The 144,179-nt window shown below is 34.8% G+C and overlaps 2 protein-coding genes and 1 long non-coding RNA gene across 3 annotated transcripts; 2 read left to right on the top strand and 1 right to left on the bottom strand.

The window, feature by feature from the left end:
* Nucleotides 1-34,544: 34,544 nt before the first annotated feature.
* LOC129227485 (tetraspanin-18-like) lies at nt 34,545-102,556 on the bottom strand. Its single transcript, XM_054862060.1, has 9 exons — nt 102,500-102,556; nt 72,332-72,415; nt 72,192-72,240; nt 69,430-69,482; nt 56,045-56,119; nt 53,484-53,552; nt 48,296-48,424; nt 43,570-43,656; nt 34,545-34,649 (listed from the first exon to the last, which is right to left on the bottom strand). The coding sequence occupies exons 1-9, from the start codon at nt 102,554-102,556 to the stop codon at nt 34,545-34,547; spliced, it is 708 nt and encodes a 235-aa protein (XP_054718035.1).
* On the top strand, nt 58,041-65,306 carry LOC129227494 (uncharacterized). The gene is made up of 3 exons (XR_008580841.1): nt 58,041-58,137; nt 60,045-60,141; nt 65,169-65,306. It is a non-coding gene; the product is annotated as an uncharacterized LOC129227494 (long non-coding RNA).
* A 10,059-nt stretch (nt 102,557-112,615) lies between the features above and the next one.
* Nucleotides 112,616-139,634, top strand: LOC129227476 (mucin-7-like). Its single transcript, XM_054862048.1, has 5 exons — nt 112,616-112,869; nt 120,448-120,642; nt 130,314-130,529; nt 136,314-136,493; nt 138,697-139,634. Exons 1-5 carry the CDS (start codon nt 112,692-112,694, stop codon nt 139,605-139,607), a joined length of 1,680 nt encoding a protein of 559 aa, XP_054718023.1. The 5' UTR covers nt 112,616-112,691; the 3' UTR covers nt 139,608-139,634.
* The last annotated feature ends 4,545 nt before the right edge of the window (nt 139,635-144,179 follow it).

Below are 144,179 nucleotides of genomic sequence, written 5' to 3'. Positions count from 1 at the left end.
TTGTAAATCACTCATTTACTTTACGACGTGCACGGTCCTCCTCGAAAATGAAAGTTATGTCATGTGACGCGTATTTAACAATCAGGCTTGAACAAAAAAAAACAGCAAAATTTTGCTGCAGATTGCGGCAAAATAATCGAAAAGTAAACAACTTAAACACCCTGATTACAGGAAAAGCCTTAAAACAAAAGCCTAATTTTATTTCTTTATATTCGAGAAAAAAAATTGCAACAGATGTTTCTTTTCAATGATTTTCTTCACGCTGTAAATTTTAATAAAAGCGTTCATCCGGAAAGTTGAGTTGAAGCACTGAACAATAATTTGAATGGAGGAAAGCCTTCGAAAAATAGTGATTTTATTTTGAAATCTAAGAGTCATAATTAAAAGTTTTTAATTGATATCTCCGCTAATTATTATCGGAGAATTATGTTAAATAGCCAAACATGAAGACGGGAGGATGACGAATCCATCGATACCTGGTTCGATGGTCAGTTCACTGTCGTTCGGGAGAAGAAGCTTGGCCATAGATAGATAGATAGATAGATACTCAGATTTTATATGTACTAGCTGCGTGCCCGGCGTTGCACGGGCTACCTAAAAAATGTAAGAGCAGTCCAGTTGATGCTTTTGTAGTACACTGACACTAGTTTCTAACGCGTTAAGGAATAAATAAAGGCGCGTAAAGCAAGGTTTGCAAAACACCAGTAAAACATATTTTTGCCAAAACACCTCATCAACGTTAATAATCGTTATCAATGATACAAGTTATGAGTACATTTTCAGTCAGCACAAAAGGGGAAAATATATGCATTATCAACTATAATCTTTACTCACGTTAAACTGAATTACATCTGATAGACTATATCGGAAATATTTATGCACAATAACAATCCGCTTTTTACATAAAATAGTCTACTACCCGGCGTTGCCCGGGTGTTTATTAATGCAACATACCACTCAGATAAATATTTGGATGGATTCTATCCACATGGTCGTACAAGAATTACATCAATCCGTTTTCCAGGTACAAACCCTCAAAGAACTCAAATAACTTGTAAATCACTCATTTACTTTACGACGTGCACGGTCCTCCTCGAAAATGAAAGTTATGTCATGTGACGCGTATTTAACAATCAGGCTTGAACAAAAAAAAAAAAAAAAAAAAAAAACAGCAAAATTTTGCTGCAGATTACGGCAAAATGATCGAAAAGTACCCTATTGGAAAAAAATCCTAAAACCAGTATCCAAATGATACCGGACCCAGTATGATTTGTACCGGAAAAAAGAAAATCATACCGGAAATTTAAATTCCGGTATGAAATCTTACTGGAAATTTTGAAACCGGTATCAATTTATACTGGAAATTTCAAAACCAGTATGAATTTAATCTGGAATTTTTTTATACCGGTTTTCAAACATACTGGAAATTTTGAAACCGGTATCAATTTATACTGGAAATTTTGAAACCAGTATCAATTTAATCTGGATTTTTTATACCGGTTTTTAAGCATACTGGAAATTTTGAAACCGGTATCAATTTATACTGGAAATTTTGAAACCAGTATCAATTTAATCTGGATTTTTTAATACCGGTTTTTAACATACTGGAAATTTTGAAACCAGTATTAATTTAATCTGGATTTTTTAATACCGGTTTTTAACATACTGGAAATTTTGAAACCAGTATCAATTTAGTCTGGATTTTTTAATGCCGGTTTTTAAACATACTGGAAATTTTGAAACCAGAATCAATTTAATCTGGATTTTTAATAGTGGTTTTTAAACGTACCAAAAATTTTGAAACCTGTAACTAACCACACTGGAAATTTAAATGCCAGTATGAAATCTTACAGGGGAATTTTGAAACGAGTATCAATTTAATCTAGATTTTTTAATACCATATTACCCCGAAAAGCGAGGTTGACCAGCATGCCGGAAATTTGAATCTTTCGGCATGCCAGATAATTTAAGGTTTATTTTGCAACAAAACTAAAGTTAATTTCCCCATACAGTTCCTATCAAAAAGCATACCATTGTTACACTCGCTCACAGGTCACTAATACATTAGTCTAGTTTTATTTGTATTAAAAAAAGGTTAGTGTTTTTTATATGAATCTCATAACACTTATGATTTTCATACATTTAAAGGGGACAATTAATTTGACATGCAAATCCTGCATTAGATTATTTTAAGCATAAGTTTGCAATTTCATTATCTTTTGAGAAAAGTATGTAAGGGAACATTTTTGCACTAAAATTACAATCATAATATAATCTTTGTTTCCTACATTTACTGAATGCAAAAGAAATTAGTGAAAAAAACCATACAATGTTTACATACTGTAAGGACTAAGACAGCTTAAAAACATTTCATGGTCATTAATTATACTATGTTCAGTGTCAAAATGTGTGTATATATTTTCTAAAATGCCTAACAGTTGCAAAGAGCAAGCAACTTCTGACATTCTCTAAAAGCAGTGATTTAGTAAAAAATGTTAGGATGAGTGTTTTAAGAGTCAAAAAACCACTCCCGGTGGCATGACATCTTATGAGGGCCAAGGCCTACTGTACCCATCTCACTCCTCCTGACCAAGGTCTCTTGGGAGCTAGGCAGATGTTCCTGTTAAGAGGTCAGCCTAATGCAAAACTCCCAGGGTTTAGTTCCCAAGAATGCTTCGTACTCATTTTATTGACACACTGAAGGGATGAATGGCTATATATCAATTCGGATATATATCAATGTATCGGATATTTTCCAAAATATGATGATTTTTTTTTTTTTTTTTGAACCCTGATTAGGGCCCTCCACTCTTTCATTCCCCCAGGGCCTCCACATTTCCAAATCTGGCCCTGGATGAAAAAACTAAACTCAGATCAGTCAGAAATGCTGCTGATAGGCTAAGGTGCACAAATGCACAATGTGTACTTCAAATCGAGAGAATTCCGCAAGTGTTTCCGAACACATTTATGGATTGATCATGCACTTTACTGGAGAAAAAGGGTTGACCTTAGACTGATAATTATAAAACTGAAGAAAAATATTATTGTAGCAAAAAAATTAATGATTATTATATAACACTAATGTTTATGTCATACCTCAGATACCACTTATTTCATTCCATAGTAATATGCCTTTTAAATTTAAACGTAAACAATTTCATGTTAGATTCGTCTTCCTAATGACTATAAATAAAGCAGGGTCAAAATGATTTTATGAAAACGTATTAGCAGTAAAATCAAGTTTCACGATTCAATTTGTCGCTTTACTCTGTCACTGTGGTTCAGTTCTTAACATCAATGCCATTGCAAAAGTATGTGAAATGTTTCGCTTTTCAGGTCTTCGTGATTCAATTTGTTGCTTTACTTTGTCATTGTTGTTCAGTTCTTAACTTCAATGCTTTGCAAAACTAAGTGACATGTTTTGCAATGAGAATTGTCCAATAAATTCATTTAGTCTACGTGGAATAACATAATACAGTGAAGCACAGTTTATACGTTTCCCTTTTATACGTTTTAATTAATAATACATTTTTTAAATTGGTCCATGGAGAGTCTAATATACATTAACCTTTACCAAGTATATGTTTTTTCATTTGTACGCTTTTTTCATAGTCCCTTCAAAAATGCATAAACGGTGCTTCACTGTATATACAAAAATGTGGTTGGAAAAAAACTTCAGTTTTTACAGATTGCAGTTAGTAAAGCTTGACCACGAACAGAAGGCGGATGACCTTGAAGTGAAACATAATTTGCATCATTTGTAATTGGTAGAATCTGCCAGAAAGCACCAAATAATAAGAGGCATGGTTTCGCTAATCCTATCTTCCAAAATATTAACAAAAAACCTATTACAAATGATACAAATGACGGATGTTTTTGCATCAAAGTCATCCGTCTTCTTTTTGTGATCAAGCTCTAGCTGGGCTGTGGAGTTGGAGTGGTTTTTTGGTAAAAGAGGTTGAGTCAAAGGTTTAAAATTTCAAGAGACAGTTGGTAATTTTCTCTGAAAATTCGCAGCTCTGCCAGTATTTGAGGAATCACAACTGGAGTCAGACTAATTTTGGGTAAAGGAATCGGAGTCTCTAAAAATCCTGGAGTGGGAGTAAGACATTTTTCCTCCGACTCTACAGCCCAAGTAAGTAGGGAGCTTAATTTTTTGTAAGTATTATGGTTAAGGGAAAACCTTTCGACAGAAACATTGGCTTTGCAAAGGAATTTTTTTAAAAGAAGAAAATCATAATACCTCACAACATACACAGTTGAAAATTTCTGGGTTTTCAGATACAAGACTTTGAATGACTTACAATGACATGTATATGACTGAAAAGTGGTTTTTTAAAATCTAAACAAATTTTATCAAAAGTTTGACTCTGTGCGTTATTTATAGTTATTGGGAAGGCTAATCTAACAGGAAATTGTTCACGTTTGAATTAAAAGGCACGTTACTATCGGATAAAATAAGTGGTATTTCGAGGATAAGTATCAATGTTATTATTAGCATTTTTTTATACATTAATATTTTTCTCCAGTTTTATTACTGTCAGTGTTAGTTCAACTCTTTTCTCCAGTAAAGTGCATGATTACACCGGAAATATGTTTGGAAACACTTACAGAACTCACTCGGTTTGCAATTCACGGTTTACGGCGTGCGTTTGCGCGCCTAATCCTATTGGCAGCATTTCTGACCGATCTGCGTTTAAATCTTTCATCTAAAGACTCCCAAGTCCACTGCTCTCTTCTTTTAAAATTATATTCAAGTGATTAAAAACACTCATTCTAAAATCAAATTCTAACGCTAGACATCTAACGCTAGACGCGAGTCTGCAGAACGTAAACAAAGATCGTACGTAAACAAAGCGGGTTGTTGCCAACGGAGAGAGAAAAATAAAGGCTCGTTTTGCGCCACGCGTTTCCATTTGAAATTAATTTTGTATGAATCAAACCGTGGAATGGAATGTTTTACCTTTTTCTTTAGTATTGCTAATCACCGCAAGGTAGCGTATTCGAGCATTGGAGCTGCGAATAACTTTTGATTGCGCAATAGCTTTTCGGGTCAAGTAATCTACTGAAAAATCAACGCAACGTATGATGATGAAAATTGGCACAAAATTGATTTACATCCCAGCGGTTTGCATAACGAAGTTTTTTTTAAATTTGTATTCGTCCTAGATTTTCTAATATTTAATAATTTATGAATCATTTTTCACTCCTAACGAATCAGTTTCCGACTTAAATGAAGTCAACTCAACCTAACACAGAGCCATGCGGTCGATTTGTTTACATTGTTGCTTCATGCTTTGCACGTTTTTTTTTTTTTTTTAGTTCATTCAATTCAGTATGTCTCTTTCGAAAAATTTTTATTATTTTTTTTCTTACTATTATTTCTAGCAATTTTTTGTCGTGTAATTTCTTTACTAGTGTTGCGCTGTCCTTGTTTTATTCTTTAAGGTGCTAATATAAAGTTAATTTTTTTTTTTAAATATTTGTTAATTTTAAGCTTTGTTCTTTTTAATTTTTGTCTGAGTTAATTCTAGCATATTAAATAAGTCCCCGAGAACTTAACCATATTAATTTTCGTCGCTAGAAAACGGGGAAAAAAAATCTTACATTTCGCTCACAAGCAATTTTTGTTACGTTCCTTTTATATTTTTTAGGTAAAGCCCTTTTTCTTTTATTTGTTTTATTCGGTTTTTTTTTTCACATTTATTTATTTTTGGGGGATATTTCTACTGTGTTTTTTGTATACAGTCAAGTAAAATTTATCGCCAAACATTTTTGCATGATTTACACAAAAATAAAACCACAGTTGAGTAGCAGTAACTTTTGTACAGAAGTAACTGTACCTAAAAGAAACAAGTTAAGCAGAATAAGGCTAAAAATTCAAATGTATAGAAATAAGAAAAATTACAAATTGGTCAATGTTCAACTACAGTAGACTCGGACAAATGAATTTCTTTCGAAAAGAAATGCTATTTTAATAAATTTTTGTATTTGAAATGGGGAAAAACTTTTTAAATTCTTTATCAAATGAAAGTAGAGTGTTTTTACATGCTACGTATAGTAACATGTGCTGAACATTATGTCGGGAAGGATGTACTGTACTCTAAATGAAAATCATTACTTGCTAAATATCTCTGTCAAAGTGACTAGTGTGAGCTAGTGTTTAACTAACTCACAGACGGAAAAGCGCTTAGACAGATTATTTATTTTGCGAATCACTTCTACAAATATTTTGCATTAGTTTCTGTCTTAATTTTCTTTTTCTGGAAAAAATTTGGATAATAGTAGTTCTACTTACTGTACACATCAGTAAGGAAAATGAGATGTGTGTTACAAAAACAAATAGAAAATATCCATGACTTAATTTATAAGTAACTGGAAATAGGACATGTTAACAAATCAGAGAACTAGCTAAAACGTGCAAAGTAAATAGACAATTACACCATAGGTTGCGCAGTTTTCAGGCCACTGTTAGATTGTTGTGTGGACTCTGATTTTCGTCACTTCATTTTTTAAAAAAAGGTTTATTTTACTTATTTTTTGTCTTGGGTTCTTCTCCCCATATAAGCAGAAAATTCTCTCAAGAATACTCTGGACTCTGCTGAATTCATACAGTTTTTCCATTCCAGAATCTTGGAATTCTGTTAAATGATTGTTCTGAATTATTGGTCATGATTTTTTAACAGGCATCCAAAGATAAATTTTTTGTCAATGCAGTATAAATGTATTGTTAATGGGTATTTATCAATAAGTCTGCTAGTAGAGGTTTTTTTGCCCTACTGAGCATGCATGAACGGATACAAGGGCGGCACTCTATAAGCAATTTTTCGACATTAAAGTTTCAAAACTATTTTTTAGTTAATCTGCCAAAAATTTTATGGAACTTTTAATCAGAAGATTTTTGGAATAATTTCAAACTTGAAGTCTTAAAAATGCGATTTTAAATCATCTTTGGTAATGTTTAGGAGAAGGCTTTGGTGAGGGAATGAAGTTCAAGCTCTTTCCTCTGTTAATTTTTCAAAACTGCAGTCCCAAAAGGACTATTTTAAACGATACTGGATTATGGTGAGGGAGAGGGTTCATAGGCTTGCCATTTTTCCAAAATTGAAGTTCTAAAGCGCAATTTTGTCCCTCGAAGGATTCCTGAATCCGTCCTTGCTGCTGAGGGTGTTTCTTAGATTCAGCCAGATTATCATTCAAGTGCCGGAACTCTACTGTCTGCGTTAGACAAAATGAATGCCTCCAAATGCACGCATATTGATTTTAAAAATTTGTTTTTGTCAATATATGTTTATCTAAATATATATGTCAATATATGTTTATCTTATTGTTATATCTAAAGATAATAATCGGAAACTGAGGCATGCGTCCTCAAAAGAATTATCATGACAATTTAAAAATTTAGATACAGTCAACTCAAATTTGATAACTTAAGTCCCAAGGCACCAGCTAAAACGTTCAAGTTACGTGAAGTTTCCACAACAGTCTCAAAAGCTCGAGACCTGATGAAAACTTTGAGATAAAGAAATATTGGAGTTATGGAGGTTCGACTATGTCACTTAAAAATATAAATTTTCATTCCAATTTCCTTTCATCTTATTTATCCACTCTTGTTCCGTGCACGACAAGTTCTTAAAAAATTTCCCATTAGCAGAGAACTTTTACATTACAGGGTCAAGGTTTCAAATTTCTTAATGAAAATACACAATATTTTCCTTACAGGTATATTATGTTTTTATTAAGAGCACTCAAGCCTGTAGTGCTTTTGTGACTTCATTTTTTACGACCCTCGCAACTATCAATTTAATTGCTTTATCACGTAATCAGAAGAATTGTCATAATAATTAAAAAATTGAAATAAAATTTTTAATTTTCAACCTAATTAACTTTCATCTCATTTATCCACTCTACGTCAATAAACGAAGTTATTCAAAGATTTCCTATAAGAAGATATGACTTATATATTACAGGATCAAGAATTCAAATTAAATATACAAAACCCTGTATTTTCACTAAAGGTGTTACTGTATTTACATTAAGTTCACATAGGCCTGTAGCATTTTTTAACTTCATTTTGTTATGGGTCTTTGCACTTAGCCCCAAATGATGCCAGCATCTACCAATTTAATAACTTTGTCAGACCACGTCAAGTGAGTTGCTGATATCCCTACAATTACAATATGCTGCTGAAGGAGAGAGAGGGTCTCCAATACCCTCCACCCAAGGTAAGTGCTAGCAAGGGACTTATTGCATGACTTTCGGACCCACAAATTATTTTCTATTTCTGTGCACAGAGTAAGAAATATTAAACTTTTTCATAAGATAATGAAAATACTGTACATCCTATTCTGTTTTCTGTCTGACCGTTTGTAATGCCTGTTGTCTTCTAAAAAATATACCTTGTTTATTCGAGATTTGTGATGTGTTGGTTTGCAGAAAATAATTCAAATGAAAGAGCCTTTTAGCTATAGTAGTTTCTGTACAAACTACAAATATTGAGAAAATCAGACGTGACAGGGCTTAGTCAAGACAATTTGAGTTATTTATTGACCAGTAAAAGAAAAAAGTGAAATATATTTATTTAAAATCTTTGAAGTATTTTTTAATGCCATAAAGAGTTAAGAAAAACCACTGAAGTTCGAAATTTGTTTTTTATGTCCACTGTCAGTGATGAAGAACAAATAAAAAAGAAGTTTAAATTGTGAAAATATTTAATGTTTTTAAAAAAACTTCTCAGAAAATTTTAAAAAACCGAAAAGTGGGCTAAATAATGGGTTTTTTAAATGGGTTATTTAAAAAAAAACCATTGGGTCCAATCAGCCAACCCTGACTGGTATTGTTTTTTTTTTTTTTTTTCAGTTTCTAAAATTTATAATTTTGTAAAATTTGTTTACTATTGTTGCAAAAGCAACACAATTAAATTAAATAAAATTTATTGTAAAACATTAATTTTAAATTACATATAAGCATTAAAACACATGTAAGCAATAATCAATAAAACTAAGCTAATATAACCTATGATTTTAAATCAGCTTTTCATGTATTAATATTACATAAAACATTATATTTGTGTATATGATACTGTGATTCTTTACAAGGCTTGTGTGTATTTTTGTAATCAGTTTCATAGAGTATATAAATATTACAATACATTTAATTATTTAAATTTGAAAATATCTGATAGGTATCAAAATATATTTTCAAACCATGGAAACCAGTAACACGCTGTGAGTTATATAGATAACACACTATGTTTTTCTATGCTATACAGCAACAAAACTGACACGAACAGCTGAAAAATATTGGAGAATAAACATCTACACAATAGTAGTTTTAAGTGGTTTAAACTCGAATGTTACAATATTTGGAAAAAATTATAATGTGGCGCTTATTATTTACTTTTTGTTGTCTAAATTAATAATGCATACTGAATGTGTGAAATTTTTGCTTCTAAATTATGAAATTTTAATGCATCACCATTGATTATATAGTTTTATATCGTAAGCATGCACAAGAAAACCTTTTGTGGCAAGAAAGAGCATTAAATTTGGGTTATGACACAGTGATCCAGATTTATTAATCCAGATTATGCCATAGACATTTTAAAGGGTTTATTGATCTCAACTTTGGGGTCTTGTTTGCTTGGGGGAGGGGGTTCATCATCATTCCTGGTAGGAAGGACATTCTTGCCATATATGTTAGTAAGTTAAAATCTATATTTTGTTCAACTTTAACTTATTAATGTATTCAATAAAAAGTTATAACTGCAGTAACAGTTGTAACAACTGCTGCTGAATTTCAGGAGTAATAAACAGATTTTTGGTAACAAAGATGATTTCCACTCCACGACAGGCTTTATTTTAGAATTTCTTATATTTCATCAAAAACTGAACAATACTTTTGATATGTTCTCCTAAATAAATTTATTGTTAATAAACATGCTAAAATTAAGAAACTTTAATTTTCAATTTCTTTTTTTTTTTTCATTTTAAATATTGCGGACAAAAAGTAGTCTCTACACAATGAAAACATTATGTAAAAAATTGCACTAAGTCTGAGCATTGTGATTGCATATGAAAAGTATTGTACAATTTAGCTGTACAGAGTGTGCTGTTTGTACAGTGCACTTTTTGTGCACAAAACAGAGGTGCCAAACATGCTCAGATTTTGCGTATCATGCTCAGATTTATGATTTGTTTTTGCGTATTGTGATGTAAATACGTGTGTGACCATTGAGTTTACGGTGTTAATGGAATTTGCCTAATTGCTATGGTTAATTTAGCAGTTGCTAACGATATTTCTTGTCGTAAATAAATCTTCTCTATTTTCTCAAGAACTATTGTCATTTAAAGAATTTCTTGAAGTGGCTGGACTCATAATAATATATTGCAATTAAACATTTTTGTTCTGACTAAATATATTTACTTTTTAATCGCTTACTCGATAATGCACTACATATAGCTTTGATTAATTTTGTAATTTTGCATCCCTTCTTTTAAGTTTTGGATATTGATAAGTCGCATTTTTAGTCGATTTAATTATGTTACATTAAAGTATTGTGCTTCGTAAATATACCTAATGCAATGCTGGTATTCTAGTGACTTCAGTATGCTACTGGCACCATGCACCGTACCAGCTTATGCAATGCCAGTACACTTTAACATCAAAATGGACTGCACCAGTGTCTATTCCCGCATCATAAGTCAGTACAGACCATTCTGGAGAATCACCAGAATATACTACCGCGATAGGAAGTAACGAAATGTGCTGTACCAGTACCAGAAAGAAATATCGGTATACAACTGAAGTTGGAACAACAACTCTGGCTAAAACTACCGGGATTTGAAGAACCAAATAAATTCCAAAATAGAACAACCATTCGGAAATGGAGTGCCGGGATCTGAAGTACCAGCTTATGGAACACCGGTTCCAGTAGGAACTACCGACATCTGAAGTATACCGGAACACAGGTTCCGGTATGGACTACTGGGATCTGAAGTATACTGGCTAATGGAACACCGGTTCCGGTATTGAGCCCCGGTCCCGGTATGGAATACCCGGATATGAAGTATACCGGTTTATGGAACACCGGTTCCAGTATGGAATACCGGTTCTGGTATGGAGTACTGGTTCCGGCATGGAATACCGGTATTATTGGAATACCGGTTCTGGTATGGAATACCGGTTCCGGTATGGGATACCGGGATCTGAATTATACCGGCTTATGGAACACCGGTTCCGGTATGGGATACTGGTTCCGGTATGGGATACCGGGATCTGAATTATACCGGCTTATGGAACACCGGTTCCGGTATGGGATACCGGGATCTGAATTATACCGGCTTATGGAACACCGGTTCCGGTATAAATACTGACATACCGGAAGTATGATACCGGTTCCGGTGTTTCATAAGCCGGTATATTTTTTTCCGGTATCATTTTTTTTTCCAATAGGGTAAACAACTTAAACACCCTGATTACAGGAAAAGCCTTAAAACAAAAGCCTAATTTTATTTCTTTATATTCGAGAAAAAGAAATGGCAACAGATGTTTCTTTTCAATGATTTTCTTCACGCTGTAAATTTTAATTCGCAACTCCAACGAACTATAGGGGGCACTGAAGTCACTGTCTAATGGCGGAATTGAAAACTACAACAAACGCACATGGTAACGAAGAAAATGCTAAAAGTGTTGTGATTTTTGTTCGTACGTATGATTTTTTTGCTTTATTCTTTTAAAATTAATTTTCAAAGTCTTGTGGATATTCTGGCCCACGTAGAAAGAAATGAGAATTCAAGAAGCATTACTAAACGTCAAAGATTCATGCAAACTACGTAGTTCGTAGTTCTAAGCAGCTATTTCCACGATGTTGAATTCGATATTTATCAATTCTTGATAAAACTAAATAATAATTGTGGCCTGACAAGAATAACAATTAATGCTAGAAAATTCAATGTGACATTACAAATTGTTATCGAAAGAAGATGATACTTTTTTGCCTTGCTTGGCTAGCGCTTATTTTTTTTTTCCATTTGTAGTTGAGTTATTTCTCTCGAATTCCCGAATCGGTTCATTTAAAAATTTTCTGTTTCGATTTTTCTAATTTCTGAGTTACGATTTAATTGTGTCATGTTATGCAAATCATCAACAAAATTCTCACGACGGATATATGGTGGTAGTTTTCTTTTCAGTTGATTGACCATTATTTCCTTTCACTTATCGAATTCTGTAATCTTACTACCATTTTATTCCACTCATGATAAAAATTAAAAATGGTTTAACTAAAAACGCGAAATCTCGCCAAGGCTACTTTGCTCGCACAATACTAAAAATTAATAACCCTAAACAAATTTGGCGAAACCTTTCAGCTGAGAATAAAAGGAATAAAGTAAATTCTTTCTCGGTTATTCATTTTGTTCTACGATAATATATTCAAGAAAATATTTTGCATACTGTCCATTCCAACTAAATGCTGCTGTAAAATATGGTATGTTTATTTAATTTAAGATTAAAAAAACCCCCATATTCTTACAAATTCATACAAAACAATAAAAATTTTTACCTGGTATAACGTTATCCAATTTTGATAATCCAGAGTTTTCTTGTTTACGCTTCCACCATTTAATACTTTTTTGAAAGAAATAAGGAAAACTAACATTATTTTGAGAAGCTCGAGAATACTACTAAGGGACGAATTAATTTCTGTTGTTGAAGGCGTTCTTAGACATGTTGAATGCGTTACTCAGAACAAACTGACCGCGTTTACGTCAACAGACACACGTGATGCGCAACGTGGCAATGTTTTAGGTGCAGACGCAGTTTTATAAATCACCGCAAGGTAGCGTATTCGAGCGCTGGAGTTCCGAATAAAAGCGTTCATCCGGAAAGTTGAGTTGAAGCACTGAATAATAATTTGAATGGAGGAAAGCCTTCGAAAAATATGGATTTTATTTTGAAATCTAAGAGTCATAATTAATAATTTTTAATTGATATCTCCGCTAATTATTATCGGAGGATTATGTTAAATAGCCAAACATGAAGACGGGAAGATGACGAATCCATCGATACCTGGTTCGATGGTCAGTTCACTGTCGTTCGGGAGAAGAAGCTTGGACATAGATAGATAGATAGATAGATAGATAGATACTCAGATTTTATATGTATAAGATAAGATGTTAGCAAGAACTGATTTTGTTTTATTGTTTTTAGAACACGAATATGACGACTCAAAGAACATTTCTTTTTTTTTTTTTTTTTTTTTTAATGTCTGAGGCCTGTGAAATTACAAAACATTATCTTTGACTTTATTTGAAATAAAGTATGGTTATTTTCCTCAAGTAATGGTTTTAAGTTTCTCTTGCAGTGAAGGATGCCCGAAGTTAAATTTTTGAGATGCGATAATTCCCAATTTTGCCGATTGATAAAATACGACCTGGCACGCATATCTACATCTGATGAGAAGCGACTAGGAATCATTTTTAAAAATGCAATCTTGTCTCTAAATTTGCCGAATAAATAATTTTTTGAGAGGCCACCCAATGACCTCCAATCGGGGCGCTATTGCTTAAGCTTAGTTGAGTTTTAAAAAAACCGTGAAAACGGTTTTTGCGTCTTGGTGCAAATTTTGGTAGCGATTCATTTATGTTCCATTCATCGGGCAATGGTTATGGGCCGGTATAGATCAGTAAATACATGCTACTAATTACCTGCACAGTGCAGCGATAATATCAATTACTGCTAATCACCACTGATTAAAAAATGCTCTTATTTAGCGGCAAGCAAATAAACATGTTTGCACCATAAAACTGAAGTAATATAGATTTCAGTAATCCAAAAAAAAGATGAAAATGGAAAAATTCGCAGTCACTGCCGTTTACCTTCCCACGACAGAATGGTTGTGGGCAAAAAATTTCAAAGATGCAAATAAATGAAAATCAAAAAAATTGCAGTTACTGCCGTTTGCCTGCCCAAGGGAGAAAGTTTCCGTTCTTCCGTGTGCAGGTAAAGAGCAGTAAGTAAATTCTGCCGATTACCTACAAATTGTAGCGATAAAAGCAGTTACTGCTGTTTGCCTGCCCACGGGAGAAAGTTTTCGTTCTTCCGTGGGCAGGTAAAGAGCAGTACGTACATACTGCCGACTTCCCGCAAAATGTTGCGAAAAAAGCAGTTACTGCTAATAACCACTGGTAAAAAAAATGCTTTTTTTTTTCTGCGACAACCAAATAAAAATGTTTGTACCCTAAAACTATATCAATATAGATATAAAAAATGCAAAAAAATGAAAATCGAAAAAATTGCAGTTACTTCCGTTTACCTGCACACGGCAGTATAGATTAGATAGGGACTAGTGGGGTAAAATGGTCATAACATACAGGTTTTTCAACTTAGGCCAATAATAAATACAGGAATTTCTTTTTCTTTTTTTTCCTTTTTTTTTCATCACATTAATAAAGAACACGCTGCACTGAATTTTCGGAAGAAAAAAAAATTATTTAAATAGTTTAATGGCATTTTCTTTTTTGTGTGTGTTAATGGCCTTGGTTGGGGTAAAGTAGAACCCATTCATAAGGACATGCCGACTTACCTGGCATTTTGGTTCCACGGTAGATTTGGATGCAACCTAGTTTCTAGCATTTATAAATACGTTATAACGTTCGCTGTTTGCTATGTCGTAAAATAGTTGATAAGTTGAGTAAAATGTCACTTAAGATAAATCTAGAAAGATAACTGTTGCGTAAGAACCTCCTCCAGCTGAGAGTTACTCCGAAAACAACACCTAAGCAACTTATTACGAATGAGTGGCAACACGCTAAGTAAAGCGGGAAGAGTATGAATTACGCAGAGGGGCCGTGGTAGCCCGATCGGTAGAGTGTCGGATTCGGGGCCGGAGGGTCCTGAGTTCGAACCTCGATGGTCGAAGACCCACCGTCGTCATTAAAGGGGACTGGGCGACGTTAAATATGCTCGTGGTCTCAATGTCCTCCAAGTGAAACGATACCTCTGGGGGTGCTAGCACCAGGTAGCTATTAGCTCCTGGTCTAGCTCTAAATTCTCATTAACTGTTCCATCCGGTGATGGTGCTGCCATCTATCGGTATATAAAATAATGGAGGCAAGGCACTTAGTATGCAGTCCTCGACATAAATACAGTTGTAGTCAGTTGTGACTCGGAATCGAAAATACGCAGAACTATGTACGACTACGTTGCTGAACGAGGTTCTCCTTTTAAGTACGACAATAAGGCGTAACAAACAGTACGTTTTCATTTATTTGTGTGGATATGACTTTTGTAAAGCTTCATGTACATTTTTGTAAATAAATAGCCTCAATTGTTTTTGCTCCTGGACTTTCAAAGTACGACACAACAATAACTTAGTTCACAAATTCAAAAAAGGTTTCGGGAAATGTTTACCGCAATGAACTTCGTTTTCACACCTTATTGAGCAATCACGATTGCTTATTGTTCTCATTTGACTGTTTTGAATTCCTGTGATTTTATTTTCCCACCGCCACCCACCACACCATCACCGTTGACCGGCTCCTCACGATGCTGCTCCTCTTGCGAAAACCGTCTCCAGGTTGCGTCCATATCCTACACACACGCGCATACACACACACGCATACACACATACACACACTTATGCCTGCGCACGGACACAAACACATATGCCTACATACACACACACGAACGCCTACACACACGCGCGTACACACACAGCACTGCATACACAACACGCACACACATGCATACACGTACCCACACACATGCGCCTGCACAAACACACACGCGCATTCATACAAACAAGCTCGTGATTGCGAAAAACATAATTTGAATAATTCAAGATGCCAAAAATTCAAATTAATATCCCCCCCCCCCCGGTGATGATTAACGTAACAACTGCAAAATTTATCTTTAGACATTAATATTGTTCTTTTTTGCTTTTAATTCGTGTTAATTAAATCTTTTTCATATACAGGATAAAATAATCAAACATCAATCAGGCAACACATCTAAAGCTTGAGTACCAGTTTTCTGCAACGAGACTTCTGTACATCTACTAATTTTGTCCCCCAACAATTTTGGAACCAAAATGTCCGATAAGTTACCTTCTTTACTAATAATAAAGCAGAAAGTCTCTCTGTCCGGAGGATGTCTGGATGTCTGTAGGATGTATGTGACGCGCATAGCGCCTAAACCGTTCAGCCGATTTTCATGAAATTTGGCACAAAGTTAGTATGCAGCATGAGGGTGTGCACCTCGAAGCGATTTTTCGAAAATTCGATGTGGTTCTTTTTTTATTCCAATTTTAAGAAAAAAAAACTATCATAAATTACGAAATTATCATAACGTGGAACCGTAACATGGGCACAAGCAAATTGGCGAGATACGAAATTATCATAACGTGGAACTGTAACGTCGGTACAAGCCAATTGGCGAGAAAATTCACCATACATTATTTGTAAATATACAAGCGAACCAAAAGACCTTTAATTTTTCTATTACGGGCGAAGCCGTGCGGGTGCCACTAGTCCCTTATATAGAGGCCTTAGGGTAAAGTGGTCATAGTTAAAAAAAATGATCTAAAACCATCTTAAATAACTGTAATTTTTTAAATGCTCAACACGCCTAGTTCTTTTGAAGAAATTAACTTTATTTAAATTAATTTTTGATGGTCAAGTATGGTCAACAGTTGGTTCACGAAGAACCTTAATCATATTTCGCTCCTGCATTTCGTCAATATCATCAGGAAAGGTGTGATAATTTGCAATGTTTTATTTCTTTAGTGTTATATTGAAGATAGCGTCTGAATAATGTCTAAACTACCTAAATTACATAATAAGAAAATATTGCACTCAAATAGAGTTCTAAAAAAATATTACTTAATTAAAATACAAAAGGGAAAAGCATGATTAAGCTTTATCTATTTATTTAATGTATGCAAAATACAGCTAGTTCTAACTTTCTACTTTTTACTGATATTTAAGAGATTTTTTTTTTTTTTTTGGTAAGGGGAAGGGGGTGGCATAAATTATTCCATTAGAATAAATTATTTTCAAATATCATAGGATTACAATCTTGCTTTAATTTAAACGATATGTTACATTAAATTTAAACTCAGTTTTATTTAATTCAGTTTCCCTTAAAAACAGTAAATAGTTAATAAACTTAATATTTAACTGATATTTGCCTTATAAGAGAAGATCAAATGATTTTAGATGAAGGATATCTGTTAAGTTTAACCTATGACCACATTACCCCATCTGACCTAAATTGCGCTAAATTATTATGTAAAATGAATCCAGCTTAGCTGTTTATGCAGATGTGTTCTATAGACTTCCGGGAAGCTGCCAGCACAACCAATCTGCTAAAACTTTTAATGAACAAAATTTTACAAAGAAGTTGAAAGAGGTGTTCAGATTTTAAAACGTTTCATGCGCACACAAAAGTTTTTTTTACGAAATAAAATACTGCCCGTTTCAAAATTTTGAATTCAGAATATAGTTCTTAACTGTTAAAATCTGAAATAAAATTTTACCCTCATTCTTTCATTTATTTCGAATATATAGCTCTTTATTTGATTTGTGACCATTTTACCCCATTAACCACCTTCCCCCATCAGACCCAGGTGAAAAAGTAATAAGAAATTAACTTGCAAAAGGGTAGTTTTTCGTTATAAGCGTTATAATGGGTATTTTTAATAACTCATTTAGTAATGGCTGAAGAAGGAATGTATTTATATTAACTTGAAATACTAAAACTAAAAGGTACAAATGCTCGAGTCTTCACTCCCCCCCCCCCCCGGCCTCCTCTAATGGGCGCCCATGAGTCTAGGTAAATTTTCATGTATGTAACATACGGTAAAGAAATATTTAGAATGGTACAGTAAACACCCGATAATCCGCGGAATAGGGTGGCATGGTAACCACGGATAAGCGAAAACTGCGGATAATCCAAAAAATAGTTAAACAACGTTACTACTGTATGCAAAGCTAAAAAATATGAATGACACTCACAAATACATTTAAATTTTTTGCTAAAAACATTGCCACGTTCCATCTACCAGCATTGAAAGTAAAAAACATACAAATGTAAAAGCTAAAAACGAACAATAACACAATCAAAAGTTTAAAAGACATTTAATGACTGTTAAAAACGAGCTGATGTGTGCATCACATGACTTCCTTTTACTCCAACTTAATGTCATTTTCCCATTATTGGCAGTTTTAATGTGATTCAATAGTTTACTCTCTAAATATCACCAACAATGACCAAATCGAAATAGAATTTTTTTTTAAAAAATCGCCCAAATTTGTCGCCAAGTTGGCGACAAAATACGGCGACCAAAGGACTGGCGATATATCGCCAAGTGTCCGCCAAATTATAACACCACTTGAGTTGACATCGAAATTAACAATGATTTCTCCCCAAAAGGGGCAAAAAAATCCCCTTGGGAACATCCGAAGGCAACCAATAGTGAAGGTGCACAACTAGATCCCACTAGGAGTCCACGTACCAAATTTCAACTTTCTAGGACATACCGTTTTTTAGTTATGCGAGATACATACACACATACATACGTACATACAGACGTCACGAGAAAACTCGTTGTAGTTAACTCGGGGATCGTCAAAATGGATATTTCGGATGTCTGTACGTTCCTAGGCATATACTCACGTGTGGTCGAGTCGAAAAAAAAAAACCTAACATTCATTCGGGGGTGAGTAAAATATAAATTAAGGCCGGTTTTTAAGTGAAAATTTTTTCGCGAATACAATACTTCCTTTTTACTTTCTTCTATATCTAATATATAGAAGAAAGTATTGGATTCGTGCAAATTTTCGAATTTCGAATTTTGACCGATTCGAACGTTTTGAGGTGTGCTGAGTCCATTTCGACCATTTTTGGAAAATGTCTGTCTGTCTGAGTGTGTGTGTGTGTATGTATGTATGTGTGTGTGTGTGTGTGTGTGTGTATGTATGTGTGTCACGTCTGTGTGTGACCAGTTTTTTGTGGCCGCTCTACAACAAAAACTACCGCATGAAATCGAACGAAATTTAGTACACATATGTGCCCCTATGTGAACTTGTGCCCAATAGTTTTTGGCGCGAATTCCTCCAAGGGGGGTGGAGCAATGGGACGTTTTTCGAGTTACGCGTGCTTGCTATTCCTCAGGAAGTTACTGGCGGAATCAAACAAAATTTGGTCCATATGTTGGTATTAACAGGAACAGGTGCTGATTCAATTTTGGTGTCAATAACTCAAACGGGGGTTGAGCTGTAGAACGTTTTTTGTCATCAATTGTGACTGCTGTATCTCAAGAAATAATGAACGGAATGAAAGAAAAATTCATCGGCAAGTAGCCCTTAGTGGGTATAAGAACTGATTTTATTTTTGTGTCAACAGCTAAAAGGGGGGTAGCGCAATCGCCCGTTCTTTTTTTCCATTGTGAGTGCCCTATCTCAAGAAGTAATGCTACGTTCTGGTTGAAATTTGGAATATATGTGAATCCATATGTAAACAGGCTTTGGTTCTATTTTGACGCCGATCGCTCCAAGAGGTGTTGATTTTTTTTTTTTTTTTTTTTTTTGCGAATAAAAATATTTTTATTAATGCAACAATAAGAAAGATAAATCGTAATAGATTGTCGTCTGCGTATTTCTCGTGATTTTAATTGTATGGAAATGATCGGAAATATTGTCTCAATGATTTAAAATTTTTAACTGTTGCCATCTTATGTTTGTTAATAAATAAAATATTTGTAATTAATTCAAGCAAGGCTTTTAAAATAACTTTCAATTTTCGCTCTTTGCTTTGCTTTTGCAATAATTCAGACATTGGGATGGTCGTCTAGTTTTCGCATGTGTCATTTTGTTTTTGTTGGGAATATTGCTTCCTCGTCAAGCATGGGGAGGGATCAGAAAAAAAAAATATATAGAAGAAAGTTTCGTGATGGCCACAACATACTAGTTTGTAAAAGGAAGTAAAAATAGTGAAAAAAACCCGATGAACCGATTGTATTAATAACGTCTTTTGTTTTATTGTCCCTTCAAATAAGTAAATTATGCTGCCGCGCTCTGTATCCACCTTTTTAACTACTAGTCAAACTACGAGCAGCATTCCCTAAACAAAACAAAGGGGAGAGAGAAGAACGGAAAGTTGATATTCTTTATGTTGCACAGAGCATCCTCCCGTATCGTTTCCCTTTCTCCTCACGATCTGTTGTCATTTTTCCGGGAGGCATTATCTTCTGATTTGATTTTCGGAATCTGAAGCAGCAATATTTTTCAACGTCGAAAAATATCGCTCTCGTCCCAGCAATTCATTTCAGAAAATAAATCCCCGACTAATACGAATTCTTGTTTTCGGGTCTGGAAAAGGGTAAGATAAAAATGATACTGGGGCGGGTGGGGGGGGGGGATCTCGTGCGAGCGAGAAGAATCGTAAAGGGAATGAAATTTTGTTAAGGAGTGAGATCGAAGACACTTCCAACAACTCTTTTTCCCCGGACATTTTAAGGAAACATTTTCTGCACGTTTGATTTCCGGAAGTCTTGACAAACTTGGTATTTGAAGAAAAACTAGGAAAACTGAATAAATTTATGGAGCAATCAAAAAATATTGCTAATCGCTCTCATTTCGGAAAAGATTGACTTTTATTTCATGCCGTGTCATTTTCTCTGTTGCATTTGAGATTGGAAAGACACCAGTCACGTGACTCTGTAAACACATCTAAATTTTGTTTAGAAAGGAGAGATAGACGAAACTTTGTCAACAAACTGTAGTTTTCACGGACATTTTAAAGTAAGGACACATCTAAGGTTTGATTGCTGCAACAGCAAGCAAACCTTAGACAACAACAACAAACTTAGAAATTGAAGAAAAACTGGGAAGTGGGTTTGATATTTCTAACAACTAGTACTTTGAATAAATCTTGCACATTATTTGTCAAAAAAGGTTTTGAAGGAACGCCATAACTTCCTCAAGTATTCATCAAACTTCAAAAGTAAGGCATCATTTCAGAGATTTACTTCACCGCTTTCGACGAAAAGTAAACAGGCAGCTCACATTGCGGCGGTTTTTTCGAAAAAAAAAAACGAGCTGGGTGTGTGCATCACATGACTTCCTTTTACTCCAATTTAATGTCATTTCCCCATTATTGGCAATTTTAATGTGATTCAATTGTTTACTCCCTAAATATCACCAACAGTGGCCAAATTGAAACCAATTTTTTAAAAAAAAATCGCCAAATTTGTCGCCAAGTTGGTGACAAAACTTGGCGACCAAAAGAATGGCGATATATCACCAAGTGTCCGACAAATTATAACACCACTTGAGTTTACATCGAAATTAACAATCATTTTCCCCCCAAAAAAGGGCAAAAGACCCCCTTAGGAACATCCGAATGCAACCAAAAGGGAAGGTGCACAACTAGACCCCACTAGGAGTCTACGTGCCAAATTTGTCGCCAAGTTGGTGACAAAACTTGGCGACCAAAAGAATGGCGATAGATCACCAAGTGTTCGCCAAATTATAACACCACTTGAGTTTACATCGAAATGAACAATGATTTCCCCCCAAAAAAGGGCAAAAGACCCCCTTAGGAACATCCGAATGCAACCAAAAGGGAAGGTGCACAACTAGACCCCACTAGGAGTCTACGTACCAAATTTCAACTTTCTAGGACATACTGTTTTTGAGTTATGCGAGATACATACACACATACGCACATACATACGTACATACGGACGTCACGAGAAAATTTGTTGTAATTAACTCGGAGGGTCGTCAAAAAGGATATTTCGGGTAACTGTACGTTCCTAGGCTTATATCCACGTGTGGTCGAGTTGAAAAATAAACTCAACACTCATTCGGGGGTGAACAAAATGGAAATTAAGGTCGATTTTTGAGTGAAAATTTTTTCGCGAATACAATACTTCCTTTTTTTAAAAGGAAGTAAAAACTATTTATTCTGCTATTTTACTAAGCACTGGTTTAATGTACAGCACCCCGCGAGGGGGGTTTCCTTAGCTCAGTAAAAGTTCGAGTCTCGTGCGAGCAACGCAAAAGTCAGATTCTCCATGAGCTAAGAGATGCCGGTTTTAATGACTTATTTTCCTTCACTGAATTAACGATACAAATCTGCATGAACAAATAATCTAAATTCTTTGGAAGATTCTGAACCACAATTATGTAGTTGCACTAAAATCGGAAAAGAAAACATTTATTTTAACACTAGTGGTACCCGCGCGGCTTTTAATAAAAATTAAACAACAACAATTAAATAGACCTTTTAATATAAAAATTAAAAAGACCTTTTAATATACAACAACAATTAAAAAGACCTTTTAATATAAAAATTAAAAGGTCTTTTGGTTCGCGTGTATATTTACAAATAATGTATGGTGAATTTTCTCGCCCATTGGCTTGAACCCATGTTACGGTTCCATGTTATGATAATTTCGTATCTCGCCAATTGGCTTGTGCCCATGTTACGGTTCCACGTTATGATAATTTCGTAATTTACTCGTCCATCTTATGATATTTTTGTTCTTAAAATTGGAATAGAAAAAGAACCACATCGAATTTTCGAAAAATCGCTTCGAGGTGCACACCCCCATGCTACAAACTATGTGCCAAAATTTCATGAAAATCGGCCGAACGGTCTAGGCGCTATGCGGCAGTCACAGAGATCCAGACATCCTACAGACATCCTCCGGACAGAGAGACTTTCAGCTTTATTATTTGTAATAATAAAGAGTAATGACAGTAAATCGCAATAGAACATTTTAAACATATTTTCAAAAAATAGAGGCATCCATTTCAAGTAATTTTGTTATTTTATCCCGCATTGTGTAAATGTGCAGCTTTCCGAAACGCAGATCCATTACGAGTTGGTTGGAGCGTTGTGGCTAACAACGCGAAGATCGTTGATTCGATCCCCCCCCCCCCAAGGGACAGAAAATGTTGGTTTTGAACTACTTATTTTCCTTGGTTTTACTTTGGTACAAATTTCCGAGAATATATAATCTTAACTCGACATGGACTCCCGCAGAATCATAGGGGGTACATTATTATGAAAATCACAAAAAAAAAAGTTTTTAATTATTTGTTTATTTTCTTTAAGCAAATAAATTTTTATAACATTTTCTCTAATAGTATTTATTTATTTTAAAGCGAATTCTGATATATGCGAGTATTTCGCACTTTCTTAAAATTATTTAATTAAAAAATTTATACAAATCACAATATTTTTGTACTTTGTCCTTTGCTTGAAATGAATTAATGTTTTTTTTTTTAATATTCAAAAATCAATATTAAAAAATATATTAAATTAATATTACTTAAGTTAAATAAAATATTAAATTAATTTTATTTTCAAAAGCCAGGGGTTAAAAATGCATCCACTTGCAGCCGCCTGCCGAAGCTCATGTATATACTGCCGTGTGCAGGTAAACGGCAGTATCTACAAAAATGAGTTTCTGAGATATTTGAAGAAACGCGTTTTTGATTTCCCACAAATATCAATTAAATATTGAAATTTGATTTTAGGCTATTCTATATGTTTATATCGAAATATTTTTTGGGCAGTTTGTTTAAATTTGATTTTGCAATCAAAATTTTAGTTAAAGCAGATACTGCCGTTTACTTGCTCTTCGCAGTAGTAATTTTCATGCACTTTTACTGGTAATCAGCAGTAACTGCACAATGTACTATTGAATGACCAATAATTACAAATTCAACGTAATAAGGAGTAGATATGTCATTACGAAGTATATTTATTGCAATGTGAATAATATATTTTACTTTAAAAAATAAATAATACCGTGTATACACTTGACATAAATTTAATATAAATAAATGAAATGTAATTTAAAAATAAAATAAAAAGGCATATGTTTTGATTGCTTACGGCATTGTCGAAAACTCTTTGATGTTCATACGTTGTCACTTGGCAACGGAAGATTCTTTAGGCATTTTTAAGACTACGACAAATCGCCTAATGTTCCGCACTTTGCAATAAAGCAATAAATATCCATGAAAATTTAGGCGAAAGAAATGCTTCGTGTGTTAACAATGGCTCTCATCGAACTACTAAAAGTGCAACAGATTAAAAATTGTGAAAAATATCGTCTGCGACAGAACAAAACAAATGGAACAGAATCGCTCTGTTGGTGCACGTTTATTTATCGTCTGGCCAAGCACTACTTGTGTTTACTCGTATGTTATCTTCTATAACTGTACATTAGCAAAAACTAATTTTGTTTTATTGTTTTTAGAACACGGATATGAAGAATCAAAGTTTTTTTTTTTTTAATGTTTGAGGGCTGTGAAATTACAAAACGTTTTCTTCGACTTTATTTGAAATAAAGTATGATTATTTTTCCCCAAGTATCTCCCCCCTTTTAAGTATCTCTTTCGCTCAAGGACGAGAGACGGTAATTCCGAAATTTTGCCGAAAGATAAAATACGACCTGTCACGCATACCTACATCTAATGAGAAGCGACTAGGAATCATTTTAAAAAATGCCAGTGGCGCCGACTCCATAGGGCTTGAGGGGCCCCGAGCCCCCTCAATAGTTTGTTTTGGGGGGCAGAGCACCCTCAATAATTTAAGAACATTATTTGTCATATTATGGTTTCTAAAGTCACAAAATTATGTTGGTATTTTTTACTTCCCTTGTTTGAAGATATTTACATTGCAAAATACATTCAGTAATGAATTAAAAAAAAACTATTACGGTAGTAAACAGGTTAATTGAAAACGAGCGGTGTGAATAATGATAGTGTTACGGTGCTGAGAGCACTCATAGAATTTGTCCCAGTGCGCGAACCTTCAGGTGAAGTCTGTCGCTGGCGGCGCTCTCATCTAAGTGTTGCTGATCTGGAAAAAATATATCAGGGTTTGATCTGTATATTAAATGGAAGGCGTGATAGTTTTCTTCAGTTATTAGAGTTAATAAAGTAATCTGTATTAACTTTTTAACTCTATTAAAGCATTAATTTTGAGACATTTTTATTTAATGAACTTTGAGCCTTATTCAAAGCAAGCTTAAATCAGTTATTTCACGTATAATAAGCAGTGCGACAGCAATCTTTTATGCTTTATTCTTTAAATGATAGTTTAGATTTATTTAAATATCATTTCAATCTTTTCAGAGCTATATATTCACTGCTTTGTAATAGACTAAAAGTATAATTATTACTGTAAATTAAATTAGCTTTTTACGAAAATACCATGCGGTTTTTGTTGTTTTCAAAGCCAAAAAATGTGTCGGCTTGTCGAGTTTTTCAGAGTGTCGATTTACCGAGAGTCGAGTTTTTGGGGTTCTAATGTTAATATATGACTAAAATGCTTAAAAAGCTTTAAAACTCACTACTTTTTTTATCTCATATTTAGAAAATTTCCCCTTGCAAGGCCCCCGTTATGGCACTCTCTCCCCAATAGTTGTTATAAATCGGTGCCACTGGGAGTTCATTTCCATGCAAGTCAAGTGCACTACCTTGTATAGTGCCGTAGCCTAGCTATGACACTTCACGGCTCCCCAAAAAATGGAACTGTAAAATTGTTCCTCACTTAAGGCAAGTGACATGATCTAATTGAAGCAGAATATTTGTGTACCAATTTTTAGATTGTTTTACTTTGAAAATGCCATGTCACATATTGTTTGTTTGAATAAATTATACGCACCAGAAAATATATAAGTTATCATTTTCAAGGCACAAAAATCTGAATTTTTTCGGGGGGGGGGCGGCTCCGTGCTTTAACATACTCCCTAGACCCCGGTGACATCCGGCCCCCCCCCCAATAATTTTTCCAAGTCGGCGCCCCTGAAAAATGCAATATGTTCTCTAAATTTGCCAAATCAAGGAAATTCGTGAGAGGTCACACAATGACCTCCCATTCGGGGCGTTACTGCTTGCCCTTAGTTGAGCTAAAAAGAAATCGCGAATTCCGTTTATGCGTCTCGGTTCAAGTTTTGGCTGCGATTCATTTATGTTCCATTCTCCAAACAATGGTTATGGGCAGGTATAGAGCAGTAAGTACATACTGCTGATTATCTGCATAATGTAGCGATAATATCAGTTACTGCTAATCACCACTGATAAAAAAAAATGCTTTTATTTAACGCTAACCAAATAAACATGTTTGCACCATAAAACTAAAGAAGCATAGATTTGAAAAATTCCAAAAAAAAAGAAAAAAGAAAATGGAGAAAATTGCAGTTACTGCCATTTACCCTCCCACGGCAAAACGATCATGGGCAAAAAAATTCATGAAAATCAATAAATTTGCAGTTACTGCCGTTTGCCTGCCCACGGGAGAAAGTTTTCGTTCTTCCGTGTGCAGGTAAAGAGCAGTAAGTGCATTCTGCCAATTACCTGCAAAATGTAGCGACAAAAGCAGTTACTGCCGTTTGCCTGCCCACGGGAGAAAGTTTTCGTTCTTCCGTGGGCAGGTAAAGAGCAGTATGTACATACTGCCGACTTCCCGCAAAATGTTGCTAAAAAAGCAATTACTGCTAATTACCACTGATAAAAAAAATGCTTTTTTTCTGCGGCAGTCAAATAAAAATGTTTGTACCATAAAACAATAGTAATAAAGATTTCAAAAATGCAAAAAAATGAAAATCGAAAAATCTGCAGTTACTGCCGTTTACCTGCACACGGCAGTATAATCGGAAGTTTGTAGCTTAAAATATTTTGTGTTCTTGCTTAATTATTTTTTTTTAAGTCAAGTGAGAGCCCTACTGGCGCTCGTGAACTTAAAACATTATAAATAATTTTTGTGATGTATTTTGTAATTTTTAAAGTATTTTACAGTTTGTCCCTGTTTAATTCAATATATGTATATATTTTTTAAGCTAAGGTGGGAAAATACATTACCTTGTCCCCCCCCCCATACCGTAACTCATGGATATAAGCATAAGATTTATTGAGATTTATATTCTTTGTGATACACTTTTTAGTTTAAGAACATGATAATTTGACCTTTGCTTGAAAAGAATTCAACTTTTCTACTTTAATCTTGATTACTTTTACAAAAACATAATACGACAAAAATATTAAAACCATATTGCTTTTTAAAATTCACTTAACTTTATTTTTAAAAGCCAGGCTCAGACAGTACGATGTTCCAGTACTTTTCATATGTGAAAGTTGCATAAGTGACCATGTCGCATGGCCATCAAAAGACCTGCAACTTACGAATGTCAGTCTGCGGTGACACCACCAAGTGACTTCTTGAAAATGTCACTAGGTGACTGTGACAAATTAGTTGCTGTGGTGAAGTCACTTAAAACAAATACATCACAAGGCTTCATCTGCAAGGAAGATGAGAAAGGAAGGTGGGGAGACATTGCAGTCTGTCACTTTGTGACTTGTGACCCTGGTGACTCACAGTTACATCCTGTATTTGTGCTGTCACATGCTGAATGGTTTCATGGATAGTGATTTTACAAATATTTAATTGGTTCTCAACAGAATTCACCCTGCCTTTGTACAAAGTACAAGAATAACGGCGGTTTTATTTATTTTTCAAATTTTTGCCAGTCTTGCATTCTAATAAGAAGAAAATTGAACACTTCAACACAGGGCATATTTTAAGGAAATTTGACTGCATGGGCAACTCCAACTTCCTCGGAAGGGGGGGAGGATTGTAACTGTGCAGTTTATGTTAGTTGAATAATCGTCAAAAAAGAGTTCTGGGTGTGAAAATTGGAATAAGGGAAATTATTGCTAATGGTTGTTTTGTTCAATCAATAGGATAAGAGTGTAAAGAACATAAACGCTGTGACTCAGCGTTTAAAATAGTTCAAACAGTCACTGAGTTTTTTTAATTTCATTAATTTTAATACAACCAAATTCAACAACAAACAAAAATTTAGGAAAATGTAGGTGGGTAATTTTGTTTGACTGTGGGGCCAATTTTATTTGACTGTGTGGGCAATTGCCCAAAAAAAAAACCATTAAAATATGCACTGCTTCAACACCGGTGAGAATCAGGTTCAAATTTCACAAAATAAATAAGATCCGACTCAAATTTTCAAGCACAATAATATATAATTATATTTATAACGAACGTCTGCACAATGTGAAACTTACTATCGCTTACATTTGTGTTTCTTAACATTTTAAGTGTGAAAAATGACACAATTTCAGAAATGTCTCTTATAACAAGGTCTTTATTAACCCATGGTATAGATAAACAAAACAGTTGATGACAATGAGAAAATGCTTTCTTCATTCAATTAAACTTCAATTGAATATTTTAAATCAAAAAGCCTGCGACCACAAAAAAGGCACACTTTTATTACAGACACACATATTTATACACTCATATGATTATTTGCATAAAAAAAGGAATATTTGTATTTGATGTTCACGGGACGGATTCAAATGCATGAAAACTTGAGTCTGAGGAAAAGGAGAAACAAGAAATAGCAAAAACGGTACTCTACATTACGAGTCATTGCCTCATATCACAAACATTTTTCAAAGAAATATTTCACATTTTGAATTGCAACTAAAATATATAAAAGTATAAAGGGTTTATGACTGCTTGTCATAAACGAAACTTCCAGCATATAAGAAATTCAATTATTTAAAAATATTTATAAAATCACATCTTTCTACATGAAAGGTTGTCAAGTATCAAGCAAAAATGGACGTATTCTAGTTTCAGAGCATTTTATAGTTGTAAATGTTTTTAAGGTAATTGTATACAGGGGCGGATACAGAATAGCAGTTTTGGAGGATCAAGTTTTTGGGTACGAAAAATTTCTAAAAATGTTTGGGTGTCAATAAAAAAAAACCAAATCGGTCGGGAATAAGGCGCTTATTGGGGAAAAAATTAACAAATTTAATTAATTTCAGAATTAACAAAAAGGAGTTTTACTTCAAATATTTGCTTTGAAATTATTAAATTATGATCACATACAATAGTGATGGATGGATAATATTTTTAACAGTTTAGGGGGGGGGGGTCATGATCCTCCCCTGGGTGTATAATACCACAATATGTTAAAATGTATTTTTATTTTTATGAAAGCTGCTTGTAATAAACATTTTACAATAAATATATTTATATACATCAACATGAAGGTACAAATAATTATTTACCAATTTATGATACTTGCTAGCAAAAGCAAGTATACACAAAACATTGCTTCAATGGAACATATTTTGCATTATGTTGGCAAGAAAAATATCACATTTATCGGCTAGAAATACATGTAGCTAGCATATAGGTTACATCTGCTAAACAGTATAAGTTTTTTTCCCCCCTCTATCAGGGCCGGATTTGGAAGTGTAGAGGCCCCGGGGCAACGAAGAAGTGGAAGCCCCGAATCAGGGCTTGAAAAGATCATCATATTTTCGAAAATATCCAATACTTTGATATATATCTTTCATATATATGTATATATCCGATATTTTCGACCCATGAAAGTTAGGATATTTTGTAAACATTGTATTGTGGGGGCCCCTTTGTTGTGGAGGCCCTGGGGTAGTAGCCCCCCTGCCCTCCCCTAAATCCGGTCCTGCCCTCTATAAAAGTCCAGTGATAAAGTAAAGCAAACTAATAAAAAGCTTTTTTTCCCCATCCTCTGAATAAATTAGTTCCACAAATCTATACATCCATTTCAGGGTAATTTTAATGTTACTTTTATTTTTTGCAGTTAGACCATTTACTCTCGAAAATGGGATCAAAATGTTGTATGCATGAGCATTAAAATTAAATAAAATTGAGTTCCTTATTAAGTTGCTAATTTTGACACCTGCTTTTGCCACAATACAAGTCAGTCTACATTTTTTTTCTTTCATTCAAAACGCAACCTACAATTTTCAATTTAACATTTTTTGGTTCCATTACCATTATTTTTAAATTAACAAATGAATTTCTTAAGCTGAAGCAGATGCCCAAATTGTGCAGCTTTCGAACCTCACTATCACCCTTTTTCAACAAAATAAGCACTTTACCTTTTGTAAATGTGATCCATACGGAGTAAAAATGATTTTCTGCAACGATTATTTCATTTACATCTTTTTCCTTTCTATGGAAGACATTCATTTTCGATACTACAAACTGGCTCTGGGATTGTTTATTCTTACTTATAGAGTTTTTAATGGTATTTCCTGTTGCAATGCTACATCTAGAACAAATTCAAATGTACTGAAATAAAACAGAAAAAAAATCTCTCAAATTCAGTTTACTAGTTGTCTGTTTCGAACATATAACAGTACACATGAAAAAAAAGAGTAGAAATGAGATTCAAATTGTTGTTTGTGTTTGTATGAGATTAGCAGTCTAGTTAAAAAGTTTCTCACAGACAGGAAGTGCAGGGGTGTTCCCATAGGGCAGTGCTGTCCAACTGGCGACCCGCCAACTTCTTATTCAGCATATTTCTTTTTTCGAAATTTTATGGTATCAAGGAGCATCTGAGACTACCATTCTCGGTCAAACCGAGATCCCCGAAGTTTCCTCTTGATCGCTCTTTTACTTCTTTAATTGCATTGGGAGAAAAAGGTACAGGACATCTACAGGCCAAAGTCAAGCAGTCCTATTCTGCACACTGGTGTTCAAACAAATTCCTAGAGATAGTATTGCCTCGCGTTGGGGAGGGGGGGAGGCAGGGTGGGAAGAGCGAAACATTTCAGATAAGTAAAACCTGCCTAAAATTGGTCAAAAATAAAGACCCCCATGACTGACTCTACGGCCTTTGTTGATTTCGAAATTCAAAGGTTTGGATGCACATACAGTCGGACCTCCATGTATCGAAGTAGCAAATTGCCAGGAAAAAATTCGATATATAGAAATTTCGATACATAGAAACGATCTTATTTTATCATAAAAATCTCCTAAAACATTAAAATTAAAGCTAATTTTGGTGCATGAAACCCAATTTCTAATTTGTATGAGCATCGGATTAAACAAAAGTTAATAACTGAAAAAATTGCCTGAAATTACATTTTTGCGCTTTCATACATCTTCATTCTTCGGCAATTCAACTTGATTCACAACATCAGGGGGATTTTCGTTTTGACAATGTAATCGGGAGAAAAGTAAAAGATCAATCTACTTAACTTGAATGATTTTTACTGAAGCTAAAAACACTAGGAATGATAATCAACAGACAAAAAGGATAACTTCAAACTGATTTTACAGTGTTACTGGTTACAACTAAGATTTGAAATAAACTTAGTAAGGGAATTCTTAGTAAGGACTCTAGAATGGAACAACGACCTATCTACACACCCCTCAAACCCAGATTTCTTATGAGTTCCGTAGCAACCTTTAGTGAACGTAATTTTCTCCCCTAACCTTCATTTTTCATGAGACAAACAGTCTAAAGTGGAAAAAAAAATCCTACGAATGTCTCGAAATTTTTTTCGATATATAGAGATTTTTTCGATATATAGAAACAATTTTTCTATGTAATGAACATGGAAATGTGCTGGGATTTCGATATATAGAAAATTTCGATATGTGGAAGTTCGATATATGGATGTCCGACTGTATTTATGAAAAAGTGCTTTTTCAACGATGAACTTCATCAAAAATCGTCACAGGAGCTCTCTCTCTCTCTCTCTGATAGTTCATAGTTAGATTTTCTTCGGCTGGCAATGACAAACATTGATGTTGATATTCCTGTCCTTGTAAAGAAGGCGGATCGGCCTCAGCTTTCACATTAAAATGTAAGCAAATTGTTCTAGAATCAGGGTTGGCAAGTTTCTGCCGGGGTGGTTAAAACCACTGGTTGAAACCGGTTAAAACCGGCATGGCAAAAACCACTTTCTGCCACATTTGCGGCAAAAACTGGCAAAAACTCTCAAAATGTTTAAAAAAAAAAACACCATTGACAGACAGTAGAAAATGCATGGAAAAAAATAATTGCCAACAAAAGCAGTTTAATTTACAATATTAACCCAGTTCAAAATCAAATTTTTTTTTTTTTTTTTTTTTTTTTTCACCCTACAGTTGCTTTTTGGAAAAGTTGGTTGCAGAAATCTAAATAGTTTCTCAATTTATTATGCACGAATGGGAAACTTTAGAATATTCTTCCAACAGGAGAGCTAGCAGGCAATGCATCAAGGAACAAGCAATATTCATGAAACTTTCAAATTGTATACTTTATTCAACTGGTCCATCATGTAGTAACTCGGGTAGTGGTAAAAGTTCGACTGGAAAAATGAGTTTCGAGAAGTGGGGCCAATTTGTTTCGCAAAGCTGTGATATTAAGTACAAAATCTAGATTAATATTGGCAAGTCAAATTTGACACTTTCTTCTTGAAGCACATGATACTTTCAAACACAAGCAACTTAGATGAAGCTTATTTGCGAGCAAATTACAAACTGTAATGCCAGTTTAATTCTGTATGTCACTCCTCTATCCTAAGAACCCATAGGATTTTCGTCCTTTGTTAGATTAATCCAAATATTACGAGCATCAGCAATCGAAAAGTTCCCTTTCTGAACTAAATCAAGGGCACTAGCATAACATTTTATTTTTTTACAATGATGAAATGAAGTTTCATTTTTAGTTTACCTAAACAAATATCATTTAGTAATTTCTTTAGTTTTTTAAGACAATTTTAAGTTTTTGCCAGTTTCTGCCGGTTTTAACCGGTTATAACCAGTTTCTGCCACTGGCACGGCAAAAAGTAGTTTCTGCCGGCAGAAAGCCAACCCTGTCTAGAATCCTTCTGTTACATTGTTTTATAATTAATAATTCAACTATTAATTGTTATTGTATAAGAGGTAAGAGATTATTGATCAACTTTTTCAAACTGCGGCCCGCCAGGTGATCAGTGACAGGAATTCTGGCCCGTGGGTTCTTTGCAGTTTGACAGCCCTGCCATAGGGTATATGCCATATACTTTCAAATATTTTTTAGACACATTATGTATATGATCACAAACACATATTGTGGATTACTGGGGTATACCGTCAGAAAAATTGATGGTAATATCACTGGGGAAGTGTAACTTCATAATATCCTCCTTTCCTACGCCACTGTAAGAGGGATAGAGACATTAAAGTTATAAAAATATATTGGAGCACCAAGATTTGTATAGTATTGTTCAACTGCTGCAAACTTTAATAGGGGTTTGGTTGGGTAGTCTGACCAGTAAACAAACACAAAAGCACAATCTTGTTTTCAGAAACTCAAAAAATCATTAAAAACTGTTGCATTTCAAGACTGAAATTTTTTATAGATAAATGCGATTACTAAAGAAAAAGAACACTAGAAGAGCTTTCATGGAATATAGATTAAAAAAATTCCTCATGTTTTTGATCTTGGCGATTATTTTTCATTTTATTTATTTTCGCTATGTTTAGTCAAAGTTAAATTAAAACAACTTATTTTGCAATATCATACGCAAGGTTCATACTCTTCCAGACAAAATAAATTTCAGGAGTTTTCGGGAGTCAAAAGCAAAATTTTCAGGAGTAATAACACGAGCGGTTTTTACAAGAAAACTAGTTTCAGTAACATTTAATCTACTTTGCAGTCAAATTTTTAATCGATTGGTCCTTTTTTTCACGCACTATTCAATCAAAAAAAAATTAAAATTTGGATTTAAAATATTTGAAAATAACAGGAATACACAAAATATTAGATTTATCGGCATATTATCAGTACTAAATATACTACAAAATAGCAATAGCACTACTAATTATCAATATAGAAAATATGCTTAATAGCTGTTGCTGTTAACACAAAAACTAGCACATGCTCTTGGACCATTCTCTAGCGGCAGTTACGATCAGTAACTGCAATGGGCATGTTTGAACAGAGTAACAGGTCAGTCGGTTCGAACACACCCCATGCCTTTGCGAAAAGCACTGGTGTGCTCTGTATAATACGAGAATTTTGATTGGTTGTCAGCGATTCAATATGGCTGCCTAAAGGATTAAAATTAGCGATTGTTGTTGAAAATTATTTTCAGGAGGAGAGGAGAAAAATCAAGAAATTAAAACAAAAAATTTAGGAGTTTTAAGGGCCCTTAGAAGAAAAAAATTAAATTTCATGAGTTTTTCAGGAGGCGTACGAACCCTGCATACGTTATTTTGTCTTTCTAAAGAAGTTTTAAACACAGCAAGCCTTGAAACAACATTACAAGTTCCATTAAAATGCAGAATAATCCGCTAAATTAAACCACCAAATAAAAAAACAAGCTATTAAATAACGTAACAAATCCTCTACAATATTCTTTTTCTTTCCTTCTTAGAATTGCATCGAAGGAAGTTACCCTTGTAAATTCAGGTATGGAAAAAAAAAACATTTCAGACCTTACTCTTTAAAACAAATCATCTGGAACTGTTCAATCACTGGTCAGACTACACTAGCAATAATAGCTTACAAAAATACAAAATACATTGTATAAAACAAAGTATAAATAAAATTCCAAATCACATTGGAAAATGGGCCTAGAGTTCAAATGAATTTCTGAGCAAAAAACAATCATTTGCTTGAAATGTGCTTTCAGATCTGGCAGTGATGTGACAATACCTTTCATAAAATCACAACATTAAACCTCTTTCTACAGCCTGGTATGATAATGAATTTCGTTGTATGATGATGAATTTGATCTTCTTGCTCTCTTAATTTGATTGATGACACAAACTGCGAACAAGACAACGGTCACCTGAAATGAGAAACAGCAGCTAAGTACAAATGAGATTCAATATTAATTCAGAACATCTTATATGATTAAAAAATTGAGCGTATATACCTATGTGTGTATGTATCTATGTCCAAGTAACTTCTTCCGAACGACAGTGAACAGACCATCGAACTCGTAATGGATTCGTAATCTTCCCGTCTTTACGTTTGGCTATTTAACATGATCCTCCAATAATAATTAGTGGAGATATCAATTAAAAAAACGTTCATTATGAAGCTTAGATTTCGACATAAAATCCTTATTTTTCGAAGGCTTTCCTCCATTCAAATTATTATTCAGTGCTTCAACTCAACTTTCCGCAACAATGCTTTTATTAAAATCTTTAGCGTGAAGAAAATCATATTGAGACGAAAGATCTGTTGCCATTTTTCGTCTCGAACATGAACATTTAAAATTCTTGCTTTTGTTTCAAAGGATGTTCCTGTAATCGGGGATTTAAAATGTTTACTTTTGGGTTATCTTTCTGAAATCTGCCGCAAAATTTCACCGTTTTTTTTTTTTTTGTTCAAGCCTGAGTGTTGAACATGCTTCACTTGACATAACTTTTATTTTCGAGGTGGACTGTGCAAAGCTGGGCGACACCAGCCCAAGTATTACATAAAATACACCGCCAGCTCAGTCATTCCATCCGAGGACTGCAGTTTCGAGCTTTTATTAGCACTCGTGCAACTCGTGCACATAGCAACTTCGTGCTTAGTTGAGTGCTAATAAGCACGAAACTGCAGTCCTCGGATGGAATGACTGAGCTGGCGGTGTATTTTATGTATTTCTGCCTTAGCCCTGGTTATAGGGTGGTAACTCACTGAAAAAAAATCAGAACATATTGGCTGATTGGGTTCGATTGAACAAGTGGCACTTAATTACGGCATGGTCAAATAGAGCAACTGGTTAATCAGACTGATTGTTTGATTTTATAATGCTTGAAGTCATCAGTGGGCAGTGAGGTGAATGTCTATAGAATGCTTTCGTAGATGATAGGTTAACCAGTAATCTATTAGAAGAGAACGCTTCTGGTGAGTCGCCAATGAGACGGGTTAACCACTTGCTCTATTTGAACATACTTTTAGGGAATGAAAAAAAAAATCAAGAACAGAGAAAGATATGAGGCTTGTTGGTAAAATGCATGCACAAAAACTCCTACAATCTGTTAGCTGAAACTAACTTTTTCTCATGTAAACATTGAGGTTTCAGTCATCTGAGCAGACTCATTCATTCAAGAAAGATATTTTTGTATTGGAAAGGGTTCAAAGAAGGGTAACTAAATTAGTAAGGGGACTCTCAGGTTTAGATTATGATACCAGACTTAATAGGCTTAACATGTATAGCCTGGAGCAAAGGAGGATCAGAGGGGACATGATTCAGTTGTTTAAATTTATCAAAATGAAAGATGTAAATGGATTAAATTTTTGCGGGGAAAGCAGGACGAGGGGTCATTGTTTTAAGCTATTTAAATATCAGGCTAACTTGGAAATTAGGAAAAACTACTTTAGCAGGGCCGTGGGCACTTGGAATAGCTTACCGGAAGAGGCGGTAATGAGCAAGGGAGTGGATAGCTTTAAGAGGGCCATTGATCTTCATTGGGGACTAATTAATTGACTAGGACCAGCCTAGCAGGGCCCAGAGCCTGTTGCTGGTCCTCACATTTGTATTTGTATTTGGCTGGTTTGATGGCAAAATGCATAACATCATCAGGGACATTGCAAGTGATGTCAGGGGAGTGCAAAGAGACCTCCTAAAAATTTCCTTATTCGTACAATAATAATCATTTTCTAACGAAACCTGTATACAATATTTTTTTCTCTCTAGTAAGCTTGTTGAAGAACCTGATTTTTTTCCTTCTGTCTCAAAAAACGCCTCCATAATGTCTGGATAAGAAAAGAATGGATTATTTCTAATGCTTAGTCTACCATTTTGTAGCTGAGGGGTCAAAGGACAGGGGAGAAGAAGTGCAGAAATGTGTACAGCTGTTTATATCTTTTGGAAAGAGCACCCAACTAGGAATGAGGAAGGAGGGAGTTTTCTTTCTATGTCAGTTTCGAACCATTTTTCATTTGTAGAGGACAGATTCCAAGTAATTTGGAAAGATGTTTAAAGCAAAAGGAAAAATTCTTATGAAACAAACTGATGTTCATAATATCTTTGATACACAGTTTTATACTTTTTACTTAGAACTTAAAATGAAAGTTTTTCAATCTAAGGCTATAAAACTATGTTTTTGAATTTGAAATTTTTTTATTCAAACTGTCTACAACGATAATCTGTCTCTAACAATATTTTTTCTCGGTCCCCAGAGTATCGTTATAGACAGTTTTGACTGTATATATAGCCAGGCCCGGATCTATAAATTTTGGGCTCCCCCACAACAAAATCTTTAGGGCCCTTCCCTAGAGATCAGTAGTGTATATTTACAACGTTAATAAATCTTAGTGCTAGTTTTTTTTCCCCATTTCTTGGACCATTGGACCCCTTAAGGACATGCCCCCCCCCCCCTCGGCACTGCGGGGTCGGGGGATAGGCAAATCCGAGACTGCATATAGCGTGTTTGAGAAAGATCTTTACCTTTCTAAACATTAACAGCAAAAATACTAACAGGTGAAAGGAAATGCAGTTTGCCGAAGAAGAATGAAGAAATCTGAGAGTTTTTCGGCTATCACTTGCTGGAGGTAAACAATGGAGATGGATTAGAATTTCTTGGACAATTAAGCGTGGAGGACTTATACTTCAGTCTCTGGAACTGTCCAATGTCTGAATTTCTATTTGTGGCAAAGGCACCCTTTTGCAAAACTTTAAGGGGTGCTCAGATATTTCCCCATGGTTTAGGGTATTTTTTTCCCCATGGAAACCGATTTCAGTACAGATTAGAGTCATTAAAGTTTTACACTTTTAATAAATTTTTCATTAATGACTGGAGAAGAAATGTTTTTACATTTTTGCAAAGCAACTAAAAGCAAGGAAGTTCCAATTTCTAGGGGGGGGGGGGGCTTGAGTCCCCTCTTGCCCCCTATATAGGCATCCTTGATTTGTGGGGTTATGTTAAAGACATGGTTTCTGATGCATCCGTTTCACAGGACTGGATACAACTACCAATCCTAATTCAAATAAAAATGCATAAAAAAACAAGAAAAAAAAACTTCGAAAGAAATACAGTAGAAGACCATTATAACGCCGACCTGTATAATGCAATTCTCTATAAACCGCACTACTTTTCAGAAGTAAAGAACAGGTTTTGAAGTTTAAAACAATCCCTCTGTTTTGCAATAAAAATTGTTAGGCAAATTAAATTTTGAAAGTTTTTCATCTTTCCATCTCATTTCAATGCTTTTAAACTGAAAATTAGTACTCATTGTAAACAGAAAATACCAGATGGCTCTTGAAAATGCAGCTGTTATGCAAACCATGAAGATAGCCGAAGTGCAGTATTCTGATTGTGAAACATATTTATTTATGAATATTTAATTGTTATAATGGTGCTTTAATACTCACTGCAGATAAAACTCATTCTGAAGTGCTAATGTATAGATATATTCTGAATATCAGTTTAAAAATTTGTGAAATGACCTATATAACGCAAAATCCTGTATAACGCAAAAGCTGTGGTCCCAAGGTGTGCGTTATAATGGTCTTCTACTGTAGTATATGGACTGAAGATTCTTTGTGCTGGTAACGAAGCTGTATTGAAGGAACTGTAAAAAGAATCAACTCATGGATATGCTCATTCTTTTTTCAGCAAAATGCATTTCATTTCACCTGTAAGTATTTTTGTTATTCATGATTAGAAAAGTCAAGATCTTCCTCAGACACTCTGCACATAATACATGCACACACACAAGAGTGTGCTCTTGCGCTGGGAGGTACCTACCCTCTGGAGGGGGGTTGATACCAAATTGGGTCTGAGAGTTCATGAAAAGTATAGATACATCCAGTTCCAAAATCCCCCCCCCCCCACAACAAGGAAAAGTTGAACATAACTGACACAGGACAGGGCCGGATTTAGGGGAAGACAGGCAGGGCTAATGACCCGGGGCCCCCAAAACAAAGGGGCACCCACAATAAAATTTTTACACAAATATCCTAATTTTCCCAGGTTAAAAATATCAGAGATATACATATACAGTCGAGCCTCCATATTTCGAACTTCCACATATCGAAATTTTCTATATAGCGAAATGCCAGCAAATTTCAATATGTTCATTACATATAAAAATTGTTTCTTTGTATCGAAAAAATCTCTATATATCGAAAAAAAATTCGAGACATTCGTAGATTTTTTTTCTACTTTAGACTTTGTCTCATGAAAAATGAAGGTTAGGGGAGAAAATTATGTTTATTAAAGGTTGCAAAGAAACTCATAAAAAATCTGGGTTTGAGGGGTGTGTTGATAGGTCGGTGTTCCATTCTAGAGTTCTTAAATTCCCTTAAGTTTATTTCAAATCTTAGTTGTAACCAGAAACACTGTAAAATCAGTTTCAAGTTATCCCTTTTGTCTGTTGATTGTCATTCCTAGTCTTTTTAGCCTCAGTAAAAATCATTCAAGTTAAGTAGATTGATTTTTTACTCGTCTCTCGATGACATTGTCAAAACGAAACTCCCCTTATGTTGTGGATCAAGTTGAATTGCTGAAGAATGAAGATGTATGAAGGCACAAAAACGTAATTTCTGTTAGTTTTTCAGTCATTAACTTTCGTTTAATCCGACGCTCGTATAAATTAGAAATTAGGTTTCATGCACGAAAATGAGCTTTAATTTTAATGTTTTAGGAGATTTTTATGATAAAAACAGATTGTTTCTATGTATCGAATTTTTTTCCCGCAATTTGCTACTTCGATATATGGAGGTCCGACTGTATATCAAAATATTCGGATATATATATCAAAGTGTCGGATATTTTCGAAAATATGATGATCTTTTCGAACCCTGATTAGGGGCCAAGGAAAAGTCGAACATAACTGACACAGGCAATGGCAGTTTTGTTGAAGTCACTTCTGCAAACTGTCAGAAAGCAAAGCTAAATTTCTTTGGGGTAGGAAAAACAGGCTATTCGTTTGTGAACGCAGCCAGATCAGTTTAAAATTAGGCTTGGCCTATGAAAAATTCAATTTTTACGATAGTATTTTTACTTTATAGATTCTAATTTGGTGAAAATTTATTTTAGGGAAAAGCAACAACTGGTAATGCGTGGAAAATTTTTTTTTATTGCAGTGTGTTATTTATCAAGTAGGAAAATAATGATGAAATGAAAATATTCACCAAAAAAAGTACAGCTTCATACAAAATATTTATACTCTGCCCGAAAATATCCGACCACTTTCAAAAATTCGTATCTTTCCGAATTTTTCTAGAAATGCAGTATTGCTCAATAATTTCGGTACACTTGCAAAAAAGTGGGGAAATGTGCAAACAATGTTTCAAAGTGTATGTTTTCTGTAATGGGGGTTTTGTTTCCATAAAATAGGGTTGAAGGATTAACTTAAATCACATTTTCTAGGGATTGATAAATTATTTACACTTTAATTACTTTGAAAAGAGAAAAAAAGATGGAAAATACAATATTAAGGAAAAAGTGGAATAAAGCAATAAATACAAAGTTTGTAGTGAATGTGAATTCCAAGTAACATAAACCATATTACATATATTTAGAATTGTATAAAACTCATGACAAACATTTCAGTATTTATAAAATCTTCCACGAGTTGTGTGGAGAGTTTTAAAATGGTCAAAAATAGAGCATGTCAATTTCTGACTAAACTCCTGACTCATTTCATGCCTAAGAATGATTCCCAGCAATTTCAGCTCGGCAGTAGGTTTATTTAGAAACAATTTCATGCCATTTTATGCCGACAAATTTAAATACAGGACTATTCCCATTCCAGTCCATAACTTTCGTGCTAGATTTTTTCCATGCAGGACTGCATCAGATGGGAGAAAATTACTTTTTCAATAGCCGTACTATCTTAAGGATGACAACGTGCAAGTGAAATTAAATCTTGCATGAGTTAAGGATATCAACAACAGATTGAAAAGTCAAAAGTTTTTTCATCATTCTGTGTTGTGAAACGTTGCGAACAACAAAGCCTTCAATTCCTAACAAAAGCTATCAAGTCCCAACTTCCATAATTTGGTAAAAAAATATACGAGGCAACTTCTGAAAACGTTCCAGTTGAATATTATGTGTATATTTTTTAATGATATTGGTGATTCAATGATTTTTGGATCAGCAATAAATTGTAAGGGCTTGTTAGCAAGCCAGCTACACTTGCTTCAAATCTCACAGCATCAGTACACCCTGGTTAAAGAGAAGAAAATTATTTGTAGGGAATACCTTAGGACCTCACAAATCAATGCCTATACGAGGATCATTAAAATACAGCTCATTAGCTTGCCAATATCTTTCTATATATTTGTGGTATTGAACAGGAATTTGCCACATACACATGACAACAAAATTATACCAGCTGATGTGTGCATCACATGACTTCCTTTTACTCCAATTTAATGTCATTTCCCCATTACTGGCAGTTTTAATGTGATTCAGTAGTTTACTCTCTAAATATTAGCAACAGTGGCCAAATTGAAACAGATTTTTAAAAAATGCCAAATTTGTCGCCAAGTTGGCGACGAAACTTGGCGACCAAAAGACTGGCGGTATATCGCCAAGTGTCTGCTAAATTATAACACCACTTGAATTTACGTTGAATTAACAATGATTTCCCCCCAAAGAGGGGCAAAAGACCCCTTTAGAAACACCCGAACGCATCCAAAAGGGGAGTTGCACAACTAGACCCCATTAGGAGTCCACGTACCAAATTTCAACTTTCTAGGACATTCCGTTCTTGAGTTATGCGACATACATACACACATACGCACATACATACGTACATACAGACGTCAGGAGAAAACTCGTCGTAATTAACTCCGGGATGGTCAAAATGGATATTTCGCGTGTCTATACGTTCTTAGGCACTTATCCACGAGTGGTCGAGTACAATACTTCCTTTTTTGTAAAAGAAGTAAAAACGTTTTACACAGATTTATTTCCCCATTATTGGCAATTTTAACGTGATTCAGTGGTTAACACTTTAAATATCGCCAATATTGGCCGAATTGAAACCAGATTTAAAAATTAAAAAAAAGAAATAAAATCGCCAAATTTGTCGCCAAGTTGGCGACAAAACTTGGCGACCAAAAGACTGGCGATATATCGCCAAGTGTCCGCCAAATTATAACACCACTTGAGTTTACATCGAAATTAACAATGATTTCTCCCCAAAAAGGGGCAAAATTTCCCTTTTTTGTAAAAGGAAGTAAAAATGGTGATCATATTTGGATTCAGGAGGTAATTTTATGTAAGAACAAGTATGAATAGGTGCAGAAGCATTTTTTACGCCTCTCAATGTAATTAATTTCTTTACAACGAAAAATTTTACTTTAACATTAAGAAATCCTTACTTTTCGACTACTTTGCGGTAGACCTAAATATTGCACAAAAGCAAAAGTTTCTTTTAAAAACAATAATGCTCAACTTCACTGTGAACATGAGTCAACTTAAATTTGAAAAACAAAATCCTTAATTTAAAAAATCTAAATCGAAAAAAAAAGATCTTCTGTAAAATATTATTAATTTTAGGCCTTGTGTAATTTTTTGTAAAAGGAAGTAAAAATGTATGAATTACTATCTTTCAGGAAGGGTAGCAAAAAAGTAATTGCTTTTAATTTTATTGAATTTTCAGAATTTATGTCTGAAATTTTATTAGAATGTCTCTCTTATATGCTGTCAAATTTTCTGGAAGTTTAGTCAAGTTTAGCAAAAAAACTCACTACGTTATGATGAGCAAAAAACATGCGAAAGAAAGAAATACTTATATTGTCATGAACATAAGTGATATTTTTATGAAAACCCATAGATAAATTGTACATAGAAGCAAACTAATTTGAAAACGTTACAACTTGTTCATAGCATTTAACAATGCAGGACAATCTCAAAGAATGTCTTTCATTCTTCAAGTTTTTGCTGGTTCCCTCGATTTATGCACGATTTAATTTTCACTGGAAATTAATTTTCACTGAAGCCATATTCTATATAATGAAACAGTTACAGATCAACTGGTTTGGTTTTTATTCAGAAATTTGAGAATACTTGAATTTTTGAATTTGTCCACAGATACTTTTTTTTATATAGCGGTAGTATATTTAACACACAATTGCGTAATGGGAAATATGATTTTACATGAAAAACTTGCTTGCTCTCTTGAGATAAAACTCTCTTAATTATGCATTGGGGGCGGTCCATTAATCACGTGAGGCTTGAAAGGGGGGAGAGGGGTCCAGAAAAAATCACATGACATCACATAGAAGGAGGGAGGGTTGTAGTAATATATCATGTGTATTTATTTTTTCAACAAACGCGTAACATACCTTTCATTATTATAGTATTTGTTGTTATTATTGTAGTCTTTCATTATTAGATGATACTTAAACCTGTATTTTAAAAATATTTAAAAAGAATAATAAGATTTTTCGTAGGTACTAAAAATATACATGGTATAATATGGGGGGGGGGGGTAGTCTTCAACCTCACCATGTATCACCAAGGGGGAGGGGGTTAAAAAATGCCAAGAAAAAACATCACATGATCAATGGACGGTCCCTTGAATAAGATGAAACATAGTTACCTATCATGAAATAATTATCATAGTTGAGTGACTTTTGCATTTATGAGGTTTGACTGTATAGTGTGAATAAGTTTGATTGCAGAGTTAAACAAACAACATAACAATTTGTGTCCGTAGTGTATGAACATACCATGCTTCAGTAGCATTATGGCATCAGACGTAACATAATCACTTTTTCAAGACATAGTATAATATATTTAACATGTGTTTACCTGCAATAATAACAATCCTCCCAAACTGGCGATCCAGATAACTTTATTGCTATAAAACCAGTCGACCAACTTTTCTTTACACCCCATCTGAAACGAATTGCAAAATGTGAATCAGAAATATTTCGTACTTAGGACAAGATTATTAAACTGTTTCATAATTATTGATTTAGACAATTTTAGAAAACCTATGTAAAAAAGCAGTCAAAAACATTAAACAATGAAATGAGTAAAATTATGACAACGTGTATACATGTACAAATAAAAGCAGTTAAGAAAGAGTTTAAAACTCTGCAAACAGCTGTTTTGAGGATATAAAAGTAAACCCCTTCATCAGTGCATAAAAAAAAAATGGACAAATGAATGCAAGTTTCACTTATTCGTAGCCAAATTTTGTGAACCATTTTTCATGTATACACGTTGCTGTAATTTTTACTCATTGAAAACCTAGTCTACTTTTTTTTTAATGCAATTAATGTATGCATTGCATATCAGGATTGGCAAAAACCCCAGTGTTTTTTTAAAGCCCATGGACCCAGGGTTTTTTGGGTTTTTTTAAATAAAACCCAAAAAAATGTGTTTTTTTTTTCTTGTCTTTTTTTACGGAAAAACTGGGGTACTTGTAGCATATTGTAGTGTAAGTATATGGACAAAGTGCAAAAATTGTGTTGGGGTAAAAAAAGCTGGAAAATTCAGTGTTTTCTGAAGAAAGGTATAAAAGACGACAAAATTCAAGAATGGCGAAGTTTCAGATTTTTTTAGTTTGCATGATTACCAACAGTTAAGGCAAAGTTACTTCTTGAGTGATAAAATCTATTGTTTATTTGTTCGTTTTTTATTGCGACATTTTTTTTTGTATTTTACTTTATTGTATTTCATTTTGTTATGCAAAACTACTGTAGAACCTCAAGTAGTTTAAATCCCTTTTTACTGAATTCCAGCTTAATCAAGACATTTCTTTGAATTTTATGTTGCCTGTTTTTCTATTTTTGTGTACAGAGTAAGAAATATTAAACTTTTTTGTAAGATAATGAAAATACTGTACATCCTATTCAGTTTTCTGTCCAGCCGTTTGTAAAACCTGTTAATTTTTAAAAAAAATACAACTTGTTAATTCGAAATTTGTGACGTGTTGGGTTGCAGAAAATAATTCACATGAAAGCCTTTTAGCTAAACTAGTTTCCTCTGTACAATCTACAAATATTGAGAAAATCTGACGTGACAGGACTTAGTCAAGATAATTTGAGTTCCTTATTGACCAGTTGAAGGAAAATGTTAAATATATTTATTTAAAATCTTTGAAGCATTTTTTTAATGCCGTTAAGAGTTAAAAAATACTATTAAAGTTCAAAATTCATTTTTCATGTTCATTGTCTGTGGTGAAGAACAAATAAAAAAGTGTAAATTGTGAAAGTATTTTAATTAATTAACTTTTTTTAAAAACTTCTCAGAAAATTTTTAAAAACCCAAAAGTGGTCTAAATAATGGGTTTTTTTAAATGGGTTTTTTCAAAAAAAACCATTGGGTCCAACCCAATTGGGTCCAATCCGGCCAACTCTGTTACATATTACACACACATAGGTATTAGCAATTATTTCCAGCACCTCAATATTCCACTGTGCAGTTTTAGAACACTGAATAAACTAATGTGCATAGTAATTAACAATGAGTAATTAATGTAATAAAGTATTTTAGTCACTGCAGCATGCACCTCTATCTTAATGTGTTTATACAAATAGAAATACAAATGTGACGACCAGCAACAGGCTCTTGGCCCAATTAGGCTGGTCCTAGTCAGTTTATTAATCCTCAATGAAGATCAATGACCCTTTTACAGAGGCGGCGATTGGGACTGAAAAGTGGGGGGAGGGGGAGGCAAAAAAAAAGACAATTAAAAGCCATAGGAATGAATGAAAAAAAAGAGGGAAAAAAATATGAAATTTTGCTAGGGCTGGTTTTGAGAGCAGATGAGTGGAAATTGCTGTAAATCTAACAGCTTAACTCAGATTTTTCTCAAGATTTGATAAATTGTATACACAATAACTTTCCCCGAAAAAACACTTAGACATGAATCAGATTTACATTATTTATCCCAAAGTACTTTGAGATATCACAAACACTTGGTAATAATTTCCTTAAGCTAGTGTGGCTTGTTTAAGTAAAACAATTGATTTACTATTATCTAACAATGAAGACATAAGACAAAAGTTACTGCTCGTGCTAAGTAATGTTTTGTAAGCAGATATACAAAGTAAAACAAATAATTATGTTCTGAAAATTTTGACACTTCAGCCTCTTTTTATAATTTCTAGTTTTGGTTCCTAAATTGGAAAATAAATAAATAAATGAATCATAAAAAGTGCGGGGGGCGATCCCCCCCCCCGCCACGAATTGCCGTCATTGCCCTCTTAAAGCTATCCCCCTCCCCCCTTCTCATTACCACTTCTTCCGTAAGCTGTTCCCTCAATCCTAAAAGTGTTTTTGTGCTTGAAAAATAATGATTGGTACAAGTAGGGTGTGAAAAATACGCATTTACACCCACACACATACAAATCATTATTTTGAAGTGCAAAACTTGTTTTAGAAATTAAATTAATGCATTAGGTTCCGAATTGGTCCTGTTCAGCTAGAAAAACTATTCACGTTGCAAAGATCGCTGTCTTAGATTTTTCTTTCATTCCTATCAGAAAATCGCCAGCCAACTGCATGATTAATTGCTAAACACTCTGGAGCTTTCGGACTGGAAACCCCCTTGAGTGCCACATTTTTCAGTGTTATAATAGGCTGAGGTGGCCCATGCTTTTTTTTTTCTTCAGTGCCGTACCCGTTACTCCAAAATTGATACACAAACATAATTTTTTTCTATCTGGCACAGGATCATGTCGACCAAATTATAACCAAACATGAAATTATAGCTGCGTATAGCAATCACAAAACTACCATTTCAAAGATGCTCCTCCACAACAAATGATGATGCCAAGGTCGTATTTAGGGGAGGGCAGGCGGGGCTGTTGCCCCGGGGCCTCCACAACAAAGGGGTCTCCAAAATAAAATTTTTACAAAATATCCTTTCACGGGTCAGCAAATTTTACGTTTTTTCTCCGTGCTTTTTTTTTTTTTTTGTGTTTCTACAAAGAATGCTTGCACAAAAATAACATTATTATCGATATATTAGAAGGGGGAGGGGTGCCTCCACTCCTTCGTTGCCCTGGGGTCCCCACACTTCCAGATCCAGCCCTGGATGATGCTTACTGCGCCATATCACTGCTACGCATCGCAATGTCTACTGCATCGCAAATGGCCCATATGCTGCTTACAACTTCCATATTCTGATTACAACTTCCCATAGACTAATAATAAGAGTAGACCGAGCTTTCTCATTCTTGCTGATGTAGAAAATTGGTTCATAGATGTATCATGTGACTAGTGGAAGGGCTTGGCGAAGACTTTGGCAGCATGGTTGCTAGATGGCAGCATTATCTATAGTTTGGAACGCGACATGTATTTTAAGACAATGTGTTTTCATTAAAAAAAACTTCCAGGTGCAGAGATTGAACTGTTTTTCTTTTAGTTATGCATCATTTTGACATTAGTAATAGTTTTTGATCAGTTTTCGGTAACTTTTATTTCATTTGGAGCTGTCAGCGTTGGCGTGAACGAAATGGCGTAAACGTTTTGCGTTAACGCAAAAATGTACTCATCGGTATCTTAAATTGAAACTGTAGGTAAAAATCTTACCGTTTGCCGATTCTATTTGGGCGCTTGCATCTTTAATTGCTTAGAGAATTATTGAAATTGACTAAAGAAAATGCACAATACTATCTAAACGAAAAACTCACTATATTAACAAAATATTTACAACTTAGAATAACAAATTTACAAATCGGACTCCATAAAAGATCATTCTTCCGTGTTCCATCAACTCTATTTATTTTATTTCGCGCTGGCGTTGATCGTCTGCTACGATTAACGCCCGCTGTTGCTAGGACATCCACCAGTCACATGGTTTGGTTTATGAGCAGCTAAAGGGTTGCCATAGCTCGGTCTACTCTAATTATTAGTCTATGCAACTTTCTCCATCATACCCCACCACAAATCATACAGCCCCCCCCCTCCCCAATATGGGAGGTCAATAGGAGGTTAGACCCCAGTGGCCCAGAGGAAGAAATTGTTGGTACAGTAGAAGACCGTTATAACGCCGACCTATATAACGCAATTCTCTATAAACCGCACTACTTTTCAGACGTAAACAATAGGTTTTGAAGCTTAAAAAATCCCTCTGTGTTGCTTTGCAAACATAAAAATTGTTAGGCAAACTAAATTTTGAAAGTTTTTCATCTTTCCATCTTAATTCAAAGCTCTTACATTGAAAATTAGTACCTCATAGTAAACAGAAAATACCAGATGGCTCTTGAAAATGCAGCTGTTATGCAAACCATGATGCTAGCAGAAGTGCAGGATTTTGATTGTGAAACATATTTATTTGGGAATAACTAATTGGTGCTTTAATATTCATTGCAGAAAAAACTCATTCTGAAGTGCTAATATATAAGTATATTCTGAATGTTAGTTTCAAAATTTGTGAAATGATCTATGTAACGCAAAATCCTGTATAACGCAAAAGCTGTGGTCCCAAGGTGTGCGTTATAACGGTCTTCTACTGTATTAATCAGAACTATTATTAGTTAGTATTATTGTTAGAAAAGTGGAATTTGTTAGAAGTGATTACCCTATTCAAAGTCCGCATTTGTACAACAGATGCATCTTCGTCCGACATAACCGTGTAGTAACAGCTGTCATCGATAGGATCTGTCGTATCGGCAAACTCTTGGGGTCCCAGGAAACCGCAGCATTCAAACTGAAAATGGAATACATCAGTTTTTTTTTTTTTCTTGAAATCAGAAAAACATATAAGTTCATAAAATATGTCATAGACAGTTATTGAAATTTCTGCCACTAAAATTTACGTCAAAAATTTGAAGATGGCAAAAAAAAGGTTCACAAACGTGACTGTGTCGCAAGACATAAGCAAACTGTTGATTCAATACATAGAGATATTGAGCACCATTCAACAGAAAAATGGACATTTTGTCCGTTTTGCACGTGACATTTTATATACTTCATTAAAATTGATAATTTAAAAGCATAATTAACAAAATTTTGTTGCCTGAGAAATTACAAACCTATGTGTGATCTCCTAAGCAACAAAATTCTGCTTATTACCATCTAAAATTACTTTTATGATAAAATATATGAGTTGTAAAGCATGGGAGGAAATGGCAGCATTTTTGGGGGATGGCCCAACACACAATTTTTTACAATGGTTTAACTTATTTCTAAACAAATATGAGATATGTTTCCTTCACAATAGAACTGTAGCTTTCAAAACCTACAATTTGTTTTATCATCACTATATTTATAGAGCAAAAATATTAACTAATTCATACGGCAAATTACAAGAGGTTGACTTAAGATAAATTATCTTTTTAATGGCAGCTTTTGTGTGGAATGACCCATTGACAGTTTCAGATAACTTAACTTTGCAATAAGCGGCCCATTTTTCTTATATATCTAACTTCCGTTCTTCTTAAAGACTGGATTCTAAATCGATCGTAAACAACTTTTCAAGAAAAGGAATGAAAGTGATATATTATCTGGCATATCATCTCATGATAAACATCAAATTCATTGCAAAAAAGATTTTCATATAAGCCTAATATTTCGTTTTCATTAACAAACAAAAAATTAAATGTGAGCACTATTACCAGAAACCTTTTGCATTAACTATGAAAAATGACGAAAAAAACTTAGTTTGTTTTCAATATTTACTTTCATACTAGTGGCACCCGCACGGCTTTGCCCATAGTAGTAAGTTAAAAGGCTTTTGGTTTGCCAGTATATTTACAAATAATGTACGGTGAATTTCTTGCCAATTGGCTTGCCCAGGTTATGGTTCCACGTTATGATAACTTGGTAATTTACTCATCCATCTTATGATAATTTTGCTCGGGAAAATGTTCTTAAAATTGAAATAGAAAAAGAACAAAATCAAATTTTCGAAACATCACTTTGAGGTCCACACCCCTATGCTACAAACTAACTCTGTGCCAAATTTCATGAGAATCGGCCAAACGGTCTAGGCGCTATGCCCATCACAGAGATACAGACATCCAGAGATCCTGACAGAGAGACTTTCAGCTTTATCATTAGTAAAGATGAAAAATGACAAAAAAACTTAGCTTGTTTTCAATATTTATTTTTATATAGGCATTTGACAAGACACATAAAATACCTGATGTGTTATTCCTTTTATTTCAGCCTAGGTATTTTAAAGGAACTATAGTGCAGGGTTGCCAGATGAAATGTTCGGAAAATGGCCAAATAAAAGGTTCAAACAAAAGAAAGTACATATTTTCGCCTCAGAGCAACAGTAAGACATCTAGTCCCAGGAATAACAGTAAGATATGATACTGCTGCTTTGAGGCAACGATACAAAAAAAAAGGCTGCCCCAATAATTTCATTAAAATATTGATAATGCAGCCGTTTATTAGGAAAAAACCCATTAATATAATATTAAAGTTTGTTTCACATTTTGTGAAGAATAAAACACTGAGACCTATTTAAATTATTTCATAACGGAAACAAGCAACACAGGGCCACTGAAATAGTTTTGGAGAAAAAAACAGGTTTCAAGAGCATTCAAGCAATAAAAATAAGGTGTGACCCTCCTGAATTTATGAATTACATTCAGGGTTATAACACAAACTCACAAGGACGTATTTTTGTTTCATTGTTGAAAAGTATACAATTTTAAGAGAAAACTATCCAGTAAACTTTTCACATACAGTAGACCCTTGTTTTATGCGGGTTTGTTTTACGCGGTTTCGATTATACGCGGTTTAAGATTTGATACCGTTATTTCATTTTAGGTGGATGGGTTTCGGTTTTACCTGGATGCGGCAATGCAAACAGATGAAATTTTTCCCTCTTTCGAAATCCAAACTCCTAAAGATTGCAGATTACGCGTATTCAACTGCATTTTGGCGTGCTAATCATCGAGCTTGGGCCACTGGAGACATTTTATGCGATTGGTTCCAGAGCTCTTTCCAGAAGAAAAGTTATTAAACTCACACAGTTGAGAAGGTCTCTGGAAGAAGCACTTTTAGGAGTGACAAAGGAGACAAAAAAAAACAAGGATACCGACGTCAGTGACGCACAACCAAAAACGTTCACATTCAAAATTTCGAGCCATTCGTAGACAATAGAAATAATCTTTCTCATTTGTTAGTGAAGGAAGATTCTATCATGGAAATGATGCAAGTGATCATGGATACGTTAATGCTCTGCAAAGAATTACAGAGATATTCTTACTAACTGCCAAAAGACTATCATTGTCAGCTCCGCTTTATAAACAGAACACAAAATTAGTTTGTTTTCTTTACGCAAGTTGTGCATAAAAATCGATACAAGTACACATCAAACTTATTATACAACTAGTCATCACTAGAATGAAGTATTTTGTTATTTTGTTGACTACGGAACCGAACCCCTATTTTAACACTAGTATTAGGTCTCAATTGACGCGGTTTCGATTTACGCAGCATTTTCGTGGAATGTAACCCCCGCGTTAAACGAGGGTCTACTGTATGCAGTAAAACATTGTTTATACATTTGCTCATTCATCTCTCTTTTGTTTATATATATGTGATTTTCATAAAGTCTCGAGTGATTCCTATTCGTTTTAACGCAAAAAAAAAAATGCATCATGTGTACATCCTGAAACATTGGTTATACGTTGTTTTTCCTCCCTGAAATTTGAGAATGTTCTGTGCATGTATCTTTCTTCATTTCTATAGAGGAAGAAATTATCTGAGGTATGAAAGGTCGAATAAGGAGGGTGGGAGGGGGAGCTTATTTCGTTGGTGGTGGTTCTAGTTCCACCACTAATGGTGGTCGTGGTCACTAGTAGTAGAAGTTTTCATAAACTGAATTAAATTCCTAATGATATAATCATTGCAAAAGGGCAATCAGTATGTCAGACTAAAAAATAGTTTTTCACTAAATGCCTGCATGTACATTTCCATATATTAGTGATATAATTACATTAACACTTGCCATTTTTTACTGTACACCATACGTTTCACCTGTAATCTACAAATTCTTGATTTGCCCGTAAGTGGTGTGTCCAGATTTTTTTCTCTGAATTAATTTCTGTTTTGTCCGCACTTTTATCTTTGAGTCATTCTAACAGATGGCGTCAGTTGTCCAACATACTTTTCTTAAAACCCCATTTTTGTATGGTTGGTGATGTATCATAAGTGCAATAAAATTATAGCTACAATATTTTAATTGATATTTCTATTTTATAAATACAAAACAGGTTTTACAAAAAAAAAGAAGACATTTTTTGAATGATTTTGGAATATAAATGAAACTGTTAAGTGGTTAATAAATAGAGATATGCTAGGTATAATAATTATTAAAGAGAAGAAATAAATAATTGATTATTTCACAAAAAACATTTACTTAAAAGTTCAATAACTGTCTTTAGTATAGAACTATTATAGTCTGATTAATATTAGTTTACATAAAAAACATGATTTGAACCTTACAACTATTATACAGTAGACCCTTGTTTTATGAGGGGTTTATTTTATGCGGTTTTGATTATACGCAGTTAAAGATTCAACACCTTTATTTTATTCTACGCGGATGAGTTTCGGTTTTACGTGGATATGACAATGCAAACAGATAACATTTTCTCCTCTTTCACAATCCAAACACCTAAAGATTGCAGATTACGCATAATCAACTGCATTTTGGCATACTAATAATTGAGCTTGGGCCACTGGAGACATTTTAAGCAATTGGTTCCAAAGCTCTTTTCAGAATTAAAGTTATTTAACTCACAGTTCAGAACTCACTGGAAGAAGAACTATTAGGGATAACAAAGGAGGACAAAAGCAATGAGGATACCGACATCGATGGCACAGAACCAAAAACTTCACATTAAAAATTTTGAGCCGCTCCTAGACAATGGGAATGATCTTTCTGATTGGTTAGTGAAGGAAGATTCTATCATGGAAATGACGCAAGTGATCATGGGTGCGATAATGCTCTGCAAAGAATGACAGAGAACAATTCTTAATGACTGTCAAAATACTATCATAGCCAGCTCCTCTTTATAAACAGGACACGAATTAGTTTATGTTTTCTTTATGCATGTTGTGCATAAAAGTACACATTAAACTTATTATATGATTAGTCATCACTAGAATGAAGTGTTTTGTTATCTACGGGAACCAAAGCCCTATTTTAACACTAGTATTAGGTCTCAATTTATGCGGTTTTGATTTAAATGGCATTTTTGTGGAACGTAACACTCGCATAAAACGAGGGGCTACTGTATATGCATAAATTTGCTGTATAGGGTTAAACTTGTAAAAATCAAGGGTGATTAATCAATGTTTCGATTATACGTTGCTTCACATCAGTCTGTTGATAAGATGAATAAACAATGTTTTACTGTTTCTGTCATTGCTACAAAATGCTATTTCATACAGGTTCAACTTCAAATTTGCATATCATGCAAGGTCATTTTGGAGAAGTGAAGCTAATGTTCACTTTTGAAATTGAATAAGTAATAAATAGAGAGCGAAAAATAACTGATATTAACAAAATCTTTTGTCTGGTTTTTACAAAAACAAATAAATTAATTCATTGTAAACTATTATTATTATTTAATTTGCAAGGAAATTGCAGTTGATATTCATAAAAGTGTTTGAGCTTAACAAAATTTGTCACTTCATTCATTTAAGGGCTTTTCGTGCATTCAAAGTTCAAAGACAAAACTTAACTTGAATAAATGTTTAAAGAAAATATATAAAAGTCTCAAGAAAATATGTACGGGTCTTACATGTTCTTGAACAACATTTTTTGTTATTTGGTTTACTTCACTCCACGCCGTGCTCAGTACATCCGTCATCTGAAATAATGGAGAAATTGAAGCATACTGGTCAAATAGATTTATTATTTTCAAAAGAAATAACACAACATTAGAGTGAAAAATTAAAAATTCAATTCAATTTATTTCAATCAAAAGAATTTAACAAATTCATTTCACATAGAATATAAAAGAAAATACAGGTACATAAATATATTTTGCCCTGCCCATTTGAAAATCTCTGAGTAGATGGCAGTAAAAGATACAACAGTGGTTCCCAATCTGGAGGCGATCACCCCACAAAGGTCCTTTTGGCTCCTCAAGTAGACACTATATCATGGGCGCCCATGTGCAATATTGTAAGGGGGGGGCTCAGACATTTTAACCATGGTTTAGCAGGATATTTTCCACATGGAGGCAGATTTCAGGACAGATTAGAATAATTAAAATTTGCCATTTTTAATTACTTATTCATTAATGGCTGGAGAAGATTTTTTTTTTTTTTTTTTTGCGAAGAATAAAATACTAAAAGCAAGGAAGTTCTAATTTCTAAGGGGGGCTCCATCCCCCCTTGACCCCTATATTTTATTTTATGCTTTGCTTAAGATAAGGTTTCCGTTATCATGTACGTTTTTAGTGTAAAATAATATGTTGAACAATTACTTTTCTGAGCTATATTAGTCGTGGTGTATAAGAAAAACTCCAAATTTTTATTTTGCTCTGAACTGTAATTTTACAGTAAAAGCAATCGAGTGAAAATCTGTTACACACAGAAAGAGGGATCTATGTAGTTTTGCCTGTTGGAGTTAAGATAGTATAATGCAGTGTAGTTAAATTTAGAGCAATACATTCTAAAAATGCCAAATTAATTTATAAAAGTAAAATCACTTGATTTAAATCATGATTTTAACCACTATTTAAATCAGGCCGATTTAAATCAACGAACCCTGATTATTATCAGCTCAAGAACAGTTTATTAAAAAAATATCATTTTTGGCCAGTTTGGCAAACCCCGAGACTTTGCTCTGGTAACCCTAGCTCCACAGCAATGAAAAATCCGATCCAAAATAGCTAAACTTAAGCTGATATGTCGGCCTATATATATATATATATATATATATATATAGCGGCTCCAGCTTGAGTTTCATTGTTGATGATATCAGAGCTATACGGTATGCAAATTTTAAATGAAATAACATGAAATTTTATAACGCTAAATAACAGAACATTTCTTACAAAACATTAATAATGCTTTGTAAAACTTCAATACATCAATAACCTTTTATTAATATCTTTTTTTAAAGTATATACTTTTTAGCTTTTACAACATCAATAAGAGAGAACATAAAATAAAACAATGGGTTAAATAATACAGTAAAACCTGTGAAGTTGATCACCCTTGTAAGTTGATCACCTGTCTAAGTTGACCGCATTTTTCCGGCACAGAATTAGCCCTTATCATATAAATCAACTTCTGTAAGTTGACCACTGTTTAAGTTGACTGCTAAAGTAGTGCACCGCGAGTGGTCAACTTATACAGGTTTCACTGTATAAATAAATTACAAAAAGAAATAAATCACGGAGCAGAGGCCTACGAATGACATGTTGTAAATGTTGTGCATAATTCACATTAATGATTTTCAAAGCAACAAATTTTCAAAAAAACAGGGGCCAATCCAGGATTTTCTTCTCGCTACCTATTTTTGTGAAAGTATTGCATCATTCTATTTTTGTGAATTTTTTTTTTTATCAGCACTGTTTTTGTGAAATTTTAGACGCATCCTAATTTTTGTAAAAGAAGTAGTGGAACAAGTGTAATTTTAGTTTGAAAAGTGTAAATGTCATCTAGTATTATTTTTAACAGGTTTCGTTTTTTTTTGGGGGGGGGGGAGCTGAAAACCTAAGAAGTACTAAAAATACCATCGTATTTTCAGCTTAATGGTCTATGTACTGTTCACAATATAGGAAATGATGAGAAAAACGGTTCCTCAAAACAGATGTTTAAAGATTGCGATAATATTGCATAAATACACTTTGGTGTGAAACAGCTAAAAATTAGTTAAAATACTACAAAACGGTTTCTATTTAAGCGATTGTTCATATAAACCTGCTTAGAATTTTATTTTATGAGTATATTTTGTTTTAAACAGAGAAACAAGTTTTATATTTTAAAATGCGAATTTTTGTGAAATTTTCGATGTTTTTGTGAAGCTACCGATTTCAAAACAAGATTTTTGTGAAAGTACCGAAAAGCGGTAGCAAAATCAGCCTGTATTGGGCCCTGAAAAATAATAATTAATTTTGCTTTTACTGTTGGCAAAGAAAGTTGCAGTTTTGCACCTACATTTATAATTCTAGGCCCTCTTAATTTGAACTCAGTTTAGTAAATTATTTGGTCTCTTCAGACTTTCTACATTTACGGCAATTTTCAGTCTTTTTAATGTCAAACACATGTAAAATTAAAACACTTAATACACATTAAAATCAATTTCATGGTTGAAAAATCAGACTTTGATTGACGACCTTCCACTCACCTTCATGCGCAAAACATTCAAAGCAACAATGCCACCCACTTCAGCAGAGATTGTTAGCACAGAAAGAACCAAATACTGAAAAATGAAAGTAATATTTACATAAACATTTCAAAGGTGTCTCTATACTTTAAAAAAGAGTAACATCAAAGAAATCGTAGCAGGAAGTCTGTGGCTGACCTGTGTCCAGGAGACCCCCACAGCACCTACAGCCTTGAAATTTTGTATAAAAATACTTTGAGCCCCCAGGGTTTTGCACCTGGGTTTTTGTTTTTTTTTTAACTTTGATTTTTTTTTTTTTTTTGTATAATTCATTTTTTAAGCTATAATTTTGTGTAAATGAAATGTTGAACTTCCATACACTAATTTCTAAAAAATGTTTCAGGCTGCTTTTTATTTACTGCTGTCTAAAAAATAATACTTTTATACCATGGTTATGTTTTTGTATTTCCCTGTACATTAGTTGAAACTTTCCAACTCTCTTAGGGAGCCCTCAATGGGAGCCATGATCTCTATCTATGCAACTGCACTATGTAGGCATGGCACTACACTTAAATGTGATCCTAAAATAATGAAATTAAATATTTAACCAGGGTTTAAAAAAATCTTTAAAGCTTTAATATATTGCAAACATTTTTACAACACTAGATTCATCAATTCAAAATTAAGGCTAAATTACAAACAATAAAAAAAAAAGGGGCAGGAGCTTCAGAACTTATATTTGTCTGTAAATAGTTCAAAATTCAGTCTTATGCATTGATTCCCAAACTGTATGATGTGGCTCCCCAGTTCACTGCAAAGTCTTTAGATTTGCCACAAACTTTTGCAATAATTTCACAAACATAGTTGAGGCAAACCTAACCTGGCAGCATCATACTGCTGTGATTACGATTTGCCTAGCTTCCATTATGCTGCCAGGTTAAGCTTGCCTCAAATACAGAGGCTTATTAGCTACTGAAGTTCTGCGATAAATTTGAGGTGTTCTTTCAGAATATAAAGAAGTGCTATGCAATGCAGGTACACAAGTTTTTTTTTTTTTCATTATTAATACTTATTATCTATTTATCTATCTATTTATTTATTTTTATTGTTTTGCCTATTTGTTATGAGTAGAAATATTTTTACTTGTGCATAAAGGGAAGCAGAAAGTAGTCATTTTTTCCAATCAAATAATTTTTTTTGAGTTTTATTTTTAATCAACAATGTAATTATCCTCATTATCAACATCCCTAGTAGCACAAAAATATAGAACGACGTAGGACCGACATAGATCGACGTTTTGAATCCCGATTGATAGCGGATACAGTTTTTAAAATATAGAACTATGTCGAAGTATATTTTTTTCACTGGCTTTATATAAAAAGTGGTTTTTACTTCTTGTTTCGATTTTTTTTAAATAGTTAGCCATAATTAAAAGCGTTTATTTCGTAATTTTCTTATAAATACGCAATTTAGGAGAAAAATAGAAAAATTTTGCGAACGTCGAAAAAAGTCGTTTAATGTCGAAAGAAAATATTGTGACACCGACATATTTCGACATCAATCTATAAAATAATCCCCATATGGTTTTCTAAACATAGTTCTGTGCCAAAATATGTTTTTATTTCGACATTTTATAAAAATTTCATATTTAAGCTGTTTTAAATCAAATGAGGAAAATAAATATACTTTTGCTTTGGTATATTTTCATTGGCAGATTATTAAAAGGAAAAAAAAAAAAACTTTGAAGCTGCAGATATCGAAACAATCTTTAAAATAAATGCCTCGAAGTTTTTACTGCTTATTTTTACGTTTGAAATCAATATGTCATTTTATTATACGAAAATATAGCGATATTCTTATTTGTATAGAAATCAGTAGTAAAATAGAAAAAATTGCAAACATCGAAAAACGTTTTTTGACCAATTTCGACGTGAATCTGTATAACTTTAACCAAGACCACTTCCGGAACCGGATGTCACATGATCATGATGACGCTACTTTCAGTCTGTAAGTATTTGTATGGCGGCAAACGGCATGGCAACTTTGTGAAAGAAACATCGCCATTGATAAGTTGGATTCAGCATATTGAAACATCATTTTGCACTACAATTTAAGTAAGTAACATTACAAGCAAAGTTACAAAATATAAAATGTTATGATTCTGTAGTTTTTGGCTGATTTTTGTATTATTTACAACGCTATTTCTTCTTATTGTGAGTTGAGTATTTGGAATGTGTGTTGAACTTAAGTTGATCTTATTCCATGTTATTTTTATTTTCCAGCTTTTAAAAATTGAGGTAGCATCCCCCCCCCCCCCCAATAATTTCAGTTCTTTTCTTACCCCTTCAAATTTTAATTTATACACTTGCTTTAATATTTGTTTTATTGTTTATGGCAGAGAATTATATTTATTTAGTAATGTTTGCATAAGATTTGTTAGCAAATAATGTACAAATAACATTATTTCCTATGCATTTAAGATGGTTTTATATTCCAAACTATTTTGGTCCTGTAAGTTTTTTTTGAAGTACTTTGTTCAAATGCATTTTCTTGATTAGCATTTTAAGATGCAAATAATTTTTGCAGACTTCCCCTTTCTACTTAGGATTAGGAATTAGTTTCTCAGTTTCATTTTAATCCAATGCATTTTATATTGATCTGGGATGGATGAAATAACTTTATTGGTACACTTCGACAAGGGTCCCTTTTTACTAAATGAGGAAAAGGATTTCACTATTATTGGGGAAAAAAAAGGAGTTGTTTTTCTGGTCTAAAATGCATTGTGTCAGTGTTTCAATTCAAATATTAGATATCTATTCAAAGTGTTTACCTTTGCTGCTCAAAATTTTGTTTTTGTATTTCAGTGCAAGGGATTTTAGGTTTTGGACACTAAAAAATGTTTCTAGTTTCACTTATTTTGTGTATGAAATTAGTTCATTTTGTTGTTAATAGTGCAAAATGTTCAGCGTTCAAAATTATGGCTAGTCCACTGGTCCCAGACCAGTGAAACCTGCATCAGACCACAAAAAAAAAAAAATCGGTGGTCCTCGGTACCACCAGCGCCTGGCAATTTATGATCACACTTTGCTAGAAAAAATTCAAAAGCATAAGCCTGGTTGATGCCTGAACTAATTATTAGCCAAACCATTCATTAACTTTTTTTTTTCAAATCGCTGTACAAGTACATAATTTATATGAATCATCCACATTTTATTCAGCATTTGAAACTAAGTAAAAATGGCAAAATTAAATTATCAAATTTTTGGTAGCCCATTTTAAGGGTTGATTAATGAAATTAGTTTTCAGACATAACACCTGGCTGTTTAAAATTTAAATGTTTATGGCCCTACAAAATTTTTTGAATGTAGTGCTTTATTTAATGTTAAATCAATTAGCTAAAAATAAGAAAGTTATATTTAAAACTAGTGGTACCCGGACGGCTTTGCACGTCGTAGAAAATTAAAAGGTCATTTGGTTCGCCTGTATATTTACAAATGATGGATGATGAATTCCTCGTCAATTTGCTATGTTAATTTGCTCGACCCTTGGCACATATCGTTGGCATTTGTTTGTCCATGTTATGATAATTTGCTTGGTAAAATGTTCTTAAAATTGGAATAGAAAAAGAACAAAATCGAATTTTGAAAAAATCGCTTTGAGGTGTTCGCCGAATTACATGGAAATTGGCCAAATGGTCTAGGCGCTATACGCGTAATAGACAGAGATCCAAATACAGACTTTCAGTTTCATTATTAGTAAAGATTACTTAATGAATGCAATCCTAAAGCGTAAATAATTTTACGTACAGACATATTTATTGGTTAAATTTAAAGCGGACCAATGATGTCTGTAGACTTGTACATTTTCATGTTGACTTGTACGAAGGACCAGTAGGATTTTTACTGATTCCTAACTTTGATGTTTGTCTAATTTATGTAAAGTACCTACCCCCTTTTGTGTGTGTGTGTTTAGTTTATGGATAGTTCTGTTGTTTGCATTCATTTTTCTTTTTCTATTACAGATTTGTTACCTAGTTAGTGTTTGAAAAATCTGCAGGAAAGTTAGTTTTGGGATATACTCAACAAGCAATAATGTTGCTGCAGACCCGGACAAAAATGGTAAGAAATCATATTATAGAAAATGTACAGTAGACTCTGCCTTATATGATTGGGGCCAATGTTATCAATCCTTTATTGCTATTATCAAAATCCCTCAGTCCCAATTTTCTCTATTCATTTGCATGTTCAAGTAATCACTTTTTGTTATCATTTTTTAATGTTATCAGTTTTCAAACTCGATTCTTAACTATCAATGAACTATTCAAAAGAATCATCTTGTATTTAAGTGTGCCAGTGTTTGTATGTTTTAGAATTCTCCCTATTAGAGACGAGCACTTTGGCTGAGTGCTGCATACTCGACCTGTCACTACTTGGCCGAATACTGAATATCAAATATACTTTAAGAACCACAGACAAACACATGATGAATTTTGAACTCATTGGAACTGTAGTATAGACCTCCATGTCCACATAAGTTTTTAAAACAAAACTTCATCTGAAATTTAATTATTCATCATTTAAAAACTTTTGCTTGTGTCAAAAATTTTACAAAAATGTTATTTTTTAAAATTAGAAGAAAGCAAATAAATAAAAGGTATGATTAACCAAGTTGGAATTAAAACAAATTATATCAACCTATTGTTATAGTTCCAGTTGCCAAACGTAAATAATTTTTTAAAGCAAATAAAGTGTTAAAACACAAATGTGCAGAAATCCTGCAGACCTGTGCTTCTGCGTTGCAAGGAAGGTCTCTTTCTGTAGTGCATAAAGTGAGCTAATGAATGTAAATACATCCTACAAAAATATCCGACTTTTGTCGGATATTTTTAACACATAAGCTCACATTTTGTGGATTGAAAAAGATATTCCTTGTAATGCCAAAACATGTGTCTGCAGTGTTCCTGCACATTTCTGCTTTTAACACTTTATTTGCTTAAAAAAATGATTTATTTGCTTTTATTTTTAAATCGAAGGTATTTTTATATAAATTTTGTTTGTACCAAAAATCTATTTAATAATATAAAAATTTCATATTTTCTATAATTGCCTTTTTTGTCTCATTTTTAATAAATAAGTTTTATTAACTTTTTGTTGACATTAAAATAAAGATTTACTTCATTGAAGTATAACAAACTTCATTATTCTCAAAATTTAAATTTGAATTTTAAATAATTGCACTATATTATGTGCTTGGACTTTTTTTATTAACTGTAAACTCTATCTTAAACCAATATTCGATTTTTTTTTTTTTTTTACAACTACTCGGTATTAGCCAAGTATCTGAGCAAAATTTGGCCGAGTACCAAGCAGTTACAGAGTACTCGGTACCCCTCAACTCCCTATTTATTCTAAGGAAAGGAGGATTGTACCAAGGAGTAGATTGTTCACACAAATCCAGCAATTTGTAGAGATATGCACACTTGAGGTGGTCTTTCTTATAGTAATTTGTAGGACTCGACTGATGAATCAGCGCCGATGGTTCAACAATTTAGCCATCGGCATCGGCTGCCGATGCTAACTTGCAGGAAACATCGGCCTTAAAAACATCAAAAAGCCTATGGAATTGGCCGATGTTTTTGAAAAAAAGGACCTTTGTTGTTTTATTTTTTAATACAAATTAAAGGGAGTTATTGTTTTCAAACAAAATTGTTTACTTAAATTTCAGTATGAATTTCTATTTTAGTCACCCCTGAAAAAGTTTTTAATACTGCATTCAAGTACTAAACAAGTTAATTATTGCGTTGTTTCTTGCGGCTGGATGTACGTATATATCTTTTATAAGTCATAAGTCAAAAATGGTAAGTTGTAGAAGTTTAAATTTTCGCATGTGGGATATGCGCACGTTACAGTTGTGCACTTCCCTTTTTATTTTCGATCGGGTGTTATAAAAAGCCTATTAACTGATTTTTTGTGGTTATTAATTACTTATTTCAATGCAAAACTAATATAGCGTCTCAGACTGACAATCATTTGGTGATATATTGCAGAATTGGAGATCATGGAAACAAATATGACATGGCGAAACCGGTTTTGTTTCCTTTTGTTAAATTACCGTCGGTTCAATGGGAATCTTTCATTTTTCGATGTTTGTAATATGAACCACAGTAATGCAGTAATTTCTGTATTGCTTCGGCGGAGCTACAAGTTTGGGGCCCGTCGAAATACATTTTAGGGCCCTATTTCTCTATCACAGAAGTCATAAAACATTTATCATAAGCATTTTTGTAACTCCTACGGTGCCCCTATGGTTATGGGGCCTCTCGCGCAATTGCAACATTTGCTATATTTTAAATCTGCCACTGCACTTCAAAACAAACTCGGGTGCAAGCTTTCAAACGGTTTTTTTGCTCAATGTTTATGATTATTTTGAACTCTATTTTTTACGACTATTTTTTGTATTTCCGAGAACACTTGCGTGCCCCTCCTCCCACTCCCTCAATTTCTGAAATTAAACTCTAGTTGTAGTTCTGAGTAATTTAAAACTAACACTATTCATAAAATTAGAGATTTTTTTTCAAGCTTTATCTATTGTTTAGGAATTTAGAGCACTAATGTAAGAAATTGATTAAAGACGTTTTGAATGGTGACATAATTCGGAAAACGAAGGGACTTATGAATTTTTTCTTCGGAAATGCTGGAGTAGATTCAGAAACTCTTCCGAGGCGTTGGTGGTAGCGGTTCTGTTCTAAAAAAAATTAAGCCGAAGTTAGGGGCCGAAGTTTAACGTGAGTTACTCTAAAATCAGAGTGATCCCCTCTAACCCACCCTCGTCGTTTCAAGCATTTTTTAAATATTTAGCGATTATTTATTTTGGTCAAGAAAAGTCATTTTGTTTATTTCTTATACTTGTTTCACCTATATTTTGTAATGCACCATCTTTTTTACATCATTAGTAGCGATCGATTTTTTTTTTCTGTTGTAAGTAACTATTTTTATGTATTTTTATAAAATCAATGAATAAGTTATTTTCATTTTCAGCATATGTTTAACAATATGTTATAGAAAAGTTTCAAGGATTTTCTATTATGCAATTTTTTAAATTTCAGAAAATTATTGTTAAATTGAAGACGAGAAATTAATGATTAAACATTTACATTTCAAAACTTGCGAATATTCTTTTTTTAGTTCATACTTTTGATGTATAATACATCCTATAACTGTAAAATTTTTTGCATTTAAGTCGATTATTTCACTAATATTTTGAACATTTTCTTTTGTACACATGCATAAATGTCAAAAAATTTGGTTTATGGCTGGGAAAAATAACATGCATACAAATTGAAATTTTTAATGAAGAATTTAATTTCTACATTATTAGATTAAAATCAGTTGTATAAATACATATATATTTATACTTGAATGTTCACGTTGAATAAATATATTAAATAGTCAAAAAAAAAAGAAAACATAATTTTGACACATTTTATTCTGTCATATTTTCTCGGAAAATAATTTTGGACACAAAGGTTTTGAACAGGGCATTATAAAGCTTGCCAACCCCACTTTCATTTGCACATGTATAAACATAGGGAAAATTGATTACTTTATCAAAAAAATAAATAATTAATGCATACAAATTAAAATTTTAATCAAGAATTTAACTTCTATGTAATTAGATTAAAATCAGCTGCATAAATAAGTTGAATGTTCACATTGAATAAATGTTCAGTATAAAACATTTCTTTGATACATTTTATTTTGTTTTTGATGTTTTGTCACAAACTAAAATTTTTCTATAAATATAGTTTTGGACAGGACGGTAAAAACCAGGGTTTTTACCGTAGTGTCCGAAACCTTGCCAAGCCTGCAGAGAAGCCTAAAAAACGTACGTACCTAAAACTTTTCACACCATTTGGTTGGACCTTTTGACTCTATTTTCACCTCCATAAAAAGGGGATATGAACGGGAACCCCCTTTAGAGACACAAGGAATGGTGCAATCTTTTGAGCACCTTTTTTTGTATCTGGGCGCTTGAATCTCATTTGAAACCATTCTGCAATTTGGTATTCGAAATCTTTGCTAAGTTTTAGTCGTGATAATTATTACGTTTTGCTACTTCACTAGAGCATTCTTTTTTCTCTAATTTTGACTCATTTAAAAAATTTCAATTGTTATTCTACTAAGACTTTTTTTCGTTACATATTTACACTTATTTTTAGTGATCATGACTAATTTTTAGAACAGTATTTTATTATGATTATGACCTTGTTATGTCGAAAACTCTGCCTATATATATGTATATATATATTTTACTGTTCCTTCGATTTCGTGACACCAAGAGCATCAATTTTATGTATTTATCAATTTATTACTGTCTGAAACGTGTATATTTCTCAACGACAAGAGAAATTAGGTGGATTAGAAGAGTTATTTTGATGGAAAATGAATGTTTCCTCTCCTATTGATAGCGAAAATTATTGTTTTACATTTTTACGTCAATAGCTGTTCTTAGCTTATATCTAGATATCTAGTCTGTTCAAAATTTTTCTCAACAAAAATGTTAACAAAAGCTAATCAATATTATATAATTATTGGGGGAAATTATTCGATTAAGTGGGGATCTTTAACATTGCGTCTGTGGAGAAATATTTGGTTCCAAGAGGTTTAGAGGTTTTATTCATATAAGCTGGGTATTCATTCAACTGTTTCCTGATTAAGCAGGGCTGACAGTATTTTCTAGGTTTTCACCACAGTTTCTACCTGCAAAAAACCTAGTTTTTTTCCATGTCCTGTAAAAAACTAAACCCTGCTATATGTGTTGAAATTGAGAGTTCTATTCGGGAGGTTCGACTCCAAAACTCCTTGGCTGCGCCATTCATACTATTTCAAAGAAAAGTGCATTTTTTGCAATTTTAACATTACATTACTGGTACAATCAACATGACTAATTCAATTCTCCCCTGTGACTGTCTAAAAACAGATTGTTCTTACTCAGTATACAGTCGATTGATTGTATGTTATCGATAAGTAGGAAAAATAATTCTCCATGTCTTTTCCATAATCTATCACAAAATAGCCAAAAATTGATGGTTTATTATTTTGTACAGTAAAAAATGTTTAATGTTTTTAATTCTTATGTTTTTTAGCTGGTGCTCCCTATGCTATTTCAATACGTGAAAACAAGATTTGGTTAAGTATTCTGAAGACTTCATGTGTGGAAAGGATTGAGTGCTGCGAACAATCCCAATTCTCCATGGTGAATGGATGATTAGATTGTGTTGCTCCGGTCTTTACCTTAGTGTGTTTAATTGACTTCATATATTTACAGCTGATGCAGTGTTTCCTGTATATACTATGTAAACCAGTTCTATTTAATTCGTTTTTAATAAATATTTTAAGAAATAGTTTTGCTTCTACTCTTTATTTTGGCAAGATATTGTATTTTGCTACGAGAAGTCTTTAACTCTTGAATAACAACTTTATTCCCAAAAACTGAAAAACTACTAAGTAATTTCATGCCTTGCATAAAAGAAAATCTAAGAGCCTCAACCTGCATTCCTCTGTTACTGCTTTTAAAAATTACTACTAAAAAGTATTGCTGAAAAAGTACAATTTCAGTTTGTAGTCTCATGCTTAGAAGAAACATAAGTATACTCTTATTTTTCTGTTCTTTCTACTGTTTTTACTGATGTGGTTATTGTTTTATTGAAGATGTCATTTATAGGTATAGTATGGTGATTTATGCATAATAAGTAAAATATATTTAATGATTATTTTATATTTATTGGAATTTGAAGGTTGACTGTTTTTTTACTGTAAGAAAGCTTTATTTTTACTACTTTTTATTTACTGACAAAAAAATATGTTAAGCAGAAATTATTTCTGAAATTTTTGCTGTATTATACTGCAAAATGCAAAAGCCATCGTATTTACAAAACGTGAAAGATTTTAACCGTCTTATTTAATCCTAGTTTATTAATTATTATTTATTAAATTTCAATTTACTTGTTTTTTCATTTAAGAATTTTAGAAAAAGGGCAATTTTCTTTCAATATTGAGTTGAAAAGTTTATTTTCTCCTTTTTTTAAAGGGTTTTTTCTTAATATTTCATTGTACTTTAAGTACGTAAATAGAAAGCACGGTTTCACTTTAATAAAATCGGGAAAATGCTTAAGCTTCATGTATCTTGAACACAAATGCATCTGATGTATGAAATTGCATGCTTGTGCCGAGCAATAGTACAAAACCTTCTCACTTAATAAAATCAACCGCTATTATGATGAATATGTTTTGAAAAAAGTGTAAAAACTCTTTATTTATAAATTATTGTATCTAAAAAAAGACATATTGTCGCCTTATAGCAATTGGGGTGACGATACAGAACCGTTACTCCTGAATGTTCAAGGCCGATATTCGTGAATGTAACGGAAGTGGCAAGTTTTTACGTAGTTCGACGTCGGTGAAAATATAGTTCTATGTAGTTTTTGAAACTTTTTCTACGTCGATCGGTTTTTAGGACCGTTATTTCTGAATATTCGGCACCGTTATTCCTGAATGTTCAGGGCCGATATTCGTGAACATAACGGAAGTGGCAAGTTTTTACGTAGTTCGACGTCGGTAAAAATATAGATCTATGTAGTTTCTGAAAAATTTTCTACGTCGATCGGTTTTAGAACCGTTATTTCTGAATATTCACGACCGTTATTCCTGAATGTTCAGGGCCGATATTCGTGAACGTAACGGAAGTGGCAAGTTTTTAAGTAGTTCGACGTCGGTGAAAATATAGTTCTATATTGGTTTTGAAAGTTTTTCTACGTCGTTCGGTTTTTAGTGCTACTAGGGATTCTTTGACCACGTAGGGAACAAATTTTTAATTCTGGATGGACAGAAATTATTCTGTTTTTGAGCAAAATATCTGGAGTTTTTCATTAACATCTGGTAATTAGGATATCTGACAAATTTTAAAGTTTTTTGTCACATATAGACAGAGACAAAAAGGGAAATCAGATGGTGCAATGTCAGGAAGTATGGTGGGTGAAGCATTCCACCACAGTTCAATAATCTTTTAAGGGACCGTGTGATTTAACATTATCATGTTTCAGGATCACTTCTTTTCTGCTGATAATAGTGGTACTATTCTCGTCATATATTTTAGCATCTGATGTTATCTTTTTTCCGATTGTTAAAATACTTTCTATGAGACAAAAACCTGAAAATTTGTTTTGTACCCATCATGACATTTCTAGAAATTTTGCTTAAAAAATAGATTTTTATCTATGCGGGGGAGAACATTTGCATGCTAATGGCAAAAGACCGTTGATAACGCGGATAATTATTATATCACTGATTAAAATTTAAAAGTTTATTTGCTTGAAAAAAAAAGACATTACATTTTGTCTTCCCAGTACTATCTTCGGTGTAAGAAGTGTTTGAAAACACTAAAGATCAAACATTATTCTGTGTTATTGTTCTGTGTAAAATTTTTATTACTTGTGTGAAATTAATTTGTAAATATTACTGTTAATACATATTTGTGTTTGTACTCCATACTAAACCAATTAAAAAACATTGCGGACAGTGCCTTTGGCGCTCTTTAGTATTGAATTTAATACTAACTCATGTTGAACTTTAGTCAAGATTTTCTTAATGTTTTGTTATGATGTTTGTAATTTATGTTTTATAATTTGTAAGTTTTTTAACTTTACTTTATTTTATTTTGCTTACTGTTATGTATGTGTATTTTGTTTTGTTAATAAATCTTATCTTATTTATCTTATTATGCAGAGAAGGCCAGAAGGACTCTTTTACTTATACTTAAAGACGCATCACGACACATGTTTAACATTTTGAAGATATCAGAATCATACAGTTATCGCTAGTTGGATACACCTATCACTGCAACGCAGTAACAGCTTATAGGATCAGTACGTGACAACTTAGTAGTGGGAAAATCATAACTTCAAAAAACTTGAAAACCACTAATCTATTTTTTTTTAATTCATCCAAAAAAGGAAAGATGTACTGGAGCTGAGCCACCAAACAAAATAATGGCAGATAAAAATTATCAGAGTTTACATATGAGTATAAAATGTTGTTACAAATTCAGTAAATAGTAATTATTTTTATGATTAACTTGCTGTCATCTGGCTAAATTTGGCATTTATACCATTATCTTTCACTTAAAATTATCTTAGTAATGTAACCCAGGGGACAATCCAGGATTTTTTTCTCGCTACCTATTTTTGTGAAAGTATTGCATCATTCTATTTTTGTAAAAGTTTTTTTTTTTATCAGCATTGTTTTTGTAAAATTTAAGAGACATCCTAATTTTTGTAAAAGAGAAGTAGAACAAGCGAAATTTTAGTTCAAAAAGTGTAAATGTCATCTAGTATTATTTTTAACAGATTTCATTTCTTGGGGAGGGGGGGGGGAGCTAAAAACCTAAGAAGTATGAAAAATACCATCGTAATTTCAGCTTAATGGGTTATGTACTGTGTACAATATAGGAAGTTATGAGAAAAACGGTTTCCCAAAACAGATGTTGAAAGATTGCGATAATATTGCATAAATACACTTAGGCGAGAAACAGCTAAAAATTAGTTAAAATACTACAAAAAGGTTTTTATTTAAGCGATTGTTCATATAAACCTGCTTAGATTTTATTTCATGAGTAAATTTTGTTTTAAACAGAGAAACAAATTTTATATTTTAAAATGCTAATTTTTGTGAAATTTTTGATGTTTTTGTGAAGCTACTGATTTTATTACATGATTTTTGTGAAAGTACCGATTTCGAAACAAGATTTTTGTGAAGGTACCGAAAAACGGTAGCAAAATTGGCCTGTATTGGGCCCTGGTAACCTGTAAATAGTTTCTCGTAATGAATATACAACCCCCTTACATTCGAATGAAGTATTTGGTATCTCCATTTCTGAAGGTAAATTTGTGAATGAATAAAAAGAAAATGAAATGAAACTTCAGGAATCACGTGGAATGTTTGAGAGCTTTCTTTCAAGATTTATAAATAGCCATGGAGGCATGATCAAAGTTAGTCTTGACTGAGCCGTTGCGCTGGAGAGTGTGTAGTGTATTAGCTCTGTTTTGTGAAGCCTTTGAGCTGTGTTTTTGCATATTTTAATGTGAATACGTGTGTTACCGTTGCGCTTACAGTGTTAACTGATATTTGCCTAATTGCTATGGTTAATTTAGCAGTTGATAAGGATATTTCTTGTACATAGATGTAAATAGATCTCCTGTGTTTTCTCAAGAACTGTGTTGTCATTCAAAGAATTTCTCGAAGTGGCTGGCTTCGTAACAATACATTTGAAATTTTGTAGTAAAAGAAATATATTTTTGTTTAGGAACAAAGTTCTTCAAAATTATTTTACCATACGAAAACTTTACTTACAAATTTCATAAGGCAAGTCCCTCTTTTATAAGACCCAATCCATCCTAAAATTCCTAAGGAAAAGAATATTGGTCATCAGTCAAACAGTTCAAACAAATCTTATCAAATTACAGCAATCACTAATAAAATCTATTTCTGATGGACTATGACAACAGGGTGGCGACAGGAATTGTGAAAAAAAGTTCCCTGACTTTTCCCTGATTTAGTTCACCAAATTTCCCTGATTTACATTACCAATGGTAATGGTTTCCTTTCTTTGCTCTACTTGAAATCCATTGTACGTTTGTTTAAAATGCAGTATTTTAAACGTTTTAAGTTGTTTAAAGTTGCTGAACTAAAGATATATTTTAAAAAGATGCTACTTTTTTAACAAAATGGCAAAAAAAAAATATCAAGTCTTTTTTTCGGGGGGGGGGGGGGACTACAAAACAGTATATTAAATTTCTCTACAATGGAAAGATACTTTACTTCCAGAAACCACTTAGCAGAAGAATTTTTAGAAACTATTAAAATCACTCTTAAAAACATATGTGTATTTATGACAGAACTGAAAAGTAATTGAAATTACTTTGAACTAAATTTTCAAACAGTATAATAATTGTTGCAAGAATAACAAGTAGTAGTGAAAGAATAGAAGTAATGTAGTTGTTCTTATATAACTGACATATTTATGCAAAACAGATGAAACCTTTTGACATCCATTCATGGAGAGCTTTTCTCTAATCAAGAACGTAGGTTTTAATGAATGAATACAGAATTTTAAAGATAAAAAATAAAGATATTTACTTAAGTATACAAGTTAACTCTATTTCAAATGATTTAAGTATGTAACGAAAAAAATCTTAGATTGCTTTTGTACCAAACAACTTTGAAATGCAAGGAAAAAAAAACAGAAAAAAAAGCAATTAGTTCAAAATATATAAAAGAAGAATACAACTTGGTTATAAAATAAAAAAATCATTTAAGTCTGAAGAAAAGAAAACCATTATATAATCTGCGGCGACAGCAAATAGTATAACGGTACAAAACAAAGTTTTTTTGATTGAAAATTAAATTTTAGCAATTAAATTTAAAAAACGAAGAAGTAATAACTTTTAAGCTTTTATCACTATTAATTCAAAAACCAAAGATTTCTTCTTGAAATCGTGATTACAGTACGCTAATCACTTCGAGACAATGGAATAAAGGCAAAGGAGCTACGGCATTAATGAAGGCTTCCTCTTTGCCTGTACGGTTGTTTATTTTACCTCGCATTGAAAGTGTGAAAAGAAATTTCAAGCTAGGTAAAATAAACAACCTAACAGACACAGAAGCAATCTTGGGAAGTTCATCCCGTGGTTAATAAGTAAAATTCAATACTTTGACGTTGAGGAAAAAAGATGCACAAATATGCGGCAGTGTATAATCGCACCTCATTAATTTTACTTTTTTTTTTTTTGAATAGATAATTGACCGAAAATGCGTATGGAATTAGAATACTTAATTTTGTAAAGTAAAAAAAAAAAAAAAATCTTCATAAAATCAATTTTCCCTGATTTTTTGTTATTTTTTTGAAATTCCCTGATATTTCCCTAACTTTTCCCTGATTAATAAATTTCCCTGACTTTCCCTGATCTCCCTGATCTGTCGCCACCCTGGACAAGGAAAACAGCACATACAAATTTTCACTGATAAAGGTATGTTTTAATAATTTTTCCTGCAGATTTAGAGACGTTTAATCAACTTCAATGATTTTTCAGATTTGTTGGGGTAAGACTATGGGTTGGATTTTTTTTTATTCATAAAAGCAATATGACTTTCACATTAATAAGATGCTGCACTTCATTTCAAAAAATATAAAACTTCAAAAAATTACAGAAATTTAATAAGCATATATAAGAATAGTGTAGTGACTTCAATGAACTGCACTAAAAATTCATATTTTTTAATTTGGCTTTTGGATTAACATCAGCTTTTCCGTTGTTCTCATAAAAAATGTATCATAATTTTATGTGGAGTTTCCAAGTGTGTAACTCAAGAAGCACCAGTTAGGGACAGCACAACAGTAACAGGAGTCATTAATCAAAAACCCTGGAATTCCAGGGTTTAAAAATTAAAAAAAAAAAAAAAAACCTAGACATGACTTAGACTGATATTATTTACCCTGAAGTAGTTTAAGATGCCATAAATACTTGTTTTGGCTCCTATACTGGTAAATGAAATAAATAAATTAATCATAAAAAGTGGGGAGGCAGTTGCTACCCCCCCCCCCTCCTCCGAGTCGCCGCCATTGCTGCAGTAAAATGGCATACAATATTTACCATAATAAAATTGATGTTTCAGTTCCTGATTTTAACAATAGAGCTGTAATTCAGAATCCTGTAAATAAGTTTTAATCACATAGTATTTACTGAAAATTCGGAGCAGAATTCTGCTGAGAAAATTAATTCCTAAAGCAACATGTGTTAGCCCTTTTGATTCGAATCCACGATCCTCGAAATACTAGCATGAAACTCTAACTGAACTAACGATCCTCCATTCTAGGAAGTTATACATGAAAGCAATGCGCAATAAAATACAAAATAAATTGCCGTTTAAAAAAACAGACAAAGTGAGGATTGTTTATCTATTTTTCGCCGAAAGCTGGAAAAAATATCTCTGAAATAATATCTTACTTATGAAGTTTGGCGAGGTATTAAAGGAAGTTATGGCGTTCTCACAAAAAACATTTTTGAGAAATAATATATGTGATAGTAAGAACTTGACAAAAGTATTACACATACCATTTATAAACAGTAGAGAACCAACACATAAAACTATATAGGTGAATATCTGAAAAATAAATAACACACATAGAATTAATATTATGGTGAATGTACAGGTCAAAGTTAAAACATGCGATCTAATAAATGATGAAACTTACCAAGCTACCAGTGAAAAAGCTCTTAACTGTAGGAGTTGTAGCCAAGACCCACATCATTGTTCCCAGCACAACGCCACCCAAAACCTGAAAACAAATTCAATTTTTTTTATACAAATACAAATACAAAAGTGACGACCAGCAACAGGCTCTGGGCCCAGCTAGACTGGTCCTAGTCAATTTACAATCCCCAGTGAATATCAATGGCCCTCTCATTACCACCTCTTCCGGTAAACTGTTCCAAGGTTCCACTACCCTGCTAAAATAATAATTTTTCCTAACATCCATGTTAGCCTGGGATTTAAATAGCTTAAAACAATGACCCCTTGTCCTGTTTTCAGTGCTAAACTTCAGCCCCGTAACATCTTTCATTTTAATAAATTTAAACAACTGAATCATGTACCCTCGGTCTCTTCTTTGCTCAAGACTGTACATTTTTAGCCTTCTAAGCCTGGAATCATAGTCTAAGTGAGAAAGTCCATTTATTAGCCTTGTAGCTCGCCTTTGAACACTTTCCAATACATTAATGTCTTTCTTAAGATAAGGAGACCAAAACTGAACAGCATACTCCAAATGAGGTCTTACCAAACTTCTATATATTAGCTCAGCCGCACTGTTGGCTAAACTTTAAATCCTGACTTATTAAGACCCCCAGATCAGTAACTTTGTCTGCCTGACTAATGACTGAACCTTGCAAATAGTAACTTGTACACTTATTTCCATTTCCTAAATGTAGCACTTGACATTTCCCAACATTTAATTTTTAATTTAAGAAATTAGAGTGCAGGATAAGGGAATGATGGATTTATCGCTATTGGAGGCAAGTGATTTCATAGTCATGGGCGCCCATACGCAAAATTTCAAGGGGGGGGGGGGGCTCAAATATTTTCACCATGATCTAGAAGCATATTTTCCCAATAGAAACCGATTTCGGTACAGATTCGAGTTATTAAAGTTTGACATTTTTAATAAATTATTCATTAATGGCTGGAGAAGAAATGTTTTTATATTTTTGCAGAGAAAAAAGTACTGAAAGCAATGAAGTAATAACTTCTAATGGGGAGCTTGAGTCCCCCCCCCTTACCCCCCTCCCCCCCCCTATATGAGCGCCCCTGTTTGGGGATATTTTACAACTTTATGGCGACCCAAGTATTTGCTGCAATGTTTGGTCAAAGTTGCATAGAAACTATACTTATTTGGCGATACCATACATCATTGTATCATTTAAATAGTTTATGGATTTCATAAAAAAAGACGATTGAAAGTTCCATTTAAAATGGGAAGGGGGGGGGGATTCTATAAATTAATCCTCGAAGTAAATATATCAAGGCATTTGACAAACATTATAAGCAGAAAAAAGGAAGAGCAAACATTGCAGTGAGGATCGTTTTTTTTTCCTATAACTTTCAATTTTTTATTTAAAAACGAGCTGATGTGTGCATCACATGACTTCCTTTTACTCCAATTTGATGCCATTTCCATATTACTGGCAATTTTATAGTGATTCAATAGTTTACTCTCTAAATGTCACCAACAGTGGCCAAATTGAAACCAGATTTAAAATTTAAAAAAAAAATCGTCAAATTTGTCGCCAAGTTGGCGACAAAACTTGGCGACCAAAATACTGGCGATATATCGCCAAGTGTCCGACAAAGTATAACACAACTTGAGTTTACATCGAAATTAACAATGATTTCCCTCAAAAAGGAGCAAAAGACCCCCTTAGGAACATCTGAATACAACCAAAAGGGAAGGTGCACAACTAGATCCCACTAGGAGTCTACGTACCAAATTTCAACTTTCTAGGACATACCGTTTTTGAGTTATGCGAGATACATACACACATACATACGTACATACGGACGTCACGAGAAATTTCGTTGTAATACGAATATTCCGGAAAAAACGAGCTGATGTGTGCATCACATGACTTCCTTCTACACCAATTTAATGTTATTTCTCCATTGTTGCAGTTTTAATGTGATTCAATAGTTAACTCTCTAAATATGACCAATAGTGGCTAAATTGAAACCAGATTTTTTTTTTAAAAGCGCCAAATTTGTCGCCAAGTTGGCGACAAAACTCGGCGACCAAAAGACTGGCGATATATCAAGTGTCCGCCAAAGTATAACACCACTTGAGTTTACATCGAAATTAACAATGATTTCCCCCCAAAAAGGGTCCAAAAACCCCATTAGAGACACCTGAATGCAACCAAAAGGGGAGGTGCACAACTAGACCCTACTAGGAGTCTACGTACCAAATTTCAACTTTTTAGGACGTACCGTTTTTGAGTTATGTGAGATACATACACGAATACGCACATACATACGTACATACGGACGTCACGAGAAAATTCGTTGTAATTAACTTGGTGGTCTTCAAAAAGGATATTTCGGGTGTCTGTACGTTCCTAGGCATATATCCACGTGTGGTCGGGTCGAAAAAAAAACCAACATTCATTCGGGGGTAAGAGAAATGAAAATTAAGGCCGATTTTTGAGTGAAATTTTTTTTGCGAATACAATACCTCCTTTTTTGTAAAAGAAAGTAAAAAGGGAAAACAGCACGATCATTGATCGGTATGGCTAATCGAACCTACGGTTAATCGGTACCCGGATAATCGAAGCTTTACTGTAATAGGAGTTGCAAAAGACAATCCATGAATGCGAATACGAATTGAAGTTTCATGACAAAAAGAAAAGGTAAAATATAACAAAATACAAAGAAACGAATTTCATTTCAATCCTAGTCAGGGGTGAATGGCTGACTCCGACCTCGCGGTACAAGAATAGACCAACATAACGGACAACGGTTCGTTCATTTGCTAGGAGAGAGAGAAAATATGTCGAGCGTGGAAAATGTGCCGTAAATACGCCTAGCAAAATGGCTATACTTAGAATAAATTATAATTAATATTAGTAGCTGCATTTGAATACAAAGTTTTGAAACTGATGACTATGATTTTTTTTAAGCAATCACGATTGCTTATTGCTTTCACTTGACTGCTTTTGGCGTCCTTTGATTTTATTTTCCCACCGCCACCCTACGCAGCATCACCGTCGACCGGCTCCTCACGATGCTGCTCCTATAGCGAAAACCGTCTCCAAGTTGCGTCCATATCCTACACTTGCACGCATACATACACGCACGTACACACACACAAACACATACACACACATCTACACACAACTACCCACACACTCAAACACATATGCCCACACACACATACATCCCCCCCCCACACACACAAACACTCATACACACAACTACCCACACACTCATACCTGCACGCAGACACAAACACACATGCCTACGCACACACACATATCCCCCTACACACAAACACACACGCCTACATACAGACACTCGTGATTGCGAAAAACATAATTTGAATTCAAGATGTCAAAATTCAAATTAATTTTTCTTTTTTTTTTTAACATTACATACAGAAATTTCAGGGAGCTGTGATAACAATTAACATGCATTCATTCCCTCTTTAAATTAGTGCTAAATTAGTTTCAAAAATCCAGAGTTCGCACACTCTTAAGCCACGACCCATTTTGTAAGGACTCTACCCTCCAGTGATAACATAAAACTATCTTCCAGCTCAGAGGTGACCATCCTTTTTCTGCTCGAAGGCCGCAATTCGCATTAAATTCATTCTCGCGGACCAGAACATGTATAAAATTTCAAAATACAGTAAAACCTGCAAAGTTGACCACCCTTGTAAGTTGACCACCTGTCTAAGTTGACCGCTATTTTCAGGCACAGAATTAGAGCTACATCATATAATTCAACCTCTATAAGTTGACCACCTGTTTAAGTTGACCAATAAGGTAGTGCATACCGCAAGTGGTCAACTTACACAGGTTTCACTATATTTCATTCTATTCTGAATAACATAGCAAAGTATGAAAAAGGAAAGAAAACGGACGACCAATAATTGTTGTTATCATCGTTGTAGTTGCATGTTACAGAAACCAATTACTGAACATTTGGCTCCAATGGGTTGGGCACCACTGTTCTAGATAATGAATGAATTGTAAATTCATTAGAATGTAAACTAATCTCTCTGGTATACTGACGGTAAAGACAAGGTTACCATACGTCTCATTTTGAACACTTGAACGGGACAGTCCCCTTTTCAGGAACCTTGTCCCGTTGTCCTCGCACATAGCTATGCGGGACTCTACACTGTCCCGTTTCCTGAAGTTAGCCGAAGAATGGGAATGTTTCATATGGAAGTCAATGTGTGGAATCGTTTAAGCATTTTCACACCAATAGTTAGATTCATGTGAGCTCTCGCATCATTATTGAACATACGTAATTATGTTTTCCCCGGTCCTTATGAGGGGGTTGTTGCTTGTGAATAATCTGTGAACAAGCATAGTTGCAAATTGCAGTTCTTAAAGCAGTGTTGATTGCAAGAGCCAATGGGGTGGTTTCCTTCAGTCAAAAGTACTACTTTTAGTCATTGAAATGGATAGAATGAGCAAAAAAAAATTACATGAACCCAGAAAATACTTTCATTTTCCCAACAGTTTTTTTTTTAATTAATTTTTGAAAACGTCAGATTTTTCAAACAAGGCGGGGCCTTTATGACGTCACAAACGAAGCAATTTGGCGCATCTTTCTACTACGTTTCCACTTTATGATAATCAAGCAACGAATTAAAATTGCGCTCTACGCTTGGTATGAACACTATCGTTGCCAATGCACGTGAGTAAAAGATGTGAATTGAATATTTTGTTCTGTTGCAACATTGAATGGCATTTCATCATTTGTGATGTCACACGACAGAAGTGTAAACAATGAAAGCGCACCGATTTAAGTTTTTTTTTTTTTTAATATTAAACTTAAATAAATTATTTAAAAAATAGTCAGATCCTATTTTTTTAAGCATGCTCTTTCAGAAAAAAATACTTAAAAAATTTTGGAAACGACCCCATTGTGCGAAATCCTGTTAAGAATTCCTTCTTAGATTTTAACAAATCTAAGAAGATTTTTCTGCCTTTATATAGGAGTTTAGTAAGAACCCATTTGGAGTGTGCTGTGCAAATTTGGTCGCCTTATCCGAGGAAAGATATTTATGTATTGGAAAGGGTTCAAAGAAGGTTAACTAGACTAGTAAGAGGACTTTCATATTTAGATTATGATACTAGAGTTAATAGGCTTAATATGTATAGCTTGGAGCAAAGGAGGATCAAAGGGGACATGATCCAGTTGTTTAAATTTATTAAAATGAATGATGTTAATGGATTAAACTTTTGCACCGAAAGCAGGACGAGGGGTCATTGTTTTAAGCTATTCAAATCTCAGACTAACCTGGAAATAAGGAAAAACTACTACTTCAGTAGGGTTGTGGGCACTCGGAACAGCTTATCGAAGAGGTGGTCATGAGCAAGGGGGTGGATAGCTTTAGGAGGGCCATTGATCTTCATTGGGGATTAATAAATTGACTAGACCAGCCTAGCTGAGCCAAGAGCCTGTTGCTGGTCGCTGTATTTGTATTTCTTATTTGAACTGAGCACTAAATGTACTCCAAGCAAATTTGTGCATTAAAAAATATAACCCTACAACAATTCTTCTTTCCTAACAGTAATCAGGCCCTGTGTCTAAGAGTGCGAACTCTGAATTTTTGAAACTATAATTTGGCACTGATTTAAGGAAGTAAAGAAGAATTGCAAAGTAAATGTTTTTGATTTCAATGGAGAATTTAGCCTCTAGTTTTGGAGAAGTTGTTATCGGAAAGGGGGTTCAAATGCAATATTCGTGTGCAAATGCAGGTCAGGGGCGAAATTTTCGAAATATGTAGCTTTAGGCGATATATGGACGCTTTAGGGGAGTCGTGCGAACCCCGCCCCCCCCCCCTCTTACTGGGTTAAGTTTGTAGAACAAAATGTGTGATTAAATATGAAGTACACACTTTCTCTATTTTCACTTTTCACTCCAGAGTCCGCCGAACCTACCACTATTTGTGGCTTAACCAGTTGAATGGGACTCTAAAGACAGCTCTGATTTTTTGATCCAGACCCGAAACCAAACATTCCATGGTGCAGGACCCCCCAGAGGTATCGTTTCCCTTGGAGGACTTTGTGACCATGAGCATATTTAACGTGCCAAAGTCACTATTAATTAAGACGGTGGATCTTCGACCAGTAAGAATCGAACCCGGGACCCTCCGGTCACAAGTCCGACGCCTTACTGATCAGTCCATCACGGCACTGCCTGCAATACACACTGCATACACATGTTTAAAAGGTATTCGCAGAGCTGAAACGAACCTAAATTTTTGAGGTCGGGGAGGGAAAATTTTTAACTTGCCGAATGAAACTCCAAGTTTTACCAAATAATAAAATACGTGATCACGTACACATACCAAATCCAAGACTGTCGTGTAAGGAATTAATCCCCCTCCCCCCCCCCCCCCCTGCGATTTTGGACAGTTTACATGGAAGTGTACGTGGTTTTGCTGTATTTTGGTTCTTCTTATATTGAGTGTGAAACCTTCGCCCCCCCCCCCCACCAATACGCTGATCCAATTCGAAATACCAGACTAAATACATCTAATAAGGAACATATCAGGCATAAGGGGAAAAACCTCGACTCTGTACCAGTATGTTTTAATGTGCCAAAAAAGGAATTTTTTAGGAGGTCGCAGTGACCTCCAATCGGTGCGGTTACGCGTTTTCATCACTCTACGAAAACAGAGATATTCCGGAAAAAACGAGCTGATGTGTGCATCACATGACTTCCTTCTACACCAATTTAATGTTATTTCTCCATTGTTGCAGTTTTAATGTGATTCAATAGTTAACTCTCTAAATATGACCAATAGTGGCTAAATTGAAACCAGATTTTTTTTTTAAAAGCGCCAAATTTGTCGCCAAGTTGGCGACAAAACTCGGCGACCAAAAGACTGGCGATATATCAAGTGTCCGCCAAAGTATAACACCACTTGAGTTTGCATCGAAATTAACAATGATTTCCCCTCAAAAAGGTGCAAAAGACCCCTTTAGAAACACCAAAATGCAACCAAAAGGGGAGGTGCACAACTAGACCCACCAGGAGTCTACGTACCAAATTTCAACTTTCTAGGACATACCGTTCTTGAGTTATGCGAGATACATACACACATACGCACATACATACGTACATACGGACGTCACGAAAAAATTCGTTGTAATTAAGTTGGGGGGTCGTCGAAATGGAAACTACGGGTGTCTGTAGGATCTTAGGCATATATCCACGTGTGGTCGGGTCGAAAAAAAACTCAACATTCATTCGGGGGTGAGCAAAATGGAAATTAAGGTCGATTTTTGAGTAAAAATTCTTTTGCGAATACAATACTTCCTTTTTTGTAAAAGGAAGTAAAAAATAGCAATCTCCGAGTGATATGTCTGCCCGTTACTGACCTACTCTATTTATAGGTAGAAAATGAAAGAAACAAAACGCTACGGGTAGCGCGGCTCGACAAACTTCACTGCAATTCCAACGCAAAAACAAAGCAAAGGAAACGGGCTTGAATGCATCAAGCTCGCTGAAATTACAGTAACCCAATTGGGGTAATTACGTGATAATTTGCATGTTTTTCGGCTTTCACACCTTATTTCGTACCAATCTGAGGAGCGCGTCTCCCTAGGGAGACATGCGTTTAATCTAAGGAGGATACAGCACAGCTGTAATTAAAATATCATCTTTGAATGCACCAAAAAAAAAAAGGAGTCAGAAAATAAGAATAAGCTTTGGTTATTCACATGGCTTGAGAAAATTTTTGTTCAAAAAAAAAAAAAAGCCACCCATCGCATTCATAATGTATTAATATTTAACAATATCAATAAATTATCTTCTTTATCTTTACTAATAATAAAGCTGAAAGTCTCTCTGTCCGGATCTCTGTCTGTCTGTCAGGATCTCTGTGAGGCGCAAAGCGCCTAGATCGTTCAACCGATTTTCATGAAATTTGGCACTAAGTTAGTTTGTAGCATGGGGGTGTGCATCTCGAAGCGATTTTTCAAAAATTCGATGTGGTTCTTTTTCTATTCCAATTTTAAGAAAAAAATTATGATAAGATGGACGTGTAAATTACGAAATTATCATAACGTGGAACAGTAACAAGGGCACAAGCCAATTGGCGAGAAAATTCACCAAACATTATTTGTAAATATACAGGCGAACCAAAAGATCTTTTAATTTTTCTATTACGGGCAAAGCCGTGCGGGTACCACTAGTTATACATAAATGGCTACTTCTGTGTGTATGTATGTCCGGAGTAAACTTCAAAACTACTGGACCGATTTTAACCATTTTTTCACCATAGATAGCTACATTATCAGGGAGCAACTTAGGCTATAATTTATTACTAAAAAACTTAGTTTAAAACTATTATAATCGAAAACAGTAAATGTCATGTCATTTCTCCATTAAATGATTAAATATAAAACCCATTGTTACGAAAATTCGTTGCCTTACAACAGCAATAATAAATGTAATCACAATGAAAATTTTGAATCAACGCTTCTCCGGAGCAAATATCAGTTCAAAGTCATTTAAACATCTGGAAACTCTACTTTTTGCACACTTACGGAAACATAGTAGAGAGCTTTTTTTTTTTTTTTTTGTGAAGTCCGACTTTCACACTACACACATGCCATTAAGACCCATTTACAGGGTAGGCAATCATTCACAGCATAGCAACACATTCACACATAGGAAGCACAACGGAGAGAAGGTACATCCACGCCCGAGCCGGGATTCGAACCCGTGACTTCCCCATCGCAGTCAGGCTCCTCTGACCACTAGACAAGGCGGGCGGCGCGCAATAGTTATGCAAAAGAATCGTTATGCAAGTTAAATTTCAGCGAATTTTATGGCAAGAAAGGACATTAAATAAAAAGTTTTAATCAATAGTAAAAACTTTTTTTTTTTTAATTTTGAGCTTGTGTCACTTCCTTGTAGCGAAAAACTGAAATTTAAGAACCGTCACCATTTATTTAAATGATTACCCGGAAATATTCGGTATTTCGCCGATGTTTTTTGTACGTGAATGCTGACACTTAATAACTTAAAAGTCGAAATTTACCAAACGTCGCACTTTAGTTGCATATATTTCACAACGTGAAAACGAAGGGTCATGAACAAGGGCGCAGAAATTTTGGGGCCCGTCACAAATGACTTTTACGGACCCCCTTACATATTGTTTACCCTTACGTCCTACAAGATTTCACCCCTCCTTTTGAAAATCTTGGGCTCCCTTCCGGCACATGCAGATGTCAGTAGGTGTCCCTTCTCCCGCCCCCCTTTGAAGAAATTGAAGCCGGAAGTTGCACCACTGTATCCCAAGATCCTTAGCTTCTTGCTATATATCTTGAGATACATCTTGATTCAAAACATTCTATCACTGAATCTCAATTGGTTGTTAATTTAAACTTAGATATTGTTGCAAGTTAATGTGGCACGTTTTGGAAATTGCATTACAATATGAATTAAAAACGTAAACCAATCCGCTAGCTACTTTATTTGATTGTTATCGTAACCCCGCCCATAATTTCACCGCTGTATCCCATAATTCCGGCTTAAAGTTCAACTCCTTTTTACCATAGACGGGGCCTCTCTATGTATGTTTCTTTACTCTATGTTTTAGACTACATATTGTTTACCCAAGGGGCATTCCACGGTATTTTTGACATTTATGTAGAGTCCGTAACATGAAATTTTTTGCCATATAACATTTTAATTTACTGTGTCATTAGCATATTATTTTATTTTGATCTTTTCCTACCAACACACCAGCTCAAATTAAAATAATTTGAAAATCAAACAATAAATTAAAAAGTTATGGCAAAAAAAGGTCACGTTACGGACTCTACATAATGTCAAAAATACCGTGGAATGCCCCCCTTACGTCCTACATAGATTTCACCCCTCCTTTTGAAAATCTTGGGCTCCCTTCAGGCACATGCAGGTGTCACTTCTCCCCCCCCCCCCCCCCAACTTGGTCATGGAACGCTTTATTCACGTAAGTAAGGATTCCATTGTAATTCGATTTAATTCGACCTAGAGCCGCTGTATAGACAGGCCGAGGCATCAGCTTAAGTTTAGCCATTTTGGATCGGATATTTCATTGTTGCCCTACAAGGTTACCACAGCAAAGTTTCGGATTTCGCCAAATTTGCCGAACAGATTATTTTATTTGATAAACAATTCACGTGCCGCTAATAATTGCTTAACGATCACCAATCGCGATAACTCGCTAGAAAAGACAACCTCTCAAACACGCGCTCCGATCGAAAATGTCTAATCTTAAATTGATGCGTCGGCTCATATATACAGTATACTCCCGATTATCCGTGTGCGGATTATCCGGTTTGCGGATTATCCGTGCATCATTTCGGAATCACTTTTCTAAAGCTTCGATGATGTTATCGATATTATCGATAATATCGATAACATCATTGAGGAAGTTAAAGAAATCGAAGGTTTCGAATCACTTGACGCTGAAAATGTCGAAGAGTGGTTTAAAAGCGACGAATGTGAATCAGGATTTCAATGTCTAACTGACGAAAATATCATTGAACTTGTTACTGAATCAAACGCAAGTGATGATACCGAAAACGAAGATGAAGAACATGAAAAAAATACAATTTCACATTCTACTGCTCTACGATCTGTGGAACATTTATTGGATTACATGAGTGAAACAGGTTACGATTACGGAGGAATAATTGCAGTAAGAAAAATGCGTACGGACACACGCAACAATTTAAACAAAGAAAACAAAAATGTATCACCGATTTTTTCAAGCAATACATTTCAAAGAAAAGTTCCGGGTTTGTGTGAGTATATACATAGTTTTTTCTTATTTCCCCTTAAATATAGTTACCCTGCATATTCCTTAAATGATTTTTCGTATTATCCGTGCTACGCCGCCCGGTGATTAGCACGGACAATCGGGAGTATACTGTATAGGGGCTTTAACTCGACTCATTTGAATATCAGATGGTAATTTTCACACACGAAGTGAAGAAAACCAACAATTAGGGGGGGGGGGAATCCCGCTAAATTTATACTCGGTTTCGGAACTGGGTCAATAGTATGGACTCGACAAATAAAAAAACCAAACGAGGGCTCCTGGCTTGAGCGATCTCGAAGAAAAGAAGAGATCAGAGAAATTGAAAAGGAAGGAAAACTTTTTTAAGAGTCCAATTCAGGTCAGTGAAGAACAGGGTGATCACAAAAAAGAATGCGACAAATGTCAGTGGCATTGGCCGAGAATCGACTGCGTGCCGACATGAAGTGTCGGAGGAAATCCTTGAAAGAAGCGTTGCGAAGCTGAATTTTTGGAATAACAATGTGTTTTGAAGAAAAACAAAAAATATTATTGCAATGGCAAACAAAAGAAAAGGCGATGAGATCAAGATTTACAGTTGACGATAATTTTTTTTTCTGACCAAACTGAATAAGTACTTAAGGAATGTATTGGGGTCGATCCAGTCACGGTCTGTAGCCAACTTGAGGATATGCAAGTTTTCATTACATTATTTTCTTTTATAATAACCAAAAACCATTCTCCCCAGCCACGTTCTTCGTACTTAAAACTTACACTTGAGGTCTAAGCAAAATTTATGTGAGAAAACTATGTAATAATGACTTAGCTGTGTGAAATGGTCATTTCACCATTATTGGCATTTTTAATGTGATTCAATAGTTTACTCTCTAAATATCACCAACAGTGGCCAAATTAAAATCGGACTTTTAAAAAAAAAATGCCGAATTTGTCGCCAAGTTGGCGACAAAACTTGGCGACCAAAATACTGGCGATATATCGCCAAGTGTCCGCCGAATTATAATACCACTTGAGTTTGTATCGAAATTAACAATGATTTCAGTCCAAAAAGGGGCAAAAGACCCCTTTAGAAACACCCGAATGCAACCAAAAGGGGAGGTGCACAACGAGACTCCACTAGGAGTCAACGTACCAAATTTCAACTTTCTAGGACATACTGTTCTTGAGTTATGTGACATACATACATACGCACATCCGCTCATACGTACATACAGTCGTCACGAGAAAACTCGTTGTAATTAACTCGGGAATCATGAAAATGGATATTTCGTGTGTCTATACGGTATTAGGCACTTATCCATGTGTAGTTAAATTATAACTAACAAATTATAACATAACTTGAGTTTACACCGAAATTAACAATGACTTTCCCCCCCCCCTAAAAAAAAGAGGCAAAAGACCCCACTATAAGCACCCGAATGCAACCAAAATGGGAAGACTAGACGCCACTAGAAGTCTACGTACCAAATTTCAACTTTCTAGGACATACCGTTCTTGAGTTATGCGACATACATACGCACATACGCAGATACGTACATAACGTACATACCGTCACGAGAAAACTTGTTGTAATTAACTCGGGAATCGTTAAAATGGACATTTCGGGTGTCTATACGTTCTTAGGCACTTACCCACGTGTGGTCGGGTCAAAAAAAAAAAAAAACTCAACATTCATTCAGGGGTGAGTAAAATGGAGATTAAGGTCGAGTCTTGAGTGAAAATATTTTCGCGAATACAATACTTCCTTTTTTGCAAAAGGAAGTAAAAAAATCGGGCAACAGTGAATTGGCAACAGTAAGTTCCGTATGGTATACAATTGGAGGGCGCAAGTGCCACGGATCACAAAAAATCGCGGATAAGCTGCAAAAAGGATAAAATGAGGGACAAATAAGGTAAAAATTGTCCTTCCTCAAAAACTAGCTGTAATGATAATATTTTCTTCAAACACTGAAACTATATACAGTACATTTGCTAAACATAAGTGCCGGATTTAGGGGAGGGCAGGCGGGGCTACTGCCCTGGGGCCCCCACAATAAAATTTTCACAAAATATCCTAACTTTCACGGGTCAGGGGATGTATTTACTATTAAAGTGCTGATCGAAAATATCGGATATATACATATATATATCAAAATATTCGGATATATATCAAAGTATCGGATATTTTCGAAAATATGATGATCTTTTCGATCCCTCCACACTTCCAAATCCGGCCCTGCAACATAACTTAACATTAATAAAGAACAAATGTGTGTACGATGAAGAAAGCATTAAAAAGGATGCAGTGAATCCTTGAATTTCTTCTTCATGAAATTGTGATAACAAATGGGGACTTCAAGGGGGGGGGAGGTCCAGTAAATGAATTTATATTCTTAAAGGAGAATTTTTGATTTCTGGTTCTGGGACGCATACTTTATAAGAGTTTAATCAAAATGTGGCTTAAAGTTATAAGTAAGTCTTCCAAAAGTTCTGTAGTTTAAGTCCAAGAAACAAAAATTATATTAATTTGAATTTTTACCACCTTGAATTCAAATTATGTTTTTCGCAATCACGAGCGTGTGTGTGTGTATGAATGCGCGTGTGTGTTTGTGTAGGCGCATGTGTGTGGGTGCGTGTGTATGTATGCATGTGTGTGTGTTTGTATGCAGTACTGTGTGTGTACGCGCGGGTGTGTGTAGGCGTTCGTGTGTGCGTATGTATGTAGGCATATGTGTTTGTGTCTGTGTGCAGGCATGACTGTGTGCATGCGTGTGTGTATGAGTTTGTGTGCGTGTGTGTATGTATGCGCGCGTGAGTAGCATATGGATGCAACTGGAGACGGTTTTCGTTATAGGAGCAGCATCGTGAGGAGCCGGTCGACGGTGATACTGCAGAGGGTGCTGGCGGGAAAATAAAATGATAGCACATCAAAACAGTCAAGTGAGAACAATAAGCAATCGTGATTGCTCAAAAAAAATGAATAAATGAATAATAATGAAAAAAAAACAACTGAGTTAAAATTTGCAATTTGAAGTTTCGTTCGGTAAATTGAGAACTGCCCTCTTCGAAAAAAATTCCATTCGGTGTACTTCAACTTGAGGGACAGAATTGTCTTCAATAAATTTCGGAACCTATTTAATCTCCGGAATTTCTGTTGCTCTCAGCCTGAGGTCAACTGAGGCCAGCTTAGGAGTCAAACGACAGAACAAAGTGAGCTGAAAACGAGCAACACAAATGAGCCTCATTAATGTGAGTCGGGAATCTCAAGCACAATCGCCCAAGCCCTGTTCTACGGAAGAAAATCCTGAAGGTCCAAAATTGTATGAAAAGGAAATTCTTCTCAGCAGAGCCCGATCATTCTGATATTGGACATGGGGCAGAGTTCTATTTCAGAGCCCCCCTAGGGCCTAACTAAGATTTTTGAAGACACTGGGCAAGAAATTCATTTTGTGCCCCCCCCCCTCCTATTCGCACCTGTTCTATATAATGAAGCTATAAAATATTTCGATACTTGCGTATTTACACAACCATGCTAAATTTGGTGATACCTCATATCACAATATAGTATTATACAGTTAAAAAGTAGAAGAAATTTAGCGTACAATAATTATATAAGCTGAGGTTGAACTTTGCCCGTTGCAGTAAATCGTAAGTATCAAAGTTATCTATGATATAACTTTTAATAGTAAATACAGACTAAACTTGGAGTGGTTGTATTATCTGCAAAGAGATCAAGTTTTTAAAGGGAATTTTTATCAACAAATAAGAGATTTTTCCCTTGTCTTAGCAATTGCAAAAATATCAAAAATGTCATTGTAATCTAGATTCTGAGTGAAAAAAATTATTTATCTTTAATTAGCATGATAAATTAAGGGAATTTTGGGCCCCCTGAAATCAAAGTGGAGGGGCCTGTGCCCCAAATGCCTTTGCGATAATCAGGCTCTGCAGCAGAGAACAGGCATAAAAGTAATTCAATGAAGAAAAATCTGCAGAGGAAATTATTTTTGGGAAAATCTGAGGTGGAATGGCGACACGGATCGTGAACCCACAATTGCCAACCATTTCAAAAAGAAACCCAACTTGTCTCCGGTGCAGAAGCAATTCTGACTGCATTGCTTCCGCATAAGTCAAATGAAACAAACATTCCAAAAACCTGATTCGAATTCTAAAGGTACTGAAAAACACGGCGAAAATTATTCCACGAGTTCTTAACTTCGTTCGAGAAGGTTGTTGGAATTTCCTCGCATAATAAATACAAAGCGCCGAAGGGAAAAGTTGACTTCGGACCAGGGCTGCGGAGTCGGAAGGAAAATGGCCGACTCCGACCCCGACTCCTGGATTTTGTAACGCCCGACTCCGACTCCAACTCCGACTCCAGATTTTTTTTAATTTTTTAATAGTATTTTTTCAACTCCCTCTCTCCGTTCAAGGGAAGGGTGAAAACCTCTTAACAGAGATTGAAATATTAAATTCCTTTTTATGAAAATTTCGCATTTTGTTTTTTATTGTAAACCCAAGACGCCATACAACGTTAGAAATTCAATTTAAAAATGAAACTTTCCAATAGTTACGAGTTAAAAAGTGAGATGACTTAAAAATCCCTTTTAAAAATTTTGAAAAGGATTATCTGTAATTTTCCCCCCTTTAATGTTTAACAAATAGATATTGATCAAATCGTGTGCTTTCAATTTTTGAAAGCTGTAACTTGAGAGAAAAAAAAACTTTTCTTCTAAATCCAAGTTCTTGAGAGGGGGTGGTTTGCCCCGGATGACACCCATCTGGTAGATGACACCCAAAGTTAATTTCAGAGTTTATAAAAAATATAAATACTTTAATTCTGAAAATTTTCGCGAATATATTTTAAATTATATTTCATCAATAAAATTTCAACGAAAATAGGGCACTATACGTCAGGAGCTAATTTTACACAAAACGCGGCGGTATACAAATTTGTACGGATATCTTTTACTATACCTATATTTCTTCTTCGCAAAATTTTTAATTTAAATTTTATTGGCTGCTTTAGAATTAACCTAAATATGAAGATTTTAAGATTAACTGCAGTTCTTGAGTGTTGTAATCAAGAAATCATTTACACTTATTTTGTTCCATACTTTTTAGTGAGAACCAAGCTTACAGAAATAGTCTTAATAAAGAAAAAAACATTAGATTATTTCATCGAATCTTTTGGATTCGTGCTTTCGCGCCAGAACTTCTTTGAATTTGCCGATCACACTTAAACGTTTCAACTATAGCTACGGGCGTCGACTTACTAATTTGTTACGTTTCTTTTACTATTTTATAACTGAGATCGAACAAAACACTATATTTCTATTTTTATTTGAAAGTGATTACTTAAAAATGTTAGGCAACAAAACCGTTTGCTGACAGTTGCTATTAGTTAAGTTAAAAAGCAAGCTAACTAGGGGACGGCTACAGAAAGTTCGGTAAGCATTCAAGCTAGCTGATTGCCATAATGGCAGTTATTTTCTCATTAGTATCTTTTTATACATGTAATCGAACCAATTGGTAATCAGTTTTTAAAAAATGCAAGGAGAGTCAGTGAAAAGGAAAGAAAAAAAGAAGCCCGGAGTCGGAGTCGGCATGTTTTCTAACGACTCCGACTCCTTTACCCCAAAATCAGACCGACTCCGACTCTTCGACTCCGACTCCGACTCCACAGCCCTGCTTCGGATCGGACACAGAGAAGAAATGAATTACGAATAAAATAATCACCTCTATTCAGGGTTCGAAAATATCGTAATATTTTCAAAAATATCGAAAATATCCGATATTTTGATACACAGTCGAGCCCGCTTAATGAAATATCGGATAATAGAATATCCCGCTTAATGTAATAAAATTCCAATGTACTACACCATTGATGTATGTTATTTTTATCCCGGATAGTGGAATATCCCGCTTATTAGAATAATTTTTCCTGGCAAATTGCCTATTCCATTAAGCGGGCTCGAATGTATATCGGATATTTTGATATATATCCGATATTTTTAATCAGAACAAACTAGCCTTTAAAATAGTAAATGCATACTCAAATTACTCTTTAATTTCTAATATTATTACAATATATAGACTTGAAATTAACATTTTTTTCATTTTTTATATCTAATATTTTACATTTTATTCAATTTTAATGGAGTTCATTTAGCATTAGCTGTTTTACTCATTTTTCTTCTCTTAGCTACTTTTACAGTAATATGATTCAGAAATAAAAAGTCTGCATTAGTCGGTGCACAGTACAGTCAGAAGACATTTTCTTATTTTCTAACCAATGTTTAATATTTAACTAGTCACTTTTAGTGCGAACTAAAACTGTTACATTACTCATAATTATATGAATATTAATAAAATACAAGTATAAAAGGAATATTATATTACTTTGTTATATTAATGATGTATTAATTCATCATTAATAAAGCAAAGTAATATAATTATAGTACATAACTTTTTGGTTATTTTTAATAACAAATGAACAATATTACAAAATGATTAATATAATTTTTTACTGAAAATACTAAAAAATATTGAAAAAATAAATATCAAAAATATCAAAATATCATGATATTTTCAAAATAAATATCGGATATATATCGTGATATATATCGGCGAACCCTGCCTCTATGACTTACTACGATATAGGTAACAAGCAAACTTGTTGCAGTTCCGAAATTGTGAAAAATATCATCCTATAGTTAAACTGGAATATTTCTATTGCTACATTTTTTATTTGTCGTTTGTCAAACCGATTCACTGTTCTATTGGTAAGAAGAGAAAAGAGACACACATGCAGATAAATTACGATATTTTTTCTTCAATAATTTAGCTTTCATGAATTTCATTCGTCACGGGATGGCAATGGATCGGGCGAATCATCATCGACCAATCACATTACGAATGAAAGGAGCAAACGCCAATCGAGTAGCAAAACGCAAATCTGGAAAGCTTTAAAAAAGAGAGAGTAAAAACTAACAAAGAGAATCTTTTTAAGCTGAGAAAAAGATTTACTCGAAATTTTGCAGCTCTTCGAACACAATGAAATCAATGTACGATGAAAGAAAAAAGGAAAAGTGTGTGAAGTCCCAAGTTCATTTTTTCGCAGTCGGCTCACGTACAAAAGCAAAACAGGCAAATGGACCAACTCCGGAAATTGTTTGAAGCGAGATAATAAATTTCGAGATTCGAATTTTCAATAGGCCGTTTGTTTTTCCATCAAAAGCGAACATTGCACTCGCTGTAAAATGCTAATCCTTCGCATTTATTCTTCTAGGGACTTGGCTTAAGCAGAGGTTTGAGTGTCAAGATGCTTGATTCATTCGATTGAGTCGGTAACATCTCGGCAACTTTGTTACGCATGACGATGCTTAAGCATCCCAATGCAAACAAAACATCCACGGAGCGTAAATTTACAATGCGCTTTAAAAGAATAACATTTTTTTGCCAAAATGGTGAATGTGGATTACGTCGACTGCAGCTTATAATCCACGAGTTTAAAATTTTTACCACAGGATTTTGATTGCTTTTTCTAAATTTATCGTCTTCTCTGTTTTACATTTAATATTTATTCTGCAATGTTTTTTTATTTCTTGGTACTATTTCATCTAATTAGTTGAGCTGCCTATTATTATTATTTTTTGTAATGGGAATGGCAAACGAAAAAAGAAATGAGAATAGTTGAAATACTTTGGTAGAATGCGAATGCTGTTTTTCTCGCTCGTTGTTGGCGAAGAATATTATTTTACATTTGATTGAAATATGTAATCAACTATTTTTTTTGTGTATATATATAATATGTGATGAGCTTGATTTATTTAGTTAAGATAAGAAATGTGTGTACTTAAAATTTTCAAGTACAATGGAAGAAATAGATTTTGATGAAAATGTAAAAAAGCAACATTTGTATGTTATTGTTCTGATTTAAACCACACGGGACACCGAGCCTACAATATTGTTGTTGTTGTTGTCCTATTCCTCCTGTTCTAGCCGCTAGGCTAGACCAGGTCCACGAGGCCAAAAACCTTCAAAAAGTCGAACACCAGAAGAGGACTAGAATAAATGTCCTCCCAGGTAAGGCCAGCGCAGTTCAACACATGTTCTGGGGAGGCCTGTTGTGAGTTGCATTTGGGACACATCAAATATAATTTTTGCCCCTATCAAAAGAAAGGCTCTTGATATGACCACTCGCAAGTCTACTAATAGCTGACTGGGTAGCTCTATCCACCTTGATGTTAAAATCACCACCCGGAGCCTGCCTGGTTTACCATGAGTGAGTCGGAGGGATCTTCCACAGGTGCTGATTTGCGTTTTTAATTTTGGAGCAGATCTCTGTGAAGGTCAAACTACTACTTGTCACTGGCACTGCAGAGGCGCCTTCTCTAGCCAAAGTATCTGCAATTTCGTTGCCATATATATCAATGTGAGATGGGATCCATTGAAAGAATATCTCATGCCGTTGAGTAAGCTCTTTAAGAGAAGAAAGGATAGAGACAGAGGTCTTATCACCAACTCCCAACCAGTTACTTTAGTGCTGGATGGCACTGCGGCTATCTGATAAGATCCATATGTCTGCAGATGAAGTCACTGGAGTGATGGCTTTAAGAGCCACATCAATAGCAATTAGCTCCGATCTGAATACAGAGTTGAAATCAGGATTCCTAATACTAATTTTATTTGTAATGTCAGGAGTCTTTGCCTACAATATAGAAGGTTATAAGATCTTTACTCACATAAAAGCAATAAAAGGCGATGTCTGTGGGTGCGTCTGTCTGTGTGTCTGCGTGCGAGAGAGATGTCCAGACAAATCTACAACCTTCAACTTGATCGTGCCATTTACAACCTTGAAATTGGATTAAAATTACTTTGAACCCTATAAGTGCGCACCTAAAAGAGTTTTTTTTTTAATTTCGAATTTGAAGAGCGCAGGGAAGAAAGGCTAAATGTCAATGTTTCCAGTGTTTGAACAAATCTCGTTAGAAAACTCAAATCCCCTCTCTCCATTGCACAGTTTTTCTTCTTGTTAATTTTCCATTCTTTCTTGCTGAAACAGAGGAACAAATTCTACTACAAACACTCAGTGTTCGCATATTAAACTCCACTCGAACGGGGGGGGGGGGCACATTTCTCCATTTTTTCCCGCGTTATTCAGTTTTTTCCGAAAACAAGGGACTGTAATGGCAAAGTTAATTCAAGTCCAACATGAAAACGGGCAACCAAGGGAATAAAAAAATATTCATGAAGCCAAATTAGGGAATAACTACAAAAAGAACGCTAATTGTCCAGAAAATAGATTTGGGCAATAAATTTGAATCTATTTAGTACAACACAACAAAACAAGGGACACTATCAATGTGTACTGGAGCGTTCGATTTCGTCTACATTGCATAAACCGGAAAAAAATACCATACTGAAAACACAAACAAAGCAATAAACCTCGCAATCGCTTGATCGCGTATTTCGCATTTGTTGCTCGATATGAATCTGATCCGAATCATTAAATGCGTGCTGTTCGTTAATAATGCATTGAGTTATTTGGACATATTTTACTGAAACAAAATTTAACAACAATAAAATTAAAAAATTTTAAAAACCCCGACTGAGTCGCAACTGTAAAATCAAGAGGGAAAATTGAAAATCCTCTTAAAAGCCTTATATTATCAAAAATCAATGTCAAGTATTTTATTTGCTAATAGTGGTACCAGCACAGCTTTGCCCGTAATAGAAAAATTAAAAGGTCTTTTGGCTCGCCTGTATATTTACAAATAATGTATGGTGAATTTTCTCGCCAAATGGCTTGTACCCATGTTACGGTTCCACGTTATGATAATATCGTATCTCGCCAATTAGCTTGTGCCCATGTTACGGTTCCACGTTATGATAATTTCGCCCATCTTATGATAGTTTTGTTCTTAAAATTGGAATAGAAAAAGAACCACGTCGAATTTTTTAAAAATCGCTTCGAGGTGCACACCCCCATGCTACAAACTAACTTTGTGCCAAATTTCATGAAAATCGGCCGAACGGTCTAGGCGCTATGCGCGTCACAGATATCCTGACAGACAGAGAGACTTTCAGCTTTATTATTAGTAAAGAAAAGATAAAGATTAAATAGAAACTGGCAACAGATAAAAATTTTAAATCATTGCTTTTAATTTCCTTGTCGGACAACAATGAATTCGGTTATCAATCGCGTGAATAAAGGCTTAACCGTTAGTAAAATCTGCTTTAAGAAAAACGTTATAATTCGAATTCTATGAAACATGGAAGTTCCAAACACATTCTATCAGACGCGGAAAAAAATTCTCTTTATTTTGGCATTAAATTTTTAAATTTTTAACTGTTTTCACTGCAAATGTAACTAATTGGTATTCTTTGAAATAAATGCGAATAAAACTTTTGAATTTTCATCCACAATTTCAACAACACTTCCATCAGCATCATTATAATCATTATACTCCACAGGTTTATGGTAGTAACTAAAACCATTTTGATTCGAATCTATTTAAATATCATGCAAAGTAAAGACTGCATCAATTGTCGTTTTATATCTTGATTGCGATCATTGGACACCATTAAATCAAATTCTCTATTTAATATTCGAACCTGCGGCACGAACTCGTAATCTTAGAGTCCGCAGTCCAGGCTCCAGCTTAGAAATACCCAACGTGACCAAAGAAGTTTTCACTTCAAAAAATCACCAATAAGGCTTAAAGGTTACAAATGGATTTGAATAATGATTAGGAATGGATATCTGAACTCTCTGCCAACACCACGTGCGTTTCTGCCCTTCACGACCGCAGGCTAAGCAGCGTTTAGCAACATCGGATGGATGGTTTCGAAGCGCTTTAATCGGCCAACTATGTCGGATATCCTGTAATCCTCCAAGCACGCCCGATTGCACCACATTTCGTTTTCAATCCACGAAACGGAGAAGATTTATAAACTCGTCTAATCTAGCTCCAATCACGAAAATTCACTTCGCTGTGAGTGAAACGGCGGTTTAGTTCACGGAAAAAAATGGTCAAACCCATCAGCATCCCAGTGCAAGTGAGTGCACAAGACTTCAGCCAGCCAGAGGGAGGGGGGGTTGGCAGACTAAAGGGGTGCCTTAGTGCAATAGAAATCCAATTGGTAGTTAGTGGCCCGGCATTTTTTGCCAGACGGGCTGAAAATTTATAGATAAGGGCCTGATTGTAATGTTGATTCTTATTTAGTTTTATATATTGCACGAGCGCCGACTCAAGGGTGTTGTGGTGCTGGAGCACCCAACCCCTCCCCCGGGATTTGCTCTAAAAGTTGTAGGGATGCTGGGTTATAAGGACATAACATATATAAAACACTGAATAAAAATATTTCGTCATCGTCTATTCTAAACACTATACTCAGGGCGTCACTACGGTGGGATGGGAGGGAAGGGTCCGTCCCGGGTTTCACCGTTCTGGGGGATTGACACCTAAAGTGGATTTGCAAATTTATGAAAAATATAAAGCTGAAATACATTTTTAAGGCAACAAATTTGAAAATTTTCGACGGGAGAACCCCCTCATCCCCATCCCACATCATGGAGTATGGATATATAATACTCAGGATTAGGTTCATACTGTCAAAACTTAAACCTAGTAGTGACTTCCTCTGAGACCAAGAACCTGAATCCCAATATTTTCACCCTGTGTTTGAGATACGTTAGTAATAATCTAGGGGACATCAGTTCCATACACCCCCTACGTTTATACCTCACTACGGCTCTGCACATATGCGTCTAGGGCAACTTTTTGAAAAGCGTTCATAGTTTTTATTTGTCTTAAGCACATTAACCCACTTAAAACTTTGTAATAACCCAAATGTAGTTGTTTCTAAAAATTCTATGAATTTCATGTTTTCGTAGAACATTAAAACTTTTTTTTTCGTTGGTACGTAAGGGGGGGGGGACTCCACAAAATACCGCCCCGATAGGAGGTCAAGGGAGCCAAGGGACCTCCCAAAAATTTCTTATTCGGCAAATTTAAAGTCAATATTGATATTCTTTTTTTTTTTTTTTGATTAATTCTGAAGAATTGTTTTTATTATTCGGTAAAACTGGAATTTCATTCGGGAAAATTGAGAATTTTCAGTCTCCTAAAAATTTTAGTTTGGTGCGCCCCTGGGGATACGAAGTAATTCGAAAATTTGACGTTGGTGATTTTAACCATTCATCTCCCACTTGGTTTACAATTTTCATAACAGTGTATTTTATAATTTAGAAATTTAAATAAGAACTATACTCTCACGGATCAAAAGTACAACACTACACACCCGACTTAACAATCTTTCATTTCAATTTACACACAATTGAAATAAGATTAACCTGGATGGCAAGACCTGAGGATACCGAGCAAAAAACACGAATTTCAATTCACCGGCACACAAGGGGCAAGGAATGGAAAGTAGGACTGAATCTTCTCAGCATTGTTCCATTCCGTGCCAAATATAAACGCCATTTTCCAATTCCGAAACAACTCGGACAATGGAATCGCTCGCCTGTCACGAGGCGTGAACCGGGTGATTTCAGATAGCGGACTGCTTTGTAGGATTCGGATTAGCAGTGAAACGCTCGGTTTCGGATGCGAATTACGCCCAGTAGCGTAACTAGGGGTCGGCAGGAGTGGATTCGCAGGGGGGGGGGCAGCATTTTGACTGCTTAAAAAAAATATTTTATAAGAGTGTTTTTTTTATCATAGTACAGTAAAACCTGTAAAGTTGACCATCTTTGTAAGTTAACCACCTGTCTATGTTGACCGCTTTTGTCAGGAACGGAATTAGTCCTATCCTATATAATGAAGGAAAACCTCTTTAATTTGACCACAACTCTATCTTGACCACCTGTCTATCTTGACCACTGATGAACACCAAGTTTGGTTTGGAGTATTGTAAAAAACCCTTTGTAAGTTGACCACTTGGTTTATTTTTTTAAATTTTATTTAGCAAATTATTTTTTTATTATTTTTTTTAAAGCTTTCCAAGAATATTTTTGATGCCAGACCAGCATTTTACCAACTAAATGAAACAGCAGCATAACTAAACCTCCTTTTGAGTTTAACCCACATGGGAAAACTACTAAGAACCCTTTTATTCTCCAAACTTGTTTTTCTTCTGTTGTTAAGCGAAAAATTTGTAATTTTTGATTAGCTATAAATTTTTAGGCACTATTAATATAAAATGAGTAACTTTTCATAAAGGAGGAAAGGTATACACATACATAATATCTGCTAAAAAGAAACATTGGGCATCACTGTAAATAAGGACAAAAATTACAATGCTGCCTCCTAATTGTCGAATCAATTAATCAAAATGTTCCAAAAAAAAATTGAAAAAATCAATTTGAACTTTGACATCTTGAATGCAAATTATGTTTTTCGCGATCACGGGTGTGTGTGTGTGTGTATGTAGGATGTGTGTTTGTGTGTGGAGGAGGGGTATGTTTGTTTGTGTGGGGGGGGGGGTATGTGTATGTAGGCATGTGTGTTTGTGTCTGTGTGCAGGCATGAGTGTTTGGGTAATTGTGTGTATGTGTAGGTGTGTGGGTAGTTGTGTGTTTGTGTGTGTGGGGGGGTATATGTGTATGTGTGTAGGCATGTGTGTTTGTGTCTGTGTGCAGGCATGAGTGTTTGGGTAATTATGTGTATCTGTAGGTGTGTATGTAGGCATGTGTGTTTGTGTGTGGAAGAGGGGTATGTTTGTTTGCGTGGGGGGGGGGGGTATGTGTAGGTGTGTGGGTAGTTGTGTGTTTGTGTGTGTGGGTGGGGGTATATGTGTATGTGTGTAGGCATGTGTGTTTGTGTCTGTGTGCAGGCATGAGTGTTTGGGTAATTATGTGTATCTGTAGGTGAGTATGTGTAGGTGTCTGTAGGTATGCGTGTGTGTGTATGTGTTTGTGTGGATGTATGTGCGTGTGTGTATGTGCGTGTATTTATGCGTGTAAGTGTAGGATATGGACGCAACCTGGAGACGGTTTTCGCTATAGGAGCAGCATCGTGAGGCCGGGCGACGGTGGTGCTGCAAAGGGAGGTGGTGGGAAAATAAAATCGTAGGAATTCAAAACCGTCAAGTGAGAACAATAAGCAATCACGATTGCTCAAAAAAAATTTGGAGGTCACAATGGCGTCCTATTTGGGCGACCCTGGAGGGGAGTGCAATTTCTTTAGTTCGCCAGGGGCGCTAGACCCCCATAGTTTGTGGGGAATGAGCATCCCTGTGATGATTAATTAATGCTTCACCGCTGGTGCAAAGATGTGTTTTCCTGCTGCCTCGGGCAACAAGAAGGAGACCAAGCCCCTGAAGTACTTTAGTTCTTCGGGGGAACAGAGATGTATAACAGTCCACCACAGGCAATGAGATAGGGGGAACTGCGAAGGAGTCCTTATACAGACCCGCATGTTCCCTATACAGATCCCGTTTTGTTTAAGCAGGATTTTTTCCAAATTTGGCATAGCTTCTTTTGATGCTAAATTCACGTAGGGTAGTTTTCAACTGGTTATGGGGGAGGAAACCCCCCATAGGTGTTAAGGCACAATTTTCACATAAATTCCCTATCATGGGGAGGGGCAATACTTGTACATATTAACATTATATGAAAAGCAAAGGGGTGGAAGTGGACATTTTCAAATTTCGACTAACACATTTAAAGATCCTAGGTAAGCTTTCATTGATTTTTTTTTTCTAAATCATGCTGTATAGCAGCACCTACCAGGGCTACCAGTACCGTCTCTTGCCCCAAGACAGAGGAGAGGTTCACCTGCCATGTGTACGGGTTATCTCCAAATTTTTAATTACGCCATTTACATCCCTTTGCTTCTCACTGCCTCATATGTCCATCAAAAGTGCTGATTTTTCTGTCGTAGATGGCATCTGTTCGAAATTTCTAAGTTGAATAAGAAAATGAGCTAAAGCTTTTCAGTTCCATATTTTAAGGCTTTCATCAACCCACTTCAGTTTAGTGTATCATCGCAACTCCCTGTCGATAGCTGGAATTGCCTGTAGTATATCATTTGATTTACCCCCCTTTTCGCTGACACAAAAATTTCTTTCCACCTCTCCCTCAGAAATTCCCAAAATGGAGAAAACTAATGGGTTACCCTCTCGGTTCACAGGCACTATTTTTCCAAAATAAAGAATTCCCAGTATTTTTTGAAAACTTTGATTTTAAAGACGGTTATATGTCCAAAAGGGGTAGGTCAAGGGGCTTTAAATCATGACCACAGATAAATCTAGATTTGTCATGGCTAGGGGGGGGGAGGCGTATTATGGCCATGGGTACAGGAAGAGGGAACCTATAGATCTTGCACCCCCCGAAATTAGAACATTTTGGAGGAAGTTATAGCTCTCCACGCAAATATTTCCAACAGGTTCAGTTAACAAGAGAAATTCGTGTTGTGGTACATTATTTATCTCAAACCTATACTTAAAAATTTAGTTTACTTTCTCTAAGGAGGAAGAGGTAGGAGGTTAGAGTGCACACTTGGTTGCGTCTTCACCATTTTTCTCATCATTTACAATTAAACTCTCAATGCCAGAAAAAAGGGGATCTATATTTAATATAAGTACTTTTATCCTCCTGTTATCGAATTTTTAAAAATAAATTTGGTAGGTACAGTCCATTTTAGAAAAAAAAACGAAACACTCGTTCGTATTAGAAAACAATTAACACTAGAGACACGTGTAAGGTATTTTTTCTGAATTCCATTGCTTAATTGTTGTTAAAAGGTTGTCTTCATACAAAGCCTCATATAACGAGTAAGTGAGCTTAAGGATGAAAAGACATTTGAAAAAAGCCAATTTGCACTATTTAGTTGTTTTTTGATCTGAAAAAGGGAGGTGTTTTTACAACCTGTGAGAAAAATCTGCAACCAAATCAAGGTTGGCAAGTTTCTGCCGAGGTGGTGAAAACCACTGGCAGAAACTGGCATGGGGCCAATCCACGGAAAACAGTAATTTTGTCCCGCACGTGACCCTTCATATATTTCATAAAAGATAGTAACTTAAAAGGATGATGAACAAAATTTTGTTCCTTGAGAAACCACAAACGCATGTGTGACTTCTTAAGCAAAAACTTTCTTAAAAAACTACTTCTTTTTTATGAAATACAGGAACCGTCACATGCGGGACAAAATGACCATTTTCAATGGAATGGACATACATATTTTTTTTTCAATGGTTCAAATAATTATTTATAAATAATGAGATATGTTTCATTTACGTTGGAACCATAGCTTTCAAAATCTACAATTTGTTTCTTCATTGCTGTATTAAAAGAGCAAATATATTAGCTTATGCATCAGCAAGTTACCAGAGGTTGACTTTGGATGTCCCGCACATGATGCACGTAGATGAATTTTGTTTTAAATGAAGAAAACTGTTCAATAAAAATATAATTGTGTCAGGAGTATCTTTGTATCAAAGGTAAAGATTACTAGAATTGCTTGCCCCTGTTTCATTAAAATATTAAGGGACATGACGAAACGTTAACGAAATTTAGGCGTATTTTTGTCCTGCACGTGACGGTGGAATGGCCCATGGCAAAAACCACTTTCTGCCATATTTACAGCAGAAACTGGCAAAAACTCACAATATGACAAAAAAATTAACTAATCACATACAATAGAAAATGCACGGAGAAAATAATTAGTTGTTAATCAAAGCAATTTAATTAAAATATTATCAAAATTCAAAAAATCAAATGTTACATTGTTTGGACCCCGCATTTGCCTCTTAGAAAAGGTGGTCTAAAAAATCTAAAGAGTTTCTCAATTTAATATGCACAAATGAGAAACTTTAGAATATTCCTCGAACAGAAGAGCTAACAAGCAATGCACCAAGGAACAAGCAATGTTTCTGAAACTTTTTTTTTTTTTAACTGATCCACCATGTAGTAATTGGGACAGTAGTAAACATTTGAGTGGAAAAATAAGTTTCGAGAAATGGAGCCTATTTGTTTTGCAAAGCTGTGATAATAGGTACACAATCTAGCTTAATATTGGCAAGTAAAATTCTGGCACTTTCTTCTTGAAGCACATGATAATCACAAGCAATTTAGATGAAGTATATAAGCGAGCATATTACAATCAGTAATGCCTGTTTAATTCTCATTGTCACTCCTCTTCCCTAAGCATCCATGAATATGAATATTCATGGAATGAATTTTCGTCCATATGAATTTTTGTCCTTTGTTGGATTAATCCAAATATTACGAGCATCTGCAATTGAAAAGTTCCCTTTATGAACTAAATCAAGGGCACTAGCACAGGATTTTATTTTTTAAAATGATGAAATGAAGTTTATTTTTTTTATTTTATCCAAACAAATATCATTTAGTAATTACTTGAGTTATTAAAGACACTTTTAAGTTTTTGCCAGTTTCTGCTGGTTTTTACTGGTTATAACCAGTTTTTGCCACTGGCACGGCAAAAACTAGTTTCTGCCGGCAGAAAGCCAACCCTGAACCAATTGCTAATTTCTGCATTTTACCATGGTGATCAATTAATTTTTAAACTTTTTCTTACTTCAGTCATTTTAAGCATTGAATTTTACTTCACAAAATGCAAATAAAAGAATGCATTCACGATGTACAGTAGAACCTCGATTAACCGAAGTTTCAGTTAGATCTAGCTTCAGATTTTACAAAAATAATATGTTACCGTCCAACAGCATGGCTAAGGCAAAACTTACAATATACAGAAAGCCCAGTCATGACATCCAGTGACTGCAATTTCATATTTGCTATGAACTCATCAGTCTGGAACAGTCAATAACCAAGCTGTGGAGGCAGATATCTCGTTGAAGCAGGTACGGTAACAAACTGACTACTACAATAAATTTAGCACACCAGAGAGTCTACAGCAAAGGTACGATTCAACTCGTCAATTGAGGGCAAAAGCTGTGGTATTAAGCAGCAAGTTATCACCCTATAGCCAGGGCTTAGTTAGAATCAAATTTCTTAGCTTGGTTATTGACTATTTAAGACTGGCGAGTCCATAACTATCAGCATAATAGTGTTTAAATAACTGACAGAAAAGACTACTATGTTTTCATACTCGAAGAAATTATGTTCAAACACATGCAGAATCGCAATAACTAGTTAACAATGGAGGGATTCAATTTCTCATTGGAAATTTCACTGTTGGGGCATTCCACGGTATTTTTGACATTCTGTAGAGTCCGTAACGTGACCTTTTTTTGCCATAACTTTTTAATTTACCGCATGATTTGCAAATTATTTTAATTTGAGCTGGTGTGTTGGTAGGAAAAGATCAAAATAAAATAATATGCTAATCAAACAGTAAATTAAAAAGTTATGGCAAAAAAGGTCATGTTACGGACTCGACATAAATGTCAAAAATATCTTGGAATGCCCCTGTTTCATTATTGTATTTGCAAAGTTCCATTAATTTCATCTTTCGTTTGTGTAAAACTCACCGAAGCCCAAATAAACTTATTTTCTAGAAATGTAAGAGAATGATAGCTAAAATAACAACAAAATTATTTTGACAGTAACTTATTTCACAGTTGAAAATTTTAAATTTGATCAGAAATAAATCTTTCCTACAATACAAATACAAAAGTGACGACCAGCAGCAGGCTCTGGGCCCAGCTAGGCTGGTCCTAGTCCATTTACAATCCCCAGTGAAGATCAATGGCCCTCTTAAAACTATCTACTCCCTTGCTCATGACCACCTCTTCCGGTAAACTGTTCCAAGGTTCCACTACCGTGCTAAAATAATAATTTTTCCTAACATCCGTGTTAGCCTGAGATTTAAATAGCTTAAAACAATGACCCCTTGTCCTGTTTTCAGTGTTAAACTTGAGCCCCGTAACATCTTTCATTTTAATAAATTTAAACAACTGAATCATGTCCCCTCGGTCTCTTCTTTGCTTAAGACTGTACATTTTTAACCTTCTAAGCCTGGAATCGTAGTCCAAATGAGAAAGTCCATTTATTAGCCTTGTAGCCTACCTTTGAACCCTTTCCAATACATTAATATCTTTCTTAAGATAAGGAGACCAAAACTGAACAGCATACTCCAAATGGGGTCTTACCAAACTTCTATATAAGGGCAGAAGAACTTCTTTAGATTTGTTTGAAATAGATCTATTGATAAACCCAAGCATCTTATTGGCTTTATTACCAGCTAAGCTACACTGTTGGCTGAACTTTAAATCCTGACTTATTAAGACGCCCAATGATAATATATACGAACCAGAAAACTTACATCAAACATTTTGAACAACAAAGCATTATTTTAAAAAAGGAAAATAGGATTTAAAAAACTTCAAAATAGGTTATTAGGAAAGACTTACCCAAGTAACAAACGATAAAAAACACACGCAGTGCCGTGCAAAATTGCTCCTCCCCATTTTCAAAGCTTTGGCAATGTGTACTGAGAGATTTCTGATACAAAATCAAATAATTCCTTTAGATCTGCAAATCATTTTCCTTAGTTCCAGCAATCAAATGCCCGCGGGCAAAAGTTGCTTTAATTTGCTGTTAATATTCACGGGGTCATATCACAGAGCATCGAATGAGTCTTTTCAATTAATTATTGTACACAATATCTGTTCACTACAATTCATTTTCAATCATAAACATTTCACGGCATATTACTAAATTAGCAACAGACACAAGTTCTATTCTTGCTCGTTTCACAAACAAACTTCGGCCAAGTGAAGTTAATGAACCATTCAAAACACGAAAGCAGCAGACGTACTAATTTTTTTAGCTCCCAATGCGCATGCGCGAATTACTGCCATCTGGTGACGAACCTCAGAAGCTTTTTTGCGGTGGTCTTTTAGTTTTCGTTTCAAAAAGTCGGAAAAACAATGCGAATAAAATTGAATAAAAGAACTGAAATGATCAACGGTAAAACTTACACAATCGTGTGAAGACAGCAGTGTTGCGATATTAAACAGAACGAATGCAGAACCATTTTCGCGTTTGAAACAAAAAATTTAATTATATTTTATTCAATCTTGTTTCTTCCCCCCAAATTTCGTTACACTGTGATGTTATAAGCACGTTTATAAAAGTTATTTCAAGTAAATTTCATTCTACATTTTCCGATTTTTTTCAGACTGAATATCATTTTCAAAAGAACTCTAGTAAAAAATATTCTGTTGAAGCAGAATAGAATAAAGATGTTTTTCCTTTTTAAAGGTGTAAGGAAAAGCTCTTTACCCCTCCCCCCCCCTGCCCCCTCCCCTCGCGAACAATGAGCTTTATTTATACAATAATTATAAGATTATCATTACTTGTACTGTTAGCCACTAGATGGCACCATTAAAAACGAATCTAAAACGAATTTTCAACTGCTGATAACTTTGCTGAGCTTTTTTTGTATGTTATATATATGCACATAGAGAATATATGCACATTTTTTCTTGTTCTATTTTTTTTTTACTTGAGTAAAATGCTTGTTTTCAACACAATGCATTTTTTTATTCACACATATATTTACACTTAGTCATTTCGGATTGGGGCCGGACCCCCCTGAACCCCCCCCCCTTGACTACGCCACTGACTGTTACAATCAACAACGTAAAGGAAGTTAAATAGGATACAGCAGTACACAAATCAAAGAAATCGTATTTGTCCGTAATTTGCAGTTCTTGAGCAAAAGTCAAGCATGACTCCCAGAAGAAAAGGAAAATATTAGAAAAATTTATTAGAAGGTCATGAGGTTTTTGGAGAGGAGATCTTTTGCTAAATTTTCACAATTATTTAAACTCTGTAGAACCATAGCCTGCTGTAGAACCATAACCCGCGTTTTCATCAACCGCATTATTTTTTACTTCCTTTTACAAAAAAGGAAGTATTGTATTCGCGAAAAAAAATTCCCCAAAAATCGGCCCTAATTTCCATTTTGCTCACCCCCAAATGAATGTTGAGTTTTTTTTTCAACCCGACCACACGTGGATATGTGCCTAGGAACGTGCAGACACCCGAAATATCCATTTTGACGATCCCCGAGTTAATTACATCGAGTTTTCTCGTGACGTCTGTATGTACGTATGTATGTGCGTATGTACGTATGTGTGTATGTATGTCGCATAACTCAAGAACGGAATGTCCTAGAAAGTTAAAATTTGGTACTTAGACTCCTAGTGGGGTCTAGTTGTGCACCTTCTTTTTTGGTTGCATTCCTATGCTCCAAAGGGGATCTTTTGCCCCTTTTTGGGGGAAATCATTGTTAACTTCGATGTAAACTCAAGTGGTGTTATAATTTGGCAGACACTTGGCAATACATCGCCAGTCTTTTGGTCGCCAAGATTTGTCGCCAACGTGGCAACAAATTTGGCGACTTTTTTTTTTTATTTTTTTTTTTTTTTTAATCTGTTTCCATTTGGCCACTGTTGGTGATATTTAGAGAGTAAACTATTGAATCATATTAAAACTGCCAATAATGGAAAATGATATTAAATTGGAGTAAAAGGAAGTCATGTGATGCACACATCAGCTCGTTTGGAAAAAAATCCTTTCCTATCCCATACGAAGCGAAGGGCACACTTTTGTGTACCAAACGATAGTTGCTTATTATTATGTGACTTTGCAGTACTCTATAAATGGTGTACTCAAAAAGCCTCCAGCAAAACCAACGCATCCTTTTAAAGCTGTTAAAAAACAGAAGTATGGAAAAAGCTTGATATAATATGATACTACACATAATATTTTACATATGTTTTGGTTTGTTTAGTTTTTATACTGAATAACATACTTCTATGTAATAAAATGAAACGACGTTTGCAGGATTATTTTATAACGTTTATTTATTTTTTTTTTTTTTAACTTCACAAAATTAATTATAATCAGAAAATAAATTCAAATATTTTTATCTGTAAAACATAAAGAAATGTATCAAAATTTCTTTGTTAGCGAAAAAAAAATTGAAAACCAGCGTTTGCAAAAAATTAAAAGCTAATATATTAAAATTGAAAATTCTAACTTGGAAAAAAAATCCTTATTTTTGAATAGAATGTGGGAACCTAAATGCCGCATGAGAGCCACATCTTTTATTTGACGATAATTCTCGACTTTATACTCACAATTTTCAATTAAAAAAAAATTAGTATTTTTTTCTGTTATTCAAAAAAAAAAATTAGAAAAGATGGTTTTTTGAAAAAAAAATATAAACTTTAAGCCTTGTGCGGGACACCTACACCTAAATATTTTTTGATTCGGATAAAATTTTTATGAAAGATGTGGGCCGGTAGGGGCAACTTTTTATCAACTTGACAAATTGAATTTCGGAAAAAAGTTTTTTTCGATACATGCTACTGAACAGGCCAACTAGGCAGTGCCTGGGACTCCTACTTCTCAGAGGCCCCAAAGACCTTAATTGGTTTTTACCAATGGCTAAAATTGTAAGGTTATACTACAGGAAACCTCCCCCCCCTCCCCCCAAAAAAGAAAGAAAACGTTTCTGTATAGGGCTTCTGAATATCTTAATCAGGCTCTTAAAATGCGTTAATATTACTTCTTACAAGGAGGTTATGATGAATTTCACATTTCGCAAAAAGCGAAGAATGTTACCGCTTTGAAAATGCATTGTAATGGGGTCGTTTCCAAAGTTTTAAAAGTATTTTTTTTTTCTGAAAGAGCATGCTTAAAAATATAGGATCTGACCATTTTTTAAATAATTTGTTCAAGTTTAATATTTTTAAAAAATTACTTAAATCGGCGCTCTTTCATCGTTTAACGCCTCTGCCGATGACATCACAAATGATGAAATGCCATTTAGTGTTGCCATTCGCGGAGAAAAATATTTAAGTCGCATCTTTTACTCAACTGTATTGGCAACGATAGGGTTGGTAGCAAGCGTAGAGCGCAATTTTAATTCGCTTCTTGATTATCATAACGTGGAAACGAAGTAGAAAGATGCGCCAAAGTGCATCATTTGTGACGTCATCAAGACCACGCCTTGTTTTCAAAATCTGACATTTTTAAAAATTAATTAAAAAGTAACTGTTGGGGAAAATGAAAGTATTTTCTGGGTCCATGTTATTTTTTTTTTACTCATTATCAATTTCAGTGACTAAAAGTAGTACTTTTGACTGAAAGAAACAACCCCATTGTGCTTGGTAACGTAATTTACATCTATATATATATAAATGAATGTTTGTCTGTATGTCATCCATGAACTCAAAAACTACCCGGCAGATTTGGCTGAAACTTTCACCGTTTGTTATTTTTGGTACTAGGAATGTTTATAGACCAGTTCGAAAAAAATCCGATCGATCGTTCCTTTTTTATTCCAATTTAAGTCACAATCCATTGGATAAATACGAATAAAATGATCGGCTGCAGAAATGAATTCGCGTGAAAGATCTCATTGATAAGAAGTTAGCTGTTGCCATTTTTCTTGAGTTTGAACAAATAAATTCTTTCTTTATTGTTTTATGGCTTTTCATGCAACGGGGGGATTCAAAACTTTTTCTATTTGATATTTTTAGCGATGGATTGATCTTGCAAACTGCGTGAGTACAAAATTTGAGTAGAGTCACGGCTTCACTCGATACCTGGATCGATTATTATGAAAATTGCTATATATATATGTATTTTTCCACGGAGAAGGTGCATAATATGCTCATTGAAGCCACTCACCACCAGGTGGCACTGCAGAGTAGCAACTTCTGCCCCGTTCAACCGATTGTCATGAAAATCAGTATAATGGTGTATTTTTTTGTTGGCGTAGCAACGCGCGTCGGGTACAGCTAGTCTGCAATAAAATCTTTAACTGATTTTAAAGCTATCTGAACGATTTCAGTATCTACCGATTTCAACCTTTCTTGCTGTTATTTTTCCTCCCCAAATGACAATCATTTGAAGTGTGCTACTCGATGTCTGTGCCTTATCTGCCAAATCCAGATAAATAACTTGACTCCATTGTAACTTACGACTTGCATCATATTGTGTTCCTGGCTCAGGTATAACAAAGAACATTGGATAAGTATCATAGTTCTCTATTTCACGAACTTTCGATTCAGTGAATCAAAAAATGGATACGGCTTTGAAAGTACTATTGATTGCTTTTTCAAGTAAGTACTCTTTTTATTATTGTTAGCTTTTATTATGCTTGATGTGTCGTTGATTGGTGGGAAGAGTCTTTTGATCGTTTGAGCTTTTCCAACTTTTCAAATAGTACAGGTTTTTGAAGCTTTTTTTGATTGAAGTCAAGTCCCCAGCTCTTAAGGGGGTACAGTACCTCAAAAATGATGAAACGATCAAAAAAATTTTTATTGCTTATTTCAAAATTAAAAACTATTCTGAACACAGGGGGAAAGTTTCATTGCTTTAGTTCAAATGTTTAAAAAGTTATGAGTTGTTTTAGGCGATGCTCCCTATGTGCTCGTATGCAAAAGAAAAATTTCCAATTGCTTTTTCTCGATGATGTTTTTTTTTTTGTGTTTTCGTGTCATTAGAATCCCTAAGGATTTTTTTCTATTAAAGATACAGCTTTAAAGTAATACTTTTTGCAATTGGGATAAGATATTTGACAAAACTGTGCATTGGATAAGCATTTTATAAATGACTCAAATGTTTAGAGCACGTTAAACCTTTAAAAACCAATTTAAAAAAAAAAAACTTTGATTTTTTTACATAATTAATCACAGAAAATTTTCTAATACAGTCATAAGCAAATGAATGCACAAATTTTTAGAAATGATTATAGTGATCGTTTAGCCAAAAAAAAATTTTAATTAGTGCAAAAATAAAAAAGCTTTAGGGGTTTCAAAAAATTGAAATTTTCTTTAAATTTTTGAATTTTTAAAAAAAAGTAGGCAATATTTTTAAATTTTGAAAACAAATTCTTGATTAAGAAATAAGTATGCATGTTATGGTTTCAAAAAAATATAAAATTTACTTAAATTTTTTTTAAAATGTCTAAAAGCTACTGTGATCCCTTAAAAGATTCACCATGTACTTGTTTTAAATTTAATTGTTTATTTGGTTAAAGAAATATTTCGTGCTAGTTTGCTTTTCGAAATTTGAATAAAGCTTGACCACGGAGAAATGACGGATGAAATGGAGGTAGAGACAGACCACTTCATTTTGTAGTAGGATGATCAGCGAGATTTCGCAAGCAGTAAAAAATTCCCTGCTTTCGTATTCTCGCTGATCCTACCTATTACAAAGTGAAGTTTTCTGTTTCCGCTTCCAGTTCATCCGCCTTCTCTCCGTGGCATAGCTCTAGTTTTAAATGTGAATCACCTACTACTCTATTGGGGAACTATTACAGCATAAATAATCTAGGGGCCCAAATAACGATTAGCTGGTCCCAAGGCATGAAAAAATAAAAACGCTATCAGTGTGTAGAAATAGATATGCATTCAAAATCTATACATTCTAATGTTATTGCTAAATAATGTGAATGAAATATAGTTCTGTTTTTAATTTGCTGCTAAATTTGCATTTAGAGGGAAGCGTTCTTGGGGGACTACAAATACTAAGAGACTAAAAAATACTATTCAAAGTAGAAACTAAATTTTATCACTCGTTTTTATCAATTAAAACAACAATCCCAGATTTTCATGACCTAATAAAACGTTTTACACCTTGAAATTGAGAGAAAAAATTAAAATTAATGTTTTGGGAAACATAAAAAAATTCAGTATTTCCATTCAGAACGCTGTGCAAGATTTTTTTTTTTTTTTTGGGAGCAATCACGATTGTTTATTGTTCTCACTTGACTGTTTTTTGCGTGCTATGATTTTATTCCCCCCCCCCCCGCCTCCCTTTGCAGGACCACCGTCGACCGGCCGCCTCACGTTGCTGCTTCTCTAGCGAAAACCGTCTCCAGGTTGCGTCCATATCCTACACACACACGCATACATACACACCTACACACACACGTACGCACACACACACATACACGCACACACACATACACGCACATACACATACACGCACACACACCTACAAACACATATACGCACACACACACACATACACGCACACTCACAAACACATACAGACAAACACATACACACAACTACCCACACATAGACATACCCCCGCCCCCACACACAAACACACCACTCACACACACACAAACACGCACGTCTACATACACACACACTCGTGACTGCGAAAAACATAATTTGAATTCAACATGACAATGTTTGAATTCAAATTATTTTTTTTTTTTTTTTTAGTATGACTGCAATTTTTAAGGTATTTGACCTTATGTTCATCAAGTGTTATTAAACCTCACTAGTGTTAATAAATGCCATCTTGTTTGATTTAAAAAATAAGGGAAACCCAGTAGTTGTAAGTTATTAAATATGCTCGTGGTCCTCCAATGAAATGAAATCTCTGGAGGTGCTGAACCAGGGACTGCTCGGCTTCTGGTCTGGATCAAAAAAAATCAGAGCTGTCGTCAGGGTTAAACCACAACTGGTGGGTACGGTTAACCCTGCAGTGAAAAGTGAAAAGTAGTTATAAGTTTTAACCATTGGAGGCCACATTTCGAGACCCCCATTTTTGTTAGCGGTTATTTTTTTTTTAAATTCTACTCATTGAGACAAATCTCACTTGCGCTGCAAGTAGCGGTGCAAAAAAAAAAAAAAAAAAGGAAATTTTGAGCGAGGGAAGAAAAATAAAAGTTTTTTTCCGGTGTTTTTCAGAAAAATTGGAAAATATGGAAATATTGATTTTTTGCAGTTTAAAGTGCATTAATTGCGCTGTTCTCTTGAAGCCTTGAAGATGTATGCAATGCATGTTATTTTTTTTTCCTTTTAAACAGAAATTTACATAAAACATTTACTGTTAGAAAAAAAGAAAGAAAGAAAAATAGCTAATAGGTTTTTTTCGTTTAAAACACCAAAAAGTTTCCAAAAAAAGTCAAATTCTCAATTCGTCGTTGCTTTTGAACTCAAAGTGATTTTTGTAAATTGCAAAATTTTTTGACAGAAATTTGCCGTCTTTTTTCCCCTTCTCAAACTGTGAGATTTTAAACCGAAAGTTTTACTATCTTTTAAGTTTGATACATGCATTTATGTAATGTATATGTTACCGTTAAAGTATGAAATCCGTTATTTTATAGAATACCTAGTTATTTCATGGAATAACTGATCGTGTCCGTTAAAGTGTAAAACTCTCTAGTATTTCATAATTTAACTAGTTATTTCATAGAATAACGATCTGCAGCCCGTTAAAGTGTAAAATAATCTATATCATATATCTTGCACGACAAATACATTTACCTTCCACCCCTTCTGCATTTATGAACTAGTCCAGGCCATAGGGAGAGAACTTGTTTAGCGTGTTGGCGCAATGTTTTTGTTTTAGAAATAATGTTCTTTGTAATTCCAAGTGTCATTTTAGTAATCCTTGTTGTAACAAATGATTTTATGGTACGTTTCCATAAATAACATTTATACGCTGCATAAATTAGATAAATTGCTTCTTTTTCATTTTAGTTGTCTATCATTAGTTTATTTATAGAATATGTAGTTATTTCATTTTAGATAAATTGTTTATTTTGCACTTTAACTGTCTCTCATTAGTTAATTTATAGAATGCCTAGTTATTTCATAGAATAACTAGTTAAAGTGTCAAATAAACAACACATTACACACTTTAATGGATTTGATCAGTTATTTCATGGAATAACTAGGTATTCTATAAAATAACTGCATTATATACTTTAACGGTGATATATACACATAAATTAAATAATGAGATATTTCCTCTTTTTTTGAGCAATCACCATTGCTTATTGTTCTCACTTGACTGTTTTTGGCGTTCCTATGATTTTATTTTCCTACCAGCACCCTCCGCAGCACTACCGTCGACCGGCTCCTCACGATGCTGCACCTCTAGCGAAAACCGTCTCCAGGTTTCGTCAATATCCTACACTTACACGCATACATACACGCACCTAAACACACATACATACACCTACACACATACGCAAACACATACACACACACACTTACACACTCACATACACACAACTACCCACACACTCATGCCTGCACACAGACACAAACACATATACCTACACACACATACACATACCCCCCACACACACCTACACACATACACACAACGACCCACACACTCATGCCTGCACACAGACACAAACACACATGCCTACACACGCATACACAACTACCCACACACTCATGCCTGAACACAGACACAAACACACATGCCTACACACATACACATACCCCCCACACACAAACACACACGCTTACATATACACACACACTCGTGATTGCGAAAAACATAATTTGAATTCAAGATGACAAAATTCAAATTATTTTATTTATTTATTTATTTATTTATTTATTTGGAAAATACTAATAATATTCTGTGTGTACATTTACAGTGCCAAAGAGAAAAATAGCAAATCATACTTTAGTGTATAGGGAAATTAAGTTATCTTAGAGTGCATTAACAAGGTTTTTTAGAAGAATATGTTAATGAAAAACAACGTGACATATGAGGAGGGGAGGGGGATCAGGTAGGTGAAGTGTGACACTTTGTGACAAGGGGGGGGGGGGGGTTCAATTATTTTGGAAAGAAGTGGGACATCCTTTATGGACAGCCCCTAAGTGGCGTATCCAAAAGGGGAGGATTTTAGCATAGACCAATATCCCCGCCCCCACGCAGAAAGTTTTGTTTTTTGATTATCGAAACCGACTAAAGCTATCGATAACCTCCCCCCCTCTCGGAATGTTTTCCTGGCTACGCCACTAATTACAACAAATAAAATTATATTTAGTAAGTTACCAGTCCTATAGCCCGGGTTAAGGCAGAAATACATGAAATACACCGCCAGCTCAGTCATTCCAGCCGAGGACTGCAGTTTCGTGCACTCATCAGCCCGGCATAAGAGTGATTGAGCTGGAGGTGGAAAACCTCTTAAGGAAGTCTAGAGTGCCAAACAAACTGGTAGCTAATACAGTATGCCGCGCTGATGAGTGCTAATAAGCACGAAACTGCAGTCCTCGTGCTGGAATTGACTGAGCTGGCGGAGTATTTCATGTATTTCTGCCTTAGCCCTGGCTATAGGGCGGAAACTTACTGAATATACCTGCCTTGCCTTCAATATTCGAGTTGAACCGAACCATTGTTTCGGTCACTCGTCTGGTCAGTGCTAATTCTGTATTAGCTACCAGTTTGTTGTTTCGGTTACTCGTCTGGTCAGTGCTAATTCTGTATTAGCTACCAGTTTGTTTGGCACTCTAGGCTTCCTTAAGAGGTTTTCCACCTCCATCTCAGGCACTTCCTATGCCGGGCTGATGAGTGCTAATAAGCACGAAACTGCAGTCCTCGGCTTTAATTGACTGAGCTGGCGGTGTATTTCATGTAACTAATAAAATTGTTAAATTTTAAATGCATTTTTTTGTAGCAGCATTGTTATATTTTAATTTCTTTTTTTCTTATGTTTGCAAAGTCACTGCCATTGCTAAATCCGAGCAGAATTCAACAAAAAGGATTCCAGTAAAATCCGGAAATCTCCTACTGGATTACAACTGGCCCCGGATGAAAGCCGGACTGACTCGTTTCCCTCACCGGACTTCCTGCTACCATTATTATTCTCCGGATTCTGAAGGTCAATTCAAGCTGAGGAAATGTCCTTCAGGCCTGATCTTCGATTATCTTACCCTCAACTGTGGAACGAAAACATTTTCTCAATGCTGGAGCAGTCAATTTGATCGTGGTATGTAGACATGGAAAATTTCCGGAAATTTTGAGGCACCAGGAAAAAAGGGTTTCCGGTATTTTTCAGGAACCTGTACCTTCCCTTGAGCACATGTGAACAATTGAAGACATTTTTTTGCAAATACCATAAAGTAAAGTAGTAATTTTTTTTACAAATGCCATAAAGTAAAGTAATGTTCTTTTTACAAATACCATAAGGTAAAGTAATATTTTATTTTACAAATACCATAAAGTAAAGTAATATTTTTTTTACAAATACCATAAAGTAAAGTTATAATTTTTTTTACAAATAACATAAAGTAAAGTAATATTTTTTTTACAAATACCATAAAGTAAAATAATATTTTTTTTACAAGTACCATAAAGTAATATTTTTTTTACAAATGCAATAAAGTAAAGTTATAATTTTTTTTACAAATACCATAAAGTAAAATAATATATTTTTTACAAATACCATAAGGTAAAGTAATATTTTTTTTACAAATACCATAAAGTAAAGTAATATTTTTTTTTACAAATACCATAAAGTAAAGTAATATTTTTTTTTTTAAATACCATAAAGTAAAGTAATAATTCTTTTTACAAATAACATAAAGTAAAGTAATATTTTTTTTACAAATACCATAAAGTAAAATAATATTTTTTTTACAAGTACCATAAAGTAATATTTTTTTTACAAATGCAATAAAGTAAAGTTATAATTTTTTTTACAAATACCATAAAGTAAAATAATATATTTTTTACAAATACCATAAGGTAAAGTAATATTTTTTTTACAAATACCATAAAGTAAAATAATATTTTTTTTACAAGTACCATAAAGTAATATTTTTTTTACAAATGCAATAAAGTAAAGTTATAATTTTTTTTACAAATACCATAAAGTAAAACAATATATTTTTTACAAATACCATAAGGTAAAGTAATATTTTTTTTACAAATACCATAAAGTAAAGTAATATTTTTTTTTACAAATACCATAAAGTAAAGTAATATTTTTTTTTTAAATACCATAAAGTAAAGTTATATTTTTTTTTACAAATACCATAAAGTAAAATAATATATTTTTTACAAATACCATAAGGTAAAGTAATATTTTTTTTACAAATACCATAAAGTAAAATAATATATTTTTTACAAATACCATAAGGTAAAGTAATATTTTTTTTACAAATACCATAAAGTAAAGTAATATTTTTTTTTACAAATACCATAAAGTAAAGTAATATTTTTTTTTTTTAAATACCATAAAGTAAAGTTATATTTTTTTTTACAAATACCATAAAGTAAAATAATATATTTTTTACAAATACCATAAGGTAAAGTAATATTTTTTTTACAAATACCATAAAGTAAAGTAATATTTTTTTTACAAGTACCATAAAGTAAAAGTAATAATTTTTTTTACAAATAACATAAAGTAAAGTAATATTTTTTTAAAAAGGCCATAAAGTAAAATAATAATTTTTTTTAATATCTAAAAAAAATCCATGCCACAAACAAAAAACTATTCAATCATGAGGACACTTTTGCTCTGAGAAATTGAAAATATTTTTTGAGAAATGAGGAAATAAACAAAAAATATTTACGTGTGCCCCTTCTTCTATAAAAATTGACCTTTCTGTTTCAAAACTGCCAGCAGTTTTCTTCGCTCGAAACAGCAAAAGTTATTCATAGTCAAGTCCTCATTCAGTCAATAATTTTGGACAGGATGTGATTTTAATAAATTGTTAATCAATCTTTTAGGCAGTAAGCTGCAGTATTTCATTTATGTAATTGAAAATTTTAAACAAAGTTTTTTTTTTTATTTGTTACATGCAGTTTTACACAATATGCGCTTAACGAACTATATAATACAATGCTGGCAAAAAAAAAAAAAAAAAAAATGCATCATCCCGCATTTTTACAACAATGGGATTATGTGAGAAGTTTTGGTCGACCGATTAACGACGGATGTATGTGAAATTCTGCAAAAACTTATGAAATAAACATTTAACAGCAGGAATCCGATCATTGTTTACGTAGATCGGGGCTGTCTCCGGGCCCAGGCAAACTGCTGACCCCATGCTCATTTTCCATTTCTGAACCTGCGTGTGAGTTTAGAGAAAAAAAAATTACTCAACCCCATGTCAATTTAAGTCTAATGGCAGGATAAAGGTTTTTGAGTTGTCACTTACCAGTTTTGCCCTGTGGCACGGAGCAGAATCATCCTGGAAAATGACGTTTGGAACTGAAGTGAAGGGATCCCGGATAGTATAGGAAGCAATTTCTCCTCCAAAATGCCGATATACACCTGAGCGTCCACTGTTCCTTGCGCAAAGTGAAGCCCGCCAACTCTTTGATCAGAAATACATCCCCAAATCATCTGGGAAACGGGATGCTTGACTGTGTGTTGAATGCAGTCGGGATGATATTCCTCTCTTTTGCGGCGCGGGTGATGCAATTTTTTTTACCACCCCTATATGGTGTGTGGAGTTCATACATACACATTATTACACTTAATGTCCATTAATCGGTATTATTGATGGTATTCTGCCCTGGATTAATATTATATTATTTCCGTAAAAAAAGTATAGCAACGCTAAAAAAAATTATGTTGTGAAGTTTATCGTTGTTAATAGGTGTAACATTGCGCAACTTATGGACTAAGATGTGCCGATTTTAAGACAAATCTTACATGAAAACATATTCAAATTGTATATGACTTGGCTTATTTTTGAGGGAGTTATCGCTATTTTTGTGATTCTTCCTTAATTTATGTCAAGCGGTGTATAATGCCAAGCAAACTTTTTTTTTTAACATACAAACTATATTTTGGGCAAACCCAACCTGGTAGTGTCGCAATGCCGTGATTAGGATCTGCGTAGAATTCACAATGCTACCAGCAGTAGCGGATACAAGGGGTTCATGCCCCCCCCCCCTTAAACCGTCGACAACAGTATCCGTCCACATTGTGTTCAAACACTTTATGCATAAAATGTAAACGATTACAGTATATTTTCAATTCATTAAGTTTTTTTGAAAGTAAATATTTGAACTACTATACTTCATGTCAATGCTTATGAAATTAATTTGCAACGTTTATCTCCAATCAACTACGTTATTCCTACAAGGGTGTCCATATGTAAAGGGGAGCTCAGATATTTTCCCCATGAAAACTGATTTCAGTGCAGATTGGACTTATTAAAATTTGACATTTTTAATAACTTATTCGTTAACGGCTGAAGAAGAAATGCTTTTACGTTTTTGCAAAGAAAAAAGTACTAAAAGCAAAGAAGTTTTAAATTCTAAAGGGGGCTTGAACCCCCATCGCCCCCTTCCCTTATATGGGCGCCCTTCTATTCCTGCCTGATTTATTTATTTTTTTATTTATTTATTTATATATTTATTTATTTATTTTTTGAGCAATCACGATTGATTATTCTTCTCACTTGACTGTTTTCATGTGCTATCATTTTATTTTCCCGCCAGCACCCTCTGCACCATCACCGTCGACCGGCTCCTCACGATGCTGCTCCTCTAGCGAAAGCCGTTTCCAAGTTGCGTCAATATCCTACACACACGCGCATACATACACAACTACACATACACACGCGCACACACAAATACATACACCTACACACATATACACAAACACATACACACATACAAACACACACTCAAACACATACATACACACACACGCATACATACAGACACGTACTACACATACATACAGACACATACCCATAGACACACACCTACACAAAACTACCCACACACTCATCACACTCATGCCTGCACACAGACACAAACACATATGCTTACACACACATACACATTCCAGACCACACACAAACACTCATACACACAATTACCCACACACTCATACCTACACACAGACACAAACACACATGCCTACACACACATACCCTCCTACACACAAACACCCCCCCCCCCCCACACACACACACATAAACACACATGCCTACATACACACACTCGTGATTGCGAAAAACATAATTTGAATTCAAGAGGTCAAAATTCAAATTAATTTTTTCCCCCCCAATGAAAAATTATGGGTAAGATTTTTATTTTTTTTTTTTTTATTAACCATTAAGCAGTTTTAGAAATTTTTCGTTCTCAAAACCGTAGTTTCGTTCGGGGGGAGGGGGGTCATGTCCCCCCCCCAAAAGGTTTTCTGTATGCCCCCCTCCCTGGCTACCAGGTTGGATTTGTCTCAACCGTAGTTACTAATACATAATCCACAACAGATTTGGTATGCAATCGATGATGACCGTATTTGCTGTTAGCAGTTGATGATTTGTGACGTAGTAATTGAAGGTTCTTGGCTTTCAGGTTACAAGCCTCTTTACCACAGGAAACACTTCCACTGTCCGTTGTCCTGGGGAAGGTATCCCGACATCTTGAACTGCAAAAAGTACTTCCAGTGTCGTGCGAAGAAAGCACTTCACAGAACGTGTCCGAATTTCACCCTCTTCGATGAAACTAAAGGCAGATGTGTACCACAGACTCTGGCTATATGCTCTGACAAAGCTGGCAAGTTTTTCTCTCCCCTCTTCTTTTTCTTTTCTAATTTGTGTATGTGTACGTGTGTAGTGTGTATGAGAGAGAGAGATATATAGAAATGTGAGGCAAAGTGAAATACAGTCGGACCTCCATATATCGAAGTAGCAAATTGCCGGAAAAAACTTCGATATATAGAAATTTCTATGTATGGAAACGATCTTATTTTATCATAAAAGTGTCCTAAAATATTAAAGTAAAAACTAATTTTCGTGTATGAAACCCAATTTATAATTTATACGAGTATCGGATTAAATGAAAGTAATGAGTAAAAAATTAACAGAAATTATATTTTTACGCCAACCATACATCTTCATATTCTTTGGCAATTCAACTTGATTCGCAACATGAGGGAATTTTTGTTTTAACAATGTGATCGAGAGAAAAATAAAAAATCAATCTACTTAACTTGAATGATTTTTATTGAAGCTAAGAAGACTAGGAATGATAATCAACAAACAAGAGGGATAATTTGAAAATGATTTTACAGTGTTACTGGTTACAGCTAAGATTTGAAATAAACTTGAGGGAATTTAAGAACTTCAGAACGGAATAACGACTTAACTACACACCCTTCAACTCCATATTTCTTATGAGTTTTGTAGCAACCTTTAGTGAACATAATTTTCTCCCCTAACCTTCATTTTTTCTGAGACAAACAGTCTAAAGTAAAAAAAAAAAAAAAAAAATACAAATGTCGCAAATTTTTTTTCGATATATAGAGATTTTTTCGATATATAGAAACAATTTTTCTATGTAATGAACATAGAAATTTGCTAGGATTTTGATACATAGAAAATTTCGATATGCGGAAGTTCGATGTATGGAGGTTCGACTGTAGTTAAGATGACTTACTTTATTCAAAATGAAGAAATTGGACATTTTTTCTGAAAATTACAGTTTATAAAGAAAGAACAATATAGTTTATGATAAACTTGCATTAAAACATTATTTTTTATTTTTGGCAGCGAATGTGTACCTTCACAAAAAGGTGAAAAAAATTCACTGGTATATTTTTCGCTGAAAAACACACCGACTTCACACAAAGAAAATAGAATTAATTTCTGCAAGAAAAAATTGACTTAAAGTCTTTTTTAAAAAAATCACTGATTTTCGGGCTGAGAGCGCTTTGAAATTCTTTTTTTTTGCCTGCCAAAGTTGAGTTTGATAAGCTAGTTGCGCTGAAAAATATAATACTCCGCCTCTATTAATGTGGACTTAGTTTCATTTATTTTATCATTGTACGAGGCTTGTTTTTAAAGTAAGGTCCGTTTAGAAATAAAAAAAGAACGAGTATAGATAGAGCAAAGACATTTATTGCACAAAAATATACCACCCTTACTCTATATTTTGACATTGCTCCATTGATTTTCCAAGCATTTGTCATAGCGTGGTACAGCTTTTTGTATACCTATTCGTACAAATTTACCGCCTGTGTAGACGACCATGAGAACTCTTACAGGGCTTTGGCTGGGACGTTTTTGAACATCCTCTGGTCTGCCCTCACCTCGCTCGCAGCATCTTTCATTTGTTTCGGCATCTAAAGTCTTTCCTAGGTGGTCTGTGGCACAACAGCAATTATGAGCTCAGAGAACATGTTACCCCCATGGTTGACTACACGGGCGGCCATTTTCTACGAGTAGGTATACAAAAACCTGTACAACGCTATGACAAATACTTAGAAAATCACGGGAGCAGTGTCGAAATGTAGCGCAAGAGTGGTAGATTTTTTTGCAATAAATGTCTTTGCTTTATCTGTTTTCGTTCTTTTTTTATTTCAAAACGGACCTTACTTTAAAAACGTCCCTCGTATGTAATTCGCAACTCCAATAAACTATAGGGGGCGCTGCAGCCACGGTCTAATGGCGGATGAAAAAGGTAAGACAAACAAATACCGTAACTTATAACTTGCTTTGACGCATAATGAATGGCTGTAATTTTTCATCGTGTTTGTGGGAAGCTTTCTTTTCTATTCTTCTGAAATTACATTACACCACAAACTGTCTGAAGCCTGTAATCTACCCCAAAGAAAACACGTGGAATAGAATGTTTTACCTTCTTCTTTAGTATTGTTTATCGCCGCAAGGTAGCGTATTCGAGCTCTGGAGTTTGCGAATCGCTTATTTCACGAAATGTATCTGATCCTTAGCCATTGTTTAAGCAAAGAATTTATTAAAACTTTATTGGTGTACGTTCGGATTCTTAACGCTTTGGATAAGTAGCAAAAACATCTCCCCGTAACGAATTTGCAGCAAGGCAATTTAATGAATCAAAATGGCATGATCGAGGAAAGAAATAGGGGAGGGGGGACTCAATGTGGTTTGGAATACGCCTAGACATTCGGAAAACTACTCAAAATGTATTCGGAGGCGAGCGAATTGGAAACTTAAGTCGAAATTAGAGTAAAAATTTCTTTTGCGAACACATTACTACCTCTTCTTCTTACATGTACAGGGTGTCCTGAGAAAGACTGTTTTCAAAAAAAAAAAAAAAAAAAATTCTTGCAGAAAATTCGTGTGGCGGGCCGTAAATTTTTTATCCCTGAGTTCCAAATTTTAGTTGCAAGTTTTTCCAGTAGATGGCGCTGCAGATAGTAAGCCCGGAAATTAAAAAAAAAGAGAAATTACATCATAATTTTTCGAAAATAATGAACAAAAAAAATAAAGTAATATTTTCAAACAATCGTCGGCTGTAAACCCATGTCGCAATAGGAGGAAAAATCGGTGAATTTCAATTCTTCTTTTTTGACTTACAGGCTTACTATGTGCAGCGCCATCTATTGAAACATTTTTGAACTAAAATTTGCAAATCTGAGGGGGAAAATTTAGTGCCCACCACATGAATTTTCTGCAAGAATTTGTTCTTTATCATTAACCGTTCTCCTGTTATAAATTTTTGAAAACAGTCAGTCTTTTTCCGGACACCCTATAAGTAAAAAACAAAAATGCATAAGCTTGAAAACAACGAACAGTTTCAGAAAGTTATAACTTTGACACATTTTTCTTTACAGAGGTCGAAAAGTATTACAAGTGCCCCCGATCTAGAGGATTATTCATGTACTCTAAAGATTGCTCAAAGTACCACAAGTGTAGGCAAAGGATATCAAAGCTCCGGTCGTGCAAGTTGGGATATTTATTTGATTCCAAAAGCTCCAAGTGTCTTCCCAAAGACGAAGTTGTATGTGGACACCGTTACAATCCGTATGGTAAAAGAAAACTTCACTTCCAATAATTGTTGTTATTTAACCCAAAATATGTTTTTCAGGAGGAATTATCGTAACGTGGAACAGTTGGCACGTTTTCAAAATTTTTTGCCAGACTGGTCAAAGGTCAAAACAAAGCGTTTATCTGCATGGCAACCGCTGCCAAAACCATCGTTGCGTAAATTTAATGTTTATTTTTAAACAAAATAAGCTATTAAGAATAAAAGTTGTATTAAAGTGAACAAAATTTAGCCAAATAATTAAATAAAGCCATTAAATTGTGAAACATTCTGTCAAATTATACAGCACAAATTGTATTAGCTAACATAAATAGTTCCATTAAAATGTAAAACTTAAGTATGAGCACAGCAAACACGGTAACAGTTATTTCAGCAATGAAAATGTTTTTCGCCAATTCGTCACGCGTTCCACGTTTGTATAATTCCCCTTTATTTTAGCCGTGAATCCTTTCCTTTTAATCCGCGCTATCAATTTAATTAAGTCGATGAAAATATCAGAAAAATGTTTAGTTTGAGAACAAGATCCCACCAACAAAAAATTTCCACTCCCATCTGTTTTTTAAACAAAGCAGTTTTTATTCAGGTTTAATAAAATGAATATAAGGTAAACACACCACCGGTAGTGGCCAGTGCTTCAGTATAGCGGCCACTTCAAGATTTATGTTTGAAAAAATAGGTTTCCAGGTCTTCCAATGGATTCAAAAGTGCATCAAACGTGCAAGAGGTACTACAGTGCTGGTAAAAAAAATTGCATCACCCTCGCATTTTCCCAACAATGGGATTATGTGAGAAGTTTTGGTCGACCGATTAACTATGAATGTATGTGAAATACATAGACTAATAATAAGAGTAGAACAAGCTTTCCCAGACTTGCTGATGAAAAAATTGGTTCATGGATACATCATGTGACTGGTGTAAGGCTTGGCGAACACTTTGGCAGCATGGTTGCTAGATGGCAACATTATCTATAGTTTGGCACTCGACAAGTATTTTGAGACGTAATGTGCTTTCATGATAATTTTTTTCCAGGTGCAGAGATTAAACTGTTTTTCTTTTAGTTATGCATTATTTTGACATTAGTAATTAGTTTTTGATCACAGTTTTCAGTAACTTTTATTTCATTCGGAACTGCTATGTCAGCGTTGGCGTGAACGTAATGGCGTAAACGTTTTGCGTTAACGCAAAAATGTACAAATCGGTATCTTAAATTGACATTGTAAGTAAAAATCTTACCATTTATCGATTCTTTTTTGGGCGCTTGCATCTTTAATTGCTTAGAGAGTTATTGAAATCGACTAAAGAAAATGCACAGTACTACCTAAACGAAAAACTCACTACATTAATAAAATATTTACAACTTAGAATGACAAATTTACAAATCGGACTCCATAAAAGATCATTCTTCCGTGTTCCATCAATTCTACTTATTTTATTTCTCGCGAGCGTTGATCGTCTGCTATGATCAACGCCCGCTGTTGCTAGGATATCCACCAGTCACATGGTTTGGTTTATGAGCAGCAAAAGGGTTGCCATAGCTCGGTCTATTCTTATTATTAGTCTATGGTGAAATACTGCAAAACTTATGATATCAACATTTAACAGCAGGAATCCGATCATTGTTTACGTAGATCGGGGCTGTTTCCGGGCCAATTCAAACGGCTGACCCCATGCTCATTTTTCCATTTCTGAACCTGCATGTGAGTTTAGACGGAAAAAAATTACTTAATCCCATGTCAGTTTCAGTCTAATGGCAGAATTAAAGATTTTGAGTTGTTACTTACCAGTTTTGCCCTATGGCACGGAGCAGAATCATCCTGGAAAAGGACGTTCGGAACTGAAGTAAAGGGATCCCGGATAGTAGGAAGCAGTTTCTCCTCCAAAATGCCGATATGCAACTGAGCGTTTACTGTTCCTTGCGCAAAGTGAAGACCACCAACTCCTTGATCAGAAATCCATCCCCAAATCATCTGGGATACGGGATGCTTGACTGTGTGTTGAATGCAGTCGGGATGATATTCCTCTCCTTTGCGGCGCGGGTGATGCAATTTTTTTTTTTACATCCACTGTACAATACTACTTCCTGCACGTTTGAATCCATTGGAAAACCTGAATTCCTATTTTTCAAATGTAAATCTTGAAGTGGCCACTACTGAAACACTCTGAAGCACTGACCACTACCGGTGTGTTCACCTTACTTCTGCTTCGTTGCTTCTCAAAACCTGGAAGTAAGGTGAACTTGTGCTGAAACATTAGGTTTTGGGTTACTTTTTCAGTTTTCGTTTCGAATTGCAAACTCTATTAACTTGCTAGTAAACTCATTAATTAATTAATTAAGGAGCACAAAATTATCTTTAAAGGGTTGTTTTTGCTTTTATTGTAGCTGTAGGAGAGGGGAAATATTTGATTCCAGAGTTCGTAAATTTTTGAAAAATTATTTCCCTCTTTGTTTTATTTTGTGGATTCAATTGTGTGGAGATTCAATATCTCCTCACCTCCTACATCCAAAACAAAAACGAGCTGATGTGTGCATCACATGACTTCCTTTTACTCCAATTTCATGTCATTTTCCCATTATTGGCAATTTTAATGTGATTCAATAGTTGACTCTCTAAATATCAACAGCAGTGGCCAGATTAAAACCAGATTTAAAAAAAAAAATTAAAAATCGCCAAATTTGTCGCTAAGTTGGCGACAAAACTTGGCGACCAAAAGACTGGCGATATATCGCCAAGTGTCTGCCAAATTATAACATCATTTGAGTTTACATCGAAATTAACACTTTCCTCCAAAAAGGGGGCAAAAGACCCCCTTAGGAACATGCGAATGCAACTAAAATGGAAGGTGCACAACTAGACACCACTAGGAGTCCACGTACCAAGTTTAAACTTTCTAGGACATACCGTTTTTGAGTTATGCGAGATACATACGTACATACACACATACGCACATACATACGTACATACAGACGTCAGGAGAAAACTCGTTGTAATTAACTCGGGGATCATCAAAATGGATATTTCGAGTGTCTGTACGTTCTTAGACATATCCACGTGTGGTCGAGTCGGAAAAAAAAAACCAACATTCATTCGGGGGTGAGCAAAATAGAAATTAAGGCCAATTTTTGAGTGAAAATTTTTTCGCGAATACAATACTTCCTTTTTTGTAAAAGGAAGTAATAAGTCATTTATTTCGAGATAGTTTTATGTTCCTTAGTTTATCGATGAAAGGTTTTGCTTGCGAGTAAATAATTGTTTAGATACGGACGTTAAAACTGAAAAAACGTTCTAAAATGATGGCGGCGTGAGTTAACGCGGCCATATTTTTGATATGGTAACCCAGCAGAAACATATAGTACCTTTAATCAGAATTATGTATACCTTGCATATCAGATATTACTAGTCAACTATATTTGTCTCGGTTCATTTAGCGGAAATTCATTTCTTTATTTTGCCTTTAGAAAAAATTCTGTTTCACAATTTTTAATTTGTTGAACAATTCACGTTTTGAAAAGTACTTAATACTTGAGCGTATTTTGCAATGACAAATCATGTTGCGATGCTGAATGCAGCATTTTTTTCTTTTTTTTCTGCATATTATTTTGTACTCTCTTATGTTGTACTAATCAACAGTCACTAAAAGTCATCGAAGCATCGAACAATATTATCTTATGTAACTTTTTCGGAGTTTAGAATGATGTGAAAAGGTAAATGAAATATTCTACAATTCCGCATTTATAAAAAAAAAATTCTAAAAATTCAAGTATAAAAATATCTCAAAACCGAATTTTAGGAAAATCGCTTGAAAATGCACTTTATCGTGTTCCAAGTAGTTTTTGTGCTCATGTTTCTAGAAAAATCGCTTGAATAATCGTCACTCGAAGTAAATCACAGATAGACTGATACACTTTTGACTGTTTTATTGATCAAATCGATTATAAAATTAAAAATTTTAATTTTTCTTTCATAAATTGGCCTAATACCTATCAAAATACTTTAACTTGCTTGCTTTATGTAACTAGTACTTATGATAGCATTTTTGTTCATAGGGGAAACAAATACTACTGGTTCGGATGTTCCTCGTTCCACTGTTGCTCAAAGAGTTCATAAAGGAAAGACTCGAAATTTCTTGATGGAAACTACTCAAAATGTGGATACGAAAACACCCGAGTTCCCCACGAACATCTCAACTGAGTTTCCTGATAGTTCTTTTGAAATTTCTGATGAGAGTTCTTCTGCAGAACATTTCAATTCAACATCCGACATTGCAACAGATGATTCATCTGAAGAACTTCTTTCTGAAATAACTGACCCGGACATCAACAGTTCTTCTCAAGAACATCTTATAGAAACAGCCGAGGGCAGTTCGTCGCAAGAATTCGCCCCGAGAACAGCAGAAGCAGCACAGGAGAAATCATCAACAAGTATGGCCAGGGCAACCCTCGAAGATTTCTCTGGAGGAATGGAGGTAATGAGAGGTGGTTCAAATTCCTCAGTAGGTTTCTCCACAGAAACAGCCCATAAGAATTCGTCCGAAGACTTATCTTCTGCAACAACAGAAGTGGCGCCAGGTAATTCATCTCGAGATTTCTCAACTGATGTAGCCGGAACAAACCACGAAATTCCATCTCAAGATATCTCAAATAGAACAGAGGTGACTGGTGATAGCAATTCGTCTAAAGATTTATCAACGCGAACAACCCATGGGAGTTCATCTGAAGATTTCTCAAAAGAATCACCAGAAACTGTCCCTTTTATAAAAATGATTTCAAGTCAAAAATCAGATAACTCTGAAGAACTTCAGGAAGAGCCATTTGTCAATTTCGTTAGTGTCAAACACATTGCGTGAGAATTAGATGCACACAAAAAAAAGCATTTGTTAGTAATTTAGTGTGGCTGAGATAAGTTGTTCCAAGACTTTGACATTATTTACCTCTTTTTGGGCCAGTACGGACGGGTGATTGGTGCTGAGTTGAGTTGAGCTACCTTCGTAAAAGTTTAGCGAAGACATTCCAACATAACTGGAACGCGCGCGAATAACACTTCTTCTTTTCACTAAACCCCCAAAATGAAGTAAACGTAGTCAAGGTCACTGGGCAGTTTATCAAAGCCACACAAGTCCATTTCTTGTTATTGCGAGATGTTAAAGACAAAACACTTAAAAAAATTAGTTCTATTAATGAAGAGAACTTCCATTACTCAAATATTAGGGTTCTAAAATTGTTTCAGCTCTGAAGTGTTGCAGATAACAAAGATCATGCTGACATAAGTTTAATCTATAATTACCAGTGTCTGTTTTTATCTAAAAGGGACTTTTCCCACTTTAAAAATAAACAACTCGTATGTTTCACCTTATAGAAGCTTTATTGAATGTACTAATCCCTTTACTAAAATTGCTATTCAAAATATTCAAGTGTTTTGAGGCGACAGATAATGAAGAGTAATTGAGGCGGTGAGAAGCAAAGGGATGTAGGTGGACATTTTCAAGTTTTGAGTGAAACGCGTATGAAGATAACGTCCTGGGTAGTCTTTCATTGATTTTTTTTCTAAATCATGCTGTACAGCAGCACCACCAGGGCTACTAGTGCCATCTCTTGCCCCAAGACAGAGAAGGGGTTCACTTACCACGTGTAATAGTTATCTCCAAATTTTTAATTTTGCCACTTACATCCCTTTGCTTCTCACTGCCTCAATTAATCTTAAGGTCGGTTTGCCACAATTCACGAATCTTTGTTATTTTGAACTTATAAATTAAATTGCATGCTTACCAATTGAGTAAAAATGATGGAACGCAGTGTCACACAAAAATAAAATGAATTATAAAACGAGATTTTCTTTTCTTTTCTTCTCTTTTATTTATTTAAAGTGTGCTTTTTTAAAGAAAGTGATATAGTAACCCTTCGTTACATCGCGTTTTTCGGAGGACAAAGAAAAAGAGCGATATATCCGAAAGCGCGTTATAAAGGTGGTCATTAAAAATAGTTAAAAGTTCAATACACAAGTAAATTAGCATTCATTCTTTTTGACATGATTTTCTAATGGTTTCGATGTAGTTCACGAATGTAGTATTCACCTATTGAAATTTGAACAAGATTGAAACTTAAGTAAATTTTCACCGTCAGAAAGTTAAAAACATCAAATGGCGAATGAAGACGATCTTTCTGAGCTGCCGCGAGACAAGAAGGCCGCATTCTAATACCCTCTTATTCCCAATAGACTTTCTAATCCGTTTGACTTGCTGTAGAGAGGATGGAAAAAGTAAAAGTAATCACATTGGTTACAGAAAAATCTTTTGCCCGCCCAGATTGTTCTTTTTTTCAATGTTTCTTTATGCTTCAATGTTTCGGGAGAAAGAAGAAAAGAGCGATATATCCAAATGAGCGATATAACGAGGCGCGATATAACGAGGGGCTACTGTATTTAGAAAGTTCTTTATTTATCGAGGTCCCACAGATTGATCCAATACCTTCTCTCTCACCTCAAAATAATACATAAGTTGTGTAGTATTTTCTGCACAGGTAGAAATGACTCCGCAAACTATAAATTATTTTTTAAAATTCTGAAAAAGCAGTTGTCTTTGTTTGCATCCCGTTCCCTTAATCAGTTCAAAACATAGATAATTCGATTCGGATGATGACTACAAATTCTTTGGATTTTATCTCATCGGTTTTTAATATCAAAGAGAGACAGAAAAGAAGTCGTTTGATCTTTTCTTCTTGAAATGATAAAAAGACATGCGCAATAATTGGCAATAGATAGGCGCGGATGAATCAACTTCGTCTGTTATTGGAAAGAATGCTTCAAACGGTTTAGAATTGCTGTATCTGTAAGCAAACATTTGTTAAATCCATTGGCTGATACGTTTAGGACTCTTTAAAACTTACAGCATAGTATTTAACAGTATTAAGAACTTGATGTTTTAAGCAACTTACTGAATTATGAAGATTTGAAAAAAAAAAAAAAATGGACACCACACTGAAGCTCTTCATAAAATTTGTTGTGCTGTTAGGTAAGTGCAAAAATTGTCTGTTACCGTACTAAAATGTACTAAAATGTTTGTTTAGTTTCAAGCATAACAACATTGTAACAACTAGTATGTTGTGGCCATCACGAAACTTTCTTCTATATCTTTTGCTTAATTATGATCCCTCCCCATGCTTGACGAGGCAGCAATATTCCCAACAAAAACAAAATTACACACACCAAAACTTAACGACCTTCTCAATTCCCGATTTATCTCAAAAGCAAAGCAAAGAATGAAAGTTATTTTGAAAGCCTATAGACACATATGTGTACCAAGTTTCGTTCGATTTCATGAGGTAGTTTTTGCTGTAGAGCGGCCACAAAAAACTGGTCACACACATACGTGACACACACACACACACACACACACACACACATTTTCCGAAAATGGTTGAAATGGACTCAACACACCTCAAAACATTCGAATCCATCAGAATTCACAAATTTGCACTAATCCAATACTTTCTTCAATATATTAGATATAGACGAAAGTAAAAATAGGTGTTTAAGTGATTAATAAATACAAATAAATGCAATAGTGATGCTAAGCAACAGGATCTGGGTCCAGTTAGGTTGGTCTTAGTTGATTTATTCAATCCACATTGAAGATGAAGAGCATTTTTAAAACTATTCACTCCATGGCAGGTAACAGTTGCTTTCGATAAACTATCCCAAATGACTACAACACGGTTAAGGTAGTCATTTTTCCTCAATTCAAGACTAGCTTTCGATTTTAAAAGCTTAAAGTAATGGCCTTGTGCAGAAATTTATCCCATCAACGTCCTCCATTTTAATAAACTTAAGGGGTCGACCCTAAACCTATTGACCATTTTTTTTTAATTTTTGAAATTAAATTTTTTTTTGACCAACCTTCTGAACATTTTTTTAAAATTTATGAATATTGTGTTTTTTTTTTTTTTTTTGAAACCATAACATACACACTCATTTCGCAACCAATAATTTATTTTCAAAATCTTAAAATATTGCCCACATTTTTCAAAAATTCAAAAAATTTAGGAAAATTTCCATTTTTTAAAATCCCTAAGGCTTTTTTGTTTTTGCACTTATTTATAAAAAAAAAAAAGATTTTTGCTAAGCAATCACAATATTCATCTCTAAAAATTTGTGCATTCATTTGTTTATATATTTATTGGAACATTTTTTGTGATTAATTATGTAAAAAATCGTAATTTTTTTTAAAATTCTGTTTTTAAAGGTATAACATGCTCTAAACATTTGAGTCATTTATAAAATGCTTATTCAATGCACAGTTTTGTTAAATATATTATCCTGACTGCAAAAAGAATTACTTTAAAGCTGTATCTTTAATAGAAAAAAAATCCTTAGGGATTTTAATGACATGAAAACACAAAAGATCACCGAGAAAAAGCAGTTTAAAGTTTTTCTTTTGCATAAGAACACATAGCGAGCATGATCGAAAACTACTCATAACTTTTTAAATATTTGAACAAAAGCGATGAAACTTTTCCCCTGTGTTTGGAGTAATTTGTAGTTTTGAAATAAACAATAAAATATTTTTTGATCGTTTGATCAGTTTTGAGGTACTGTGATCCCTTAAATATAACTGGATCATGCCCCTCTTTCTTATCCTCACTAGAGACTATGCGTGTTAAGCATTTTGAGTCCGGAACCATAAACTAAACCTGTAGTCCATTTGTGTGTTCAGCATACGGTCATCTACTTTCATGATTCCTCAAAACTAACTCCCTGTACGGAATTTAATTTCATGATTCTTTCAAAAGCAACTTCTTATATAGAATCTAACTTCGTGATTCTTTCAAATTTTTTGTCTAAAATCTAACTTCAAGACGCTACAAAACAACTTCTTTTATAAAAACGAATTTTTTGACTCTTCAAAAATAAATCCTTGTGTGGAACCAAATTTCGTGATTCTTTCAAATTAACCCTTTGTCTAAAATCTATTTTCATGACCCTGCTAAACTTCACTTTTTTTACTTCCTTTTACGAAAAAGGAAGCATTGTATTCGCGAAAAAATGTTCACTCAAAAATCGACTTTAATTTCCATTTTGCTCACCCCCGAATGAATGTTCAGGTTTTTTTTTCAACTCGACCACACGTGGATAAGTGCATAAGAACGTACAGACACGCGAAATATCAGTTTTGACGATTCCCGAGTTAGTTAGAACGAGTTTTTTCGTGACGTCTGTATGTACGTATGTATGTATGTGCGTATGTGTGTATGTGCGTATGTATGTCGCATAACTCAAGAACGGTATGTCCTAGAAAGTTGAAATTTGGTACGTAGACTCCTAGTGGGATCTAGTTGTGCACCTCTCTTTTTGGTTGAATTCGAGAGTTTTTAAGGTGGTCTTTTGCCCCTTTTGTATGTGTGTGTGTATGTTTTTGTGTGTGTGTATGTGTGTGTGTGTAGTTGTGTATGTATGCGCGTGTGTGTCGGGACATTTACGCAACCTGGAGACGGTTTTCGCTGCAGGAGCAGCATCGTAAGGAGCCGGTCGACGGTGATGCTGCAGAGGATGCTGGCAGGAAAATAAAATGATAGGACCTCAAAACAGTCAAATGAAAGCAATAAGCAATCGTGATTGCTCAAAAAAACTCTTCGTACAACAGCATATTTTTAATGTTCCTTAGGTATCTTCGGTACATCATCAGCCTTTTACGTCTTCAATCGGGACACCAACAAGTGCCTCAAAAGCAACGGCGCCTTCCCGAAACCGGGGAGTCTCTGCAGGTCCTACTACTTGTGCAAAAATTGGATTCCAGTCGAAAAGACGTGCCCTAGAGACCAGCACTTCGTTCCAGCTAGAGGAAGATGCGACTGGCGGGAGCTGTATCCGTGTCTTGAAAGTAAGACGTCTTTCTTTGGAGATTTTGTTCGCATTATGAGTAATTTTGTGGTGTTTTAAAAAAATACTGTTGCGTTGACGCAACAGTTGCAGTGGCGAATTTACAGGTTTGAGAGCCCGTCGCAATGCATTTTCTAGCGCTCCTTTGTCTATCACAGAACTACGTAAAAATTTGAAGAATGTACCGGAGAAAGAAGAAATGTCAGTTCTTTTTGTCGAGTTGAGTTCAGTAAGGTAACACTGAGGGTTTGAAAGTACAGTGGTGGTAAAAAAAAGTTGCATCACCCGCGCCGCAAAGGAGAGGAATATTACCCGACTGCATTCAACGCTCAGTCAAGCATCCCGCATCCCAGATGATTTGGGGATGTATTTCTGATCAAGGAGTGGGTGGACTTCACTCTGTGCAAGGAACAGTCAACGCTCAGGTGTATATTCGCATTTTGGAGGAGAACTGGCTTCCTATACTATGCGGGATCGCTTTACCGCTGTTCCAAACGTCATTCTCCAGGATGATTCTGCTCCGTGCCATGGGGCAAAACTGGTAAGTAACAATTTAAAAACCTTTATCCTGCCATTAGACTTAAATTGACATTTGGTTAGGTAATTTTATTTCTCTAAACTCACACGCAGGTTCAGAAATGGAAAAATGAGCATGGGGTCAGCAGTTTGCCTTGGCCCGGAAACAGCCCCGATCCACGTAAACAATGATCAGATTCCTGCTGTTTAATGTTTATTTCATAAGTTTTTTCAGAATTTCACAACATTCATCGTTAATCGTTCAACCAAAACTTTTCACATAAACCCATTGTTGTGAAAATGCGAGGGTGATGCAATTTGTTTTACCAGCATTGTAATTTGTTGCTTAATTTGAGTAGGTAAGAAAGGAGAAGAATCAAGGCGAAAAATCGCCCACAAATTTTACTGTACATCGAAAGAAGGATGCGGCTTTGAACTTTCAAGGGAGATTTCCTCGGACACTGGAGATATTGATTTTCGGCATTTGGAAGTATTGATATTTGGCATTTCTGCCCTGTGCATGTTGGCCTTTCTTCCAAGGGCACCCCAAAGGGAGGTGACCTTCCAAAAAATTTCTTATTCTGCAAATTTTGTCTGACGATTTGGCAAAATTATCATCATTCGCCGAAATTCGCAGTTCCATTCAGTACAACTATCATCATTCGCAGACATTCGAAGTTCATTCAGTGAAATTATCATCATTCGGCAAAATTTGGAGCTCCATTTGGCGATTAATTAATTTCGGCCCTCCCAAAAATTTAATTCCGATTTCTTCCCTATGTTGTTATTTATCAAGTGAATTTTTGTATCCCATTCGGTCAGAATCACTTGCAACTAAAACCATCCTTGAGCATTGATAAACAAACTTGAGTAAATTAAACCCCGTATTCAGACGATTTGATCCTCTGTCAGACAGACAAACCGCCGGTCGAAGCCTTCTGCGACCAATAAGAGGGTTCCAATCTGCGGTTCGGGTGTCTTAGAACACTGACGTAAGACGCTATAGTAATAAGAAACTACAGTAGAACCTCGATTATCCGAGCTTCGATTAACCGAGGTTTCTGTTAACCGAGCCGATAATGAAGTCTATTTATTTTTCAAAAAATAATGTAAATTTAAGAAAATGAGGAATTTTCAATTTGAAAATAAAAGTATTTTCTGGAAATGTGTGTTTTAATGCAACTTTCAATATTTAACTTGGAATTGCTAAAAAAATTCAATTGACTTTTTAAAACGTACTACAAGTTATTTTCCTTTTCAGTTTCTTTAACTGAAAAACATTACTTTTTATCTGTCCATCTTTTATAAATATTCTATCGTATTTTTAATTTATACAATTTACGATCCTGATAAGTTTTTAGATAAAGTTTCTATTAACCGAGAATTCCGAAATCCGAGGCTTTTGCGGTCCCAATTAGCTCGGATAATCGAAGTTCTACGACTAAACAGTTAAAATCGATTACCCGAACCTGTAGGGATTGGACTCAGTTCAGTTCGCAAAAGTTCGGATAAAAGACAGGTAGCTAAAAGAACGCCTCAGACTACATTAAAGCAGCTAAACTAGGAGGGGATATCTACCAATGAACTCACGCTTTATGGGGGGAAGGGGGTTCGTGAAAATGTGACATTTTGTGACAAGGGGAGTGAGGTGGTAATAATGGGTGCGACATCACGCATATTTTGTAACAATATACTTATGAAGAACAGCGTGACGTGGAACAAAGAGGGGAGGGGAGTGAGGTAAAGTGCTACATTTTATGAGACTTGGATGAGGGGTTCAAATTTGTGGGGGGGGGGGGAATGTGACGTCATTTATGGACAACCCCAATTACTTTGATATGGAAAATGTTTGTTTTACTCATATAGCAGGGAATTGCTCGATTTAAAACAAAATCGAGCTGGTCCTCTTTATTCAGCTAAAGAAAGTCAGCTGTTGTCCTGATCTTAACTTCCATCCTTTTTTCGAGTCCTTATTCCCTAACACAGGGGTTCCCAAACTGGGTGCCGCGACACTCTGGGTGCCTTAAGAAAAGGCGAACGGTGTCGTGAAGTGTCCATGGTGTCAATGTTTATGTATACAATAGAGATAGAATAGGGTGCTCTGAGAGGATTCAAATTCTTTGAGGGGTGCCGTTAATCGAAGAGGTTTGGGAACCCCTGCCAGAGTACATAATGTTCTCCATATTCGGTGTTCAGTAGCAAAATGCTCGGATAAGTGGATGATTCGATTTATTGGACGTCAATTCATCGGGGCTGTTCTGGGGTTTTCATCTTAGAGCAGGAATTAAAATGGAGGGAGCAAGTCCAATCATTGGCTTAGCAAAAGCTGACCCAAAGACCCCAAGTCACGTGACTCAACAACGACGAATGGGTGGCACGTTTTGCGTGAAACAAGCGAAAGAAACCTAATTCCTTCCAATGCTTTGCTTTAAAATGTATCACGTGACTTGGGGTCTGGGTTTCATGAAAGAAAGTCTTCATTCCCTCCATTTTATCTCTTCTCAATGGCTTTAATGACACATGTTTAAACTAAGTTGCTTACAAAAAAAAAAACACCAGCTCACAGCACTACTCTAGTAGCAACGACTCACCGACTAATCACACATCAATGCCGTCTGGTCAAGGACGGATGCAGAAAGTTTCCAAGGAGGGGGCGGTTGATTTTTGAACTCACCTCTTACTGCGTATGTGATTTATGAATGCTAGTGGGGGGGGGGAGAGTTTCCACATGATTTTCATCTAAAACAACTTAAATATAAAGATTTAGTCTAGGATGTTTCAACCCCTCCCCCTCCCCAACATAATCAAAGGTCGTCAAACATTGCGCTTTTTTGAAACTTCGGTTTCGAAAAATTATCAGAGGATAGTCACTGAACCCGTTATTTCCCCTGAAATTACACGAGGTGTCTAAAATCGTGTTTTAGTGACTTACATTTTGCAAAATGGCAGAGGGTAGGCATCCAAACTGCTTCTCCTAACATCGCCAAAGATAGTCTAAAATTGCCTTTTTGAAATTTAAATTCCGAAATGTTTCTGGAGGGGGGATTCGAAGCCTATTCCTTTTCCTAACATCGTCATCAAGGGCCGACACTTGTATTTTAGGACTTTAATTCAGAAAATTTACCGGCGCAGGTTCCCTCAAGGGAGGAGTGATAGCCCCTCCCTTGCAATATTATTCTTTCCAGACTCAATAAAGACTTAAACTCTATTAAGTCCAATAAGACTCTAAATTATTCCTTCCAGACGCAATGAATAAGACCAGACGCAATAAAGAATTAAAAAGATTTTCGTATCGTACTATTTGTACTAAATACTTTTATGATAGTAACGTTTAAAACAAATTTCTAACAGCACTTCATTTGTCCTTTACTTATACCAACAATAGTTTAGCAAGGGCTGGTTGTTTTCTCGGCAGTAACACTGCGCTCGAAGTGAAACGACTTTTACAGAATTCAAGTACTTTTTGTATATTATGGCGTAATTGATAATATTTGATTTGGCGACATTTGGTGACGAAACCTTGGTGTCCGCAGAAAAAAGTTTTGAGAGCCTTCCAACAGAAAGCTGTGTTATTGCAGTTTCCGGGCAGTTTTGAGCTCTGGTATGAAACTGAGGTGCAAGAGTTCAGGAGACCAGACGCAGAAAGAATAATAAGCAATAGAAGAATTGGCTTTATTCTTATCTCTGGTCGTCTATCGTCTGGTCTACCATCTCTATCGTCTGGTCTCCTGAACTCTTGCACCTCGGTTTCATACCAGAGCTCGAAACTACCCGGAAACTCCAACAACACATCTTTGGGTTGGAAGGTTCTCAAAACTTTTTTCTGCGGACACCAAGGTTTCATCACCGAATGTCGCCAAATCAAATATTTTGTGATCAATTAAGCCGTAATATACAAGTAGTACTTGAATTCTGTAAAAGTCGTTTCACTTCGAGCGCAGTGTTACTGCCGAGAAAACAACCAGCCCTTGCTAAACTCTTGTCGGTATAAGTAAAGGACAAATGAAACGCTGTCAGAAATTTGTTTTAAATGTTACTACAGTTGGCTCTCTGTTGAACGACGCTCTATTTAACGACTTTCTCTATTTAACGACGGCGTTTCGCGGTCCCAGATGGTCCACTGTAGTGTTAAAAGCATTCTATTTAAGGGCGTTTTCTACTTAAGGATGATTTTTTGTGGTCCCTTGAAAGTCGTTAAACAGAGAGCCAACTGTATCATAAAAGTATTTAGTACAAATAGTACGATGCGAAAATCTTTTTAATTCTTTATTAGTGACATCTATTTCTGATGATAAATGGAAACGTTTATATTTGTTTTCTTATTTGATATGTGTTCAGTGCTCATACTTGATTTTTTAAAAAAAAAAGCTATTAATGAATATATTACTACCAGCCACTAGTAACTAAAGAATGTTCCCAACCAGTAAACTTTTTACTTCCTTTTACAAAAAAGGAAGTATTGTATTCTCAAAAAAGTTTTCACTCAAAAATTGACCTTAGTTTCCATTTTGCTCACCCCACAATGAATGCTGAGATTTTTTTTCTACTCGACCACACGTGGATAAGTGCTTAAGAACGTATAGACACGCGAAATATCCATTTTGACGATTCCCGAGTTAATTACAACGAGTTTTCTCATGACGTCTGTATGTACGTTTGTGTGTGCGTATGTATGCCGCATAACTCAAGAACGGTATGTTCTAGAAAGTTGAAATTTGGTGTGTAGATTCCTTGTGGGATCTAGTTGTGTACCTCCTTTTTTGGTTGCATTCGAATGTTCCAAGGAGGGTCTTTTACACCTTTTTGGCGGGAAATTATTGTTAACTTCAATGGAAACTCAAGTGGTGTTATAATTTGGCAAACACTTGGCCAACACTATCGCCAGGTTTTTGGTCGCCAAGTTTTTGTCGCCAACTTGCCGACAAATTTGGCGGGGGGTTTTTTTGGCGATATTTAGAGAGTTAACCATTAAATCACATTAAAATTGCCAATGTTGGGAAAATTAATCTGAATGAAACGCTTTTATTTTTGCTTCGGTTCGCAACAAACTTGGGGTGAAAATATGTAAAGAGTTGTTTCTTTGCTTACTTCAAGTCCAGGGCACTATTATCATTAAATTAGCATGGTATTCGGTATTGAATAGTGAATACCTTTCAATAATATTTCCACCTGAATATTGAATACCTTTCTTTCGGGGAATTCGACTTACTCAGTGCTCTAAAGTCACTACTCTGCATTCTAAATCCTAAAGGTTGCGTTTTGTTTTCAGAACCCAACAGGAGCGAATGCATTCGGCCGAACGGGAATTTCTTGAAGCCGAACACCAAGTGCAAAGTCTATTACCAATGCTGCAACGGGAATCCGACAGAGAGAAGATGCGCAGGAGATCTGCTTTTCAATCCCGCCCTGGAGAAATGTGATTGGCCCGAAATATATACTTGCGTTGAAAGTAAGTGAAACTAATTTTCATAAATATTTAGTGAGAGATATTCGCAGAGCTGCCAACTTTTGAAAATCCAAAATCGCAGCAGGATTTTGCAGTGGGGGGAAGGAGGAGGGCGTGGCCGCTGCCGCCGATTTAAACAGTGATGAATTTTCAACCGTATAAAGAACAAAAACAATGATACTTAACAACTTTCAAGTATGATACAGAAAATATTAATACGGAATAAAAAAGTTTATATTCTTCATGGAACTTTTTGGCAGTTTTTCCGCTTTTTTGCCGAAGCTTCAATGACTCGATCAGCGTCGCGATCTAAAAACCGATCCATCTTTACACCATGCAACTTTCGAAGTGCGATGCTTGTTGCATAGAGACCGTCAGCACACGTGTAGAAGTCTGAACTTACCGGTTTAATTTTCATACTGTTTTTTTTTTTTTTTTTTTTTTTTTTTGAGCAATCACGATTGCTTATTTTTCTCACTTTACCGTCTTTGATGTTCCGTGCCTTTTTCAACCGCCACCGTCACCTGCAGGCGCAACTCTGTCCCCCGGTAACCGCTCCTGATGAGTGGTGTTCATATCCTACACACATACACGCTCATACACATACGCACTCACACACATACACACACGCCAACGTGCATACACACGGGTCTACGCACACACAAAAGCCTGCACATACACAACTAATACACACGTCTCCGTTCAAGACGAAAGGCCAGGCTTGGAGGGACAGGAGCCATGTCTAGAAACAAATGAGTTGGGTAGTAACCAATGAGTAGGGTCCTGTTGCAACTCGGGATTGCGAAAAGCATAATTTGAATTCAAAATTTCAGAATTCAAATTAATTATTACTTTTTTTTCTTTCTTTTTTTTTTCGGGACAGTAAATTAAAAATTCAAAAATCGTTGATTTTGGATCCGCTTTCGTAGCGTCGTAGTTTAAAGCTGTCATTTGTAGAAACTACGATTTTTTTCTAGCAATTGGCAGCTCTGTATTTGTATGAACATTCTGTTGTTGAGCCCAGAAATAAAATTCTGTCGAAGTACCGAAATTATTCACGGTCTAGTGAATAGTTCTGCAGTTGGAAGGGAACGCGGGGGGAAAGGCTGTTCCTTAAAATATTTGGTTCGGAATTTCAAAACTAATTCAAATTTACTTTAAATTGGTTTCAAACCACATTTTTAATAATGTTAGTGTCTGCTTTTCAAATTGAAGATCAGCAAGTTGCATAAACTGACTTTTTTGGCGTACCAGAAATCCGTCTACCATGACATCTCCGCTGTAAAAAGTTGAATTCTCCATTTTTCTTTGTTTAAATTTCTACTGCAATACTGCCAGTGTCTTTATTTTTTATATATAAATTTTTTTATTTTATTTTTTTATTATTATTTTATTCAATTAATTAATTTTTTTTTAATTTTATTTATTTATTTATTTTTTTTTTTTTTTGCGTTATGTTTACTTTTTTTTTTCAATGAATTGCAATAAACAAAGCACAGAATGTAATAAGCTGAGAGTTAAAGCCATTTAGCAGGGACAAGATATAACCACAAGTAAATGTCTAATAGCCATAACGGCATCCTTAAACGACGGGTTCGCCTTCACTTGCATACTAGATAAAATTTAACTACCAATGTGAAGTTAATCTTAGCTTTAATAACATTTTCATTATCTCCAGCTCTATTATGTCAATTCCTGATTGATGTTTTCCAACAAGGAGAAACTAAAGTACCTGGATACCACAACGGGATGTTTGCTTTATTTAATTATAGAATGAATTATTAAATGCATATAAAACTGTTACAAAACAATGTATGAAATACTAAAAATAATTATGTAATTGACACAAACAAATCTTAATATGACCTTTAGAAGATGGCACTTGACCACGTCTCGCTTCAGAAGAGACCGTTTCCATGCAGGTACGTTAGGTGGAGGAATAATGAAGAATGCAAGACAGAGAGAGAGAGAGAGGAAGTGAAGAATAAAATATTTGAGAGTGTTATAGAGTTTTTTTTTTTTTTTTTTGAACTTCTTGAAGGATTGGTAATTGTTTTAGAATAGAGTTCTGTCAAAAAAATTTATGATTTACCCAATTGCTTTCGCTTTAAAATAATTTCCTCATTTTTACATGCTTTGTATTTTTGCTAATATAATATATCATTGATTTTTTTTGGAACTAACGAGTATGTTATTTTTGTTTCAGGCACAAGCACCACCAGAACAACTCGCATTACTCGTACAACTCGTACTACACGAACTACTCGTACAACCCCCACAACTCGTACAACAACAACAACTACTACTACTGCTCCTCCCACGGCTCCTCCTACAACTACTACTCCCACAGATCCTCCTACGAATCCTCCTACAACTACTACTCCCACAGATCCTCCTACAGCCCCTCCCACGACTACCACTCCTACAGCGCCTCCCACAACTACCACTCCCACAGCCCCTGCCACAACTACTACTCCCACAACTGCTCCTACAACTCCAACTCCAACAGCTCCTCCGACGACTACCACTCCAACAGATCCTCCCACGACTCCCACTCCAACAGATCCTCCCACGACTCCCACTCCAACAGATCCTCCCACAACTCCCACTCCAACAGATCCTCCCACAACTCCCACCCCTACAGCTCCTCCGACAACTGAGACCCCGACAGCTCCTCCTACAACTACCACTCCAACACATCCTCCCACGACTCCCACTCCAACAGATCCTCCCACGACTCCCACTCCAACAGATCCTCCCACAACTCCCACCCCTACAGCTCCTCCGACAACTACCACTCCAATAGATCCTCCTACAACTACAACACCAACAGCTCCTCCGACAACTCCATTAACTACCGCTCCCACAGCTGCTCCTACAACAACAACAACAACAACCGAGCCTTCAACAGCAAAAGAAACAATTGAACCTTCAACGAAGGAATGGGACGAATCCGAACTCGTGTGCCCGGAGAAAAACGGTTGGTTTCCTCATCCGTACGACAAGCACAAGTTCATAGCCTGCAACAACGGCCACCTTTCCGTGCTGACTTGTCCCTCGAATCTCATCTACGATCACGGCAGAAGGCAATGTGTGTATCCAAAAAAGAAAGAATAGGTACAAGGTAAAAGAAAGAAAAAACAAAACCAGCTGGAAAAAAAAAACAAATTTCACTGCTTAAATTTGAGTAAGCGAATATATATTGTTCACGCACTGACGCTGTTGAATCACAAATTTCGAAAGGGCTCAGCTCAAGATTTTTTACTTCCTTTTACAAAAAAGGAAGTATTGTATTCGCGAAAAAATTTTCACTCAAAAATCGACCTTAATTTCCATTTCACTCACCCACGAATGAATGTTGAGTTTTTTTTTTTTTTTTTTCGACTCGACCACACGTGGATAGGTGCCTAAGAACTTATAGACACGCGAAATATCTATAATGACGCGATTCTCGAGTTAATTACAACGAATTTTCTCGTGACGTCTGTATGTGCGTATGTATGTATGTGCTTACATGCGTATGTGCATATGTATGTCGCATAACTCAAGAATGGTATGTCCTAGAAAGTTTAAATTTGGTACGTAGACTCCTGGAGGGGTCTAGTTGTGCACCTCTCCTTTTGGTTGCATTCCGGTGTTTCTAAAGGAGTCTTTTGCCCCTTTTTGGGGGAAAGTCATTGTTAATTTCGATGTAAACTCAAGTGGTGTTATAATATGGCGGACAGTTGGCGATATATCGCCAGTCTTTTGGTCACCAAGTTTTGTCGCCAAATTTGGCAATTTTTTTTTTAATTTTTTATTTATTTTTTTTTTTTTTTTAAATCTGTTTCAATTTGGCCACTGTTTGTGATATTTAGAGAGTAAACTATTGAATCACATTAAAATTGCCTATGATGGGGAAATGACGTGGAGTCAAAAGTGACGTTTTCGCATTTTACAGTACACATGTAGATCTAGTATTTTTTGATCGAGATAGATTGATATCTCTTGTGAACCTTGGTGAAAAACCTGACTTCCTGCAACAACTTTGGGAAAGGACTTATTTTCCCGAGATTTTTGAAGACTTCTGTAGTTTTCTATGTAAGCGTTCTGCAGCGGCAGATTGAAAATGGATGTCGAAGAACATTTTTAATGAAAACGTAACAATGGAATATTTCCATATTTTTGTATGACACAATGTAGTAATCACACTGCATAACAATGAAGTGAAATGGTGTGTTTTGGTATTTTGAAGAACATGCGTTGTGAAATGATGCTGCTTTGACTAGTAAAATCTCCCAAATCCTCGGATGAATTTCGAGAACTCATCATAGAAAACTGTCAACAATCATTTTCCCGCTCAAATTTTCCTACAATGATATCATTTTGCCTTGTTATGACGCGGTAATGTTAACAAAAAAAAAAAAAAAACTGCTTCGTTCAGTCAAATGGTTCAACAGAAAATCTGTATTTTTGTCTCTTACCAAAAAAAAAAAAAAATCCAGACTTGAGCTTTTTTGGAAATTTGCAATTCAGTTCGAATACAAGTCGATACGTTTTACATATGAGGCAGTGAGAAGCAAAGGGATTTAAGTGGCAAAATAAAAAAATTTGGAGATAACCAGTACACATGGTAGGTGAACCTCTCCTCTGTCTTGGAGCAAGAGAGGGTACTAGTAGCATGATTTAGAAAAAAAATCAATGAAAGCCTTTCTAGGAGCTAATCTTTAAACGCTTTTTACTCAAAACTTGAAAATGTCCACTTACATCCCTTTGCTTCTCACTGCCTCATATGAACCTACTGCAACCTTCTCTTAACTTTTTGTGCCAGATGATTTTTGCTTAATAGAGTTGAAATCACGTCGCAAGGGTTTGTATCGATACATATTTATTTTCATGTTCTTGTGATGTTCTCAGTGATGGATCTCCCCACCTTCCCCCATGATAACATTTTGTGTTTGTGACATGGTCAAATTTGTCACAAACAGTTTATAAAATGATATGCTTGTATATCTTATTTTAGTGTACGATGTTTCTATGATAAAACAGTTCAAAGAAAAAGAATGACCCCGACTTCACTTAAAATATGGATTTTTTCGGCTTTTAATCGAGTCGAAATGTGGTACTGTCTGCCTATACTGTCTCAATAACGAGGTTACTGTACATTCTTAATAATAAAGTAAAATGTTTTACCAAATAATTGGTTAGTGCAATCAATATTTTGCTGCAGTGAGCTTATTGGTGATAAGTTTCATCAACAATTTTTACTAGATTAAACTTATTTCTTGATGAAACATTGAACTTCATTTCAAAGAGCAAATATTAAAAGAATAGCGTGAGTAAATTTCCTCCAGATTTAAGCTTCTCATTTCTTGACATGCATACAATTTTCAAATGCTTTTCTAAGAGAAAAACTACAAAACATTCAAGAGACTTAAAAGTCAGCTTTGAAAGTATGTGATACAAAAGAAGTAGGGTGAAAATGAATTGAAACTATTATGTTGAGATCGTTATTTCTTGAGGTGCAACAAAGAAGCTTAACGAGTTCTGCTGGTGATTTCGTTTTCTCGGGGTCGATTCGTCTGAGTCGGGAGTACTTTCTGTGAGTACTAAGGGGAGTCAGTACCCCCTATACCGTCAATGTTAATTTGCACAGGTTCATGTACCTTTTTCTGAAAATCTATTAAAGATACAAGTATGAATTTTTTTCTGTACCTCAAGTAGACTCTGTTCTCTATACTGAAGTAAAATTTTACAGAAAGAAAGATTAGTTTTTTTGGAAAAAAATCTAATGTGTAAGTCACGGCATTTAATTCAAAAAATGCCATTTTGCAACACAAAATCAGCTGTATAAAAAATACTTTTCGAATATGAGAAAAAGTTTACTTCAGTATATGCAGTTAGATGTATGGAATAGGTGGTAAAAATTTCAAAGCCTAACACAATTCAGTTTCTGAGAAAAAGGAACATTTAGTTTAAAAAATACCATTTCGAGATATTTCAATTTGAAGGGGAAAATCATACCTCATCAAAATAGGTTTTACATTTTTTAAAGCTTATTTTAACTAACTTCTAATATGAGCACGTTCAAGATGTTTGTTTCATTAGAAAGGTATAGAAATGGAGTTTCAAAATATATAAAAATCAAAAAATCGAATTTTTGAAAGTATTTAGGGTACTGACTCCCCTTACTAAATCAGTGGTGGGCAACTCGTCGATCGCGATCGACCGGTTGATCTCGAGCCTGTTTTCAGTCGATCCCGGTGATTCTGGACCTTTTTTCTTTTTTTTCTTTTTTTGTTAGAGTACCATGAATAAACATTATTTTCTGGGAAGAAATCAGGCTCAACTTCTAAATCAAAAGGATTTTGAAGACGTTTTAGAACATTTTAGAATCGCTGAAAGGACCACCGTTTTCAATATTTGAGAAAAAGAAAAACTTTTGCCTTTTGTTCTTGAAAAATATAATGTCCACAAAAGTTAGTATGAATTGACAGATAAAACTGAATGTTTTATAGATTTTTTGGCAAGGGAAACATTGTTTTGAACAGTGGCGCAGCGAAGAGAGATCAGCCCCGGCACCCGCCACCACCACCACCCAGTGAAGTCGATCCTAGTGTTTGCCAAACTTGGAAAGTAGATCGGCAGTTAATTTTGGTTGCCGATCGCTGAACTAAATGAATGAAACTGATGCTTTTCCTTTCTTACCACACATCTATCTTTTTTTTTTTTTAAGTTGAATGGGTAAATTTTTAATTTTTACTGGAAGGTCTCTACGGCCTTTTTCTTTTCTTTTTTTTTAGTACTTTTTACATTGGCAACGAAGTGGCTGCTTACACACCTGGAATAAGACAGAAATAGCATTGAAAAGACAAGCCAGCTGGTCGCCGCATTGACTAATTTGAAAAAAAAAAAAAAAATGCATTAGGCAATTTTGTCTAGAAACACAATATGCGCACAGCGATATGCAAATCAAGATTTCCACAATCTGCTCTTTATCAGGGCGTTTAGCGCCAATGTTCTCTCAGGAAACTTATTCAATATTCCGAACAAACAAATCCGCTTCACAAAAAAGAGGGGGGAGGGGGACTTTTTTCGCCAAGGCTTGATCACAACATCCTATGCATCTCCTGTTTTCAATTGGTTTTGAAACGGACTCTTCCAAGGCTGAGCGCCAACAATCCTGAGCTGCACTACATTAGCAGATTGATTTCAACAAATGTTGTAAAATGAATTACAAAAAATACACCAGCTTAAAAACTAATTTATGTTCATATTTTTCAAAATGGGTTCTCATATGTTTATTTTTACATTTTTTTACAATATTTTCTCTTAGTACATATCATTATTATCCTTGTCTTTTGCAAAACAGCGTCTTGAGAGCTCGTAGTTTTATTTCTCTCGGCTATCTTTAATCTTCCCATCAGAAGTGGCATCCATTTTCTTCACAAATTTCCCGTCTTTCCCTTTTCCTCTGAATTTTTTCCTCCTCTTTTCGCCAGTTTTTAAGGAAATGTCCACATCTTTTCCAGGATCTGAAATTAAAAGCAATTTTAATGCTTTTAATTCACATGTTCGAATGCTTTGTTGCACTGTTACAAAACTCTTCTACACTCTCACACATTATATATGCAGTCGAACCTCGCTAAAACCAGCCCAAAGGGACCTTAAAAGTTAATTCGTTATAACCGTAATTCGTCTTATCTGAAA

Source organism: Uloborus diversus, chromosome 1 (genome assembly GCF_026930045.1).
Source record: "Uloborus diversus isolate 005 chromosome 1, Udiv.v.3.1, whole genome shotgun sequence".
Lineage (NCBI taxonomy): Eukaryota > Metazoa > Arthropoda > Arachnida > Araneae > Uloboridae > Uloborus > Uloborus diversus.
This window is presented reverse-complemented; position numbering and strand designations above follow the sequence as displayed.

Coding starts and splice junctions, on each gene's coding strand:
- LOC129227476 (XM_054862048.1), top strand. CDS start 112,692: ATGAAAGCCGGACTGACTCGTTTCCCTCACCGGACTTCCTGCTACCAT. Junction 120,643..130,313: donor ACACCGTTACAATCCGTATG/GTAAAAGAAAAC, acceptor AATGTTCCTTAG/GTATCTTCGGTACATCATCA. Junction 130,530..136,313: donor GCTGTATCCGTGTCTTGAAA/GTAAGACGTCTT, acceptor TTTTGTTTTCAG/AACCCAACAGGAGCGAATGC.
- LOC129227485 (XM_054862060.1), bottom strand. CDS start 102,556: ATGGGGAGGAGCAATTTTGCACGGCACTGCGTGTGTTTTTTATCGTTT. Junction 69,483..72,191: donor TTCTCTACTGTTTATAAATG/GTATGTGTAATA, acceptor TCTTTTCCTTAG/GAATTTTAGGATGGATTGGG. Junction 43,657..48,295: donor AAATGCGGACTTTGAATAGG/GTAATCACTTCT, acceptor AATTCGTTTCAG/ATGGGGTGTAAAGAAAAGTT.